General features: G+C 45.8%; 3 protein-coding genes across 12 annotated transcripts; 1 reads left to right on the top strand and 2 right to left on the bottom strand.

Moving 5' to 3' along the window:
• The first annotated feature begins 1224 nt into the window (after nt 1-1224).
• P2RX4 (purinergic receptor P2X 4) lies at nt 1225-16706 on the top strand. 2 transcript variants are annotated; one of them, XM_075996535.1, is made up of 12 exons: nt 1225-1424; nt 5434-5581; nt 8265-8336; nt 8438-8510; nt 8963-9059; nt 11087-11167; nt 11270-11411; nt 11507-11643; nt 14950-15043; nt 15153-15218; nt 15526-15621; nt 16131-16706. In XM_075996535.1, the coding sequence occupies exons 1-12, from the start codon at nt 1291-1293 to the stop codon at nt 16146-16148; spliced, it is 1158 nt and encodes a 385-aa protein (XP_075852650.1). In that variant the 5' UTR covers nt 1225-1290; the 3' UTR covers nt 16149-16706. The 2 variants fall into 2 exon arrangements, with proteins under 2 accessions (XP_075852650.1, XP_075852651.1); XM_075996536.1 differs by lacking the exon at nt 1225-1424 and adding an exon at nt 1427-1507.
• A 2317-nt stretch (nt 16707-19023) lies between these two features.
• Nucleotides 19024-69244, bottom strand: CAMKK2 (calcium/calmodulin dependent protein kinase kinase 2). Of its 7 annotated transcripts, none has more exons than XM_012782306.3 (17): nt 69094-69244; nt 54127-54653; nt 49842-49889; nt 49067-49120; nt 48276-48327; nt 45623-45756; nt 42471-42507; nt 37651-37672; nt 37411-37499; nt 36108-36307; nt 35496-35549; nt 32461-32534; nt 32277-32364; nt 31044-31172; nt 26041-26141; nt 25465-25507; nt 19024-22221 (listed from the first exon to the last, which is right to left on the bottom strand). In XM_012782306.3, exons 2-17 carry the CDS (start codon nt 54592-54594, stop codon nt 22045-22047), a joined length of 1770 nt encoding a protein of 589 aa, XP_012637760.1. In that variant the 5' UTR covers nt 54595-54653; nt 69094-69244; the 3' UTR covers nt 19024-22044. The 7 variants fall into 7 exon arrangements, with proteins under 7 accessions (XP_012637760.1, XP_012637755.2, XP_012637756.1 ...); XM_012782301.3 differs by lacking the exon at nt 69094-69244 and adding an exon at nt 68699-68899; XM_012782302.3 differs by lacking the exon at nt 69094-69244 and adding an exon at nt 68723-68899.
• Nucleotides 69245-77209: 7965 nt separating this feature from the next.
• Nucleotides 77210-109762, bottom strand: ANAPC5 (anaphase promoting complex subunit 5). Of its 3 annotated transcripts, none has more exons than XM_012782300.3 (17): nt 109415-109762; nt 105959-106038; nt 104998-105107; nt 103943-104135; nt 96521-96587; nt 95971-96072; nt 94793-94983; nt 92163-92244; nt 90950-91039; nt 89257-89438; nt 87987-88122; nt 85356-85430; nt 84340-84461; nt 83449-83556; nt 83225-83372; nt 77938-78100; nt 77210-77543 (listed from the first exon to the last, which is right to left on the bottom strand). In XM_012782300.3, exons 1-17 carry the CDS (start codon nt 109619-109621, stop codon nt 77332-77334), a joined length of 2268 nt encoding a protein of 755 aa, XP_012637754.3. In that variant the 5' UTR covers nt 109622-109762; the 3' UTR covers nt 77210-77331. The 3 variants fall into 3 exon arrangements, with proteins under 3 accessions (XP_012637754.3, XP_020138628.2, XP_075852649.1); XM_020283039.2 differs by having other exon boundaries at nt 89257-89399; XM_075996534.1 differs by lacking the exons at nt 104998-105107; nt 109415-109762.
• Between the last annotated feature and the right edge of the window lie 12134 nt (nt 109763-121896).

Raw genomic sequence — 121896 nt, 5'->3', positions numbered from 1 at the left:
CAGAATGGCTGTGTGAGACTGATGCATTTTTTTCTTCGCAGATGAAAAGATGGCTGTTAGAGATCTTGTTTGCAACCTTGCCCTCAAGATATGATTTTGGGCTGGGTTTGATGTCTTGACTTTGTCCCCCTTGCTGTCATCCAGGAGCTTCTCAGGAACTACTCCAGGCTACAGAAACAGATGCTAAAAAGCAGTTTTAGTCAATAGGTCTAGCAACTGTAAAAAAAAACTGACATTTCCTTTTATCTGCTGGGTTTGAGATGTTGTGAAAAACAGAGCTCAGCAGGGTACCTGTTAGCTAGGTGAAGAGTGAGGGAGAGAGCTGATTTATTTCGCTCACAAGACCCACCATACTGTAATCCTAGCATTCTGGGAGGCCGAGGTGGGCAGATTTCTCGAGGTCAGGAGTTCGAGACCAGCCTGAACAAAAGAGAGACCCATCTCTACTATAAATAGAAAGAAATTAATTGGCCAACTAATATATATAGAAAAAATCAGCCGGGCATGGTGGCGCATGCCTGTAGTCCCAGCTATTCGGGAGGCTGAGGCAGTAGGATCGCTTGAGCCCAGGAGTTTGAGGTTGCTGTGAGCTAGGCTGACGCCACGGCACTCACTCTAGCCTGGGCAACAAAGCGAGACTCTGTCTCAAAAAAAAAAAAAAAAAATCTGAAGGGAATGAACAAATATACATGTAGAAGAAAATTGTGTTCCAAGAGGTGGAACTGTGGGTGTTCCTTTCCTGGGCTGCAACTAAGGAAGCATTTGAATTAGAGTAGGAATGTGGCCAGGCTTCAATTCCAGGAGGTACATTTTACAGGGTGTGCGGCTATAGCCCAGGTGTTCCTAGGACACCTGATATATGAGGCTTTTCACCCGAAATTGAGAAAGCAGCGCCGCCCCAGCTCCCTCCATTAGAGCCTGCACTCCTGAGGGGTGGCTGTACTCCACAGCCCAAGTCCTCTGAGGAGGTCCCTTGTCCTCTTAGGTCCCCTAAGGGGGGGGTCACTCGTTACCCCCAACCTGAACTCAGCCCCCTCTCGAGGAGGTCACCTCTCCTCGCCGGCCCCATCTTCCTCAGAAGGCCTCTTGTTCGTCCCGGCCCTCCTGAAGGGATCATTGAGAGGATCATTCATTCTCATGGAGGAGGTCACTCCTCCCCCGCGTTCCAGGGAGCGTGCCGCCCCCTTCCGGGCCCTCCCCTGCGCCGACCGGCCGCCTGGGCGGGGCTCCGCGCTGGGACTAGGCGGCGGCTGGGGCAGCGGGACCCACAGCGCAGAGGCCGGCGGCGCCATGGCGGGCTGCTGCGAGGTGCTGCGGCCCTTCCTGTTCGAGTACGACACGCCGCGCATCGTGCTCATCCGCAGCCGTAAAGTGGGGCTCATGAACCGCGCGGTGCAGCTGCTCATCCTGGCCTACGTCATCGGGTGAGCGCGGCCGGCGCCGGGGGCCCTCAGAGGGGCAGCGGTGCGGGCGCGGCCGGTGGCCCAGGCAGCCCTCGGGTCCCGCGGTGCGTGTACCTGCTCGTCCTGGCTTGGTCACTGGGTGAGCCCCGCAGGCGCCCAGGTGGAGGGCGCCCGCCTGGTGGCGACCCGAGGCCGGAGCCACATCCTCCCCAGGCTCCCACCGCTGGTGGACCCGCTTCTGCGTGCGGGGCCCTGTGCGCAGGGGGCTGCTTCGATGCTGTTTTAAAGGCAAAGCTTGGCTGGACCTTTAGCCCTGCTTTTCCTGTGTAACCTCGGGAGTTGCTCCGTGACGGCCCTTGGCTGAGGGGGCTTTTCCCTGAATGTCTCAATCTTCGCCCCTCACTTCGCATTTTGTTGATCTGCTGACAAAACCAAAGGCTTGGGATTTGCACTTGGTTCCTTCTGGGTCTGTGGCTTCTGGTCCTTTTCTTTGAGCATTATGTGGTAACCCGAGATAGTAGAGAGGTCACTCTTCCAAAAGTATTTAAAGCTCACTTCCTTTGTTTTGTGGGATTGTTGGACGTTTTTATGGTGCCTGTCTTAGTCGAGGTATTACCCATGCTGCGGCCGTATGCTGTACATGCCCTGCCACCCTCGGGCCTCACTAAGTGCATCATTGTACTGGAAAGCACCAGTTACATTTGAGTACAAGCTGAGAGAGGAGGTGGGAATTACCTTGCCAACTGGAACCACTTTAAACACCACCTGGGGTGTTATGGTGTCTACAGTTGTTGAGCAGACAGATGTTTCGGAGACTTGTTTCCTTTTCCTAAAAGGCCCAGTGGTCCAGAAACTGCACATTGGAACCATTTGGGAATCTTTAAAAACTTCTGATTGCTGGTTCCCATCTCCAGACCTTCTGATTCAATTGCTGTTGAGTGTAACCAACTCTACAAAAGATTCTGATGTTAAGCAAGGTTTGGGAACCAGTGACCTAGTATCCTAAACTTACAGGATCATGGAAGACTCATCTGAAGAAATGTTTAAAAGTAACAGGCCCCCCCCCCGCAGGGTTTGGAATTTGTTAACACTGCCCAGGGGAATTCACATGATGGGACAGGTTTGGTTTACAACATTTATCAGCATCAGCAGTAGGTACTGATAGTATTCAAGAAGATGGCTTTCCAGGTGTGGACTCAACATCAGAACCACCTGGCCCACACCCAGATTTGGAGTCATTAAGTCTCAGGGTTGACATGGTACTAATCCTACCAACTCTGTTGCTCTACAGTGACTGTGATACACTCTTTAAATTTTGAGTCCTGCTCCTAGTTGGTTCATACCCCTGATTAGACGTGAAGCATTTAGGGTCTAGAGCTCTCATGCAGCTTTTTGCTCGTGGCTTTTGCTTCAGTTCATATTTACCTTAGGGTACCTGTAAAATTCTGGGCTGCAGAAAGTATATAACTAGGTGTACCATATGGCAGCCACTGGTCACATGTGGCTATTGAATACTTTAACTGTTCCTACTCCAAATTGAGGTGTGCTTTAACTGTAAAATACACACCGGATTCAGACAGTACAAAACGAGCAAACTATGACATTAGTACACTTTTCATTGATGTTAAAATATTTTGGATATATTGGGTTACATGGAATATATAATTAAAATTAAGTTTTCCTATTTCTTTTTAACATGGCTACTAAAATTTTTAAATTACACATGTGGCTTGCAGCATGTTTCTGTTGGGCGGCACAGCTCTGTAGGGCTCCTTATGGAGGATTCTTTACCTCAATCATGAGATCTTTAAAGCAGTAGATGCTTTTGCTTTTATTTGTCTTGCTATAATCAAAACTGACCAAAGGCTTTAAAATTAAAAAAAGCCTCATGTCTTAATCCTGATTAATTTCATCTTGGTGAAATTGTGGTCTCTTCTTCCTTAGTGATTTATATAGCAACCCGTCCTCAAAAAGAGACTGAACATGCAATTCCCAGTTATCTAATTCTATTATCAGTCACGTGCTGAGAAAGTAGTTAATCACGTGATAATGATTGTCATGAAATAATATATCTCTAAATTAAGCAACTCACTGTACTTGGGGAGAACATGGGCCTTCCTGCCCTAAGCTTCTATGTGTCAGAGTAACAGTAGTGTCAGAAAAATAATAGTGTCCTTCCTGCCTTAAGCTTCTGTGTGTCACACTGGAATTAAATGGAAGATTATACTGCAGCTGAATTCCTAGAAGCCCAGAAGAAGAGGACTTTCAGGAGCAAAGTCCATCTCTAAGATGGGCAATGAATTTGGGGACCGCTCAGGTCAAACAAACCCATAAATGTAATCAAAACCAGTGAATTTCTGAAGTCTTAACATCTAGGACTTATAAGAAGAAATGGGCTGGTCCAAAGGTAGTGAGTTATTTCACTTGATTGTTCACAGTCAGTTACAGATTGAATTCCTTGTTCTACTACTTTCTCCCCTCCTCACTATTGCACTTGACTAGTCTTAAAAAAAAAAAAAAAAAAAGGAGGAAGAAGAAATGGATCCTAGCATTTTTTGATTCTAGAAATACTGTCTAGACTATTATTCTAGAAATAATAGTCTCTGGTAGATTTTTAACAACAGCTTGAGGTGAAGGAGTTCTGATTTGTAGTCCTGGCCAATTTCCAAGGTGTAAATACTCTCTCCTGGGCCGGGCTCAGTGGCTCACACTTGTAACCCTAGCACTCTGGGAGGCCGAGGCGGGCATATTGCTCGAGTCAGGAGTTCGAAACCAGCCTGAGCAAGAGCGAGACCCCCCCCCCGCCCCCGTCTCTACTATAAATAGAAAGAAATTAATTGGCCACCTAAGATATATATAGAAAAAATTAGCTGGGCATGGTGGCGCATGCCTGTATTCTCAGCTACTCGGGAGGCTGAGGCAAGGACGATTGCTTGAGCCCAGGAGTTTGAGGTTGCTGTGAGCTAGGCTGACGCCATGGCACTCACTCTAGCCTGGGCAACAAAGTGAGACTCTGTCTCAAAAAAAAAAAAAAAAAACTCACTCCTGGCCAATTTCAGCCTACCAGTGATGACTCACAGAGTCTAAGCTTTTGATATACATTAACTCATTTAACCTTAAAGAATCCTGTGAATTTCTATTATTCCCATCTTATAGATGGGAACAACTGAGGCACAGAGAAGTTAAGCAATTTGGCCAGAGTTATGTCTAGTGAGGGGTGGAGCTGAGCCTGCTGGCTACAGTTTGGGTTTTGGTATCCTTACTACAATGTGCTAAGGCCTTTAGATTTTTAATTATTCCAACTGGTAGCAATATCCTCACTTCAGAGGAAAAAAGCAGACATGTGACCTAAATTCTTGGGGGAAAAGTAAAAAATTACTATAAAAAGTTCCTTAAAAGGTAGGATTCTTTTTTCTAGACAGAGCATAGTGGGTAGGAGAAGAGGCTTCAGAGGCTTCTGGCTTGAGTTCAGATCCTGACCATGCCATTCACTAGCTGTGTGTCCTTGGGCAAGTCACTTACCCTCTCTGTCTTTGTTTCCTCCTCTGTAAAATAGAGATCATAGCAATGATACCTGCCTTGTAAAGTGGTCAGAATTAAATTGTTTATACATATAAAAAGCTTAGATCAGCTTTTTATATGATCAGCCTGGCACCTAAAAACACTCAAATGATAACTATTATTATCATAACTTTTATTATCTCTTCATGATTCCCACCAGTCACAGGGGACTGAAAGTGCTCAAGTATCTAATAATAAAGACAGCATTCACCGAGTATTTTCTTTGTGCCAGTCACTGTACTAAGTACTTCACTTACATCATCTGTTTCCCACAAACCATCCTGTGGTTTAGGTGCTACTATCCCCATTTTGCAGAAGTGGAAATAGAGCCCTAGAAGTTAAGTAGCTTTTGCAGTCAGCTAATTAGTAAACATTGTATTTTCAGCCTCTGGCTACCAGAGGCTCCCTGGCATCAATTCAAATTCACTGAATCCTAATGGCCATTTAAGAGGCCTGTTTTATTTTACAGGTGGGTGTTTGTGTGGGAAAAGGGCTACCAGGAAATGGACTCTGTGGTCAGCTCAGTTACTACCAAGGTCAAGGGTGTGGCCATGACCAACACTTCTAAACTTGGATTCCGGATCTGGGATGTGGCTGATTACGTGATACCACCTCAGGTATGTCTCCAACTATGACTTCTGTCTAATGCTCACACCTCTAATTTTGCACCTTTCCCATTGCTGACTTTGCATAGTTGATTAATGATTGGCATGGCCAGAGTTCGGACATCGCCGATTCCCAGAAAACAATGCAGCCAGATCTCTTTGTGGCTTAACAACTAACAGATCATATTCAGTCATCTATGGTTCCTTTCAGCCCTAAAAGTGGCTAGCTAAAATACAGGAAGCTTTCCAGATGGACATTTCAGTGTGTCTCAAGCCCTGAAAGGTGAGAAAGCAAATTTCTTATAGCCTGGGAAAAATTCAGGTAGAGATATCACCTTTCCGCTTTGGGTTTGCTTTATTGTCTTAAACCCCATAAGGTAAATCTTTTTAGATAGTGTAAAAACTTTAACTGCAATTAGAGACCCAAACTCAAACAAGAAGGAAACAGACATACCAGCCTAGGATCCCATGAGGAACAAAGGGAAGGGAAGAAATTGCTTGACACAGGCAGCATCCTAGTCTCCAGGCTGTTGATCTGCAAAGCTCCAAGTTAAACATTGACTCTTTAGCCCTGGTAACAGCTACATGGCACACGGCCAAACCCTGACGTACCTCTCCAGATGGCTTATGTGCTGGGGGCCTGGGGTTACCAAACACAGATAAGCTGCCAGCTCCTGATTTAGCGCTCTTGTCAAGGAAAGCAGGGACTTCAGAAACTCTTTCTTCAAGTGTGTCCATTTTCCCCCTGCCTTCTCCAGAGAAGGGGCTTTGGGGTGTCCAGAGAGGAGACAGAGCTAATGAGCCACCAGAGTCAGCTGGAACAGGGCATTCGTAGCTGGCTGGAGGTGGGCAGTGCTGTGGGAACGCACCCGTCTCAGCACAGAGACCGTGGCTCCCTCTGAGACCTCAACCTCGGCCCGTGCACTCTGGGAATGTGAGGTTCCATAGGTTCACTGGACGTGCAATGGGTACAGCGCCTGTTTTTATCCCCCGTTGGAAAGGAACACACAGCACCTCCACCTTCCGTGGCGGATCCAGGCTGGGGCTTTGTTCAGGAGCTCTCACGACATCTTTGTGTTTCTCTGTAGATGGAACACAGTCACCTGTGTGCATCTGCTTGGCTCATCTCCAGACTGAAGTTCCCCTATATTTGAAGTAGATAAGAGATAGGAAACAAAAAGTAGACCGAACGTACTGAAACTGTTCAAGTTTCGGGAGACTCTTGGGAGCAGCCTTCTATAAACCCCAAACAAGCAGTGTGTGTCTATGTTGAACACCTGGCAACGTGACAGGTGGCAGCAGAGACTCTGGCCTCATTCACAGCCTCATGCTTCGTCTTGTGGCCATTTCCTTGTCTCCTAACATGGTTTGTTCTAGGTCTTTTTTTGGAAGATGCCAGCTATTCTAGAGTTTCCACCACCTTGTCTGGCCCAGGGCTCCCATCGCTGACTCTTTTCTTCCCAGGAGTATGAAGTGCTGAAAGCTTCAGGTGTTTCCTTTCAAAATACCAGCACCCAGCCAGGCTCTGCGGTGCACACCTGTAGTCCCAGCTACTCAAGAGGCTGAGGCAGGAGGATTGCTTGAGCCCAGGAGTTCAAGACCAGCCTGAGCCACATAGCAAGATCCTTGTCTCCAAAAAGTAAATTAATAAATAAATAAAATGCCAGTGCCCCGTAGAGGGAGGCAGGGGTCTCACTAGAATCTTTAAAGGTCTTTTTCTTTTATTCCTTGTATTAGGGGGTCATTATTAACAGTTCTTCAGTGTCATCCTAGCAAATTGTTTTCCACAAACTCTAAATCAATGATTCAGCACCTTCTTACCTATGAGGAGAAAACAGAACCTTTTCAGAGAGAGAAGTGTCACCTGCTGACCCCAAGCGAGTCTTCTCTAGAATGTTTTATTTATTTTTAATTCCAGTTAGGGAAGAAAAGCAGCCAGATTTGCAACCTTTGAGGCCTTGTTGTTTTTATACCTCGGAGGTAATCCAGTTGGCAGAGAATGTTTGAGCAATTGTTGGCTATTTTCCCTCAATAAGTCAAGATTTATTAAGGAACCACTTCAGGTTGTAGCCTTCTTTTTTATTAAATTGAGGTAAAATTCACTTAACAGAAATTAACCACTTTAAAATGAAAAACTCAGCAGTATTTAGTGCAGTCACGATGTTTTGCAACCACCACCTCTATCTAGTCAAAAAACATTTTTCTGACCCCAAAAGGAGACCCCGTACGCATTAAGCAATCACTCCCCATTTCCCCTCCTCAGGGTCCCTGGCAACCATTTAGTCTACCGTCACTATGGATTTGCCTGTTCTGGAAATTTCATGTGAATGGAATCATACAGTATGCGGTCTTGGTATCTGGCTTCTTTCATTTAGCACCATGTTTTTGAGACTCATCCATCTTGTGGCACATGTCTGGGCTTCATTCCTTTTTGTGGCTGAGTAATATTCCACTGTATGGATAGACCAAGACAGACTTTTGGGTTGTTTCCACTTTCTGGCTATTGTGTAAATTGATGCTATGAGCATTCGTGTACAAGTATTAATATATATTTGAGTCCCTGTTGTCAGGTTGTTAAACTCTCACCGGGGAGAATGGTTTTTTTTTTTTTTAATTATCCTATTAAACGAACATCTGACTTTAGGGCTCTGCTTGACTCCAAGGGTGATACGACAGTGCTCTCTCCACTCTGCAGGAGGAAAACTCCCTCTTCATTATGACCAACATGATCCTTACCATGAACCAGACCCAGGGTACCTGCCCCGAGGTAGGTGGCTCCCCACGCCTTACCCGCTCTCTCTGTGCCTGTCCGGCTGTGTGAGGGGCCAGCCACGTGGAGCTTGTTTTCACTTGTTCTTCTTTTTCCAGATTCCAGATAAGACCACTGTTTGTACATCAGATGCCAACTGCACTGCTGGCTCCGCAGGCACCCATAGCAACGGTATGAGCTTACAGCCACCAGGGGAGGGCGGCCCCCAACAAGATCACCTCCCCTGTGGAGCGTCTCTAATAGAGAAATCTTCAGGGATAAATAAAAATCCCCAATCCCTTCACATGCCCCTGGGTCAGCCTGGTCTCGGCGATACTGGGGCCCTGGGACCCTCTCTATATTCAACTCTGTTGTGTGAGCCCCCAAAACCATCCCAGAGCTTGCCTGGTTCTGTGGCTTGACATCACCCTCTCCCCACTCATCATCGCTGAGTCGGCAGCAATGTGGCTGGCACTCAGGTGACTGTCTTCCCCCATTCCAATTCTTGGACGCTGCCTAAATCTCAGAATCGGACTAGTTTAAGATTGGCTGCATAGGATGCTATGGTGGGGCTCTCCTTCTACCCCACCAAGGCAGAAAGTAGGAGACCCCCCCCCGGACCTGGGTCCCCCTTGCCCCCGTAGGAGTCTCTACTGGCAGATGTGTGCCTTTTGACGGGTCTGTGAAGACATGTGAGGTGGCAGCCTGGTGCCCGGTGGAGGACGACACCCACGTGCCAAAGTGAGTCCTGTCCCTGGAAGGAAATACCCAGTCTTGGCCTTGAGCGGAGGAGACAGAAGAGTTAAGCCTGCGTGTTGTGGCTTTTCCTGTGCTCTTGGTGTCTGTGCAGTCAAGCTGCCCTAGCACAGCAATTCTCAACCACAAAGCAGTCACCATCAGTGGCGCAGTGGACCACAAGTGCTTGTCACTCACGATATGGGTGCAGATGACTACTTGTAAGGACTTTGTCAGTTGCAAATAACTGACAGGAAACATGTCTCAGTGCCTTAAAGCACATTTGCACAAATACACCTAACACACACACACACACACGTGCGGCAGGGGGAGGTTTACTCAGTTAAACCAAAAAGATCCAGCATGGCCAGAACCGGGGCTCAAGGGACAACACCACCATCTCTGCTCCAGGCTGCCTCTGGTCAGCTCCATTTATTTGCAGGATGCAAAATTCCAAAATAAAAAAAAATCCAAAATCCAAAACACTTCTGGCATTAAGGATAAGGAATACTCAACCTGTATATGATTCCATTCATATGCAATGTCCAGAACAGGCAAATACATAGAGACAGAAAGTGGGTTAGTGGGTGCCAGGGGCTGGGGGGAGGGAGGAACGGTAAGTGCCCAGTGGGTATGCAGTTTCCTTTAGGGTGATGAAAATGTTTTGAAATTAGAGGAGATGGTTGTACAACATTGTGAATGTACTAAATGCCACTGGATTGTTCACTTTGAACTGGTTAATTTTATGTTACATGAATTTCATCTCAATATTTTTTTAAAGATGAGTTGATCTTGAAGTATTGCATGAGGTACACAGATGTTGGGGTACAGGGGGGCAATTATGGTACAGGAAATGACAAAATGGTAACAGTTTGAAAAACCCTGTTATAATCTCTCTCTCTTGAAGGAATAGGGACTTTAAAGCCCTGAGAGAAGTGCCTTGATCCCCTAGGCCTTTACTTGGCAGCAGTAGGGACAGGCTCAGCTGTCCTCACTGTGTGATCCGGTCATCGGCCTTGCTCCTGTCTCAGGGCTGGGAAGGCAACTGAGGCTGTTTATGACTTCAAAGATCCCACCTGGATCAGGGGAGGGCTCTCCTGCAGAAGGGTCAGCCCTACAGCACTGCATTCACCTGTAGAAATCCACCGAAGAAATGAAGCCCCTGAGGGAGAGATTCAGCTTCTGTCATCAGCCAGGAGCTGGTGTGGCACTTCTGAGAAAAGGCGGGTGCGCCAGTAGGTGGGCGCTTTTTGTGTGCTTTTCAGACGAGGTCAGGATGCAGCCTGTAGGTGAAATTTAATTTTGCACTGACTTGTAAAACTAGATCTGTTGAACATTCATTGCCTCGAGAACACCAGAGCAAGGCAAGCCCAAAACCCAGCAGCTGCCACTGAATCATTTCCAATGAGGTCTCCAGACTGGAGCCTCCCAGCACCCCTCATGTTCTTCTGTTCCCGCTGCCTAGGGACAAAGGCCCTGCCCTTCCAGAAAGGAAGAACCTGGAAGGCTTGGCTTAATCTCTTCTCTTGATCTAGTGTTTACACAGAAAAGTGTAGTAAATGCTAGAGATGCTTCATCTTCTTCTCGACTACATACTATACATATGTATAAGTTTTTAAAAATGCTACATCTGGTGGCTCACGCCTATAATCCTAGCACTCTGGGAGGCCCCGGCGGGCGGATTGCTTGAGGTCAGGAGTTCGAAACCAGCCTGAGCAAGAGCGAGACCCCGTCTCTACTATAAAGAGAAAGAAATTAATTGGCCAACTAATATATATAGAAAAAATTAGCCGGGCATGGTGGCGCATGCCTGTAGTCCCAGGTTACTCAGGAGGCTGAGGCAGCAGGATCGCTTGAGCCCAAGAGTTTGAGGTTGCTGTGAACTAGGATGACGCCACAGCACTCACTCTAGCCTGGGCAACAAAGCGAGACTCTGTCTCAAAAAAAAAAAAAAAAAAAAATGCTACATCGGTATGTGACTATATAAATAGATATTTGTACTTTTATTAACAATATGTTATAATTTTTTTCAGACCTGCTTTTTTAAGGGCTGCAGAAAACTTCACTCTTTTGGTTAAGAACAACATCTGGTATCCCAAATTTAATTTCAGCAAGTAAGTGGCAGCCAGGTGTGTGAATTCACCCATGTCTTAGAGAAACTTCTGGCTCTTCTGAGGTTTTCCTTGCTCTGATTTTCTGCTTGCTCCCGACTTTAGGAGGAATATCCTTCCCAACATCACCACTACCTACCTCAAGTCATGCATTTATGATGCTAGAACAGATCCCTTCTGCCCCATATTCCGTCTCGGTGACATAGTGGAGAATGCAGGACACAGCTTCCAGGACATGGCTGTCGAGGTAGGTACAGGCCCCGGCTTTCCCAGCATGACTGGATGAGTCTCTCGCCAGAGCCAGTGCTGATGAGACTTTTGCTGTCCCTGCCTCACTCCCAGGGGGGCATCATGGGCATCCAAGTCAACTGGGACTGCAACCTGGACAGAGCCGCTGCCCTTTGCCTGCCCAAGTACTCCTTCCGCCGCCTCGACACCCGGGACGTGGACCACAACGTGTCTCCTGGCTACAATTTTAGGTGGGCACGACCTTGGGCCCCATCACTTGTGTGTAGTGGGGGGGGTGCTGGCAGCTGGTCACTCCAGTGGGGGCATCCAGCACTTAGGCAGCACCACGATGACAGGCTGCCCATCCCCCATCCAAGGCAGGAAGGCCATGGCCAGGGAAATTGCTCTAGGCAGCATCTTGCCCCAGAGGCATCCCAGCCCAAGAGACTTCCTTGCCCTTCCCTGTCGCAAGAATCATGTTGAGATCATTTGTAGAGCAGCCAGGAGAGGCTGGTGGCCTGAGCTGTCCAGGGCCAGCCTCCGCCATGACCTCCACTCACTGTTCCAAGGAGCAGATGATCCTGTGACCTCTGGTCTAAAGGCCTCTGGGACCTGGCCCAGGAATTGGCTTCTCAAAGGCTGAGCCTGCCCCAGAATCTCCATAGGGCAGGGGATACAGGTTTTTAGGCCCAAGAAAGGCCTTCACTGGTGTTCCTGCTGAAAATGCTGGTGTACCAGTTCCTGGGGCTGCTGTACTGGCACCACAAACTGGGTGGCTGCAAGCAGTAGGATTTTATTTTCTCACCTTTCTCGAGGCCAGAAATCTAAAATACAGGTGTCAGCAGAGCCACGCTCACCCTGCAGGGTCAAAGGTAGAATCTTCCGGGTGTCTTCCAGTTTGTAATGGCCCGAGGCGTCCCTTGGCTTGTAGATTCGTCACTCCAGCCTCTTCCTCTGTTACATGAAACCTCTTCCCTCTGTGCATGTCTGTCTCCTCTTCCTATAAGGATGTCAGTCACTGGATTTAGGGCCCACCCTACTCCAGTATGACCTCATCTTAATGAATTACATCTGCAAAGACACTATTTCCAAATAAGGTCACATTCACAGGTTCTGGGGAGATGTGAATCTGGGCAGACACTGTTCAACCCAGTGCAGCTGGTCATCTGAGGCGAGGGCTGGGGCCGGGGTCACGTTTGTCATTTCCTTGAGGCAGCAAAATCTGCAGCCACATCCATTTCCATGTGCCCTTTGCTGCATTTCTCACACACATGGCCACTCTGAAAAATAGGACCTACAAGGCCAGCTGAGTCAGTCGGCAGCTCTTTTGTGTTGCACTTGTCTCCCCCTAGCGGTTATGCATGGCATCAGATACACACGGGAGAGCAAGAAATCTCCGAAACTGCAGGATCTGCTGTCCTTTTGAACCGTGTGGCTCACTGAGAGTAGGGCAGACACTGACATTTTTCCCTAGCAGTTAGGTCTGTGTTGCTGCATCTCCACTGTCACGCAGTTCTGATAGAAACCATTGTGGAAACCTCAAGCTTGGGTCAGGATCTTGGAACAGAGAGAAGCTGATGGAGCCCTCAGAACACCCATCCTCCTGACCTTGGCTAGCATCAGGCCCCGCCTGAGTCTCCCAGACCTGGGTGGTGATGTGGAAGTCATGGCCTAGGGTGTAGGTGCAAGCTCCTGCTAGATCCCCATAGAACATGGCCAGCAAATGGTACCATGTCTCAGTGATTGTCCCCTCACCATCTGCTGCTACATAAATTTTTTCTTTTCCATTTTTGAGATAGGGTCTCACTCTGTTGGCTGGTCTAGAGTGCACCATCTGCCACTGTATTTTTTCTTTTCTATTTTTGAGACAGGGTCTTACTCTGTTGGCCGGGCTAGAGTTCAGTGGCATCATCATAGCTCACAGCAACCTCAAACTCCTGGCCTCAGGTGATCCTCCTACCTCAGCTTTCTGTGTAGCTGAGACTATAAGCACAGGCCACCTCACCCAGCTAATTTTTCTTTTTTCTTTTTTTTTTTTTTTTTTTGAGACAGTCTCGTTTTGTTGCCCAAGCTAGAGTGAGTGCCGTGGCGTCAGCCTAGCTCACAGCAACCTCAAACTACTGGGCTCAAGCAATCCTGCTGCCTCAGCCTCCCAAGTAGCTGGGACTACAGACATGCTCCACCACACCCGGCTAATTTTTTCCATATATATTAGTTGGCCAATTAATTTCTTTCTATTTATAGTAGAAACGGGTCTCACTCTTGCTCAGGCTGGTTTCGAACTCCTGACCTCGAGCAATCCGCCCACCTCGGCCTCCCAGAGTGCTAGGATTATAGGCATGAGCCACCGTGCCCGGCCTAATTTTTCTCTTTTTTGTAGGGACAGAGTCTTGCCCTTGACTGGTCTCGAACTCCTACCTCAAGTGATCCTCCCGCCTCAGCCTCCCAAATTTGCTATATCTGTTTTTAAATAGCTTTATCAATATAATTAATACACCATATAATATACCCATTTCAAGTGCAGATTTCAGTAGTTTCCAGTATATTCACATATAAGTACAACTTTCATCACAGTTGATTTCAGAACATTTTTATTACCTCAAAAAGAAACATTGTACCCTTTGGCTATCACCCTCTATTGTCCCCAGCCACTAACAACCACCTGTGTACTTTCTGTCTCTATGGATTTGCTATTCCTGGGTATTTCATATAAAGGGAATCACACACTATGTGGCCTTTTTTACTCAGCATCATGTTTTCAAGGTTCATCCATGTTGTAGCATTTATCAGTACTTCATCTCTTTTTATGGCCAAATAATATTCCATTGTACAGAGAGACCACATTTTGTTTATCCATTCATTCATTGATGGTTTAAAAAAAAAAAAAAACCACAGGCCAGGCGAGGTGGCTCATACCTGTAATCCCAGTGCTTTGGGAGGCCAAGGTAGGAGGATCACCTGAGGCCAGGAGTTCAAGACCAGCCTGGGCAATATAGCAAGACCCTGTCTCTACTTTTTAAAAAATTAGCCAGGTGTGGTGGTGTGCACCTGTGGTCCTAACTATGGCTGAGGCAGGAGGATTACCAGAGCCCAGGAGTTTGAGGTTACGGTGAGCTATGATTGCACCACTGTACTCCAGCCTGGGTGACAGGGCAAAACCCTGTCTCTTAAAAAAAGAAAAGCTCAGGGCTGGTGCTCTGAGTCTCTCAGTTGGCTTAGTCCCCCACCTGCAGTGCTGGCTGGCCACATGCTCACTGTTAGGGACCAGGGTCCCCTTGAGGGAGGCAGGTGGCTCAGCCATATCAGGAAGGATATACAGAGCAATAGGGTAGGGCTTCAGCTGTCTTGTGGGAGTGGACAGTGATGCTGGAGGGGTTGGTTTCACTGTGTCCCTCAACCCCGTGGGCTCACACCAGCCAGCAGAGGCCCTGAGGTGCTCTGGTGTCTGCTCAGCAGGTAGAACAGACTGTAAGCCAGGGCCAGCTCTGCAAGGGACATCCTCTCCCAGGACCCAGGATCCTGTGCCGTTTCCCTCTAACCTGCCCTGTTCCCCCCAGGTTTGCCAAGTACTACAATGACTTTGCTGGCAACGAGCAGCGCACGCTCATCAAGGCATATGGCATCCGCTTCGACATCATCGTGTTCGGAAAGGTAACTTGCTGCTGGCTCCCACTGCCAGCCCTTGTTCACACCCCGCAGGGACAAGGGGCCTCTCCCTACCCCTGTAGAAATTTTCTTTCTTTTTCTCCTGTCTTCACAGGCTGGGAAATTTGACATCATCCCTACCATGATCAACATTGGCTCTGGCCTGGCGCTGCTGGGGGTGGTGAGTAGTGCAGGCCCTTCCCTTCACCCTGCTGGGCCGGGGCGTCCTCAGCAGCAGTCAGCACAGTGAGGGGGGCGCCTCGTTGGCGTCCTGGACCCTGGACCTGTGTCTAGACTTGACCCTGTAGGCTGCTTTCTCTCAACCCCACCCCTCCTCCACCTTCCCTTCCCAAGAGCAGGCCCCTTGGGAGATGGCAGAGCCTTTCCTTTCCAGTGGAAGATTCCAGGCTGTGTGAGAAGGGGCACACACAGAGTAACAGAGCTAAAAGCATCCCAGCTCATTCTTTCTCGCTCTGTGCTAAATTCAGGCGACAGTGCTATGTGATGTCATAGTCCTCTACTGCATGAAGAAAAGATACTACTATCGGGAGAAGAAATACAAATACGTGGAAGATTACGAGCAGGTAGGCCCCTCCTGTTCTCCTGGCAGGCAGGACACCCGAGCACCTTACCTGTCTCTTGTCCCATTGGTGAAGGAACCCTGGGCACTGGGCACTGGGCCTGTCTGGGGAGACAGGCCTGGTACAGAGGCTGGTGCTATTCTGGCATGTCATCCCTGTGGCAGCCACGCCACTCTCAGCATCCGCTCTGCCTCTAGACCACGTACTAGCGCTTACTTCGCACTTGTCTTCAGACAGACTCACTCTTTTAAAACCTAGCCTTGTTTCAGTCAATGACATCTCAAGTTAGTTATGGTAATGGACATTATGACAAAATTTATGTCCACACACTACTTAAACTGACCTTGCGTGACAGGAAGGGTTGGGTCCCATGCCTAGGACCCACTTGCGTGCCCCCCGGCTGAGGAGGACTGTCCAGAAGCCCACGGGGACGACACCTCACTACAGACTCGGGGTTTGCCTGGGGGCAGTGCATGCTGGGTGTGCACTTACCTGCTCACCGTTCTTTGCAGGGTCTTGCTAGTGAGTGACGGACCAGTGATGCCTACCCCACACCTGGCTCCCCATGGCCCCATCAAAGCACAGTGAGGAGGAGGGAGAACCAGCTGCCACATCACCCCAGAGAAGGTTCCAGACTCTGATTCATTCTCTACAAGTACTCAGGGTTGCTCAGCAGCCCCTGGGTTTCATGTTTGGGTTTGTTTGTCCACTCGGTGCAGCAGATTACCAGTCTGTTCTTGGCTGGGTCAACTCTGTTGTCCCTGCAGCCTGGGGTCACCGAGGTGAGTGATGGCCCGGTGGCAGTGACACTGCTGTAGCTTCCAGGGCTGGGGCCTGCTCCAGGGCCTCGGGGGCTGGCCGTCCTCAGAAGCTCCTGTCTGCAGCTCCCTGTGGGACAGGCCCAGCCCTCCCAGCCAGGGCAACTCTGCTCAAGCACTTTATGAGGAAGGGAAGGCCACCTGGTGTGGTCACGAGACTTTTAGCACACCTGGGCGGCCATCCCTGTCCTCACAACCAGGGACCCTGTCCTTGAGGTCATGAGGTAGTTAGGCGACTGAGGACCAAACATTAAAACATGATTTTCTTAATCCTTGCCTGTGTTGTCTCACAGCGTGTGCTAGAACTTTCCTGCCTACTCTTTCACTACAACCAATAAATCTGATTATTGTCCGGCTCACTGTGCTTAGAAAAGGTCCCTGAAACAATCTGTTTCTGGCGTTTACTCATTATTCCCCCCACTTATTTTAAAAGCCTAAGAATTTTAATCTTCATTGTGTCATGTTCCTATAGAGTTTACATGATTTTTTTTCCTAGCGACATCTTACCTGTGCTTACATTTTCACATAAAATGACAGCACTACACTATAGGCCACACAGTTTTAGATAACATGCCAGTGGCTTGTCCTTTCTCCCCATTTGCTTCCTAAAAGTCTCAAACCAGAAGCAGCGCAGCCTATACCTAGCGCACCACAGGTGTGAAGTGTTCTGGAAGCTATTTCCAGCGGCGGCTTCACACTCACTTAATTCTGCACCAGGTGTTCAGAATCCCCCTAAAGGAAGCAGTTTGTCCCCCGCCCCCCACAACTTTGCCATAAATTTCCTTCCAAGTGCTGAGGAGAATGATTATTTTAGAAGTGCTCTGCAGCTGCTGGATAAACGACCAAACTGGGCTTTTCTTGCTTTTGTAAAAAAGTTTACTAAATCCCTAAGATGAAGCTTTGGTTCATGCTGCCTTTTAAAAATGTGCTTGTGGTCAGGTACAGTGGCTCACATCTGTAATCCCAGCACTGTGGGAGCCCGAGGCAGGAGGATCCCTTGAGCCCAGGAGTTTGAGGTTGCAGGGAGCTATGATGATAACCACTGCACTCTAGCCTGGTGACAGAGCCAGACTCTATCTCAAAAATAAAATAAAAACATGCTCACTTGAGCACATGGACCAAATGGAGCTAGAATTTTTAGGCGTGATATGGTCTGAATGTGTCCCCCAAAAGTCATGTATTGGAAACTTAATCCTCAGTGCAGCTGTATTGGAAGGTGATTAGTCCTGAGGGCTCTGCCCTCCCGGTGGGACCCGTGTCCTTAAGGGCCTGGCAGAGGGAGTTCAGCCCCATTTTGCCCTTTCTCTCTCCACCATGTGAGGACACAGCGTTCCTCCCCTCCAGAGGATGCAGCACCAGGGTGTCCTCTTGCAAGCAGAGGACAGCCCTCACCAGACACCCAACCTGCTGGCACCTTGATCTTGAACTCCCAGAACTGTGAGAAATAAATTTGTTCTTTATAAATTACCCAGTCTCAGGTATTCTGTTACAGCAGAATGGACAAAATGGACTAAGGCAAATGGTTTGTTTATTATTAATATCCTGCAGGTTAAGGAGTGAGAGTTATTGGCTGTCTTCTGGAGTGGGGGACATTTTGGCCTCCTCTTTTCTAAAATGGAATGCAAAGGCCAGCTGGGGTGAGGGGACACTACTTATTTTACTCACCAGAGTCATCCTGCATTGGCTGCTCCCTAGCTCCCTAGCTCTGGTGCTGTCTAAATAGGAATCCTTCAACCTCACATCCACAGATGGGCTTCCAAGAGTCTCGGGGACCCCCGCAGCTCTGCAAAATCATACATCTGCATGCACTTCTTTCCACTTTCATCAGAGTCTCTGTGGGATCTTCAAACAGGAACCTCTTGCTCTTGACTCTTCAAGGCCAGGATTTTAATGCTGTATTTCTGCACCAATGGACCAGGAATCTTTCAGACTTCATCTTCTGCCCCTTGATAACAGAAAAATGAGGTTCAAAGCCAGAAAAGCAATGCCCTGGGCTAGATGCACATGTGCAATGCAGGGGGCCCTCAGCCTCTGGTTCGGAGGAACATTGGTTCTAAAAGTCTCCAGATGCCATGAAAACCAGCAACCATGAGACTGAAGTTTGGGGGCTTTGCTGACAAGTTGAAGCTCTTGGACAATTGTCTTAACTTTTCTGAGCCTCAGCGGACAGGAGATGAACCATAAAAGGGGTCTAACATTTCATGGGGCAAAGTGTCACCTAGCATGCCTGGTCCACAGGTGTGTTCAGTGTGACTGGAACTGCTCTGGTACTGCTCACCTGTCTGGCCTCCACCAGAATCTTGGAATCACCTGCTTGCCAGACCAGACTTCAACACGCAGACATGTCACCTAGGGAACAGGTTTGAACCAGGCCTGGGCATCTGCATTTCTAACCTACTCCCAGGTGACACACTGCTAGTCTAGGAACCACACTGAGCATCAAGGTACTAGACTACAAATTAGGGCTTTGCTGAATACGTTACCCTTGACTTGGGCATCTGACCTTGCTGTCAGCCTGAGGAAAGAATACAGACATAAGGACAGGCGGCCTAAATAAACACCACAAACAAAATCCCCGAGGCCCAGGTTTTGCACCATTTTGCTGTTCATTTATTTCAAGTTTACAGAGAAGCTTAAACATCTGAAAAAACACCAAAGGCTTATTTTTCTCTTAAGTTTCATGTACTTTTTAGTGATAAATACACAGTATTTAACTTTGTACACCTGATAAAAGGAAAATGCATAGTAGAAAGGATCAGGAATAAAACAGAAGCGTTGGGCATGAAATAAATCACAGAATAGAAAAGTCAGCAGTCCCACGAAACTCAGCCCGTGCAGCTGGAGAGAAGATGGGAACCCACGACCTTGAAACCTTCCCTAGCACCTTGGAAGCCAGTGGAAGTCACAGTTCTTCCACTCGGCAGCGTGAAGCTCCCCTCGGGAAGATGAGTGAGTGACAGGCCACGCCTGCATCTACCTGCTCAGGCATTCCCCTCCGTGTCCCAGGAGGGCTCTGAGGATGGGAGCCCTGCCTCATGGGAAAGGCGAGACCAGTGGGGAGAGGCCTCTGGAGCCCCAAGTCCCAACAAGAGGCTGGATAAGGCTTTCTGGGGCCACTGGCAACCCGTGGGATGGACAGGGAGGTGGGAGAGGGCAGAGGAAACGGAAGGTGGATGGAGGATTTGTGCTTCCTTCAAGGCCACAGGTGCAGGCCGCAGGTCGCTTACACCAAATTGGTCCCACAAGTGAGGCAGCAGTGGAAGAAACTGTGGGCATCCTTTCAGCCCACCTGGAAGAGCTGCCCACAACAGCTTCCCCCCTTTCCTGACAGAGCTGGCTTTTGAAAAATCAATGTTTGTGCTCCAAGAGAATGGTAGCTCTAATGCTTTGTGTATACAGCCTTTCTGCTTATCCTTTCCATGCGGGGTGGGTCCTTTCCATGTTCTCTTTGGTGTTTGTTTTAAAAAAAAAAAGTTATCAATATGGGCCCCCCTCGACCCACCCGCCCCCCCCCAAACAGCTGGGTGCTGCCTGATCGCTGGCAGGATCCATGTGAGAAATCTGACGTGGCAAGTTCCATGGTGGGGAGAGATGGCATTGCCCGGTGCGGCTGTGTAAACAAGAGTCGTTCTGCAGAAGCTTCTACATGCTGCCACCCTCCTCTGGCGAGCCACTGGGCCAGGCCCAGTGGGCTAGGCCTAAGACTAGAGACCCGCTGGCTTTAACCACTGCAAGGTGCTTACTGCAAACTAATCAAACCCCCTCTGCTACCAGAAGGGGTAGAGCTATGGAGTCACTGCCCCGTACATTTAAAGGAAGTGGGCAAAAGGAAGTACTAGGTTACAAAGAGAAAGCAAGCAGGCAAGACAACCCTGCAAAGGACCCTCCCTAGGCCGGGTGTCCTTTGCTCCTCAAAACCAGCATTCCCTAATTCTGAACTGCTTATACGACTGTAGGAAAAGTCTGGCTAAACTACAATCAAGAGCTTAAGAAAAAACTATGGAAGCCAAGAATACCCAGGACTCTGTGAATGGGCTGGGCAGGGAGCCCAAGGCCTCGCTCCTGTCTCTGTGAGGAGACCCCACACCAGGGCTGATCCGATGGGAACTACAGGAAAGCAGTGCTCTGAGCCCAGTTACTGATACTGCATTTCACCCAAACCACATCCCAGAGCACCGGAAAGCAGAGCTTGGAATCTCCCAGGCAAAGTCCTTCCAGTTGTCCTCCCCCTTGAACCTCACGCTCACCCACACGTGACTCTGGAAGGAGTCCCATTTGATCTTCAACCAAACTTCAAACATTAGTTGCAAGTCAAAAAGATAAACCCTTTCTTCCTGGACTTCTGGCTACAAAGCAGAACTTCCTGTGCCAAGCGCTGGTTTCCCTGTACCCTGAGTGCTCTGGGTTTCAACAGTCTTCTCTAAAAGGGCACCCCAGTGTTAGTGTGGATCCTACATTAGCTTTGACAGTAAGGATGACTATTGCATCTCAGTCGAATGAAAGTATTTCCCAAACGGCCCTCCAGAAACTGGGTAAGTATTTCACTGACTACGAAAATCAGTATTTAAAATGAAAACAAAACCTTAGCAAGTCTCTAGAATACACAGGTTATAAACAAGCTAAGCTGCTAATATATACAGGCATAGGTTTCATCAGCTCTACCTCTGATCACATGCCTGAAGCCATGAAGTATATCCTGGAAGCTCTAAATAAGTCTGAACTACTCTAGAGTTCAGTCTAGTTAGAGAACTGAAAATATTTTTTCTTTAATCTTAAGCCATGTAATGTACATGGAAGTGTAGGATTTCACCCTGAAGATTTTGTAATTTAACAGAGAGATTTACTAGAGCTCAGTCGGCTAGCTCAGAAACCCGCTTTGAGTGGCTGTCATAAAGAAATGTGTTCAGTCTTTCAGGAGAAACTTTTCCCACCACAGCTACTGAATGCCCTTCTGGGGTTGGAAAATCTCCTTCCAGAAGTACTTAAACTTCAAGCCCTTTCTATTTTCCTGACTACAATTCCACCCATAAAAAATTAAAAAGTCCTTCTTACAAATAAGTTGCACTGAAGCTCCCTGCAGCTACTGAGGGCTAGCCCTACTCTGGTTCCTTGAGTCCAAGGTTCTGGAAGGTGCCATGGTTTGGGGTTTGCATGAGGGGTCATACCTACCCTTCCACTCCTCAAATGCAGCAATAACTCCCTGGCCTCGGGCCCCAGAGTTTTCTGCTCATTATTCCACGATTTTCAAACCCCCTGCACGCTCACTTGGTATATCTGACATGGTTCTGAAATCACAATGAAGGATTTTTGGCATAAAAATGTTTTAAAAAGCAATTGTCCCAAAATGCACGTGGGTTTGGGTCTGCAACTCCTCACACCCGCCTGTTCAGCCAGCCAGCGGCCAAGGTCGAAGTCAGGGAGTCAAGTTCTTTTTTTTTTTTTGTCCCCTTTAAAACAACAAAGGAAAAAACAAATAACCAGAGATGACGATCAAGGCTCTACACACGTGCTCGGTTTCCGTAGGACATGCTGCTATGGAAACGCGGGGTGCAGCAGCCCCGCAGAGGCGACTTGGCGGCGTGCATGCGAGGTCGAGCAATCCAGGCAGCTACTCGGGCTCCATCGCCTCCTCCTTGGGCCGCAGAGGATGCATGCATGTAGAGGAGCTGGGGGCTGGGGCCCCCCAACTCTCCATGCGGGCACTGCCTTTCATGAGAGCACTTCCTCCTCCCCCACGGGGGGCGGGTCGGTGCCCCGACGAAGGCTGTCTTCGCTGCCTTGCTTCCTGCTTGACAGAAAACAATGTTAAGACTTAGAGAAGCGCTGGCAGGGCCCTGAGTCAGCTTTTCCCACACCTGGGCCCCTCTGCCCAGTGAGCTGTCTCGCGCCACCTGGAGTGTGACCTACTTAACCTGGTCTCTGAGATCCTCTCCCCATTTTTCTTGCTCACAGAACTTTTTCAGAGGAGACTTTGCATCCACCCCCTTTGCATGGAAGACCAGCATCATTTGGCAAACATAGCAAGGAGCTATAAAATAGATGCAAAATTCCCCCATCGAACACCTAAATCACTACCCAAATCGCAAGGACTATGCAGGTAGCTATCTCAACCACCCCACCTTTTAGGCTGTAAGCTCTTGCAAGGGAGAGACTGTGACACTCATGAGCTCCTGGGAGCAGTGGGCAGGGCCTCCCAACCTGGCCTGGCACACAGCTGGCCCTCAGGAAAGGGCTGTGGACCACTGCCTCAGGCCCCACACCCAGGCCCAAGGAGGGACCCTCAGAGGGAAGAGAGAGGAAGAGTCCTTGAGTCCCTGAAGGGCCCCAGCTGGAGCTGCTGCTGTGACAGCATGAATGGTGTGACAGGAGGTGTGATGGGGATCCCCTAAGGAGGGGTCCATCCCCTGGCCACAATCACGCAGATGTCCCCTTCTAAGGGCATGCCACTGTCTGTCATTCCCCAACAACGACCTGATCTGTGTCCCCTGCAGGGGACTATCCCTACACAAGGACAGAGAAAGTGTGCCGTTCTGTAGTTCCTAGGAAGAAACCCCTTTGTTTGAGATGCCTTTTTATGTTTCTGACAAAGAACTGGCAGGTAAAGGCCCCTGGGGAGGAGGGGGCTGTAACTACATGCCAAGGCAGGTCCTCAACCTCTGCTCTCACGGCTTTGCATTGGTAAGGTACGGGTCTCACTGCAGACAGCGGGTGGGCCTCTGGTCCAATACCCCGGATGTCTGAATCAGCTTCCACAAGGAAAGCATCCCACCCACTCCTCAGTGCTGAGGGGCAGGGATCCCCAGGTGTTGCTGGGACTACAGGTGAGAGAGTAAAGGGGCAGGAAAGCCCTTTGAGCCAATCTCTTTTCTGTTGGTGACGTGCAATTCTGATCTCATTGAAACTTTAAAAAGAAAACAAACAGCAGACTTGCTTAGAGACAGGAGGCAGCTCCAGGCTGGCAGACTCTAACACGGAGGCTAAGGAAGAGAAAGGCCAAGCAGGGCCACCATGCCACTGGGCTCCCACTCCCCATTACCCTATAAGGCTCACACCCGGGGTGGGGCCACAGGCCACCTGGCCGCATAGACGTCTGGGAACCAGGCAGGGACCACGGCAGCCTACTGAGGCTGCTGAAGGCTCTGATTGCTAACTGCCATTTTCCCCACTGTACTCTGGACGGCAAGGTTCCTCTGAAAAGTATGAATAATTTCCAAACAAGCGTCCCTCCTAGATTACCATATAAGCCCCTGACTCCTATGGTAGAGCTGGCCAACAAATCTCATCTCATAAGCCAGCTCCTAACACTTGTACACAAACGTTCACAGCAGCAGTATTCATTCATGACAGCCAAAAAGTGGAAACAATATCCATCAACGGATGAATGGATAAACAAAGTGTGGTCTATCCATGTGACAATGTTATTCGGCCAGAAGAAGGAATGAAGCGCAGATACATGCTACAGCGTAGATGAGCCTCGAAAACACGATGCTGAGTGAAAGAAGCCAGTCACAAAAGGCCACATATTATATGATTCCATTTATATGAAATGTCCAGAAATAGGCAGATCCATAGAAAACTCAAAGTAGATTAGTGGGTGCTGGGGCTGGGAGGGTTGGGCAGACACAGCTAAGGGGTGCAGGGTTTCCTCTTGGGCAGATTAAATGTTTTAAAGTTGATGGAGGTGATGGCTGCGCAACTGTGAATATGCTAAAAACCACTGCATTATATACTTTAAATGTGTGAATTGTGTGGTAAGTGAATTAGACCTCCATAAAGCTATTTTTAAGAAACAGAAGCCTGGGTGTGGTGGCTCATGCCTGTAATCCCAGCACTTTGTTCTTACTGTTTGTTTTTTTGAGACAGAGTCTTGCTTTGTTGCCCAGGCTAGAGTGAGTGCCATGGCGTCAGCCTCGCTCACAGCAACCTCAAACTCCTGGGCTCAAGCAATGGACTACAGGCATGTACCACCATGCCCAGCTAATTTTTTCTATACATATTAGTTGGCCAATTAATTTCTTTCTATTTATAGTAGAGACGGGGTCTCACTCTTGCTCAGGTCTCACTCTTGCTCAGGCTGGTTTCGAACTCCTGACCTCGAGCAATCCGCCTGCCTCGGCCTCCCAGAGTGCCAGGATTACAGGTGTGAGCCACCCCGCCCAGCCCAATCCCAGCACTTTGGGAGGCTGAGGCAGGAGGATCACCTGAGCCCAGGAGTTGGAAGATGTAGGTAGCTATGACGACACCACGCACTCTAAGAGCCCAGGTGAAGAGTGGAAACCCTGTTGCAAAAAATAATTAAAAAATTAAATAAAAAAAGAAATAGAATGGCTGCCTGGAGCTTCCAGCTGAGAGTCAGGCGGCCACATCAGGCTTAGTTGGAAGGCCACTGGGGTCACCACCCGCCATGTGCATTATAACAGGAGGGGCATCGAGGTGCCAAGCAGGACCTCCCAGTCTTGTGGGGACAAAAGTCCTCATCTGTCCTGGGAGACTCTGGCCTTCATGTGTTTGGAAGCAGGGAAGCCAACCTGGGGGAAGGAGGTCTGGCTCCTACACGGGTCAGAGGACTCGCATCCCCTCACAACAGGCTGGAAAGGGGCTTATTTTCTAGGTCTTAACACACCAGAAAAGGAAGGGTAGAGGCTGGAGAGCCCCTCATGAAGAGCCACAGTGCAGCATGCCCGATCTACGCTCTGACCACGCAGACTCGGGGTGGGGCAGCCATGGGCCTGTGACGTGCACTGAGTCTGCACAGGTGCCACGCTGGGCCCTCAAACCTGGTGACTCCACAGGCATTGCAGGTGGAGCGCCATGCACCTGCAGCCCCAGCCCACATGCATGACCCACCACTGGGTCCAAGCCTCTCAATGCCCCTCGTTCTACCCTGGGTCTGGAGGTAGGTGGGGAGCCTGGGCACAGCAGCCCAGGCTGGGAGGGACATTGCCTGGGTGGAAATGCCCCCGTGCTCCGCAGCTGCCCCCGCCCCCAGGCCCCGGCAGAGACTATGGCACAGGCAGGCAGGCGTTACCTTGGGCTCAGACAGGGGCTCACACTCCCTGGTTGGTTTTTTGCTGGAATCGCCAGAAGGAGGGGGAAAGGGAAGTGAGAAGGGACACTTGGGATCCAGGAGATGCCCGTCCCCACCCCAGAAACACCGATCCCAAACACCAGCCTCACAGAGCTGGCCCAGGGTGGTCGTGACAAGCAAGTGCGTGGACACTTCTCTGCACAGACATGCAGGGTCTGAGCAGGACCACACTGCTTACCCCTCACAGGGCCTCCCATCCCACCATTGGGCACTCACACTTCTGGGCCACAAAAGTGCTTTCTTTCTGCCAAGAGCCCCCAGCTAAAGTGCAATACCCCCCACCCCCCAAGAAAGGCAAAACTTCAGTGTGGATTAGCTGTCAGCAAAAAGAGGTAGACTGAGCCCAGGACAGGGTGAAACCACAGCCCGCGGCTGCTCACTTCCCTCGTGGGTCTCAGCTGAGCCTTTCCAGGTGGTACCACTTAAGGAGGAGGCCACACAGAATGGTCTGGGCAGGGCTGCCCCAAGCTCAGCCTCCAGCCCCCCACCCCAGGAGGAAGGCAGGTGGGCACTCACGTGAGCAGGTTTCCAGGCGCTGACAGTGAGCGCTCATCCCGCCGGCTGCCTTCGAATGGGTTCCCAAAGGAGCGCTTGCGTATCATGGTCTTCACCAGGATCTGACGAGGGAGAGAAGAGGTGGCAGGTGACTGGCCACGTGGGGGAGATTCCAGGCAACATCCTCCTTCTTCCTTCTCCCCAGCCCCTGCCAGCTCCCATGGCTGACAGTGGACCTCTGAGGGAGGCTGTTTGGGGCGCGTCTCTCCTACCCAGCACACACCTGCCAGAGCCATCCCCAAGCCCGACTTGCTCTAAAACCTCCCCAGGATCCCTGGCTGCCAGCAAGACAAGGTCTGCACTCCCAGGTCTGATGTTCAAGGCCTGACATAATCTAGTCCCAGCCTAGCCGACCCCCATGGGGCCCTGCGCTCCAGGAGAGCGGTTCTGCACCAGCCCTGGGGCATACCTGGTACCCTGCCTCACCCCAGCCATGGCTAGATGTGCCCTCCTGGCCCATCAACCCGTCTTGTCTTCAAGGCCAGGCCTTTATTTTCAGTAAAAAAATGAGAAACAAACTCTTCCTTCCCAGGTATAATTCTGGGGTTGGGGGCTACCTTTTATTTTTAAAGATATAATTCACATACCATAAATTCACCATTTAAAAGTATACGAGTCAATGGTTTTTAGTCTATTCACATCACCACTATCTGATTTCAGAACATTCGCATTACCCCAAAAAGAAACCTCATACCTGTTGGCAGTCACTCCTCGTTTCCCCTGTCCCCAGCCCCACTTATCTCTGTCTGCATAGATTTGCCTATTCTGGACATTCCTATAAATGGAATCACACAAATGTGGCCTTTTGTGACTGGCTCCTTTCACTAAGCACCACGTTTTCGATGTTCGCCCACACTGTCGCAGGAATCAGTGCTTCGTTCCTTTTCGTGGCCCAGTAGTAATCCTTTGTGTGGACAGACCACGTTTCCTTCTCTATTCCTCTGCTGACCGACACTTGGACTGTTTCCAGTTTTTGGCTACTGCGAATAGTGCTGTGAACATGTGTGTACTAATGTTTGCGTGAGCATGTATTCCACACAAAATGTTTTCATTTCTCCTGGGCACAGACTAGGAATGGAATTTCTGGATCATGTGGTTAATTCTATTTTCTACAGTGGCCGCACCATTTTACATTCCCACCAGCAACATACGAGGGTACCAGTTTCTCAGGGGGACAGCACTTTAGTGGGGGAGGGGAAACACCCCAGGACAATGAGGACGGCCAGTTCCCAGGCTGGCGTGGTGTGAGGAAGAGGAGCTCAGAGAGTCCAGAGGGCCTTCTAAGCCCAAGAGACGCTGGCGGCTGGCCTCGTCCACAGCCAGGAGTAGGAACTCGCTGGTGCCTCTGCCTTGACTACTCTGACACAGGCCAGGTGCACAGCATGGCTGGGAGACACCCCTGCCAGGGGAGGAGAGGGTCCTTTGAACAAAGGAGCCATCCCTGCACCACCGCCCTCGGCCACTGCTCAGCTTTTCGTATTTTTCCCTACTCCCTCCCATCCCTTCTGAAACCTAGATCTGATTCCCTCACTCCAACTCAGAATCCCTCACCCAAAGGAGTCAGGAACCTAGCCTGCTGCTGGCCCTGGAAAATTCTGGAGCAAGGGAGTGAACCAGTCACCCTTGGTGATGATTTTGGCTGCTGTGTTGCATGAAGGGAATGGCCTCAGACCCACAGGGGTCCCTAAGGAGCCAGCTCTGGGACTCAGCCGACCTTCTGCCAAAGCATGGTACTCCTTTCAAGCTGTTTCAGGTATGGAATGAGCTGATTTTCTTTTAGGGTTTGTTGCTAACAAGAAAAATAACTGTTTAAAAAACACTAATTTACCAAAAGGTAAAAACACCCAAATGTCCATGAACTGAAGAAATGAACAAAATGTTGTATCTTCATACTGTGCAGTTAGTCATAAAAAGGAATGAAGCATCGGCATGTCACAACTTGGATGAATCTTGAAAACATGAACCTTGAAACCTTGTAAGAGAAGCCAGAATAAAAGGCCACATAGTGCATGATTTCCAATTCATCAAAATAAATAAATCCATAGGGACGAAAAGCAGATTACGAGTTGCCACTAATGAACAGGGGGGTTTCTAATGAGGTGATGATAATGTTTCAGAACTTTTTCAAGAGACAGGGTCTCACTCTGTCACCCCTGCTGGAGTGCAGTGGCATGATCATAGCTCACTGCAACCTCAAATTCCCGGGGTTAAGCAATCCTCCTGCCTTAGCCTCCCAAGTAGCTGGGACTACAGGTGCACAGCACTACACCCAGCTTTTTTTTTTTTTTTTTTTTGAGACAGAGTCTCACTTTGTTGCCCAGGCTAGGGTGAGTGCCATGCTGTCAGCCTAGCTCACAGCAACCTCAATCTCCTAGGCTCAAGCGATCCTCCTGCCTCAGCCTCCCGAGTAGCTGGGACTACAGGCACGCACCACCATGCCCAGCTAATTTTTTGTATATATATTTTTAGTTGGTCAATTAGTTTCTTTCACTTTTTTTAGTAGAGACGGGGTCTCGCTCAAGCTGGTTTTGAACTCCGAACCTCGAGTGATCCACCCGCCTCAGCCTCCCAGAGTGCTAGGATTACAGGCGTGAGCCACCACACCCAGCCCCCAGCTTTTTTTAATTTTTATTTTTTAGAGGTTAAGTCTCACTATGTTGCCCAGGCTGGTCTTGAACTCCTGGCCTCAAGCAATCCTCCCACCTTGGCCTTCCAAAATGCTGGGATTCCAGGTGTAAAAATGTTACAGAACTACTGAAGTGATAATTGCACAATATTGTGAATGTCTTACATGCCACTGAATTCTTTGCTTTAAAGTGGTTGATTTTATGCTACATGAATTCTACCTCATCAAAAAAAAAAAAAAAAGAAAAGAAAACCGCAGACTTGGAGAATGAAGCCCATGCCCCCAGGCGAGGCTCTCTCAGTCCCTGGGACACGACAGCCCCTCTCTTCCTCTCTTCCTCTCTTCCTGTGGGCTGGTATCCTCCTCCTGGGGAGCCCTCTCTGCGCCTCCCCGTGGCCTTCTCAGGCCAGCAGGAGCTCCTCCTCAGCAGAGCCCTTATTCCCCTCTGTGCTAACCTCTGACTACACAGGGGAGTGATTCTTTTTGGATCATCTTCCTTATGCAGTTGGGAACCCCCTGAGAGCTGGCACTGGACCTCACTCATCTTTGTGCCCTGTCCTAGCACACGCTGGGCGCTCAGTGAGTGCTTGCTGAATGGTGAACACATGGAAGGGGCCTGAACCTCACAATCCAGTTCCGAGTTGCACAGCTTCTTAGAGCCTGTCTGCCCCTCCCTGATTTAAACCCTGCAGGAACTTCCCTCAGCTCTTGGAGTCAAGATTTAAATATTTACTGCACCCTCCCCCCACCTTCCTTGCTGTGCTATCTGGAAGCTTCTTTTGGGCCCAGTTTCCTCCTGCCCAGCACGTGTTCGTCCCTCTACCCTCTCTCAGCCAGGCCGACACCTGCCATCCTCTCAGTGTGTAGCTACATCTTCCAGGAAGCCTTTCCCGACCCACTGCCTGGGCCAAGTGTCCCTCTGTTAGGGGCGTGCCTCGCAGCCCCTCTGTTGCACTGAATACATTCATGTATCGTTGGTGTTTTGACCAGCATCTGCCTCTCAAGGATGATGGAGGCCGTGAGGCTTTTGTTCATTGCTGCACTCCCACCCTCTGCTCCGAGCACAGGCCTGAGAAACCACTGTGTTCAAGAAGTGTTTCTGGAATAATGAATGCCTACTCCAGACCTCCAGGGTCACTTTCTTCCAAGAACCTGCAGCTGAGACCTGGGGAGCAAAGGGAGGGGGACTGATTCGGGCCTAGAACATTCCAATATTGTAAATGTCTTAAATGCCACTGGAACAGAATAACCCATGGTGGGCATAAGAGTTTGATACCAGCTGCCTCCCCTTCTATGGGTGCAGGACATGGGTGCAGCAGGTAGGAGGAGGATGAGGAAGGTGATTGGGTTTGAGTGAGTCTACCAGTGAAGGTCGTGCACAGGCCCCAGGTGGGGGAGGGAGGGAGGAGGATGTAGATAAACAATAAAGGCCTGGCCTTGGGGAGTAGGGTTTGCAAGGAGAGAGGAAGTGTAGGGAGGCAGAAGGGAGAGGTGCAAAGCTGGAAGAGAAGGAGCCAGCAGCAAGGCTCCTAAAGGGGCTGTCCCTAAAGGCTGGACAGTGTGTCGTTGCAGACAGTCTCACATGTCCATCCCAGAGCCTGATGCCTGCCTGCTGGGGCTGGTACTGGCCACATGGAAACAGGGCTGTCAAGGTGGCCATAGTGTGACAGCCAGCTGGTGTCTGTCCCAGGGCTGCTGCTGAACCCCAGGGCTTCTGCTTTCCCTCTGGAGCCAGAGGCCCTCCTGGATGGGGTCTCGGCGACTGGGTGATTCCTAGAGTCTCCATGGGTAGGCCTGAGGACTCTACATGCTGGCTCCTTCTTCCTGAGTCAGGACCCAAATTCAAGGCCATAAAAGGAGGCCCAGTGGCTCCTAAGCAAAATGACACTATCTGGAGTCAGGCAGAACTTTCTGAGGCATGTGAGTGGGAGCCTCTGCCCCAGCCCTGGAGCCGCCCACATGGCAAATGTGAAACACGCTGAGCCTTCTGCCCTGGAAATTGCAGGTCGGCCAGGTGGGAACCCCATCTTAGGGACCTCGGCTCCATGTCCCACCACTGGCTCCTGCCTGGTCCTTCCCCGGGTTCCTCTTCCCTGACATTCTCTTAAAGCAGGGTTCAAGAGGGGGCATGCTCCTCGGAGAGGGACACTCCCAACCAATGGTAACATAGGACCTGGCTTGGATTATGCAGGGTCACCCAGCCTGGTGTGTGACCAAGGCCCAGAGGCCAGCGGCTATGGGTTACGGGTGGCCCCTGCCTGTGGCCAGCTCTGTCCCGCCGGGCCCTGCCTCAGGCTCTCTGGGTCCCTGCTTTCGGTCAGCGGTCTGTCCGCCTTACCACGGTCGCCAGGCTGGGAATGTGTTTGACTGAGTTCTCGACCTCCTCTTCGGTCACCTCGACCAGGGTGCAGTTCTCGTCCTCCGATGGCAACGGCTCCGCCCCGTGCCTCGTGACCCAGGGGTGCAGCTTCAACGAATGACAGGAGGGGTGAGGGGCAGGTGCGGAGGCCCCCGGAAGGCCCTGCCAGCGAGCGGAGCCAGGAGGGCATGCGGGCGGCAGAGGCTGTGCTCAGGCATGCAAGAGGGCTGCGAGCCAGGCAGAGGGCAGGGGTGGGCGAAACGGGAGGAATCGTGGAGCAGACGGAGAGACAGAGAATGGGAGGGGCTATGAGGCTGAGATGTATCCAAGACCAATTCTCCATCTGGCCCCAGGTCTTGGCAGAAGTGACTGGAATTTGGCATCTGCCTGCCTGGCTATCTGAGGAGCACCCATCACTCCTCAGAAGCTCCCCCGGATGCCTGAAGGCTCAGCTCAGAGCAGGCGGCTGTCTCCCCATTTCACAGAAGGGGAAACAGAGGCCTGGGGAGGAACAGTGAGACCAGCTGGAAGGATACAATCGAGAGGACCCAGACAGGGGTCTGCCCCCAATCCCTACCCCTGGGGTCCAAGCCCTAATCTGTGATTTTTCAAGCAGCCCCCTCTTAAGACACCTTCAAATACCAGTTAGCTAGGTGCTCAATCAAGAGGCCCCAGGGAAAATGTCTGGTTTTGTAAAAGGGCCAGATGCGTGCATGTGGCATTAGTGGGTGTATGGGAGTGTCCAGGGGTCTCCTCATAGTGCTTTCTGCAGCAGGGCAGCTAGCTTGGGAGGTCAAATTGCTCACTAATTTCCTCCTGCCCTCACTGCACTTTCTCAAAGGGACTGGCCCTTTGGAAAGGACCTGAGGTCTGGCAGCAGAGCATGGAGCGCACAGGGGCCCCAGTTCAGCCCACAGGGGTGGACACATCGGCCCACGCCAATCGGAGCAAGCGCAGGCTGTCTGTCTGGCTGGTCACAGATCCCATTGTCACAATCACAATGACCATGATGCACAAATCCTCCTCCCCATCCCTTGCCAGCCCCCAGCAGCCCAGAGGCCCCAGGTCACGGGAGAGCAGCAGTGCCGAGGACAGTGTGGAGCTGTGGACATGGGAGTGGTGCCTGGCTGAGGCAACGTGGAGCAAAATACTTCCCAGCACGGGACGCAGGCCGAGCTGAGGGGCCAGCCCAGTAGAGCCAGCAGCAAGTACCTTGATTTCTGGCACCAAGATCCTTGACTCGGGGTTCTTGTCCAACATACGGGTGATCAGGTCCTTTAAGTCCTCAGCTACGTCGGGCCTGGAGGAGAGAGACACGTCAGGGGTGGAGACAGATGCGCAGCACTGCCGAGAACTTGGAGTGGGAAGGGAGGCAGAACAGAAGGACGATACTCACTGGTCTGGAAATTCCAGCGCCTGACTCTTGATCTTACTGTGCAAACACATGATGCGCTCATCCATGAACGGGCACTGCAGGGAGACAGGCCGGGGACAGGTGGTGGTCAATGGCTATGGCACCTGCCCTTCCAGGGCCACCTGTGCTGTGCCGCTCCACACCAGCTATAGCAGAGATCAACAGCTGCGGCCCATTCCAGGGAAGGAGCAGTCCCCCACCTCAAATTCTAGAAGAACCAGGAATGTCCTGCTAGAAGGCTAGAGCTCTTCCATACTACACAGCTCCCCTCTGGAGCTGTGCATCAGTTTACCTGCACACACCTGCCAGGTGAACAATACCACCAACCATGAACTATGCAGGGCCAGGCGCAGTGGCTCATGCCTGTAATCCTAGCACTCTGGGAGGCCGAGGCGGGTGGATTGTTCGAGGTCAGGAGTTCAAAACCAGCCTGAGCAAGAGCGAGACCCCGTCTCTACTATAAATAGAGAGAAATTAATTGGCCAACTAATATATATAGAAAAAATTAGCCAGGCATGGTGGTGCATGCCTGTAGTCCTAGCTACTCGGGAGGTTGAGGCAGAAGGATTGCTTGAGCCCAGGAGTTTGAGGTTGCCGTGAGCCAGGCTGATGCCACGGCACTCACTCTAGCCTGGGCAACAAAGCGAGACTCTGTCTCAAAAAAAAAAAAAAAAAAAAGAACTATGCAAAAGATGCTGTAGCAGCAGCAGTGATTTGCCAGCCCGGACCATGCCCTGTACTGAGGTTTTTTGTGACCGCTTCATTCACTGTTCCCTCTGCTAGGAATGTTCTTCCTGTGAATCTCTGCATGACTTGCTCTCTCCCATCACTCAGGTGTCTGACCACAGCTCATCTTCTTAGGGAGGGCCTCCCCTGACCCCCTAAACAGGGCCCATAAAACAGGGCCTCCCTTGCCCCACCACTGCCATGTTATTTCCCGTATAGCACATGTCCCAGACACCACAGTATGTATGTGCTTGTTTATTTTTAACTCCTCCACTGGCACCTCAGCTCCAACAAGGCAGGAGTTTTTGTCTGTCTTGCTCACTGTGGACTCCCCAGTGTCTAGGAACATCCCTGGCACAAAGTCTGGGATCAGTAAATATCTGCTGAATTAATGAATAATTGAATTATTTCTGTCAATCCTCTCAGAAGCCACGAAAAATAATGAGGATTATTGACATTTTACATAAGAGAAAAACAGAAGTTTAAAGAAGTGACATGAGGCCGGGCGCTGTGGCTCACGCCTGTAATCCTAGCTCTTGGGAGGCCGAGGCGGGCGGATTGCTCAAGGTCAGGAGTTCAAAACCAGCCTGAGCAAGAGCGAGACCCCGTCTCTACTATAAATAGAAAGAAATTAATTGGCCAACTGATATATATATAAAAAATTAGCCGGGCATGGTGGCACATGCCTGTAGTCCCAGCTACTCGGGAGGCTGAGGCAGGAGGATCGCTTGAGCCCAGGAGTTTGAGGTTGCTGTGAGCTAGGCTGACGCCACGGCACTCACTCTAGCCTGGACAACAAAGTGAGACTCTGTCTCAAAAAAAAAAAATAAAATAAAATAAAATAAATAAATAAATAAATAAAATAAAATAAAATATTTAAAAAAAAAAAAAAAAAAGAAGTGACATGTCCCAGGAAGTGCAAAGTGGGACTTAAGTCCAGACTGGGATGATTCCAAAGCCCATTCTTTGCACAACCTCCCAAGTGACCAACAATGTTCTCACCCAGCAGAGGGCCTGACCCAAGAGGAGTTCGGTTATGTGTGCTAGAAAAAACAATCTTTATGTGGGGTGCTGAAAATGTTGGAAAAGATGGCAGAAAGTTCCCTGGTCCACTCCTGTCCAAAGAAAATTATTTCATTAAGTACAGTGACTTGAGACAGAAGATTGGCTTGCACAGGTGTATCCATTTGATAGAACTCATTAGGAATAAAACACTTACATTGCGTTATATGTAAATTTCCCCCAAGGAAAAAAAAAGGACCAGAAACAAATACTGATCTCTAGCTAATGACTGAATTCTAAAGCATTTGGAAGGAAGAGTAGAGATGCTGGCAACTTACTGTGAAATGCACTAAAAAAATCAGTGGATTGAGGGATGTATAGACGTGTGATAAAGTAAGTACAGGAAAATGTTAATGGCAGAATCCAGGTGGTGGGTATGTAGGTGTTTACTGTACAATTCTTTCAACTGTGCTGCATGATTGAAAAATTTTCCAATCAAATGTTGAGGCCCAGGCCTGGTGGCTCATGCCTGTAATCCCAGCACTCTGGGAAGTTGAGGCAGGACGATCACTTGAGCTCAGGAGTTCAAGACAAGCCTGAGCAAGAGTGAGACCCCTGTCACTACTGAAATAGAAAAACTACCCAGGCATCATAGCATATGCCAGTAGTCCCAGCTCCTCTGTCTTCAGACCAGTTTCTGAAACTTTCCTCAACAATAGCATAAACTCAGGAAAGGGAAAAATCCATGCTTTTATTGCTCATATTAATCAAACTGAACTTCAGAGTGAAAAAGAGAAGCCTCTATCAATAATATCAAAACAATAACAAAAAAGATAAAACAGCTCTCCCTCAATCAATAATACCAAATAGATTTTAATTTCCATTCCAGTTGTATCCCTCTGACAATAGCTTCTAGAACACTGGTGAAATGAACATCAAAGTGGTGTCAGGCTCAAGAGGAAAGAGTGCAGCTATTGATTAGTGACGTCTGTCTGGGGCCCAGGAGTGGGAGGGATGGCACACGTGCTGCCTTTGCCCTACATTCATCCACTATTGACAAATTCTAGAACCTCTGCCAATCCCTCTGTTTGAACAGATCATTTTTTCATAGATGCGATTCTCAGATACCGATATGTACCTTTAGGAAGCCATCCTTTTTCACATTCTCATCTAGCTGTGGAAATAAAATTAACTTTTGAATGAATAAGGACTGTCTCCCTGCAACGGTGACAATTAAACCAGGGGGCCACCCAGCAGCACCCAGGAAACAGAACACCCCACCCCGTTACCTGGCCAAAGACAAAGCAGTACAGCGTCACACCCATGGCCCAAACATCCAAGGCCTGCAAGGGAAAGAGAGCTTAGTGTGAGGGAACAAAGAGCAGTGACCAGTGCTGCCACTGCTTCTGCCTGTCCAACCCTCCAGCATTCCTTGGGGGAATGACCCCTCCTCGACTTTCAGTCCAAGGCGGTTCGGGGTACAGCAGCTCCAGCACTTCCGGGATGGGCATGTGACCCAGGCTTGGCTAATGAGAGCGCCACTTGCCCCAGCCATAGTGATTGGTTCAAGGATGGGCACATGACCCCCACTGGGCCAATTAGAGCCAACGTAGGCTTTTGCCGGGAGCTGTGCAGGAGGAGGACTGGGGTTGGCAAATGGCGGCAAGTAGCCTGGAGCTGTTGGTGCCTGACCCACCAGTGGAGGAAACCGATTCAGGGAAATAGAACTGAAAGATGGAAAGAGATGGCTTCTATCTGAGTCCCTGGATCTAGCCATGCCTGAAGCCAAACACAGCCCACTCCTCAGCTCTTTCCCAGCGGACTCACTATTTTAAGCCCATTTCGACCCTAAGGACCTTAATACAGGCAGAAGCCAGCGGCTCAGGCAGGCCCAAACCTACCTTCCCAGAGAAGATCTTGCGGGTCTCTGAGAGCGACTCGGGTGCCATGAAGGCAGGCGTGCCCACGGTGTTAGAGAGGAGGGCGTCGCTGCCCTTGAACTCGTTGCTCACACCGAAGTCCGCGATCTTGATGTGCCCATCCTCTCCGACCAGGAGGTTGGAAGGTTTGATGTCCCGGTGGATGATCTTCTGGTAGTGTACTGGGGGAGAGCAGGGACGAAAACCCTATGAGGATCTCCACGTGGCCACATGGCCTGGAGACACAGGCATGGCACCTTCCTGTGCCTCATCTCCCATGGCCCCAGGCCTTGCCTAACCTTCCCCTCCCCAAACCTGCTGGGCACCCACGCACATGCTCTGAAAGTAAGAGGAAAAGAGTGTCTTCACAAAAGAACTCCCTAACCCTGTTCTCAAAAATGAAGCGTGAGACACTGACTGCCAAAAGCAATTCACAATCTCCTGTTATTTATTAAGGCACAGGTGACAGTGCATGGAAAGTTTTTGTTGAGCCTGGCTCCCAGCTAGAAGCCTTGAGATTGGTGACAGGCAAACAGAGTTACATTTACCAACAGCCAATGCTCAAGGTGTTTACCAAACCAACAATGACCAGAGTGGGTTGATTTGAAGTGTGACCCACAAAGCAGAATTAGGGACTTTGCTAACTGTCCCCACCTGAATGTCAGCAGGACATGGCAGAGGACACTCCTGCAGTGATGATAATAATATCACTTTCTAGGGTGATGATATAATATCAATAAAAGCACCAGCAGCTCCCTCTGTTGAGCACCCAGTCAGGGGCCTAGCCCTGGGTAAGAGTTTACCTTTATCCCAGTGAAGCTTCATAACAAGCCTATGTGACAGGCAAGCCAAAATGTTTAATAACCAGAGGCAGAAAGGACACCTGCTAATCAGAACCACTGATGTGTACTGGCTGATCTCAGCCCTGGTGAGAGAGACTTTATCCCCATTTTACAGATGAGGAAACTAAGGCTTCAGGAGGTTAACTGGACCCTGATCTCAGAGTTGCTGAGAGGAAAAAGAGACGAGGCAAGTAGACCCTCTAACGGCTCGGTGGATAAACAGTCACTATTGCCACTGCTCTTCATTTGTCTGAGGGTAGGAAGAAGGGTTTCTGTTCACCAGGATAGCTCTCTGCAACTGTACCCACTCTGCATTTCACACAATTCTGTTTCCCACCCACCTCCTCGTGCTCCGGGAAGGAAATAAGACGCTTTCCATTTCCCACCCACCAGTTCGGAATGCTAAGGCCCGCTGGGGCAGTCTTCCCGCAGGCCCCGCTTACAGTACTCGATGCCTTTGATCAGATCCTGGAAGTAGAAACGGGCCTGGTCTTCGGAGAGCGGTTTGAGCGTGGGCACTTCCATCACAGGCCTGAAAGGTCGACACACATGTGAAAACACAAACCAGACCCACCCGGCCCTTGCCCTCTCTCACGAGCGGAGTCCGGCCCGGCGCCACCTCATGCAGCTATGCAGCTCAAGAATCTTCTGGTATCACACTGGCTGGGAGGTGGGACACTCACCCTTGGTTGACCAGTTCAAACACTGCAGGGAAGAGAAGGGTAAATCGTTACAGTGGTGAACAGGGAATCCTGCCCCCTCACAGTCCTCCTACCCCCCAACCACATCCAGAAGCACCAAGAAGCACAGCAATTAACATCGGGCTGGGGAGAGGAACAGTCCACTGAACAAAAACTGACCAAGGTCTTGCTTTGCTAAGTTCTCATCAGGAGGCAAAGAAGCGGAGACCCCAGCCTGGCTTTACTTCTTGTGCTCAAAATGGCCAAGGATCCACTGGCCAAAGAAAACAAGGCAGGGGAAGAAGGAGGCAGCAGGTGGAATGGCCGGCTCGTGGGCCCCTACTCATTCCCTACTGGTACCGGGAAACTCTAGGGATATACCTAACGCTAAACTGCGTGCTCTCGTCACACCTAGGTCCTCAGGCACCTTATGCCAGAGAATGGGTTTGAGGGGACACAATTTTCTGAGGGGGCAATTTTCTGAGGCCCAAAGAAGTAGCCATATTAATGGGGCAAAATTATAGTTAGATAATTAGGTAGAATAAACAATATTTGGAAGGCAGCTATGCTTCACCACTATACCACCAACGTGAATAAACAATATTTGAAAGCACAACAAAATGACTATAATCAACAATAAGTTAGGGTATACTTTAAAATAACTAAAAAAGTAGAATTGGAATGTTCTTAACACAAAGAAATGATAAATGCCTGAAGTGATGGACACCCCAATTACCCTGATTTGATTAATTCACATTGTGTACCTGTATCAAAACATCACATGTACCCTATAAAGATATATTATGTGCCCATAATTAAATTAAGCAAATTAAAAAACACAAAAAAGTGTGTATAGTTGGTTTCCTATGCTGAGTATACTTTAAAAAAAAAGTGAAAGATGGCCGGGCGCTGTGGCTCACGCCTGTAATCCTAGCTCTTGGGAGGCCGAGGCGGGTGGATTGCTCAAGGTCAGGAGTTCAAAACCAGCCTGAGCAAGAGCGAGACCCCGTCTCTACTATAAATATAAAGAAATTAATTGGCCAACTGATATATATATAAAAAAAAAAAAAAATTAGCCGGGCATGGTGGCGCATGCCTGTAGTCCCAGCTACTCGGGAGGCTGAAGCAGAAGGATCACTCAAGCCCAGGAGATTGAGGTTGCTGTGAGCTAGGCTGACGCCACGGCACTCACTCTAGCCTGGACAACAAAGCGAGACTCTGTCTCAAAAAAAAAAAAAATATAAAAAAAAAAAAAAAAAGTGAAAGAAGCCCAAAAATTAAAATAAAAAAAAAATTCAAAGAAGCAGCCATAGGGATCTTCAAAACACTAGGAAAGTTTCAATCCAAGAAACCACAAGAACAGGTTTCAACAACCCTTTGTGCATTCTCCAAGCTGTAAGGCTGTGCCAGGCTACACACCAAGTGTTGTTGGATAACATGGTTCCAATTATTCAACCCTTTTGACCAGCGGGGCCTCTGACACTTTCCCATAACTCTCCATCTAAACCAAGACTCAAGGAGGGGTGGGAATCTCCTCAAAGGTCACCTTATCCTGTCCCCAAACCTTTGTGATCCACATTCACACACAAATGTTGTACACCACACCAGTTTCTTCCCAGTCCTGTGTTTATGGGAAACTACCCATCCAACCACCAAGTATTACATAAACTGTGTTCAGGCAATGCACAGGGTTTTTTTGGTTGGGGTTTATTCTTTTTCATTTGTATAAATCAAGGTGAAATTTACATAACATAAAATTAACCATTTTCAATTGTATAATTCAGTAGCACTTAGCAAACTCTTGCAACCACCACCACTACGTAGTTTTAGAACATTCTCATTGCCCCAAAGGAAACCCTGTACCCATTAGCAGTCACTTCCCATTCTTCCCTCCTTCAGCCCTGGGACACCACCAATCTGCTTTCTGTCTCTATAGATTTGCCTATTCTGGACATTTCATATAAATAGAATTGTACAATATTCAGCCTTTTGTGTCTTGCTTCTCTGACTTAACATAATGTTTTCGTGGTTCATTGTATTATAGCATGGATCAGTGCTTCATTCTTTTTAATGGCTTAATTCCATTGTATGGACAGACCACATTTTGTTTATCCATTCATCTGTTAATGGGCATTTGGCCTGTTTCTACTTTTTGGCTGTTGTGAATAGTGCTGTGGTGAACATTCATGTTAGAAGAATTCACGTATTAATACAAGTATTTGTGTGAATATCTGTTTTCAATTCTTTGGGGTACACAAATACCAAGGAGTGAAAATGTGGGGTCATGGAGTATACCTATTTAATTTTGTTCTACTGGGACAATCACAACTAGGGAATGTGAAGCTGTACTTTAGGAAGTGAAAAACTGACACAGTGGATTTCAAAATCCAGTGGAGAATGACTTTGGAGTTGTTTGTTATTCTGGAATCATCTACCCACAATGGGGTGAGCATGTGATAGAAACCAAAGGGTTGTTTCAAGCTCTCCCAGGGCTGGAGTGGCCAAGGGGAGAAGGGAAGCTCCTCAGATATAAACAAGGCTTAAAGGTTCTGATAAGAACAAGAACTTAACTCCCCCAGACCTTTCACTGTCTTCGGGGTCATCAACCAGCCCTGGGCAAACCCAAGTTAGGGCAGATTTGCCCTTGCTTCAGGCTGTGGTTGGAAACAAATGCCAAGCCGAAGGTACCACTTCCACTGACACCAGAACACCAGCCCCCTCAGCTACGGCCTTCCTGCCTTGGTTATTTAAGTCTTAACTTGCAAACTTCGGGAATTTCTGCACCTTCCTCCCACCCATGCAAGCGGCATGCATCAGTCAGCATGAGAGAAGCTGGCCTGCTGAAACAGGGCTATTCTCAGTCACCAACGGTTCTGTTGGGGCTGAGCAGTGGGTGGAAATTTTTTAACCTCTAGGAAGACAGATGGAGTTTTCTACCCTTGGACAGTCAGGCCTATGGTTGCAAGACCCTTCCTGATACCAAATGCGCTACCCTGTCTGTCTTGGGCTCACACAGCGATGGCTGGAAAGTAAAAGATGGCCATGTCAGGATTTTCAAAACCACATACCCAACATCAGCACCACTCCTGCCTGCAACTGCCACCTCAAGTAGTGAAAATCTGTCCAGGAAGCTGCCTGGCGCAAGCAGATTAGGAAACTCCTCCATGAAGCGTGGGCCATGTTCTCTTTATGCTCATTCGACTCCTCAGGCAAAACCCTCCAATGGCTTCCACCTCCCTCAGAGTCAAAGGCAAACTCTTACAAAGGTATAAAAAGCCTTCTGGCACCTGGTTCCCACTGTCCTGCCCAGACATCCCCTCAGGGAGACATTCTCTGAGGAGCCACTCTATTTCCCAATTCCCCACTCCAAAACACCAGTCCTGGTTCCTCTTACCCTGCTCAGGTTGTTTCATTTATTTTTTTTTTTTGAGACAGAGTCTCACTTTGTTGCCCAGGCTAGAGTGAGTGCCATGGCGTCAGCCTAGCTCACAGCAACCTCAAACTCCTGGGCTCAAGCAATCCTTCTGCCTCAGCCTCCCACATAGCTGGGACTACAGGCATGTGCCACCGTGCCCAGCTAATTTTTTCTATATATATTAGTTGGCCAATTAATTTCTTTGTATTTATAGGAGAGACAGGGTCTCGCTCTTGCTCAGGCTGGTTTTGAACTCCTGACCTCAAGCAATCTGCCCACCTTGGCCTCCCAGAGTGCTAGGATTACAGGCATGAGCCACTGGTCTCAGGTTGTTTTTGTCTTTTTAGAGTATTGTCACTTTCAAAACCTACGCATAGTACTTACAGGAGTGCCCTGAGGGCAGGGAGTTTTGAATTTTGATCTTGGATGTACCTAGAGCTGGGTCTGACAAATTGTCCTATTTGATGAATGAACAAAGAACCTCCTCAGAAACAGCCTAGAGACATTTGGAGTTGGATCTGAGCCCCTGAGTGAGAGAATTATACTAAGGATGCCATTCTGGGCCAAAACAACTTTTTACATTTTGTGATTTCTGCTGTATTTCCCCAAACTTCACTCATTTGCCTACCACCTTTATAGTTTGGCTATATCTATATACCACAGAAAACATTTATTTATTTAATGTTTTTCTTGAAATTGACTATATTTTAATTTTTTTTTTTTTTTTTTTAAGACACAGTCTCACTCTGTTGCCGGCTAGAGTGCAGTGGCATCAAAATAGCTCACTGCAATCTCAAACTCCTGGGCTCAAGCGATTCTCCTGCCTCAGCCTCCCAAGTAGCTGGAACTACAGGCAGGCACCATGACACCTGGTTAACTTTTTCTATTTTTAGTAGAGACGGGGTCTCACTCTGGCTCAGGCTGGTCTTAAACTCCTAAGCTCAATCGATCCTCTGCCTCAGCCTCCCAGAGTGCCAGGATTACAGTCATGAGCCACTGAGCCCAGCCTCAATTTTTCATTTTTTAGCCTTGTCCAAGGTGATAAATATCCATGAGATCATGAGTGTAAGGTGCTGGTTACAGTTTTTCCTATAAAATGTTAAACTAAATCTAAAAGATTTTGTTAATGTTTTCTATGTACTACCTAGAATGGTACCCAGCATACAGTATGTGGTCAACAAATATTTGCAAATGAATGAATATGCGATCCAGATAAAGAAAGTTCTAGCAAGAACTCTTTCACCTCCTGCTTCCAACCAGGGCTGCAGCCTTCTGTGGAGTCCAGCTGGACCCAGAAAGCGGGAGCTGTCTTTGGTGGGAGGTGCCAAGGGAAAGGGCTGCCTCTCTCCTGGGCATTGGCAGGCACTGCAGCCTGAGCAAGGGTGGCAGAAGGAAAGGGCTCTCTTACCCATGTACAGATGGTCCTCATTGGGGTCGTCCAGCACCTATGGGCACAGCACACGGACAGGCCAGCCAGGGCGTGGGGGGAGAGGAAAAGAGACAGAACAGATATGAGCACGAAGCAGCATCCACACAACTGTTTGCCAACAGAAGGGCTGCACTTTGCACTGCTTTTCCTAGCTGAGATGGAGGACACAGGGGGAAAAAATCTCCGTTTGGAAAATAAGGACCTCCTGGCACAATCCTCAAGGGTCGGACACACACCCAAAAGGAGGATACAAATGGGAGGGGGCAAAATCCTCCCTCAGAAATGCTTCACGCTTGAATAAGAATCCAGCCCATTTCCTAGGAGACAACAGACTGGTCTTCAGGAGGGAAAATTCACATCCTCTTTGGGCTCAAGTGACTCCACCATGAAGCATCCCCACTGTCCCCTGCCCCAGCAGGGAATGATGTCTCCCTGCCTGAAACTGCCACAGCACTGTCTCTTTCTCTCCAAAGGACAGGTGCCAGGCTATATCCACTTTGGTTGCCTTGGTAATATCCCGTACAGGGCTAGGCACATACTAGGTGCTCAGAAAACACCTGATGAATGAATAAATGATGTGTTGGCAAAGAGTCTTATTGAGTGAACAGCCCAGATACCATAGGGCAGTGGGGAGAAGAGAGATCCCACCAGGACCCAGGGCCACTCGCTAACCAAACACCCTTGGGCTTCCTCTAAGATAGCCAACTCTATACATCCTAACTTGCTAGGAAAAAAAAAAAGATAACAAAATAAAAAAAATAATAAAAAATAAATAAAATTTAAAAAGATATAGAGCCAAAAAAAAAAACAACAACAAAAAATAAGATGGCTAACTCCAGCATCAGTGAGTCAAAAAACATGCTATCGTGAAACATAGCATGACAGATGAACTGCAGCTGCCATCTCTCTTCTTTGGGAAGAAACAGAAGCAGGATCCTTGGCTAGATTGGTCCTCCCACCTTTTCCCACATCAAATCACCTTTCCCAGCCACCCAAGATCAACAAAACAACAGGCCCTGAGAAAGGAATGCACTCTAGGCAGAGTCGGGACAAACAGCCCAAAGCCCTGAGCTGTACCCTGCAGGGAAGTCAGACCCAGCACCTTGCCCACCTGATGGGCCCCAGGCAAGGTGGCAGCAAACCCTCCCATCTACCAAAGACAGGGATGTACTCCTCCAAATAAAGGCCTCCAGCCCTCTGCACATGCTCTTCCTCCCCCTGCAGTGCCCTTCCCTGTCTTACCCATCCAGGGAACAACCAGGGCCCTCTCAAACGTCACCTCCCCTGAGAAGCCTCCCCTAGCCCTTCAGGCTGAGCTGGCTGCTCCCACTCCATGCCCCCATGACACTCTGAATGTCCAACACAGGACTTTATCACATGCTATTTTTACCAGTCCTTGTCATCTAGACCTGAGGTGCTCTAAACATGACCTGGGGATTTCTGGGGATCCCCAAGATGCTTTTCGCGAGTTTACATGGTTAAAACTATTTTCACTTTAAAATCAAGACAATATTTGTCCTTTTCACTCACATTTTCTACTAGTATACAGGGGTTTTCCAGAAACCACAACGCTTGTGATATCATAACAGGTTGAATCCAGAAGCAGATATGAGAATCCAGATGTCTCCTACTAAGCCAAACATTAACCAAAAAATATACACAAGAATGGAAAACCATGCCACTCTTCTATGTTCAGAAAAAGTTATTCATCATAAAAATAGTTCTTATGTTAACATGTAATAACCCTTTTGTTGTTTTAAAATGAAATAATAGTTTTAAAAGTTCTTAGTTTTCAATTCCAATGTTGTAAACATTAATAAACATAACTCATATAACCAAAAGTGCTTTGATGTCTTCAAATAATTTTAGGAGAATAAAGGGGTCCAGAGACTGAAAAGTATGAGAACTGCTGATCTTTTTTTTTTGGCAGAGTCTCGCTTTGTTGCCCAGGCTAGAGTGAGTGCCATGGCGTCAGCCTAGCTCACAGCAACCTCAAACTCCTGGGCTCAAGCAATCCTACTGCTTCAGCCTCCCAAGTAGCTGGGACTACAGGCATGCACCACCATGCCCGGCTAATTTTTTCTATATATATATATATTAGTTGGCCAATTAATTTCTTTCTATTTATAGTAGAGACGGGGTCTCACTCTTGCTCAGGCTGTTTTCGAACTCCTGACCTCAAGCAATCTGCCCGCCTCGGCCTCCCAGAGTGCTAGGATTACAGGTATGAGCCACCACGCCCAGCCTAATTTTTTCTATATATATTAGTTGGCCAATTAATTTCTTTCTATTTATAGTAGAGACAGGGTCTTACTCTTGTTCAGGCTGGTTTCGAACTCCTGACCTCGACCAATCCACCCGCCTCCTCGGCCTCCCAGAATGGTAGGATTACAGGCATGAGCCACCTCGCCTGGCCGAGAACTGCTAATCTAGAGTAGGTATTGGCAAACTATAGCCTGTGAGCCAAACCCAGTCCTATGCTTGTTTTTATAAATAAAGTTTTATTGGAACATGACCACGCCCATTTGTTTACATAATGTGTATGGTTGCTATTACACTACAACTACCTGTAGGTGTGGTATAATAGAAAGAGAACCAGCTTCAAAGAGATAGAAATGGGCCAAGCACAGAGGTTCATGCCTGTAGTCCTAGCACTTTGGGAGGCCAAGGCAGGAGGATCACTTCAGGCCAGGAGTTCAAGACCAGCCTGGGCAACATACTAAGATGCTATCTCTACAAAAAAATATTTTAAAAAATTAGCCAGCAGGGTGGCATGTGCCTATAGTCCCAGCTACTGGGGAGATTGAGGCAGGATTCCTTGAGCCCAGGAGTTTGAGGTTGCAATGAGCTATGATGATACCACTGCACTCTAGCCTGGATGACAGAGCGAGAACCTATCTCAAAAAAAAAAAAAAAGAGACCAAAATGGGATAAAGACTCACTATCCCTTTAAGCCTCAATTTGTCTGTAAAATAGAAATACTACTCAGCCTTGCAGTGACCTGTCTAGTGCGACCTGGCTCTCCCTGGAAGCCAGCAGTGCGGTGTTTGGGAATTAACAAAGCTGGGGCTGGATTGAGCATACCTCCCTCCCTCCCCCATGTCCTCCCACCCTCATCCTCCCACCCTCACCTCTACCAGCTTCACCACGTTGGGGTGGTCCAGCTTCTTAAGGATGGCGATTTCCTGGTACACCTGCTCAATGGGGCCCCTGGGCTGGATGCAGCCCCCAGGGGCTGGCCGGGTGCCTCGGGGCGGGGGGCGACCTGGAGGAGACACAGATGGATCCACGGTCAGGGCAAAGAGACACTCCTCTGCAGAGGACAGCTGTAGGTGGGATAACCAAAGGGGGAGGGTCTCAGCAGAACTAGAGTGGCTGATGCCACCAGGGGCTATAACCACCTTCTCTTCCTCTGTCTCCTCTGCTGCTAGAAATCAGCGAGGTCAGAGCTCTGACCCCCTTTGCAGCATTTCTGTTAATCGCCTCCATCCTGCCACGTGCCCCAGTCTGCGGCGAGAGGCAGGAGTAGCTGAGGTAACTGGGGTCTAGCTCAGCAATCTCAACATCCCAGGGCTAGTCACTTCCCCTCTCTAGGGTTCAGTTTGTCTACTCCATTAAATGGCCATAAACATTATCCCTCATCTCCTTAACTCATGGAAACAGCACAGATGTAAAATGAAGCCAGGGAAAGGAAAAGAAGCAAGTGTCAGTGAGAGAAAAACAAAAGACTATGCTAGAAAGGAGAGGAACTCAGGTCACTGCTTGGCCCGGCAGTGAATGACAGCGAAAAAGTCACAAGGTTGGAGAGGATGACAGTCAAAACACGTATGATGTCACATATTCTATGTAAGGGCTCTAAGTGTGATTAACAGAATGGAATGTAGATGTGATCAGCTTTGGAAAAGGAAAGGTGACAGTGCAGGTGTCAGAAGTGGGATGTTCAAAGGAGAGGGGAGGGTGCTCACAGACACATGTAACAAAGTGAGGAGGTGGGAGACACTCGCTACACCAGCCAGAACAAGGAGGGAGTCACAGATGTGTAATGACAGAGGAGCTAAAAACATCATGGTATCATTTTATTGCCTGGTTAGGGAAAGGAAGGTGCTAGGGTCAGAATATTTGCACCCCCTCACGGTGGATGTTGTGAGGGGCTATGACCCAGCCTCCAGAACTGTGACAAATGAAGCCGCCTCGTCTGTGGTTGTTTCCTTAAAGCACACCACTTGTTATTTTGTTAAGATAGGAAGTAAGGAGTAGTTTAAGCAAGCGAAATTCTCAACTGTCACTGGAGCCAGTCAGAAGCAGATGTCAAAATTGATAAATTAGGCTGGGCATGGTGGTTCACGCCTATAATCCCAGCACTTTTGGAGGCCAAGGCAGGAGCATAGTTTGAGGCAAAGAGTTCAAGACTAGCCTGAGCAACATAGGGAGACCTTATCCCTACAAAAAAATAGAAAAACCAGCCAGGTGTGATGCCTCGTGCCTGTAGTCCCAGCTACTCGGGAGGCTGAGGCAGGAAGATTGCTTGAGCCCAGGAGTTTGAGGTTGCAGTGAGCTATGATCAGGTCATTGCACTCCAGGCTGGAAGACAGAGTAAGACCCAGTCTCAAAAAAAAAAAAATTATGGTAAATCAATAAACAGCAACACAAGATGTAAGGACATTATCTAGCTCAGAGTCACATAGGCAGGATAAACCAGGGTCCTAGTGTTAGGAGGGGGGTTGTTTTTTCTCATCTAATTCCTCTTTTTGGCCCAAGCTGATGCTATGCCCAGCACTGCTGGCAAGGAGCTTATGTTGGAGCAGCCTCTGATATGCTCACCTGCAGGTCTGTCATCTGACCACACACAGTAATTACCAGCAACTAAAAGAGCCGAAAATGAGGGCTGCCTGTAGGGAAAAGGGAAGACTAGAACAGAAGCTGCCGTTCTCCATCACATGCCCTCCTGTTCTTTGGCTTTTTTTTTTTTTGGTAGATATAATTCAAATACCTTATGGTATTTAAATTTTTTTAATTCACCATTTTAAAATGTATATTTCAGTGTTCTCGGTGGTATGTATCAAGGTTGTGCAACACCACCAGTACCTAATTCCAGAATATTTTATTGACCCTTCCTCCCCAAAGCCCCATACCTGACAGCAGTCACCACTCATTTCCCCTCCCCCAGCCCCTGGCAACCACTGATCTACTTTCCATCTCTATGGATTGGTGGCCTATTCTGGGTATTTCCTATAAATGGAATCACATAATATGTGATGTTCTCTGTCTGACTTCTTTCACTTAGCACAATATTTTCAAGATTCATCTATGTTGGAGCATGAATCAGTATTTCATTCCTTTTTATGGCTCAATAGTATTCCATTAGATGCACATGCATTTTGTTTATTCATTCATCTGATAATGGACATTTAGGTTGTTTCCACTTTTGTGGTTATCGTGAATAGTGTTGCTATGAACTTTCATGTACAAGCTTTTGTGTGAACGTGTGCTTTCAGTTCTCTTGGGTATATACCTAGAAGTGAAATTGCTAAGTCATGTGGAAACCCCATGTTTAACTTTTTCAGTAACTGCCAGACTGTTTTCTTCTGTTCGATTTTTTGACTTGATACCTATATTACTTTAATAATATTTTTAAATGAAAATGAATAAATAACTTTAGCAGGAGGCTCAGTGCTATCTTCGGGGGTAAGCCCTAAGTGTGATGGGGTGCCCATCCAGGGTGCTCTACAGGGGAGACTGCTGGGTGGGCCCCTGCACCTAAGAACAAAAGCCCAAAAAACTCACGTGGAAAGCCAGCCTGTCGGATCAGCTTCTTTTTGGACAGTACCTTCATCGCCTGCAAGAGAAAAGATCCCATGTCCTGGTTAAAGCAGGGAGAAGGAAGAAGGAAAGATGGCAAAGGGTAGGTTCCCTCCACTCCAAGGCCTGCCCAAGCTCCTGGGCCTTGGGGCAATGTAGTGACCCCAGCAAGCACTGCAGGCAGCTACTGCATTGTGTGCAAGCCGGACTCCCAGAGTCCCCCCAGCCTGAGGGTGCTTCTCAGCTTCTCGGTCAACTCTACCCAGCTGGGAAGCCACAAGCCTTGAGACTCACTGTCACCAAGTCAAAACACAAGTTAACTAGAGTGATGGGTGAAGGAGGGGTATGACTGGCTATTTTACACATGGGGAAACTGAGGCTTGGCTGTCTTACTCATGGGGAAATGTCACTTGTCACAGTCACATAGTTGGCACATGGTAGAGCCAGGATTTGAACCCACACTGGACTGATTCCAAAGCCTCAGCTACAATCTGTCTAGCTGCTGCCTTGTTCTCAGTACTACGGAGAATGCAGAAATGGCGGCTCAGAGGAAGGGAGTAAGAGACATTTGCTGAATGAATAACTCTCCCTGGGCCAATCACTTCACCTCCCCACCTGAAAATGGGTACACCACATCCTACCTAATACACAAAATGAACACAACCTAAGAATAAAACGAGAAAACAGCTATGAAAACCTTCTAGAAAGCTGAGTGCTGGAAAGGAGGCTTTTCTTTAGATAATGACAAGGGCGGGGAGGAGAATGTGGATACTCACATAGTAGGTGTTGTCATTTTCATTGTAGGCCAACTTGACCACGCCATAAGAGCCCTGGATAAAGGGAGATGCCCATGAAATACTATCCACAAATTATCTACAAAGTGATCTACAAAATCAGGACCCTAATACAGAGGTTGTGAACTGGAAGCCCATTGTTCAAATCTGCCCTGTGACTGTATTTTATTGGACCTGCAGTTTTTCCAAAGTTTGGATTAGTTGCCAACATTTAAAAATACAAAGATCTGATATAAAAATCCAGATTCCCTGTTTCTTTTGAAACAATTTGATGATCTAGCCATATGTAACATTCATTTCCACATGTGAACAGTTTGCCACAATCCTCACCATTCCCTACTACTTTACACCTAGCACGCCTCACTCATTTATATCACTCCATTGTTTTCTATTGGCATATGAGGTTTTGACCATTGTAATGATATCGCCCATTGGCTATAACAAAAGCAAAAAGTGATGTGAGAGTACATCTTTGGGGAAAAACTCCACTAATGTGATGGGGATGTAACTGTCACCATGGTGATATGGGATTTCTCTAGAAGCTCTCTGAGCTTTTGCAGAAATACATTTAATTTTTAGATACAAAAAAAAGAAACAAAAAAATTAAAAAAACCCAGATCATTAATGACAAAACCCTCCCCACCAATATCACCTCCCAAGACTCCTCTCTCCTACTCGCAGCAATGCCAGGTTCCCTCCATAGTATCTGAAACATCCCTGGTGAATGTGGCACCAGCCTGGCTCCCAGGATATTTACCTTTCCAATTTCATCCTTCAGCGTATACTGATTCAGCTGCACACAGTCCTAGAAATAAGTAGAGACACATGGAAAACGATGATAAATTTCTCACAAACTACACACAAACACACACGTAACCAGGACCCAAATGAAGAAAGAGAACACCCCCAGCTCCCCAGAAACACCTCCCAGCCACCGCCTCCTTCCCAGGATGACCTCTATCCTGGCTTTTTTTTTTTTCCAAGAGATAGGGTCTTACTACGTTGCCCAAGCTTGTCTTGAACTCCTGGCCTCAAGAGATCCTCCTGCCTCAGCCTCCAGAGCAGCTGGGACCACAGGTGTGCACCAACAAGCCCAGCTCTAGACTGACTTCTGGGAGCATAGACTTTGCTTGTTCATATACTTTGTCAAAATGTACTCACTCAATATATACTCTTATAAGACCCATCTTAAAAGGTTGTTTCCCCTTAAAAAAATTAATAAATTTTAAATCAAACAAGTAGTCCATGACTACACTGTCCTGAAAAAACAAAGTAATACAAGAGGAGAAAATCTGTGCAACTTTGGGGTAGGTTTCTTAGATAATACACAAAAAGCACAAACACAAAGGGGAACAAATGATAAAATGGACTTCAGCAAAATTAAAACTTTTGCTCTTCAACAAAAAAAATTTTTTGCTCTTCAAGACACTATGAAGAAAATGAAAAAGCAAGCCCCAGACTGCAGATTCACCACACATCTAATGGACAAAGGACTGGTATCCAGAATACATAAAGAACTCTCATGACTAAGTAGTAAGGAGACCAGCAACCCAATTAGAAACTGGACTAAAGATCTGAACAGAAATTTTTCCAAAGAAGATATACAAGTGGACAATGAACACAAGAAAAGATGCTCAACAACACTGGTCAACAGGAAAACATGAACTAAAACCACACCTGCTAGGTTGACTAAATCAGGATGACTGACTAGACCAAGCACTTGCAAAAATATAGAGCAAATGAAACTTTTAAACACTGCTGGTGGGAATATAAAATGGAAAATGATGCAACATCATTGGAAAACAATTCAGCAGTTTCTTAACAGACACCTACTGTACCCAGCCATTCTACTCCAAGGTGTTTATCCATGAGAAATGAAAATGTGTTTACGAAGACTTGTATACAAATTTCATGACAGCTTTATTTGTAAAAGTCAAAAACTGGAAACAACCCAAATGTCTACCAACAGGGGAATGGAATACTATTTAGCATATTTACATACAATGGAATACTATTTAGCAGTAAAAGGAACAAACTACTGAAATATGCAATAACATGGATAAATCTCAAAATCATTAGGCTGTGAAAGAAGCTACGTTTAAAAAGAGTGCATACTAAATGATCCCATTTATATAAAATTCTAGAGCTTGCAAACTAATCTATAATAGTTTTTAAAAAGCAGGTCAGTGGTTACCTAGGAAAGGGGCAGGAGGGGAGAAGGGATTGCCGGGTGTGTTGGAAATGTCTGTTGTCTTGGTTGTGGTGATGATTTTGCGGGTGGAGACATATATCAAAGCTACTCATATTGTACACTTGAAATATGTGCAGCTGTTTCTCTTTTTAACTTCAGTTGCACCTCCACATAGGTAGGGGGAAAATGTTAAGTGATATGAGAAGTAAAATTGGGAAAAGAAACATGATAAGAAAGAAAACTTCAAGTGTTAACAGATAAACTGTATGTTTCCCCTGACTCTCCACTCCTCAATTCTAACTGTCTCCCAGAACCTTAACTTCCAGGCCTTTTTTTTTGGTAATATATGCCTGCAGAAAATAGAGTATTGCTCGGGGAGGCATAAATAGTGTCACACTAAACCATCTCTCAACTTCCTTTTCTCACTCAACAACGTCCCTGGAGGTGGCTCCATGTCACAACGCTTGCATAGACCTGCATCTTCTGACCTGCCACAAAGCCCTCCAAAGCTCGTGGAGCCCTCCCCGCACCAGTGGACACTTAGGTTGTTTCCAGTTCTCTCCTGTGATGCTTCATCCCCTGGAGTCCTAGAAGGATGTGACAGGCAGAGGGGATCCCTGGGGAGCTACACTCAGGGGTCTCACTGCCTCCTAGTCCAACCTCCACACACTGCTAAATCCATCTTTCAAGAGTCTGCTCTGGCCACGTCAGCCCAGCTCCCTGCTGCTCCCAGGCTCGAGTCCTGACCCCACAACCTGGCCTTCAAGGCCCTCCAAAGCTCTGATCTTGGCAGAGTTGCCTACCAAATCCCAGTCTCCCCTTTCTACCTGATAAATGGAACTTTGAGTGCCAACTAGGCAACTCTCTTGCAGCTAGGGGTGGCCATGTGGTTGTGTTCTGGCCATGGAAGGCAGGCAGACATTGCTAAGTAGAGCTTCCAGGAAAGAGGACTGCCTTAGGAGGCAGACGATTTTTGCCCTTCTCCTCTGCTCCTCCTGCCTGCCTGGAATGGAGCTGTGAAGGCTCAAGACTCAGCAGCCATACTGAGACTACAGAACCACCACTCCAGTCCTGGAACATCTAGATCCAGATTTATTTTGCAAGATAAATAAGCCCTATTGTGTTAAAGCCAGTGTTGGGGGCGGGGCGGGGGATTTGTTTCTCTAAGCTGAGCTCAATTCTAACTGACATAAACCAGATTATCCCTCCAGCCCTTTCACCACAGTGCCCTCCTTATGGGCCCCCACACTCCAGCTAAGTGAACCCCTGGCCATCATGCCCCTCACCCCATGGCTTCTACCTCTGGGCCTCTGCTCATGCTGTGCACCCTCCTTGCACTGAACTCTCTGTGTGCTATCTCCTAGCCTTCAAAACGTAGCCCCTATAGGTATACAGCTGCCTTCAAAATCAGCCACTTTAGAAAGCCATTCTGATTTCATTCAATTCATTGAAATGAATTTCAATTACATTCATTCATTCCTTTAACAAATATTTTCATGTTCCTACTATGAGCCAGGCACAGGGCTCGGTGCTGGGGACGCAGTGGTGGATGAGACTGTTCCCATGGAGCTTACGTTCCAGCTGGGGGGAGACAGGCAACAAACAACTGAACAAACACCCAAGATGATCAGATGCCGACGAGTATTACGAAGGACCATAAAGAGGGCCACTAGGTAGAGAGAGGCTGGCAGCTGCTCTAGGGAGGGTGGTCCAGGAGGCCTATTGGAGGAGGTGATATTTGAGTTGAGAATCGGTCATCAGATAGAGACGGTCATGTGAAGTTGGCAGGGGAAAGGGTGGTTCCAACTAGAAGGAAGAGCCAAGAACTGGAGGTGGGAAAGGGCCTGGGTATCTGAGGGACATGTGGCAGTAACAGGTGGAGTCCTGTGCACCAGTAGCAGAATGGCAGGGAATGGCCTCATGAACCCTGCTGGGGATGTGAGTTCTAATCACCTCCCAGAGTTTATAGTGAGGATCACAAAGTACTTGAACCCAGGGCCTGACGTGGACAAACACCCAGCAGCAGGGACCACGGCTGTCAGGCCATGCGGGCTCTCAGTGAGCCACCGTGTGCCAGCACACCTGCCAACCGTCAGCTCCTAAATCTCTTTGCAGGAGGCTCTCTGGCCCTGGAGTTGCTCTGTCCACGCTCATGGCAGGTCACCTCACCAATGGGTGACAGAAGCACAGGCACCCAACTTCCGCCCCCCTGGTGGAGGACACTCTGAGGCTGGTGCTGTACGCTGCCCCCAGGACCCCAGAAGGACGGAACCCCCAGTGTCCATACTGTAACTAACTCCACCACCCACCCTGCGCTGACCCCCTTCCCCTCCCTGTGCTGACTCACTTCCCACAATCCTCCCCCCAGCCAGAGCTTCCTGGGGTCACCTCCCAGGTCAACTCAAATCCTCCTGGGAGGCCGGGCGCTGTGGCTCACACCTGTAATCCTAGCTCTTGGGAGGCCGAGGCGGGCGGATTGCTCAAGGTCAGGAGTTCAAAACCAGCCTGAGCAAGAGCGAGACCCCGTCTCTACTATAAATAGAAAGAAATTAATTGGCCAACTGATATATATATAAAAAATTAGCCGGGCATGGTGGCACATGCCTGTAGTCCCAGCTACTCGGGAGGCTGAGGCAGAAGGATCACTCAAGCCCAGGAGTTTGAGGTTGCTGTGAGCTAGGCTGACGCCACGGCACTCACTCTAGCCTGGACAACAAAGCGAGACTCTGTCTCAAAAAAAAAAAAAAAAAAAAATCCTCCTGGGGGAGCCCAGCCTACCACAGAGACCCTCCTGGGGGCAGGGAAGGGCACCAGAGACCCCTGGGACCCAGCTCACCGCCAGTTCACGCACCTGCATACCCGTGATGGACACGTGGTGAGACTCCACCGTGGGCCGCCGGGGCAGCCGCGGCGAGGACTGCGGGGAGCCCACGGGCGAGTGAGGCAGGGATGGGTGGATGCAGCGTCCATTCATGTCCACGCTGCCGCCGGCCACCAGCCCGCTCTGGGACCGCTCCTGCAGGGAGAGCTTGCGACCGCAGAGGTGGGGCCGGGCCTGGGACCTGGAGGCATCGAGGGAGACCTGTGGGCCATCAGCGTCCAGGGGCCGGTCCCGGGCCAGGCCGAGGTCCACAGCACAGCCCGGCTCACACTCAGTGACCACGATGAAGGACTCCATGCCCAAGCGGATGCTCAGGGACGAGAGGCCCTGCAGGGCCTCACAGGGCTTCTGGCCTTCGCTGCTGCTGCCCCTGCCCCCCAGCTCATCCTGGGGGGTGGCCCGGTCGCTGCTGGGCTGGCTAGAGACACATGATGACATGGTGCATGCGCCGGCTTCATCCAACACACCCGGGCGCTCCCATCTGGCAGCGGAGCCACCTGCAGAGAGAGGAAGGGTCAGCCGGCCCCAACCCTGTGGGCAAGGACAGGGACAGAGCCTCTCTCCTCCCAGTCCAGGCTGGCGTCTACTCCCTGCCTTAGGTTGACATCCCAAAAAAATATTGCAAAACATGATGTGACCCTGATCTCTGAGTCTACATAGAAAAGCACAGTCTGCTGTGCAGCCTGGTTCCTAACAGGCCTGGGGGCTGGGGATCACGGCCCTAATGCAGCTTTACAGTCTGGTCTCTGGGCCTGGGCTCCAGCCAATCGTTCTCAAGTGAGGAGTAGGGCTGAGGTCTCATCAGAGCTTCCTTCAACAGCCACTGAGAGCGTGTGAGCCAGGGGGAGCCGGTGCTGTCCGAAGAGCCAGGCGCCACAGAGCTACAGGAAGTGCAGCCCCTAGCTGCGTCTCCCCGGCTGGTACGGTGCCTGCCAGACAGCAGGTAAAACATGCATTTTAAAAGGTCAACATCAAATAGCTTGGTGGTTCCTCAGAAAGTTATAGAATGACCATATGACCAGGAATTCCATCTCATGGTATGTACCCAGACAGCACTATACATGACAGCTACAAGGAAGAAACAACGTATGTGTCCACCAACAGATGAAGGCATCAACAAAACGTGGTCTATCCACACAATGGAAAATTATTCAGCCATAAAAAGGAATGAAGGACTGACACATTCTACAATGTGGATGAACCTTGACAATATTACGCTAAGTAAAAGCAGTCAGTCACAAGAGGTCACAGATGTATGATTTGATTTACATGAAATTTCTAGAATAGGCAAATCCATAGAGACAGAAAGTAGATTAGTGGTTGTCCGGGACCAGGAGGTATGGTGAAGGGGATGAGGAGTGACTGCTCAATGGGTATGGGGTACCCTTTTGGGGTGATGAAAATGTTTTAAGGTGATGGTTGCACATTATACTGGTTGCACATTATAATACACTATATATACACATTATAATACACTGATGGTTGCACATCATAATACACTAAATGCCAGTGAACTATGGTCAAATTTATGTTACGTGAACTTTTATCTCAATTTAAAAAATTTTTTTTTATTTGCAGAGATGGAATCTTGCCATGTTGTCCAGGCTGGCCTTGAACTCCTGGCTACAAGTGATCCTCCTGCCTCAGCCTCCAGCTTGGATGACAGCTGTGAGCCACCACACCCAGCCTTTATCTCAATTAAAAAAAAAAAAAGATTGACACATTCCTTTAGGCTGTCAATTCTCTCCGTCTCTGGCACAGAATATTAACCTTTGGTTCACATGTTTGACAAATTCCACTGGACAAATGTCACAGGTGCTGCTGGAATTCACTGAGTACATCCACAGATGTCCATCTGTGGATAGTGGCCACTTGTGTCAATCACCCACAACACAAAAGGCCTCTCTGGATCCAGAAAAACAGCAGGTGCTCAGCAGGGATTTTATGAATGAATAAAATGGCATCTCCTGATGGCACTGGGTGGTACGGGGAGATAGAGAGGAAGGTGCAGACAGCAGCGGAGAGGCAGAGCTCCCTGAGGACCCAGCTGAGAGGCAGAGAAAGCCACTCAGCCTTCCTGGAACAGTCCTTCCAGAAGTACCGACAGAACATCTACTACACTGGGCAACGTGGCAGAGAAAGTCCAATGGGAAAGGCACTACGGAAGCAACCATGACATCTCAGCCCTGACACAGCCCTCATTTAGGGACACAGAGTTTATGGTTAAAAGAACAACAAAGAATCCATTCGTGTGACAAGATGCACAGCATCACTTATGGGAAGAGAAGTGCAAATCCAAACTACAATGAAACAGGATGGTGATTACTCAAAAAGTTAAACATTGAATTGCCAAGTAACTAGCAATTCCTCTCCTAGGTATGCCCAGAAGAATGGAAAGCAAGGATTCCAACAGATACTTGTACACCATGTTCAAAGCAATATTATTTGCAATAGCCAAAAGGTAGAAACAACCCAAGTGTCCATCAACAGGTGAACAGATAAGCGAAATGTTGTATAGCCATAGAAAGGAAGGAAATTCCGACTCATGCTACGACATGAACGCATCTTGAAGACATTATGCTAAGTGAGACAAGTCAGATACTAAAATATAAATATTGTATGATTCCACTTATATGAGGTACCTACAGTAGTCAAATTCAGAGAGTGATAAAACATAGAATAGGGGTTACCAGGTGCAGAAGGGGAAGGAAATGGGGAGTTTATTGTTTAAGGGGTATGGAGTTTCCCTTTGGGATAATGAAAATGTTTTGGAACTAGGCAGAGGTGGTTGCACGACATTGTGAATGTACTTAATGCCACTGAACTGGGCACCTAAAAATGGTTGAAATGGCAAATTTCATATATATTTTACCAAAATTAAGAAAATATTAATAAAACTATAATGAAATACCATTTTTTTCATCTGTCAGATTAGCAAACACAAAATTTAATAATAGCATATTTTGTCGAGGCTCTGGGAAAGTGGGAATTATGAAATGGCACCATCCTCATGGAGGGAAATGCAGCACTGTCTGACAAAATCCTAAATGCACGTACCTTTGACTTAGCAATCCCACACCTGAGTATTTACCCTCTGGACAACCTCACACATGTAGAAAACAATGTATGTACAAGATTATTTTGGCAGTATGGTTTGAAATGACCTTCCACCAGGGAAATGAATAAATAAAATAAGGTACAGCTATCCCAGAAGAAGACCACGTGTTTAGTTTAAAAGCGGTGGCTCTATACCTCCTAATATGAACTAGCTCGAAGGCACACTGTTACATGGAAAAAAACAACGCACTGGCATGCTGCTGCTGGCTTAGGGTCAAAGGCCATACGTGCATAGGTGACTGCACGTGCATTGCATATTTCTGAGAAGACACACAAGAAAATGGTAGCAGTGGTATCATGGGAAGATAACTGGTTTGCAAATGTGGGGGCCAAGCTGGAAGAGACTTTTCATTATATTCACTTTTATTTCTGCCCCATGTGCATACAATAACTCTTCAAAAATGAATTTTTAAAGGAAAAGAATTAACTATAACCATGATTAGGGTTAGGATGATAAGGCTGTATGATACTGTGGGATCACATGGGGCAAGAGGCCAGAGGAGAGAACAATTGGGTTGGTTTGTCTCCTATTCCTCTATCCTGCTCCTTACTATATCTGGAAAAGAAATCATTTGTGTCCCTGTCTTGGCTTCCCTATCAATAAAAGAATACAACCCAAGTTCAACATTCTCCGTGGCCTGAGCCGCTACTGCTTTACATGTCCTTTTTATGATCCTTATCTCCCGGAAGAGAAAAAACAGCACCTCTGAAGTTAGATAGCTTGGGCTCATCTTATCCCTGCCTACCATGGATGAGTGCCTAAGCCTCAGTTTTCTCACCTATAAAATGGGTGCCCACCCAACAGTCACAAGGATTACATGAGCCAAGCACTCAGAATCATGTCTGGCACACACAGTTAAATGCTCAAACAATATTATTTCAACAAAACCTGTGGAATGCCTACTACCTGCTGTGGTAGGTAGCCTGTGTTCCAGAATGGTCCTACAGGAACTGATGGCCAAGCCAGCCAGCCTGCTCTTGTGTGTGGTCCATAGCCAGGGCTGTGAGGCCTGCCTCCCTCCCAGACCCACCTCGTTCAGGGCTACGAGGGTTCCTGAAAAGAAACTGAGGCCTGGTGGTACCTGGGAAAGTCAGTGAAGAATTTTTTTCTTGCCAACAATAAAACAATTGCTTAGCGATCGCTCCTCCTGGCCAAGGACACCAAGCCATCCAGCCTCAGCAAGGCCGCTTTTAATCAGTCTCCTTGGCAGGCTGGCGTCTGGCCCGGGCCTCCCACTCAGCCTTTGAGGTCTGGAGGAGGCAGGAGAGGAGATAGGCCTGGGCTGGTGGGGCTGGCAGGGCTGGCAGGGCTGGCTGCCCAGGGCCCAGGAGTGAGAGGTCCCTGGGACACAGACCTCAGTGCCTCAGGCGCTGGCAGATGGGTCCAGACGAGACGCCTTCTTCCCTTGCTGACCACTACAGAGTCTAGGCCAGTGCTCTGAATGGTTTTGGGGTCACAGACCCTATAAGAATATGATGAAAGCTACCAACACTCTCCCCAGGAGAATAAAATCATACAAAAAGATGATAGCTTAGCATAAAAACAGCGACAGCTAACATCCAACTGAGCACTCGTCAGGCAATAAGCAAAGAGCTAACTGCTCTGCCCGATCATTTAATCCACAGGACAGGCCCTCTGTGAGGGAAGGACAGAGAAGCATCTGATTCCAGGGGGCCCAGAGTCAGAGGACCTTCTGCAAAGCTGCTTGTGTCTGACAGATGCCAAGAGTCCTCACCCCTGTGCCTCCTCCCCGGGCCCTGGGTCCTTCCCCATGAAATCCAAGCGGAGGCCAGCCCCTGAGCCCTCCCCGCCCCATCATCCCCTCACAGGGCAGCTCTGCGTGAGCCACAAGCCCTTCCCGGAGCAGATGGACCGGAGCCTGGGCCAGGATGAGGGAAATGCTCCTTCCTCCGCCAGGAAGCCAAGTGGCACAGGCCTCCAGGAAACACTTTCTCATTTCCCGGGGGCCGTTTCCAACCTGCTCCTGCTGCCACCTGCTAGTTCTGGCTCAGCAAGAAGCCAGCAGGTGCGCCAAGGAGGTGCTCCCAACCCCGAGACACACCCTGCGCAGGTTCCCCTGAGGGCGCCTCGCCTGGGCACCACGAGACAGAAAAGCGGCCCAGAGCAGCTCCAAGCACCCTGCCAAGGCCAGGGACAATGTCCTCCCTGGAACACTGATGGCTTCCCTGGGATAAAGGGCTCAGCTGGCCACACCCTCTCATATGGGGAAACTGAGGCCCACGCCAGTCCTATAGGAAATTCATTCATTCATGTGCTCAACAAGTAATTATGGAGGACCTACCATGGGCCGGATAAATAAGACAGACATGGTTTTGGCCCTGGAGAGACCGACAGTCTAGTGAGGGAGACAAACATTTAAAAGTAGGTCCACATGTGAATCTGGGAGCATGGATGGGGAGAAAACCAGGCTGTTGAGAAAAGGGAATACAGGGCCGGCCTCGGACACAAAAGGGAGGAGGTGGGGCGAGGAAGGCCTCTCCTGAGGAAATCACACTCAGGGCAAACAGGCGCTGAGGGAGCAGGAACTTGATCCTGGCAGAGGAAGGAGGAAGGAGGTGGGAGAGCGGAGGGAACGGAAAGAAGGTCCCGGGACTGGAGCCTGCGAGCCGGAGACATGGGGGACTCTGGAGGGGTCAGAGCTTTATGGGAGGCCAATGAGGAGAGCAGAGGGGTGGCCCAAGGCTACAGGGACCTCACTTAGACCCTGTTGTGGGTTGAACTGTGTCCCCCAAAAAAGTTAAGTGGGAATCCCAACCCTCAGTACCCCAGAATGCGGCCCTATTTAGAGGCAGGTCTTTACAGAGGTGAATAAGTTGAAACGAGGTCATTAGGGTGAGTTGTAATCTAACAGAACTGGTGTCCCTCTATAAAGGGGAAATTCGGACACAGAGACGGACAGTAGACAGGCGGAAGGCCAGGTAAAGACGGGAGCAGAGACAGGTGACACTTCTACAAGCCGAGGAGCACCACAGACTGCCCGCACGCCACCGGAGGCCGCAAGTGAGGCCTGGAGCAGATGCTCCCTCAGGGCCCTCAGAGGAACCAACCCTGCCGACACCTTGACTGCAGACCTCTGGCCTCTGGAGCTGTGAGACCATACATTTCTGCTGTTGAAGCCACCCAGTTTGTGGTGCTTTGTCACAGCAGCCCTAGGAAACCAACACAGCATCTCACCCAGCCAGGGAGAGGGAGATCCAGAGGAGCCGGCTGCCGCAGAGGCCACAGCCTCAGAGTGTTTCCCAAAGTCGGAGGGGTGGGGAGGCCTGAGAGGTGCAGCTGCAACAGCTGAGGCAGTGCTGGAATATTCCAGATTCGGGACCTTGGCCCAGCTAAGTAGTGTGACCAGATCCAGTGACATCAACCCTTATAACTGTCTCCCCTTAAACACCCTTTAGTGGGGGAGCACTAAAACTATCGGGTCCCCAGATACTAAGGCCCCCCCTCATCCGGCAGCAGTAGAGCTCTCTCAGGATTCAGAGGCCACAGACCCCGTCCCCATCACAGTCTTCAGGACAAAAAGGTTGCAAATGGTGACTCGCAGGTGACATCTGGCAACTGACTTGTCTTGCTTGGCCTGCACCATGTTTAAAACTATTTGAATTAGATGCCAATATTTCAGAGCCAGGAGATTTCAGATAAAAATCACAATTTCCAGATTCTCTTGAAAAACTGGACACTCTGAGAGCACTGGTCCTGAGCTGTATCCTGGTACCAACTCGCTGATGCTCTGGGCAGGGGAGATACTCGCCGGCACACCCCCGTCCTCACCACTCACTCCCCATTGCCCCCCACAGAGCTGAGGACAGGCTGCCTGCCTATGACATGCCCCACCTCTTCCCACATCCCGTGCCCTACCTCCCTACTACGGCTATCTGAGTCACTGGGTGTTAGTGCTAAAAGGGGCACACGTTAGTGGTCACCTGCTCCGACCATTTCATTTTACCAGTGAGAAAAATGAAGGCTCAGAAAGATTTACGGATTTCCCCAAAGTCACGCGGCGATTCCAGGCAGAGCTACAACTGCTCTGAGATTCTCAGGAAGGGGCCAAACATTACAGGCTCAGCCTTGCAACGTCCACAGATGGCATCCTGAATAAAGTCCACGCTGGGCCCAAATCTCTCACAAAGGGCATCGCCTCTCCCTTCCCAGGGCCTCAGCCTGTGAGGGGGAGAGTGCGAAGGCACAGCATCCCTAAGTGCTCAGGAAAGAAATGCACAGGATTTGGGCAGAAACAATAATCTGACTAATTCATGAGAGCTATGGTTTTGCCTATCTTGTTTATTGCTGAACTCCAGGATCTAGAACTTTCTAGAACACTCTTGGTATTCAGTAAATACTGGCTGGAAGTCATTGTTTATTTCACTCATCCCAAAGCTGTTCAGGAGGTCAGCCTTCTTTAGCTGGCTGGAATCTACATTCCTTTAGTCTAATAACAGCAGCCTGATGCCCGGGAAGCCATCCCTCCATGTGAGAGGTAGCCCCATGGAGCTGACCCCACCATCAGCTTCAGAGATTTGCTCATAACTCAAGCCTGGCCAGCTGGGCAACAGTTGCTCTGGTCAGTGATTTTTTTTTTTTTTTTTGAGACAGAGTCTCACTTTGTTGCCCAGGCTAGAGTGAGTGCTATGGCATCAGCCTAGCTCACAGCAACCTCAAACTCCTGGGCTCAAGTGATCCCTCCTGCCTCAGCCTCCCAAGTAGCTGGGACTACAGGCATGTGCCACATGCCCGGCTAATTTTTTTGTATATATATATTTTAGTTGGTCAATTAATTTCTTTCTATTTTTAGCAGAGACAGGGTCTCGCTCAGGCTGGTTTCGAACTTCTGACCTTGAGCAATCTGCCCGCCTCAGCCTCCCAGAGTGCTAGGATTTAGGCAGGAGCCACCATGCCCGGCCTGGTCAAGTGATTAATTCAAGAGTAGATGTGTGGCCCCAGTCAGTCTACTGGGGCTTAATTCTGGGATTATGTGGAAGTATTAAAAAGAAAGAATATCTTTCTTTTTCAGTTAAACTTAGCTCTGAGGATACCTCCTGGAATTTTCAGGGAGAACCCTGACTCAGAATGAAGTCTACTGAGAGAGGAGAGGCAACAGATGGGGAAGAACTGAGGTTGGAGATACTGTTTGGACACCTGGATCCAACCATGCCTGAAGCTCATGTACCTCAGGAGTTTTTAACTAAATGAGCCAATACATTTCCATGTGATTGTTATTTTCTGTCACTTACAATCAAAGGTCCTGACTTTTGAATGACAGAGCTAACCGATAGAAAAGCTTCTTCACTAAGCACCCTACAGATGTTCAGTTCTTTGCATCCTTAGGCTTTCATCCGGGCCAAAGTACCAGGCAGTTGCAAGGCTCCTGGCAACCCGGACTGCCTTCACCTTGACAGTCAGGCAGAAACTAGCACTTCCAATGCTTTTTTTTTTATATCTTAAAGAAAAAAAGTCAAGGACAGGAAAGGAAAAGGCTGATGAACAGGGAAAGGAGAAGAAACTGACCGGCACTTTCAACACAAGAATCGCCTCGTAGATGCAGTCCTACTGATGGCTAGCTTTCTTTAGTGCCAGGCACAAGTCTAAGCCTGTATCATCTTATTTCATTGTCCCAACAACCTTATGAGTTATAAGTACTGCTATTATCCCTGTTTCACCAGCGAGGAAACTGAGGCCCAGAGAGTCCAAGTAACCTGCCCAGGACCGTCCAACTAACGAGTGCTCTGGGAGGGCAGAGGTGCGGATCCTCACTAAATGGAAGCTATTGCAAGAGAGCTACCCAGTTCAGCAGCTACCCAGTTCAAGCCCCTCAAGTGGCTTTAGCTTATATCAAAACAAAAATTTTCAAACCTCTAATCCCACCATGCTAACTTAACTCTTTTCCTCTTTTCCCCCCAGCCCTTTTCCATATGCATCATTTTTTACAAAATTAAAAACAGGGTTTGCATACAATTTCCCGGCCTTGCTTACGTCTGTCCTCAGAGTTTGCGCACAGTCTCCCACGGCTCCTGCAATCAGCGCAACAGGGGCTGCAGATGGAGTCACTGAGACCCAGGGAAATGAGATGACCTCACCAAGGCAGCCCAGCAGGTTCCCGGCCAGACCAGGAAGTGATCCAGGTGTCCTGCAGCCCAACGTCCCTTGCAGCCCTGGACGCTCACAGAGCAAGCAGCTCCCTTGTCTCGCTGCCCTCCAGCATCAACTGTCTTAAGATTCTGAGGCAGCTACTGTTTGGTCGGTAGTGACACATCCCTGAAAGAAGCCCCATTCACGCGGGCAGCCATCTAAAGCCAGGTGTGCACGGTGGCCCCAGCCTCGAAGAGCAAGGAAGTATGGATGTGTGTGTGAGTACGTGTGTGTGTTTCAGGGAGGGAGGTGTTTGGAAATGGGAGGTGGAAACAGTCTTCCTCTTCCCCCACTGAAGCCCTCCCAATCTTTGACAGAACTGAAGGAAGAGGCTGGAAAGAAACTAGAATTTAAGTTTATAATGAAAAGAAAAAGACTTCTACCCCAACATCCTGCCGCTGGGCAAATCAGAGCTACAGAGGGCCAGTTCGGAACCCACAGGCATCCGTGCCTTGCCCACCCATGCCCCCTTCCCTCCCTCTCCCCTGCCTTTTGGAGGTAATGCTAAATCTAGTTCCTTCCCTCACCAACCTCCAACAAGAAGGACACTGAGAGCCAGCTCTTCAGGCCCACCCTGGCCCAACAGCTGGACCCAGAGGGCAAGAGAATTTTCTTGGAAGAACCTAAATAAAGTCTTCCTCTGCCAGAGGCCTTGAAGGCAGTATCCCAATGCACCTTTAAAGAACAAAAAAAGGAATGTGGCCTCCTTCTTGCACCCTGGCCCCCACAAACCACTGGTTCCCCATTTAAACTTCTCTAACAGAAGCTTATCTCAGGCACCACTCAAATGTCCCTTCCCCACCCACTGGGTTCCTACCTTATGCCCAAGACCTCAGCCTCCCCCACGACTCCCACCACCATTTCCTCAGGGGACCATCCATCTCTCCTTTCCAGGGTGGAATTAGCATTTTTATCTCTGCAACTGCCATCTCTCAACTATTTACAGAAGCCACCAGGATAAAAAGAGGCAACATAAAAATAGTTGCGCAGCAGCTTTCAGGATAGGGTGGGGGTAGGGGCACAACAGAATCTTCTAATTTTCTTTCTCTCCTTTGCAAAAGGGAGATGATGCTGGAATTGTGCATCTTTTCCAGAGGGCTACCCAACAGTGCACAGACACCTGGAAGCCCTTTGGAAACAGGGACCAAGTCCCAGTGTTCCTCAGTTCCCCAGGGCAGGGCTTGTCACCAGCCACCGTCCCCCCATAAAAAAGAGTGGGTTGAGTGAATGACGGAGGTTCCAGAGACAGAGCGCCCCACTCTGCCGTGTTTCCGTCACCTCCTGGGCTCCCTTCCAGCTTTCCAAAAAACAAGCCAGTCCAAAAAACAAAGCAAAACAAAACTTTGGCTTTTCTCTATGTTTAAAATGTTTCATAACTGAAAAAAAAAAAAATTCAGCAGCAATACTACAAACACGACCGAATCTGGAAAAACTGGCAGCTAAAATAATCCCTTTCCCACTTGGATCACTAACATCCCTGGAGGGCCATGCAGGAGCCAGAGGTCTTCCCTATGAAACCTAATAGCACTTAACTCATTTTAAAGATGTCTTTTCTGAAATATTGGTCTTATTGAGGAAAAGTGTCCAATCAGGGAAGAAAGAAAAGAGTAATAACTCAAATCTTACTTTTCAGAGAGCAACACCAATTGAACATTATTTTCAAACCATAACCTCCTAGGGAAGTTGGACTCCATGCCTCAAGAAAATGGACATCATTTGCCAGAAGACGGCCAAGGGAGGAATGAGAGCTCAGGATTAGAAGGTACATGAGGAGGATATACAGACCCCAGGGGACCTTGGGCCTTCATTTTCTCGTCTGTAAAATGGAGCCACCCGGACCTACGTAGAGGGTGGCTACAGAGTCAATCTTCTATATGAAAGTAAGTACCCAGCACACAGCTCGGCACACAGTGAATGTTGCAAAAAGACCATGTCCTCCCTCCTGTTCTGCACTCCACTTCCCCCATCTGTAAAACGGGAGGGGGCGAGGAGCTGATCTCTGCTAGGCTTCCTCCTAGCTCAGCTTCCGATTTCTGCTCCCGTGGTAGGCATTCCTGGCGAAGCTGTCAGGAGAGACTGGGCTGACTCCACTCGTGGCCACAGGGTCATGGTACCGTCTGTCTGGTGAGGTTTTTCTCTACTTTGTGGGTTTACTTACCTGGAAAAAGGCTCACAAAACATATGCCAATATAAAATCACAAGAGGATCTACATTTAACAAATCATAGTGACTGAAATGAATGGGATCGAATAAAATCTAGACTGTCCCTGAAAAATCACAAATGTAAGAACCACGAGTGGAGCTGCGAGGCAGCGGGCTTGAAAGGGGAGCTATGACTCTTGTGCAGGGGCAGGTGAGGGTACAATGAAGGGAGTCCCAAAAACCTCGTTCCAGGAAGCTGGTCCCCAGGTGATTTCATGAAACCTGTCTCCTGTCACCCTCTCCCTGCAAATGGAGTGACAAAACAATGTCTTACAACCAGAAGTTTACTAAGACACAGAACTGGACAAAGTAACCGTAAGACACCTTACGGTGGGAACAACCCAAATGTCCATCAGTGGATGAATGGATAACAAAATGTGGTCCATCCAAACAATGGAATGATATTAACATTGGCCACAGAAAGGAATGAAGCACTGACACATGCCACAACATTTTATCACTCCTTCTGGAGTGATAAATGTCCTGGAACTAGACCGAGGTAATAGTGGCCCCACACTGTGAATGTACTAAATGTTACAGAAGTGTAACGATTAAGTTTATATTCTGTGAATTTCACCTCAATCAAGAAAAGCAAAGCAAAGCAAAGCAAAGCAAAGCCAACCTTATGAATCTCTACCAACAGGTCAGTAAAGTAACTAGCACAGCCTGAAAGGTCAATTTCCAAGGGGAAAATGCAATTTTCTCAACTTCCAGGAAAGAGGCACAGATGCGAGGGTGAGGCCACTGCAGTACCATGGAGCCGGCCGGCCAGAACCCCACATCCAGGTTCTCTAACCCCAAACGAAGGGGAGGAGCTGGTGGGAAAGCAAAATATCTGAGAAAAATAGCAATACCAGGCCCTCTGACTCAAAGGAAAATCTGAAATAGCATTTGCCCCAAATCCTCAGGATCAGGGCAGGAAATGGGAACCATATGCTTCCCCCAGCCACCAGAAGGTGTGCCAGGCAGGGAAGAGGGTCGCAGGTGACCCTGATCAAGTTACTCAGCCTATCTGAGCCCTTCCATAAAATGAGTTCACGGTAGGGTAAGGCTGACTCTGTGGTCCATGTTAAAGCTGGAGCCAGAATGCCTTGAAAACAGGCTTAGCCTGCCCCACCCAGCCCAGCCCTTCCCCAAGAGAGAGCAGGCTAGCCACTCCATCTTCCACCAAGGCTAAGGTTCACAAGGAGCAAACCCGGTAACCGTACAAAGCTCCCTCAGCTAGGTCATCTCATCCCACCCCCTTCCCCTCCCACTCCCATCCAATGTCCAATCTCTGTCCCATGTTCAGGACTCAGCACCAACGACTCCTCCTTCAGGAAGCCTCTCAGCTGCACACCAGTCAAAAGAGATTTCTCCAAATCCTCATTGCCCTCTGCTCCCTCCATTTCCACAGCACTTATTCTTTGTGGTGTTTCTCAACAGGGGCACTACTGGCATCCAGGGCAGGGGCATTCTTCATGTGGTGGCACTGGCCCGCTTACAGGACATTTGGCTCTCCCGGCTCCTGCCCACTAAAAGCCAGGAGTGCTTAGCATCACTTGATAACCAAAAGTCGCCCCCATACTTTTCCAAACGCTTGCCAGGAGGGAGGGACCACCCTGAATGGGAACTAATGCATAGTTATTAATGAATATATTTGGCTACCATCCCACTAACAACCTGGAGCAAAGACAAGCCTAAGCATTGGCATTACTATAGAGCCTGCTTAATCTGCGTCTTCATATGTTGACTTAGTAAAAAATCTGGGCTCTTCGAGAAGCTGAAGGTGGCCTTGCAAGGGCTCCTGCTCTAGAGCAGGTGGTAAAGCACAAAGGCTCTTAGGCGTGATATGCCTGAACTGGCTGTGTGACCCTGGGCAAGTTACTTAACTTTTCTGAGCCCTTCTATAAAATGGGACTAAATCCTGGCAACACTGTAGTATTGCTGTAAACCTCGATCTCCTAATTTCTACAATGGGGATAAAAATCCCTGCCTTGTAGGATTCTGGTAAGCATGAAATGATATAATACATGCAACACATAGCGCAGGATTTGGCACATAGCAAGAACTCAAGAGATGTTAGTTGTTAACATTATTATTATCCAAGGTAGGGGCTCATCAAACAATGGCTATTATTCCTTGCTACAAAAATACGCTGTGGGGCCTCATCGCAAATGCCTGCTTTCTCTATATAGCAAGGGTTTATGAGCTGCAAATCTGGAAGGGGGGGTCTGGGGCTCACCCTAAAGCTGTACTTCCACAGCATGCACACTGTTTATTCTGAAATTGCATGTTTCTGTGGGGTGGTTTGGGAAGAGGCAGGCTAACTCCTTCAAAGCCCTACCCTTGTTGCAGCCCCTGCCTCCTCCAAGGAACAAAGGCGCTTAAGGGAACAGAAAGCTCCTCTCTCTCCTCTGGGGGCAGAGCCAGGGGAGGGGCAGTGGTAAATGACAGCACAGCTCTGGGGCACGTGAAGTTTCTATCTCTAGGACTGTGGGGACTCCAAACACCAGGCCGAGGAAGGCAAAAGTTGCCTCTAGGGAGATGGATGCTGCATGTCTCACCCCCAACCAGGGTGCCCCTCCCTTGGTGAGGGCACTGAGATGCACTCCCTCCCCAAGCTACATCCCTACACCTCAACCTTCTGAGGAGATCAGAGGGGCTGAGGTGCGAGCTCTTCAGCACCAGGTGAGAGCAGCCCAGGCGGCAACTGGCAGAGCTGTGAAAACACCCGCTTCCCAAACCGGGCAGTGCAAGGGCTGGGGGGAGCCAGGAAAAGCTCGAGGCTGGATCTGGGGGCACCCCAGACACCAAGACCCAGCGTTAAGAGAGGCTGGGCCCAGCACCCAGAGAGTCAGGCGGACACCTCTCTGCATTCAAGCATGCTGAAGCCTGAGGTAAATTTAGGTCAGAAGAACCAAGCCTGAGAGGAGCGGCGGGGGTGGTCAAAGGGCAGGCTGAGGAAAGGCAGAGGTCCCCCAGGTCCCCACAACTGCTGGTCTAGGGTCCTGCCACCTGGTGTCCAAGGCCTGGATGTACCCTAAAACAAGCAGGCTGCGGGGTGGCGGTGCTCAAAGTCCGCTGGCCCTGTCTTACCCTGAGCGCTCCAGGTTTCCCCACCTGCCAAACGCGAGGGTGTGGGCCTTAGGCCGCCTCCACGATCCTGGGCGGCCCCAGACCCCGGTGACATCGGTTCCAAACTCCACGACTGTCCCAGCCGCCAGGACAGGGCGCGGCCCAGCCTAGGAGGCCACCCCGCGGCCCTGGGCGCCCGCGGACACTGGGGAAAGGATGCCGGGGACCGCGTCATCCACGTGGCGGGGCGTGGGGCGGTGCACGTGGGGTCCCTCGGAGGAGGGAACCCCAGGCCAGCCTCTGGGCTTTGTATGCGGTCCCAGCGGTAGTCCCCCGCCCCGAGAGGGAGAGGGTGAGGGCGCCCCGGGCAGCGGCAGCTGCGTCCCCCGCCCCTGGCCCGGCTAACGCCAGCTCACCTGGGCTCCGCGCCGCCGCCTCCCGCGCTCTGCGCCCCCAGCTCGGCTCGGCTCGGCTCGCTCCGCCCGGCCGCGCGCTCCTCTCCGCGGCCCGGGCGGGCGCGCGGGGGGCGGAGGCGGGAGGAGCAGCCCGGCCCGGGTTCGGGCGCGACGCCGCCTCGGGCTGCGCGGGGATTGGCCGCGGCCGCTGGAAACCCGGGCGCGGAGCTGCGCGCCCCCGCCGCGCGCCCCCGCCGGCTCGGCCCCGCGCCCGGGAGCGGAGGAGAGGGGCGGGCGCCTGCGGAGACGAAAGTAGCGGCGGAGCGAAAGGAGAAGCCAGGGCAGGAGGCGCGGAGGCGGGGAAGGAGGCCCGGCCGGCGGGGGTCGGAGTCCGCGGGCGGCGCGGACGGCGGGGCGGGAACTTTGCCCGGCGCGCACCTGCCCGGGTTCTCCCGGCGGCGGCCGCGGCACCCTCGCGCGGGCGGGCCGCGCGGGCAGCGCTCGCTTTGTTTAGCTAAATGTGGGGACTGCAGGGCGGCGGCTCAGTCTCGGAAAGTTCCCCATACCGGCGGGAGACCCGGGGTCCCGCCTCGCATCCCGGCTGCTGCCCCAGCACTAGGCGCCTGGCGGTGGATGCGGCCTGGATTTCGGGTGACCACCCCTTCGGAGGAACCCCCTTCCGCAGCCGCCCTCCCCCCCATGGGCCACTAGCGGGAAGCAGGTCCTCTCCCATCCCCAGTCAACCTGGATGCACCAAACTGCACGAAACCCATTGAAGTTCTGGCTCTTCCAGACGGGTACTCAGATGCTTTTTGTGAAATACATCACATTCTCCCCCCTCTTGGCACCCTACTGTGTTGGAGCCTTAAAAGTGTTGTGTGTTAGGTTTCCCAATGGGTAACAGCACTGGGGAAAAGGGAAAAGGAGAAGACCTCAAGGGCTCCCTGAACCGTCCTGGGGGTCGGACAACCCAGAACTGGACTGAAAGTGGCCCAGGGGATGTCCCACTGACCCTGACAAGCAGCCAAAAGGGAAGAGTTGAGAGTCAAGCACCAAGTCAATTAAAGGTTCAAAGCCCTTTTGTCAATTGGGTGGATTTCCAGGCCCTTCCGAAGTGCACCTCTGGTATTCCCAGCCTGCAGGGGGCATTCCCAAACAAGTGGGAGGGATCCAACGAAATGACCACCCCTTCTGATGTTACTCAACGTGCATGCATATGTTGGTAATAGCAAAACCTGAGAGCCTCCTAAATGTCCAGCAGAGGACAGATAATTAAAACTCAGTCATTTGACGGAAATACCATCCAATAGTTAAAAGGACTTTATTAGATCTACTGGATTGACATGAGGAAATCCCAAAAACATACTGTTGACTCAAAGAGCAAGTTGCATGATACGTTATGATGCACAATTTGTGTGCATTTTTAAATCCCACACAGTATAAACTGTTCATGGACACGGGGAAGGATACACATTCAATTCATGACAGTCTGTCAGAAAGAAGGAAGTATCGATGGAGAACAGGACAGAGAGCATGAGGAACGTTGTAATGTTTTATTCTTCTAGTACTTAGAAATGTATATGAGGCAAATGGTAAAATGTTAACAACTGTCAATTCTCAATGGTGGATGCATAGTTCTGTATTTTTCTATATTTTTACATTTTCTCCCTCCAAAATATGTATTAGGGCAGGGGGGAACATTTGGGGCATTTATAACTGTAAGGCAGAGGTCAGCAAACTTTTTCTGTAAAGGGCCACATAGTAACTATTTTAGGCTTTGCTGGCCATACACTCTCTGTTGTGACTACTTAGCTCTACCACAGACAACAGTAAATGAATGCACGTGGTAATGTTCCAATAAAACTTTATTTACAGACACTGAATGTTGAATTTCCTATAATTTTCATATGTCACAAAATATTACTATTTTGGTTTTTCTTCAACCATATAAAAATGTAAAAACCATTCTTAGTAGGCTCTGAAAGATTTGGCCCATGGGCAATAAACAGTTTGGCAACTCTGCTTTACTAAGGTAACCAAAATAGGTATTGGTGTCTTTTCCTGTTACTTGTTAAAATACACAATTCTGTGTATTTACATCATGTTACTAAATTGCCTATGTTTGATTAGGACACTGCAGCTAAACTTAGATATACATACAGCTGTGTATGCTTAAAAGCCAATTAAATAAGATGGGTTAGGAAATGCCAATACAAATGTAAACCCTAGCCCAAGAGTCACTTCTTCCTGGAAGTTTCCTAAAATGATGTAACCTAGGCCCTCCAACCTCTCCTCTCTCTGATCTAAAGCAAGCACAGTACCATGTATTAATGCTCAACCACTGTATCTTCTTTATTCTTTCCTTTTTCTTTTTTTTTTTTGAGACAGAGTCTCGCTTTGTTGCCCAGGCTAGAGTGAGTGCTGTGGCATCAGCCTAGCTCACAGCAACCTCAAACTCCTGGGCTCAAGCGATCCTTCTGCCTTAGCCTCCTGATGTAGCTGGGACTACAGGCATGTGCCACCATGCCCGGCTAATTATAAATATATATATACACACACACACACATATATATATATGTTAGTTGGCCAATTAATTTCTTTCTCTTTATAGTAGAGATGGGGTCTCGCTCTTACTCAGAGCTGGTTTCGAACTCCTGACCTCAAGCAATCCTCCCGCCTCGGCCTCCCAGAGTGCTAGGATTACAGGCGAGAGCCACTACACCCGGCCATTCTTTCCTTTTTCACACGTGCATTATATTTGCCAGTAGAGCTATAAATTTCTGGGGTCAAGGTAGGTACCCCATCAGAAACATTTGCATACTTTCCAGATAGTGGTTGAAATCAGTGACTCTGGAGTCAAACAGACTTAGTTCAAATCCTAGTTTTCCTAGTTACCAGCTCTGTGGTCTTGGGCAAGTGCCTTGATCTCTTCCAGTTGGGTTTCATCAGCTGTCAACTGGGGATAATAATAGTACCTTGCTCACAGGTTTGGCATGAGGTTTAAATTCAATAATGTGTGTAAAGATCTTAGCTCAGTGCCTGGCATGTAAGTGCTCAATAATGCTAACTATTAAAATACTTAGCACAGAGCTTAAAGCCCCATCAATTTATGTGCCTTTCCTATTAAAGTGAATTAGAACAAAGCAGAAACATCAAATTGCCTGTCATTATAATTCTTAGGATAAGAACCATCCCACTCAAGGAAACCATTTTCTTCTTAGGAAAATAAAAGAATTAGCTTTGCTTTTGGGTTTTTTCTTCCAAGAATACCAGAAAACCCTATTCTAGGCAAACAGATCTTGTTGTCCTGACAACAGATTGCCAGTGAAATAAGTAAACAAAGCATCTGAATCTTATTTTTAAAGAAAACTTGAACAGTACCAGGGAGGGAACTGAAAAGTAACACTTTAAAATTATCTCACCCACTAGGACGGCTTCCTAATCTCTTGCCGAGGTTTTCTTTTTCCTTTCTGAACTGTGTTCTACTCATGTTGCTCACTGGAATGTTCCATCTCCCAAACCTTGAACATCTAGACACAAACAGCAGGATTAATCACACTGATGTACGTTATCCATTGAATTCTTTCCCATTCAACAGGACAGTAGAAAAATGCTGTCAGGCCAGGCATGGTGGCGCATGCCTGTAGTCCCAACTACTGGGGAGCCTGAGGAGGCCTGGGCAATATAGTGAGACCCCATTTCTAAAAAATAAACAGAGAAAGAAAGAAAAGAAAATGCTGTCAAAAAAAAAAAAAAAGGAAAGAAAGAAAGAAAAAGACCTTGGGAAACTTCCTTTCAACAGGCAGCGAGATTAATAGGTTTCTTATTCCCAAATGTAAACATCATCATAAAAGATATTGTCAGGGGTCACAGATGAGGAAACTGTTTATCTGTCTCAGTACACATCTTCCAGAAAGGGAAACAGGACAGCATAACTACCCAAAACTGTCAGAACAAAATTCAAAACACTCTGACCAAGTAGAAATACTCAGGGTACAGAGGTGACTACAAAGGCAACATGGGGATGAGACAAAGAACGTGGGTGGTGGAACCCTCACACCTGGGGCTGAATCCTGGTTCCGGTACTTGCCGGCATGGGGGCTGGGTCAGGCCCAACCTCTAGGGCCTGGTTTCCTCACCTGTGAAATAGGGCTGTTTAGCTCACAAGCATGAGATGGCATGTGTGCAAGCACTTAGCAGTGTCTGGCCCATATTGGACACCAGATAAATGACAACTGATATGATCAAATGTGTTCAAGAAACTGAAAAAGAATGTTCATAGGCCGGGCGTGGTGGCTCATGCCTATAATCCTAGCATTCTGGGAAGCCGAGGCGGTGGATTGCTCAGGGTCAGGAGTTCGAAACCAGCCTGAGCAACAGCGAGACCCCCATCTCTACTATAAATAGAAAGAAATTAATTGGCCGACTAAAAATATATAGAAAAAATTAGCCGGGCATGGTGGCGCATGCATGTAGTCCCAGCTACTGGGGAGGCTGAGGCAGAAGGATTGCTTCAGTCCAGGAGTTTGAGGTTGCTGTGAGCTAGGCTGACGTCACATAACTCTAGCCTGGGCAACAGAGTGAGACTCTGTCTCAAAAAAAAAAAAAAAAAAAAGAATGTTCATAAAAACAGGACAGTACTTTCCAAAACTCTGGGCACAGACTCAGCTCCACAACCTACTAGCTGTGACCTCGGACAAGTGACTTGATATCCTTATGCCTCAGTGTCTTCATCTGTTCCATGGAATTAACACTATTGCCTACCTCTTAGGATTGTCGTGAAGATTCCCATCCACTCCAGGGCTCTGAATACTGAACACCAAAATTGCTGAGAAGAGATCCCACCATGCTGCTTGGGTCAGAGCACCGTTCTTTTCTCCTCCTTTGAGGATATATCCTGAAGGTCTCTGGTGTAGACCCGAATGCCCACTGACTAATAAGCTTCAACTCCCTGTTTATCTAACCCCTTTCCCATTTCCCAGACAGTCAATCCATACACCCTTATATTAAGCCACCCATAAATGCACCATTATATAATTACTGACTCTTCCCTCACCAAATGCTTCACCAGGAAAAAAGCCAGTTGTCACCCAGTTAGTTCTGAGTTTTGGGGTCACTCTGATGTCTTCACTTTCCATTCAACTCCAGTTGAACCCCAACTTCCTTCCCGGAGGAGACAGGTCCCAGCCAACAAATCTAAGTCACAGATGGCAGGGGACCCTGACCCCTTCTATTAGGTTTAGATTCTGGCCCTTCCTCCCTGCTCATGTGGGTGTGCAGCCAGCTGAGCAGGGTCAGGCAGGCTGGTTTCTTGGGTGTGCAAACTGTGCAGGCCTCTGGGCTCAGAAGGGCCTTGTACTTGGTTTAAGGCTCTGCTGTTGCCCTTTGGACATTCTTTATTATTTCTTAGTAGAGGCCACACATTTTTACTTTTCTCTGGGCCCCACAATCTCCATAGTTGGTCCTGGTCAGGCTTAATGATTTCTGGCTTTTATGTTGATACCTGTAGGGTCAGCTGAACAACCTGGCCCCATCTCTGGGATCTTCTGCTGAGGCACAGTGGTTAAGGCCACTTATGAGATTGGAAGGATTTTACTTTAAATATGTTGGCCAAGGCCGGGCGCAGTGGCTCACGCCTATAATCCTAACACTCTGGGAGGCCAAGGCAGGCAGATTGCTCGAGCTCAGGAGTTCGAAACCAGCCTGAGCAAGACCCTGTCTCTACCAAAAATAGAAAGAAATTGACCAACTAAAAATATATATATACAAAAAATTAGCCGGGCATGGTGGTGCGTGCCTGTAGTCCCAGCTCTTGGAAGGCTGAGGCAGGAGGATCACTGAGCTCAGGAGATTGAGGTTGCTGTGAGCCAGGCTGATGCCACGGCACTCACTCTAGCCTGGGTAAAAAAGTGAGACTCTGTCTCAAAAACAAAATATGTTGGTCAAAAGTGACATCAGGCCGGGCGCGGTGGCTCACGCCTGTAATCCTAGCTCTCTGGGAGGCCGAGGCGGGCGGATTGCTCGAGGTCGGGAGTTCAAAACCAGCCTGAGCAAGAGCGAGACCCCGTCTCTACTATAAATAGAAAGAAACTAATTGGCCAACTAATATATATAGAAAAAATTAGCCGGGCATGGTGGCGCATGCCTGTCGTCCCAGCTACTTGGGAGGCTGAGACAGAAGGATCGCTTGAGCCCAGGAGTCTGAGGTTGCTGTGAGCTAGGCTGACGCCACGGCACTCACTCTAGCCTAGGCAACAAAGTGAGACTCTGTCTCAAAAAAAAAAAAAAAAAAAGTGACATCAGATGAGAAAACATATTTGAAAGAATAAAAAGATAATAGTAGTTACTTCCTAGAAGGAAGAATTACTTTTTACTTCATAGCCTTTAATGTTATTTAATTTTCACCATCTACATATATAACCCTTCAATAAATTTAAGGAAATACTTTTAAACACCAACATACCAATCAGTGTCTCTATCTCTACAGAGTCTGTTGTTTCCAGAGCAGCTGTCTTTGACCAGCAAACATTCCGCAATGGATAGAAGTTGTTTTACACTGCTTCAAAGAGCTCTGGAGAGAAATTATTTCCATTAGAAAGTTTAAATTTAACAGAGAAAGAGCCAATGACAGAAGCTGCAAAATTTGTTTGGCTCCTTGTCGCTTTATAAAGGGTTGTTTGGGTACAGCTGCTGCTTTGGACTTGAAACAGGCATCTTTCTGTGAACACTAAAGGACAAAAAATTCATGAACAAAGAAATAACTGGTTTCTGCTTAATCGTAGAGTTGGGAAACGTAAATATACATATTGTATATTTGGTGATAGCATCCATACACCTCTGAGCTTTAGACTCTTTCTGAATTTATAATCACCTTATTGGCCGGGCATGGTGGCTCACGCCTGTAATCCTAGAACTCTGGGAGGCTGAAACAGGCAGATTGCTCAAGGTCAGGAGTTTGAAACCAGCCCAGGCGACACCTCGTCTCCACTAAAAATAGAAAGAAATTAATTGACCAACTAAAAATATATATACAAAAAATTAGCCGGGCATGGTGGTGCATGCCTATAGTCCCAGCTACTGGGGAGGCTGAGGCAGTTAAGATTGCTTGAGCCCAGGAGATTGAGGTTGCTGTGAGATAGGCTGACACCACAGCACTCACTCTAGCCTGGGCAACAAAGTGAGACTCCGTCTCAAAAATAAAAATAGGCCGGGCGCAGTGGCTCAAGCCTGTAATCCTAGCTTTCTGGGAGGCCGAGGTGGGCGGATTGCTCAAGTTCAGGAGTTCGAAACCAGCCTGAGCAAGAGCGAGACCCCGTCTCTACTATAAATGGAAAGAAATTAATTGGCCAACTAAAAATATATACAAAAAATTAGCCGGGCATGGTGGCGCATGCCTGTAGTCCCAGCTACTCGGGAGCCTGAGGCAGGAGGATCACTTGAGCCCAGGAGTTTGAGGTTGCTGTGAGCTAGGCTGACGCCATGGCACTCACTCTAGCCTGGACAACAAAGCAAGACTCTGTCTCAAAAAAAAAAATAAATAAATAAAAATAAAAATAAAAATAAAGTTACCAAAAAAAAAAACATAATCGATTTATTGATGGTGAATTCCTTAATAGACTTAATTTGTATGCTTAAATATAGAAAAAAAATCCCCATGCAGAAGGCATTAAAAAAAATCCAACACCTAAAAAGGGAATGAAATATGCTTCTTGTCATCAGTCCAAAAAACCACAAAAAAAATATTTTTAATCTCCAGTCAGGGACCACCATGTATTTGTGAGCACCTCCAGGCACCACAAGCACTGGTTCAGCCCAACAAACAGGGAAGCTTCAAAAGGAAAATTGAAGCCTCATTAAAAACCTGCACTGACCTGCTCAGAGAGATCTACCAATTCCCAAAAGAGTTCTTTTGTCTGAGCACATAAGCTAAACAAATTTACATAATGATGGAGTATGCATGATTTCTAATAAAATTTCTAATAAAGATACTGGCCATTCTGCCCAGAGAAAACATAATCTCAGGCACTTGTTAGCAAAACAACCATTTATCAACAAAAAGGTGAGGTCCTCACTACCAAAAGGAAAGAAAAGGGGGATAAAACAATGATGTACTTACTAGCAACAAAATAAGACAAACTAATCACAATGAAGTTTATTGACAAGACAGGGTCTTACAAATATATCATATACATCGAGGAAGGGGCATGAACAAGTCCAAAATTTTATACTCCATACAGTGACCCAGCAGGGATGTCCTTTTTAGAGATGGTTTATCAAGGGCACCCCATGAGAGGGCAGCTCCTGATGCAGCTGCCGGAAGAGCATTGCACACCGGTTCCTCTCCTGAGTCTTCCCCAGGGCGTGGTAGAGTCTGGCCTGGAAGTAAACAACATCCCTGATCCGCTCTCTGCAGTCAACCTTTGCAAAATAGTTCTTTGCTTCATTGAGGTTCTCAATGGCAGCCTCCAGAGCTTATGGAAAATGAAGAAAACACCCCATACATTAATTCAACACTTCCTGTATAGTTTTCAAAACATGGTATCTAATTTCATTTGTTTAATATATACCAAATGCTTTTACATTCTCCATTTTTTGAGGGGAAACAAACATTAGGGTGAAGTTTTAAAAAAGGTCTTTAGTCCCAACTTCTAGCCTGGCACCTGGCTTTCTGGGGTTAAAATAACTATTCATCTTCAACCCTCCTGCCAAGCATGCATGCGGAAGTGCTACATGAAATTTTGACATGTTTGTGAATACTCAGAAGGTAAATAATGTCCCAAATTTAATGTCTTTTTTTCTTCTGGGTCCTAACCTTCAGCATATTTAGGAATAGTATCACCTTACAATCTTTGTATAGCTTCCTACCTTCTGCTTTCTTTGGTGGATCATAGGAAGCTGCCGAAGCCACCTGGCACTTGGCCACTAGGAACATGGCGCGGCCTTTGTCCAGGATAGCCCCATCAGCCAAGATGGGCTCAATGGCCATGTGGAGAAAACTTAAGGCCTGTTCTGGGATTCCGAGAATGAGCTGAAAAAGAAACATCATGGCACTGAACACACCTGAACCCACTGCCCACAACCAGGAAGGGCTTCATTTCTGGCAGGTCTCTCCTGAATAGCTATCTCGGGCTTATCCCTGACATGTTCTACATTAAAACAGGCATCAGACTCATAGAAAATACAATATGTAACAGTATGATTTCCCACTATGACAGACAAAGTAGGGAAAGGTTATTCACTATGGAAAATTTTTTGTTTTTAGAAAAAAATTCACATTAATATCCTTTAGACTAGTGATTCTGAGGGGCTGAACTAGATAGGTAAGAAATCACTTGGGGACAGGCGTGGTGGTGCACACGTGCAGTCCCAGCTACTCAGGAGGCTGAAGTGGGAGGATCGCTTGAGCCCAGGAGTTTGAGACCAGCCTGAGCAACGTAGCAAGACTCTATCTCTACAAAAAAGAATAGAAAAATTAGCTAGGTGTGGTGGCAAAATCTATAGTCCCAGCTACTCAGAAGGAGGAGGCTGAGGCAGGAGGATCACTTAGGTCCAGCAGTTTAAAGCTACAGTGAGCTATGATGAGGCCACCGAACTCTAGTCCCGGCAACAAAGCAAGACCCCATCTCAAAAAAAAAAAAAAAAAAAAACAATCAAATCAGTAACCAAAAAAACTCCCAACAAAGAAAAGCCCAGGACCAGACTGCTTCACTGGTGAATTCAACCAAATTTATAAAGAATTAACACATCCTTCTCAAACTCTTCCAAAAAAACAGAGGAGGGGGGAACACTTTCTAACTCATTTTGTGAGACCATTACCACACATTAGGTAACTAAAGCCAAATGAAGCCATTTAGTTACCCATTAGGAAAACTGAAGCCACTGCCACACATTTGGCTTTAGGTAACTAAAGCCAAATAAAAATAACACAAGAAAACTATAGATCCATATCTTTTATGAAGATAGACACAGGCCGGGCGCGGTGGCTCACGCCTGTAATCCTAGCTCTCTGGGAGGCCGAGGCGGGTGGATTGCTCGAAGTCAGGAGTTCGAAACCAGCCTGAGCAAGAGCGAGACCCCGTCTCTACTATAAATAGAAAGAAACTAATTGGCCAACTAATATATATAGAAAAAATTAGCCGGGCATGGTGGCACATGCCTGTAGTCCCAGCTACTTGGGAGGCTGAGGCAGCAGGATTGCTTGAGCCTAGGAGTTTGAGGTTGCTGTGAGCTAGGTTGACGCCACGGCACTCACTCTAGCCTAGGCAACAAAGGGAGACTCTGTCTCAAAAAAAAAAAAAAAAAAAGACACAAAAATCCTCAACAAAATACTAGCAAACCAAATCCAGCAATATATTAAAAGGAGCATACACCTGACTACATGGGATTTATTGCAGGAAAGCAAAGTAGCTCAATATAGGAATATGGTATATGTAATATACCATATGAATAAAAGGGGCCGGGTGTGGTGGCTCACACCTGTAATCCTAGCTCACTGGGAGGCCGAGGCAGGTGGATCACTCAAAGTGAGGAGTTCAAAACCAGCCTGAGCAAGAACAAGACCCTGTCTCTACTAAAAAATAGAAAGAAATTAACTGGCCAACTAAAAATATATAGAAAAAATTAGCCGGGCATGGTGGCACGTCCCTGTAGAGCCAGCTACTCGGGAGTCTGAGGCAGAAGGATTGCTTGAGCCCAGGAGCCTGAGGTTGCTGTGAGCTAGGCTGATACCACAGCACTCTAGCCCGGGCAACAGAGCAAGACTCTGTCTCAAAATAGTAATAATAATATTAATAAACCATGAATAAAAAGAAGGAAAAAAACTCGTGTGATCATCGCAATTGATAGAGAAAAACATTTTATAAATCCAATATTCTTTCATGATTGAAAACACTCAATGAACTAGGAATAGAAAAAACTTCTTCAACATAATAAAGGACATATATGAAAAACCCACAGCTAGCCTAACACTGAAAGCTTTCCCCCTAAGATCAGGAACAAGACAAGATGTACACTCTTAGGGTGGGTGAGGTGGCTCATGCCTGTAATCCTAACACTCTGGGAGGCCGGGACGGGCAGATTGCTCGAGGTCAGGAGTTCGAAACCAGCCTGAGCAAGACCTCGTCTCTACTATAAATAGAAAGAAATTAACTGACCAACTAAAAATATATAGAGAAAAAATTAGCCGGGCATGGTGGCACATGCCTGTAGTCCCAGCTACTTGGGAGGCTGAGGCAGAGGTATTGCTTGAGCCCAGGAGTTTGAGGTTGCTGTGGGCTAGGCTGACGCCATGGCACTCACTCTAGCCTGGGCAAGAAAGTGAGACAGAGTCTCAGCAATGAACAATCTAAAAATGAAATTTTTAAAAATTTGATTTATAATAGCATCAAAAAGAATAAAATACATAGGAATAAATTTAACCAAGGAGGTGAAAGACCTGTACATGGAAAACTACAAAACACTGTTGAAAGAAATTAAAGACCTAAAACACTACAAAGATGTCCTGTGTTCATGGATTGGAAGACTTAATATCACATCTGGGCCTGGCCCGGTGGCTCACGCCTGTAATCCTAGCACTCTGGGAGGCCGAGGTGGGAGGATCGCTCAAGGTCAGGAGTTCAAAACCAGCCTGAGCCAGAGTGAGACCCTGTCTCTACTATAAATAGAAAGAAATTAATTGGCCAACTAATATATATAGAAAAAATTAGCCAGGCATGGTGGCACATGCCCATAGTCTCAGCTACTCGGGAGGCTGAGGCGGCAGGATTGCTTAAGCCCAGGAGTTTGAGGTTGCTGTGAGCTAGGCTGACGCCAGGGCACTCACTCTAGCCTGGGCAACAAACCGAGACTCTATCTCAAAAAAAAAAAAAAAAATCACATCTGGCAATACTCTGTAAATTCACCTACAGATTCAAATGTTACTCCTATCAAAGTTCCAACTCCCTTTCTTGTAGAAGTGAACGAGCTGATTCTAAAATTAATATGGAATTGCAAAGGACCCAAAATAGCCAAAACATCTTGAACAAAGTTAGAAGACTCTCTCACTTCTGATTTCAAAACTTACTACAAAGCTACAGTAATCAAAACAATATGATACTGGCATAAAGATAAATAGTACAGAAAGGATAAATGTGTACAGAAATGTTAAGAGCAGCTATTCATAATAACCAAAAAGTGGAAACAACCCAAACATCCATCATCTGTTGGATAAACAAAATGTGGTATATCTATAACACTGCAATATTATTCAGCCATCAAAAGGAGTGAAGCAGATACATGCTACCATGTAAAAACTTTATGCCAAGTGAAAGAAACTAGTCAAAAAAGGCCACATACTGCATGATTCCATTTAGATGATATGTCCAGAATAGGCAAACTCAGAAACAGAAAGCATTAGAGGCCAGGTGTGGTGGCTCACGCCTGTAATCCTAGCACTCTCGGAGGCCGAGGCAGGCAGATCGCTCAAGGTCAGGAGTTCAAAACCAGCCTGAGCAAGAGCGAGATCACTGTCTCTACTAAAAATAGAAAGAAATTAATAGGCCAACTAACAATATATAGAATAAATTAGCCAGGCATGGTGGCGCATGCCTGTAGTCCCAGCTACTTGGGAGGCTGAGGCAGGATTGCTTGAGCCCAGCAGTTTGAGGTTGCTGTGAGCTACGCTTATGCCACGGCACTCTAGCCCGGGCAACAGAGTGAGACTCTGTCTCAAAAAAAAAAAGAAAAGAAAAGAAAAGAAAAAAAAGGAAAAAAAAAAGAAAGCATTAGAGGTTGCCAAGGGGTAGGAAGAGGGAGGACTAGCGAGTGACAGCTTCATGGGTACAGAGTTTCATTTTTTAGGTAATGAAAATACTTCTGCAATTAGATAGTAATAATGATTGCACAACATTGTCCATATTCTTAAAACTGTTCAATTGTACACTTTAAAATGGTAAATCTGGTTATATAAATTTTCTCAAGAAAAAAAAGAATCACTGAGTAAGTTGGTAAGGAACAGATTTCTGGGCTCCACCCCTAGAGATTCTGACTTGTGGGTCAGAAGCAAGGCCAGGTATGAAGATATTTTTTAAATCTCCCAAATAATTCTAATGTACAGTTTGGAAAACTTCTGCTTGAGTTAATGTATTTCTTCAGCGGGTTCAAAATTCAAAGTCTACTATGTGTAGGTCCTACGAGGTACCACGGATTACAGTTAGAAATAAATAGAGTCCCTTTGTGGCCTTTACTAGAGGAAAAAGAAAACAAACATAAAACACAATTTGATTTCCAAAAACTTCCAATAGGCCGGGCGCGGTGGCTCACGCCTGTAATCCTAGCACTCTGGGAGGCCAAGGCGGGCAGACTGCTCGAGGTCAGGGGTTTGAAACCAGCCTGAGCAAGAGCGAGACCCCGTCTCTACTATGAATAGAAAGAAATTAATTGGCCAAATAATATATATACAAAAAATTAGCCGGGCATGGTGGCGCATGCCTGTAGTCCCAGCTACTCGGGAGGCTGAGGCAGCAGGATTGCTTGAGCCCAGGAGTTTGAGGTTGCTGTGAGCTAGGCTGACTCCACGGCACTCACTCTAACCTGGGCAACAAAGCGAGACTCTGTCTCAAAAAAAAAAAAAAAAAAAAAAACTTCCAATAAACATCTCATTTCTTTTTTTTTCTTTTTTCTTTTTTTAAAGAGACTGGGTCTTACTGTGTTACCCAAGGTGGAGTGCAATGGCATGACCATAGCTCCCTGCAACTTTGGACTCCTGGCCTCAAGTGATCGTCCCACCCTGGCTTCCCAAAGTGCTGGGAGTATAGACATGAGCCACCACACCTGGCCCCAATTTCTTTATTCATGCCCTCTTGTTGCTAAATCAAGCATCAATCGCTCTATGCTAGCTAATCATTAATATGATGCAAGTGTCCTCACTGAAGAGACAAGTCCCCTTACTAAACACACAGCTCAGAAAGCCAGTGTCACTGGGACGTGTCAGCTTGTCACTAGGTTCACAACTCCACAGGCTTCCTTAGAGGGCTTGCACAAGGAAACTGCCTTTCCAGATTTCAATATTAACAAGTGAAAGTTCATTATTATCCTTTTCAATACCAAAAAAGTGGTAATAGACTCACCAGTTCTTCAGCACAAATATGTGCTATAAAAACAGAGATCAGCTTACCTGGGCAAAAGCCAAGTTCAGCACTGTTTCAGAGGCCAAGTACTGCAAACGGTACTCCTTGGAGAGGGCCAGAGCATGTAGGAGCACAGGCATCGCGATGGTAGGGGAGGAAGATCGCCAGTATAGCTCTGCCACTGACAGCAGGACACTGACAACACAAAGGAAAAGATGTGATGAGAATACCCACCACCACATCTCCAGGAGGTACAAGAGAGACCCCTTACCTAATCACCATTTCTGTATTCTTCAATTTCTGACAATAAGTCAACAATTTTTGTAAAAGCTTATGTGCCTCTGACATTTGGTTCTGAGCTTGTAGTACAACTGCTTTTCTGAAATAGAATCAAGATAAGGACAAATGGTTATGGTGATGTTTTCCAACTATTTTAACTATAGTCACTTTTGGGATAAGAATTTCTATTTTCTCAATTAGACCATAAACCTCCCAAGGGGAAAAATTGTGCCTGATTTAATTTTTGTTATAGAAAAAAAAGTGTATATCGGCCGGACGCGGTGGCTCACACCTGTAATCCTAGCACTCTGGGAGGCCGAGGCCGACAGATTGCTCGAGGTCAGGAGTTCAAAAGCAGCCTGAGCAAGAGCAAGACCCGTTTCTACTATAAATAGAAAGAAGTGAATTGGCCAACTAATATATATAGAAAAAATTAGCTGGGCATAATGGCACATGCCTGTAGTCCCAGCTACTCGGGAGGCTGAGGCAGGAGGATCTCTTGAGCCCAGGAGTTTGAGGTTGCTGTGAGCTAGGCTGACACCATGGCACTCTAGACTGGGCAACAAAGCGAGACTCTATCTCCAAAAAAAAAAAAAAAAGAAAAGTGTATATGAATGTGTATATGTAAGCATGTATATGTATATGCACATATGCATATAAGAAAAACATCTGGAATTATATATGTTTTAATGAATAGCATGTTAGTGATTATCTCTGGGTGATACTTATTTTATTCATTTTGTTTATCTGTATTTTATTTCCTATAATAGAAAAAGGTTTCTCTAAGCTAAAGTAAATAAATTAATGCACACACAAAACTAATGAAAACAAAGCCATTTAAAAATCATTTTATTCTGGGGTTGAAGTTTCCAAAGTTTCTTACCTATATACACCCTCTATGCCATTAAGAGCTGTGATTCCTGTAACCAGTGAATCAGCCAAATGATATTTGCCATCATTCATTGCTCTGTCAAATTGTATTTTTTGATCACACAGCATCCATAACTATTATAATAAGAAAAAAACCAATTAAGTACAAAATGGCAAATGTTCACCTTGTTATTGAATAGGATTGTAAAAGTATTTTGGCTTGTTTAGCAAATATCTGTACAACAATTCACATTCTTTTTTTTGAGATTAAATAAATTTTTAAATATTTCAAGTATGTGGAGAAGAGAATAAAAGAGAATAAAAGACAGATGTGTACCAACAACCAACTTGCATTTTGCTTTATTTGCTTAAGATACTATTAGATAACACTGAAGTCTTTTGCAAATTCTATTCTCTTTTTCCAAAGTAGGCACTCAATTTGGTATTTATCATTCCCATTCACGTTTTCAATACTTTTACAACATATATATTTGCCCATAAACAATGTGTAGTATGAGCTTGTATGTTTTTTTTTTTTTTGAGACAGAGTCTCGCTTTGTTGCCCAGGCTAGAGTGAGTGCCGTGGCGTCAGCCTGGCTCACAGCAACCTCAAACTCCTGGGCTCAAGCGATCCTTCTGTCTCAGCCTCCCAAGTAGCTGGGACTACAGGCATGAGCCACCATGCCCGGCTAATTTTTTCTATATATATTAGTTGGCCAATTAGTTTCTTTCTATTTGTAGAGACGGGGTCTCGCTCTTGCTCAGGCTGGTTTCGAACTCCCGACCTCGAGCAATCCGCCCGCCTCGGCCTCCCAGAGAGCTAGGATTACAGGCATGAGCCACCGCGCCCGGCCGAGCTTGTATGTTTTTAAACTATGTATAAACAAGTAATATCATATATGCAATCTCTGACAAGTTCCCTTTTAGCTCAATACAATTTTTCTGAGACTCTAAAATATCCCACTTTACATTATAATAAAAAACATTCTTATCAGAAATAAATCCAATGCCACACAAAAGGCAGGTTACCTGGGCATGCTGAGTATTAGGGGGAAATCGTTCCTTCAAGTGCTTTAACACCTCAGAAGCTGCAGCGAAACAGCCCTTTAAATAGACACAATTTGATTAGTACAACCTGTGTTGAAACCACACCTGCTGCACCATACACGGGATGTTAATGGGATTGGGATTCAGCTGTTCTTTTTTTTTTTTTTTTTTTGAGACAGAGTCTCACTTTGTTGTCCAGGCTAGAGTGAGTGCCGTGGCGTCAGCCTAGCTCACAGCAACCTCAAACTCCTGGGCTCAAGCGATCCTACTGCCTCAGCCTCCCGAGTAGCTGGGACTACAGGCATGCGCCACCATGGCCGGCTAATTTTTTATATATATATATATCAGTTGGTCAATTAATTTCTTTATAGTAGAGACGGGGTCTCGCTCTTGCTCAGGCTGGTTTTGAACTCCTGACCCCGAGCAATACGCCTGCCTCGGCCTCCCAGAGAGCTAGAATTACAGGCGTGAGCCACCGCGCCCAGCCAGATTCATCTGTTCTTAATGCAGCAACCTGAAAGACACTAGGCAGCATCTGCCAAATTTCAAAGGGCTTTTTAAAGGTTCTAATAAGTTTTTGGTTTTTTTTTTGAGACAGAGTCTCACTTTGTTGCCCAGGCTACAGTGAGTGCCATGGCATCAGCCTAGCTCACAGCAACCTCAAACTCCTGGGCTCAAGCAATCCTCCTGCCTCAGCCTCCCAAGTAGCTGGGACTACAGGCATGCGCCACCATGCCAGGCTAATTTTTTCTATATATATTAGTTGGCCAATTAATTTCTTTCTATTTATAGTAAAGATGGGGTCTTGCTCTTGCTCAGGCTGGTTTCGAACTCCTGACCTGGAGCTATCCACCTGCCTCGGCCTCCCAGAGTGCTAGGATTACAGGCGTGAGCCACCGCGCCTGGCCTATTTTTTTTAAGTTTTGAAAATTACACAAGACACACTCATTCTAGAAAAAAACTTACAAAATACACGTAAACAATAAGAAAAGACAAATTACTTTTAATCCCACCAAAGGTAATCTCAGTTAATGTTTTGGCATATCTCTTTCTAGGATTCTTTTATGGACATAAATATAAAATATACAAATATTCCAAAACAGGTATATATACTGTTTTTATAAATGTCTTACAGCACTAAAAATGAGCACTCAATAAATAGCTTTTAAATGAATCAATCTTTCCAATGCCAATAAATAGAAATCTATATAGTCATTTGATTAGGTAAATAAATTATGGTACATCAAAACAGTCTGCTAGTTTTGGATATTTTGGTTGTTTCTAATTTTTTCCATTAAAAAATGATACAGTGATTACCTTGGTGCATATAGCTTCGCATACCTGTCCAGTTATTTTCTTGAGATAAAATCTTAGAAGTACTAATAGAAATGGTGGGCACTTTTAAGCTCTTTGAGATATATTGCTAAATTACCCTCTAGAAATGTATCAAGTACTTTTATATCAGCATTCTTTGCTCCTCTCCTCCCCTAGTACATCTTTGCCTATTTGATTGGTAAAACTAGTATTTTAACTGCTTTACATTTAATTTTAATGACTAGACTAAAATTTTTCATGTTTTGGGGTAATTTCTGCTTTTTCTGTGAATACATTCATGTCTTTTTTACACTCTTATATTGTTGGGATGTTTATCTTTATCTTACTGACCCCAAAAGCTTTTCAATTTGTTTCAATCCTTCATAAGGTAATGTACTTTTTGTTTTTATAGAAGTTCAGTTAGACTGCAAATGAACGTTTGAAGTAAATGGAAATTACATTGAATTACAATAAAAGATCATTTATCTTCTTTTTTTTTTGAACAGAGTCTCACTCTCTTGCCTGGGCTAGAGTGCCACGGCATCTGCCTAGCTCACAGCAACCTCAAACTTCTGGGCTCAAGCGATCCTCCTACCTCAGCCTCCAAGGTAGCTGGGACTACAGACACACACCACCATGCCCAGCTAATTTTTTCTATTTTTAATTGTTTTGGCTAATTTCTTTCTATTTATAGTAGAGACGGGGTCTTGCTCTTGCTCAGGCTGGTCTCAAACTCGTGAGCTCAAGCAATTCTCCTGCCTTGGCCTCCCACAGTGCTAGGATTACAGGCGTGAGCCACCACACCTCACCCATTTATCTTCTTATTCCTGTGATCTTAACTGGCTAGTCTTGCCAATTAGTTTCACGACTGCCATAGGGGTTTGGGCATATGGATCTAGGTGGGTTGTCAAACCTTCAGACCAAGTAGAAAGAACAGTGCACACACTGCAGTATCCTCCAAAAACATTCCCATTGTGACCTGCCATTCCTGAGGCTGTAAGAGGAATGATACAAGATGAAGCAGAGTCATGCAGAGAGAGCAAAGGGACTAGCAATCTTAGGATAAAAGGCTCACTCCACTTCCTCTGACTTGCAGAAAGGAGATCAGAAAGCTGTTCAGAGCTCCATGACTTCTTATAGGCTTACCCAAGACCCAACCAGAGCCATACCACAAAGCAAAGGACAGCACCCAGTTCATATGGAGGACAGTTGGAAAAACAGACACAAAGGAAATTAGAGTAATTGGAGACTCATGATAAGGCTGCCTTATCATGTGTTAAGGCCCGTCCACCTGCCTACCTGCTCCGCGTGTAGCTCTGCAAGGTGGCAGAGTGCGACGGCAAATGACTCGGTGTTGTTCTGCTGCACGCCTGCGTTCACCGAGTCCAGGCTGTTCATGCTCAGCAGCATCTGGGCTTGCTGCAGTGCCATGGTGCTGGGTGAGGAGAGGGGACAGGATTTTCCTTCAGTCAGTAGACCCAGGCTGCCCCTTAGCCACACCCATCAGTTATCTTGAGTGGAAACGCAAGGAAGCTAAACCCCTCTGCAGGCCCTGGCTTTGTGAGAGCAGCTGCCTACCAATGCCAGCGATGCTGCCCTCAGGACCAGGAGAGTGAAAAAGCATCCTGACGTGCAGCCCCAAAGGAGACATACGTTGGTTACAGCACAACTGGAAGCTCTAAGCTCTCAAATCCCCCACCCCATCCCCAGCCCACCCCAATTTTCCCTGTGGTCACAGTATGTTAATTAGTTTTCACGGGTAAATTCAGACCCGATGCCATCCTGGCACCGGCTGCTCTGGCAATGTAAGCAGTGGCCAGTGTCTGCAGCTGTCTCAGAGCACACCGTGCCAAAAAATTATCTGAAATACAAAAACAAGACTGGTAAAATAGTCACTTCCTTTCCTTACTGAATTCCTAGAAAGAGTAGCTTGTCTAGATGAGGGGTGAGGTAGCAACAGGGCTCCAGGATTAAAATCTGCTTCACAAGTTTACTCCCAAGCTAAAGTTAGCTAAATGGAAAAGTAAACATGAAGCTGGCAATAATCCAGAAAAAACACCTTAGTTAACACAAAAGCAACTTTCTTCACAGAACAGCTCTGGGGTTCAGGGGATGCTTTACTAAAGCGACCATGGACCACACCTCCTGCGAACAGGAAGAGATGTTCCTGTCTCAGAGCAGAGGAGCACCGTGCTGGGAGTCAGATGACCTGGTGTTTGAGTACTGGCTCTGGCACTTGTTAACTACATTTGTGGTCTTGGGTAGATTAAGATCAAGTGAACCTTGGTTTACTCATCGGATAATGGAGATCACCCATCAGTTACCTCACAGAGGAGCTGAGAGGGGTAAGTAAGAACATGCATGGGGAAAAATTTTGCAAAGTCACTGCAAAACACAAAAATGTTTTTACACTATAAAACATTCTGTCTAACCCCCTGCATGAACAATTTCTACCAAAGTTGAGGGGAAACCTCGTCTGTGTGGCCTTTCACAGAAGCAGTTTGCTAGTTCCTGCTTATCTCTGAAGGATGCACCCCTCACGGCCTTGGCAATCTGCTTGAAGACCTACCTGCGGCCGTACAGCCTCCAGATGGCCGTTTTCTGTGCAATGCTGATATCAATGAGCTCCGACAGGCTGTGTTTCCAGTGTAGGAGGTCAGAGTCCTTTAGGGCATCCATCAGCTTGTTTGCCGTCTTCCCAGCAAAAGCTCTCTGTTGAACAAGGGACTGTATTCCCAGGGAGGCGAGGTACTAAGGGGACAGATATACCCACGACCCAAGATAGAGATTACATGACAGAATTTGTTTGCTCTTCAGAAATGTGGTGGATTTCACATTTCAGCACATGCACAGTGACAGCACTATTTAAAAGGAAAGTACCTACAACCTGACCTTAACCCTGATCCATGTGAGATGTGTTCCTGAATAACTGGGGCTGGAAGAGAGGCAGAGGGGACATGGAAAACAGCCAGCAGGGCTTTGGCATTAGATGGACCTGGACTTAAACACTGCCTCTGCTACTTACTGTGTGACTTAGGGCCAGTCACTTAGCTTCTTAGCTATGCCTCAGCTTCCTCATCTGTAAAATGGGCATCAAACCTATCATAAAGAATTGTTGAAAGGATTACAATGAAATAATATATGTCAAACAGTGCTGGGCACATTATGTAATAGGAGATCAAAAAAGGATGCTTATCATGAGCAACAAAGTTATCTTTTCATTAACTCCTGGTATAATCTTCAAGGATGAAAGCTCAACTAAAGAGAGTCAGCTTGAGTCCATAGCAAAAAGTGTACTTAAGAAGTCTGTCATTTCATTTCAGGGAGCCATTTTTGTCATAACCATCAATTCTGAACATTTAAGTGTCCTTTCCCAGAAGTGAATCACATGGACAATTTATAGATTTTAAAAACACGGATGTTAAATTACTACACATAATTACTTTCAATTTTACTGAAGTTTGCCTCAAACTTTGAGACAGGATGCTTATAGCTGTCACACTGCTTATACTCCAGTTTTCAGTAGATGTTTTTGAGAGAATAAGGTTATTAAAGCAACAGGAATCTAGATTCTAACCATCATCACTGCTTCGTGTGTGTAGATATGACCTTTCAAGGCTCCTCACTATATGTCATTGACGACTATAATTCAGGTCCTGCCCAGTCACTCAAAATTAGAAAGGACAAATCTGCCTGTCAGGTTTACCGGTTCCTGGCTTTGTTTATTGTTTAAAACAAATCAGCAAACTTGTTCTATATGGGATCAGAGAGTAAAATAATTTAGATTCTGCAGGCCACATTTGGTTTCTGTTGCATATTCTTTTTGATTTTTTCCCCCAATCATTTAAAAATCTAAAACCCATTCTTAACTTGAAGACCATAAGCAGACAGAGAGCTGGATTTGGCCCAAAGGCCATAAAGTCTGCCAATCTGTGGCTTAAAAACAAGCCTTTCCTAAAATTTGCGTAAGAGAATATGTGCTAAATTAATGTTGCTTAATAAACTAAGCAAAGATCTCTTATCAAGTTGATCAATGGAACTTCCACAGATGTTATTAGGATAAAGGGAACAGAGAGAAAACTACCAAATAGAATTTAGTGGTTTGATTAATAATTAATGTCATATGAAACTACTGAGAATAAAACCACACATTGAAGTACCCATTCTAAATCTATCATTGGTTCATGATAGAGGTGGGTGGAAAAAAAGATAAAGGCTCAATACCATTTATGGAAACAATCTCACAGAAAGATGAGCCTTACCGGTAACCCAAAATGTACTGCTTTCTTCACAGAATGCTCCAGCAGAATATAGCTATCGGCTCTCTTCTGCCCCAGTACATAAAGCCAGCTCTGGCAAAAGAAATCATCGAAACACATCATAATGATCGTAATGGCTAATGTTCTAGGGAAATATCAGTGTGGTTATAAGAAAGAATTAAAAGGGGGACAAAATAAATCCTCCAAAATACTCTTATGAATTATGAACCTAAATGAAACCTATCAGACATATTAAAACCATACTGAAATAAATAAGCCACTGATCTGCTTCACCTCTGACAGCTGTGAGTGGCAGGTATTTCAGAAAAAAAGCATAAAACCCCCATATGGCCTATCATGGAGAAAGAGATTCTCAGGTGATTGTCAAGTGGCTTCAGTGTTCTCTTTGCTCTTGATTCTACTCCTGCTTTTACAAGACACCATCTCACCCAGTTACTAAGTATAGCATACATCTTTTTGTTAATGCCAATGTTAAATGCAATCATTAAAGGTTTACTCTTTTTTCACGGCAAGCTATATTAAACTTTGTAGATAAGAAATGTCCCACCTTAAAATCTGTACCCCCATAATATGCCAAAATAAAAAAAAATTAAAAAAAAAAAGAAATGTCCCAGAAGCAGAACAGATGTCATGAATTAAGAAAGATAAATAGGCCGGGCGCGGTGGCTCACATGGGCCTGTAATCCTAGCTCTCTGGGAGGCCGAGGCGGGAGGATCACTCAAGATCAGGAGTTCAAAACCAGCTTGAGCAAGAGCGAGACCCCCACCAGCGTCTCTACTAAAAATGTAAGGAAATTAATTGGCCAACTAAAATATATAGAAAAAATTAGCTGGGCATGGTGGCACATGCCTGTAATCCCAACTACTCGGGAGGCTGAAGCAGAAGGATCACTTGAGCCTAGGAGTGTGAGGTTGCTGTGAGCTAGGCTGACGCCACGGCACTCTAGCAGGGGCAACAGAGTGAGACTCTGTCTCAAAAAAACCAAAAAAAATTATAAAAAAAAAAAAAAGAAAGATAAATAAATAAATATTGGTTGCCTTTTCTGAATTCCCATGACCACCTAACTAGTTTCCCTCTGCCACCAAAGACATTTGCTCCAATTGCAAACAACCCAATTCAAATGGGACCCTTCCGAAGGGCTTCCTTCCAACTGAACCCATGGGCAAAACTCCCAAGACCAGAGGATGGCCTCACCAAACAATGCTGGAGACACACGTGATCATTGGACTCCTGGGCAATCCTAATTGCCTCCTGCAGGGCGAGCTCTGCCTGTTGACTAATGACAGACTGAACATTAATATCTCATTAACAATCACAAACATGCACAAGTAACAGCAGCAGGAAGTCATCTGTACACAATTATTCTGAGGGCAGGTCTCTGGGTTGGAAGTTGTGACTATTTATGGGCTTGTTCTCTCACAGGCACACCCCAACCCCAGCAGCAAGAAACATTAACAGTGGAGATATAGGATGTGTCTCTTCTTCTAAGGTGAATTTCTACTAAAAGGCACAAAAAGGCTTTATCTCTGCTCCTAAGATGTTTATCTTAGTTGTCCATTGCTGAGGGGAGGGGCAAAGAGAGAATATAATATTTTACTTTTCATTACATTCCCTTCTGCATTATTTGAATTTTTTTTTACTATGTACAACTGTGACTTCCATTATCTTTTCAAAACTAGTTTTAAAACATTTTGAGGTTCCCACTTCTGAGATTTTCTTTCCTTTAAATCTCTGTTCAAATATTAAGTTGGCAGAGATTAAGGAAGGTTGACCTGCTACCTTAATATTTAAATAGATTTACAAATCGAGGGAGTGAGTGATCTGTGCACACTGCTGAAGTGTTCCCTATGAAAACAATGGCACTCCCCGTCACCACTCTCAAATCCCTTACACCGGTCTATCACTACATGACATATAACAATTACCTTCAGCATTTTCTATGGTCTTTCTCCCCACTAGAAGCTCCATAACAGGAGTTTTTTCTCTTTTTTTCACCGCTGTAACCCCAGTACCTAAAATAGTGCCCAGTACGCAGCAGATGTTCAACAAATAGCTACAAATATTTTTAAGAAATCTTGCCTAGGCACAGTAGCTCATGCCTGTAATCCTAGCACTTTGGGAGGCTGAGGTGGGAAGACTGCTTGAAGCCAGGAGTTCGAGACCAGTCTGAGCAAAAGAGACACACTGTCTCTACAAAAAATAGAAAAATTAACCGGGCATGGTGACACACACTTGCAGTCCCAGCTACTCGGGAGGCTGACGCATGAGGATTGCTTGAGCCCAGGAGTTTGAGGTTGCAGTGAACTATGATGATGCCACTGGGCAATAGAGCAAAAGTCTTGTCTCCAAAAAAATAAATAAATATTATTTGTATCTAGAAGGCTGTATATAAATTTGTAAATCCTGGGGGACATTTTTTAAATTGTTTAAACAGCTCATTGGAAAATATTACAAATGGTGTTGCTATTATTTATGAGTAGATAAGAAATGAAAGGCCCTGATCAAGGAAGGGGTTATTAAAGCTGGGCAGACAAAAAGAACTTAGTTATTACAAGATATTGTAGAATCTCACAAAATCATGGACTTTGGAGAAGCCTGAAACATTTTGGGGGCACAACTATCAATCTGATGCTTGAATGCCCTTAATGACATCCCTGGTCTAGGCTCAAGCACTCCACTGACCCCTTGCTCAGAATCCTATAAGGGGAAATGTCTTCCTTATAATGAACAAAAATATTTTGCCCTTTAACTTATACTTACCAGGTCTCAATCTTCTCTAGTAGCCACAGCTTCGACCAATCTAAGCCCTTATCTCATGACCTTTTACTACATGAAGATGTCAAACACATGCTTGGCTGCATTATTTTTTCTCCAGACCAAACATTCTCACATCCTTCCCACATTATTTATATGGCATGGCTTTGAATGTCTCAACGCCCTGAGACTGTCCCTGACACAAACTCCAGCTTATCTATGTCCTTTTTAAACCCTGACAACCAGAAATTAATAGAATTCCCTAGCTATTACCTGGCCCACAGAGAAAGGGATAGAAGTCTCAGTTCTTGAATTTTGGACATTACACTCCCATTAATATACCCTAGAGCCTCTATTCACAGATGCCTGTAGCAGAGACATTTCTCTCAACCCATAAAAAGCCCAGGGGAGGGGGCCTCTTTCAATTAGTAATTTCTTACCTTCACCATTATTCACATTTCATTGTTTCCAAGATAACTTCCATGTTTTGAAAGACTTTTTTATATACTTAACTCGATTTACTAAATAATTAATTGGTTTTCCTATTTCTATCCACTAAAAACACTGATGTATCTAGGCAACAGAATAAACCAGTACCACTTCACTGAGCTGCCTGAATTCTATCCAAAAGCGAGCATGTGACTTTCAGTAAGCCTGTGTAGACTTTCATCCAGTAAAGGCACAAATGTCTTTTGAAATACAGAAAATAGCTTTTGCATCCTCATTATTACCTCTGAAAAATCCTTTAGGGACTATCTGGCCTAATGACCTAATTTCCTTTTCACTGAATGGCTTTGTTCTTAGAAGGAATGAAAGAGGGCGGGCACTAAGACAGCAATGCTAAATAGTGACACCAGGGGGCAGACTATTTAGGTAGCCGGTTTTCATTAACTTTCGTTCCAGGGCAAAAAGGTTGCCTCTTTGGAAGTTATTGACCAGTCCAGGTTGAAGAGTCTCTTCTTTTTCTTCTTCCTTTTTTAAAAATATATTATTTTTTAAATGCATCTCACTTAACTTCTGAGAGTTAGTTTCTTGAATTTCTGCACAGACAAAAGTGTCTATAAACTTACTAGTGCCCGAAGCGGCAGTGCAGGGCCGCCAAGTTCAGAGCAGCATATCTCAAGCTCCGGCCATAACCCTCTTCCCCGTTACTTTTGCTTTCGGCTCCAGTAAGAATCAGGCGATCAAAATAATGAAGGAGACTGTGTGTTGAACTGAAAACATCTTGGACGCGGAGGTTGTTTAAGTAGCTGAGATAATGCTAAAATAAGAAATAATCAACATATTTTAAATGTTCTCTACCTCTTGTGCAAGACTACTGCAGAGTTCCACTGGCTGCAAGCACCCTGTGTCCTCTACCCTTCCAACAAGAGGATCATAGTTTTAGCTTAACCTTTTCCCTACAGGCAAATTAAGGCAGGTTCAAGACACATTGGTTTGGCACAGTCCTCCTCCCGACTACCCGGAGGGAGTCCGCAAGAAAACCAGGAGTTTCATTCATATTTGTGTCAGTTTTATCCTAAACCTACATCCACTATGACACCAGTTACATTAGGACCTGTGGGTGACAGATGAGGACAGCAGGCCTCACCTAGTTCAGATATTATTAAGAAACACCGAGAGTTCAAAATTAAAGATCTTAAAACCTGGATTCAGATATGTTATAAAATTATTTTTTCTAAATGTCCAAGTTAAAACACAGTGAGACGTTTACTAAGGTAATTCTTTTCTTTTCTTTTTTGAAATCACTGAATTAAACTTTCCTCCTAATGTTCAAATACCAGTTACTGAGAAGCAAAATAGATATATGTCTACACATGGATAAAATCAGATGTCAAATCCAAAAATAATCCTATGAAGAAAGTTTTCAGAGTAAGAAAAGCCAATAAAGAATGGAATTATTAGAACTTTAAAAACAAATAAACATTCACAAAAAAGGAGAAAGGAAAATATTTTTTCAGCCCCCAAACTTTTTTTTTTGGTAAGTCTACTCTATCATCTCCAGTTAGTAATTTACAATATCAGAAAGATGATGAATGGAAGAGAACATTAACAGATTGAAGAAATCCTCTATGGCCAGGGAGAGTGGGGAGAGCTTTGCAACCTACACTTAGTTGTTTGCTTGCCAACAACATGATTTCTTTTAAGAACCTGGGCCAATGGACCAATCTTCATTTGCATGGCTATTTGATATAAAGAGTGGCCTTATCACTCCTTTCCAACTCAGCAAATTCAAGGAAAGACTCACCGCTTCAGCAAAATCAGGATTAAATTTCAACAAGTTGTTTAATTCTTTCTGCAAGGCAGCTGGAGTGAGGGCTTTAGTCTCATCATTCTTTAACAAAGCAGCCTGAAATTTAAAAATGACAACTCAGTAGAAAGAAATGATCAATAAACAGATGGAAATATGTACTAACTAGCATCACCTGATTACTTTTCTTTTCCTTTTTTTTTTTTCCTGAGACAGAGTCTCACTCTGTTGCCTAGTCTAGAGTGTCGTGGTGTCAGCCTAGCTCACAGCAACCTCAAACTCCTAGGATCAAGTGATCCTTCTCCCTCAGCCTTCTGAGCAGCTGGAACTACAAGCATGCACACCCCCATGCCTGGCTAATTTTTTTTCTATATATTTTTTAGTTGTCAGCTAATTTATTTCTATTTTTAGTAGAGATGGGGTCTCGCTCTTGCCCAGGCTGGTCTCAAACTGCTGAGCTCAAATGATCTTCCCGCCTTGGCCTCCAAGAGTGCTAGGATTACAGGCGTGAGCCACCACGCCCGGCCTAAATACAGAATTAACGTACCTGCTGAGAAAGAAAAAATTCTGCTTGTTTCTGGGACAGAGGCCCACTGCAAGATACTTCCTCTTCTCTGGAAAAAAAAAAAAAATAGTAAAGAATTATGTAAGAGTGAAAATAATATTTAAAAAATCAAATCCACTCTTATATCAGAAAAGTTCAAAAACTTTAAGTTAACTCTCTCAGAAATATTAATAAAAAGGACTACTAAAAAGTGATGTTGAGACCAATGCAGAGAGCCCAGAAATAAACCCTTCTATATATGTGATCAAATGATTTTTCACAACGCTGTTAACACTATTCAATAGGGAAAAGACAGTATTTTAAATATACAGTGCTGGGAGAACTAGAAATCCACAAGCAAAAGAATGAAACTGGATCCTTATCTAATATGATGTACAAAAACTAACTCAAAAGAGATAAAAGACCTAAATGTAAGACCTGAAACTATAAAACTCTTAGAAGAAAACATAGGGTAAAAGCTTCGCAACATTGGATTTGGCGTGACAAGGCACAGGCAACAACAACAAAATATACACAAATTGGACTTCATGAAAATTGTAAGTTTTATACATCAAAAGACAATCTGGGCCAGGTGAGGTGGCTCACACTTGTAATCACAGCACTTTGGGAAACCAACGGAGAGGTAAGATCGCATGAGCCCAAGAGTCTGAGACCAGCCTTGGCAATACAGCAAGACCCTGGTTCTACAAAAAAAAAAAAAAAATTTTTTTTTTGAGACCACTTTTGTATTTCCTTCCAGATGTGCCAGCTTCATGGGCATGGGAACTATATGGTCATATAGGGGCCCACACTTAGAAGACCCGCAAATTAGGTTAATACTTTGCTATTACCACCTTGAAATTCTATTTTTTTTGAGACAGAGTCTCACTTTGTCGCCCAGGCTAGAGTGAATGCCGTGGCATCAGCCTAGCTCACAGCAACCTCAAACTCCTGGGCTCTAGCAATCCTTCTGCCTCAGCCTCCCAAGTAACTGGGACTACAGGCATGCGCCACCATGCCCGGCTAATTTTTTTCTATATATATTAGTTGGCCAATTAATTTCTTTCTATTTTTTTTTTTTTTTTTTTTGAGACAGAGTCTCACTTTGTTGTCCAGGCTAGAGTGAGTGCCGTGGCATCAGCCTAGCTCACAGCAACCTCAAACTCCTGGGCTCAAGTAATCCTTCTGCCTCAGCCTCCCAAGTAGCTGGGACTACAGGCATGTGCCACTATGCCCGGCTAATTTTTTATATATATATATATCAGTTGGCCAATTAATTTCTTTCTGTTTATAGTAGAGACGGGGTCTCGCTCTTGCTCAGGTTGGTTTCGAACTCTTGAGCTCAAACGATCCACCCACTTTGGCCTCCCAGAGTGCTAGGATTACAGGCGTGAGCCACCGTGCCTAGCATCTACAAAAAATTTTTTAAAAATTAGCAAGGCATGGTGGCACATGTCTGCAGTCCCAGCTACTTGGGAGACAAAGGCAGGAGGACAGCTTGAACCCAGGAGTTCAAGGTTGCAGTGAGTTATGATCACACCACTGTACTTCAGCCTAGATGACAAAGCAAGACCCTGTCTCTTAAAAAACAAAAAAAAAGATAATATAAACAGAGTAAAAAAGCAACTCATGGAATGGGGGAAAATATATTTGCAAATCATGTATCTAATAAGGTATTCATATCCAGAATATTGTAGAGAACTCCTAAAACTCAACAACAAAGAGACAACGACTCAATTTACAAATGGGCAAAAGACTTGAACAGATAGTTCTCCAAAGATGATATACTAAGGGCTACTGTGCACATGAAAAGATGCTCAACATCACTAATCCGTAGAGAAAGGCAAATCAAAACTACAATGAGATACCATCTCACACTCCTTAGGATGGCTACTACCAAAACAACAGAAAATAATGTGTTGGCGAGGGTATGGAGAAATTGGAACCCTTGTGTATGTTGGTGGGCATGTAAGATAATAGAGTCATTGTGGAAAACAGTATGGTGATACCGCAAAAAATTAAAAATAGAATCACTATATGATCCAACAATTCTACTTCTGGATATATAAACAAAAAAACTGAAAGCAGGGTCTTAAAGAGATATGTGTATGCCCATATTCACAGCAGCATTATTCACAATAGCTAAAATATAAAAGCAATCCAAGTGTCCACTGATGGATAAGAAAATGTGATATATAAGTACAACAGAATAATATTCAACCTTAGAAAGGAAGGAAACTCTGACATATACTACAACATGATGGATCTTGAGGACCTTATGCTAAGTGAAATAAGCTAATCACAAAAAGACAAATATTGTTATGATTCCACACATATGAGGTACTTAAAAGAGTCAAAATCATAGATACAGAAAGTAGAATGGTGGTTTCCAGGAGCTGGGGGGAAGGAGGAATAGGGAGTTATTGTTTAATGGCGTAGGTTTTATGAGATGAAGAGTTATGGAGCTAGATGGTGGTGATAGTTGTATAACTATGTGAAGGTACTTACTGCCATTGCATTGTACACTTACAATGGTTAAGATGGTAAGTTTTATGTTATGTATATTTTACCACAATAAAATATTCCGCAAAAAAAAAATGTTGAAGGACCTAAGTTCACATGATATAATTATATACAGATATAGACCTAAATTTTACACAACTCCCAAAGTGACCTTTCTAAAATACCAATCTATCTTGCCTCCCCTGATGTAAACCCCTTCAGGGGTACCCCTCACCTAGCAGAATGAAGCTTAGCAGGGCAGGCGCAGAGCATCAGGAGTGGTCCTACCTCTCTGCCTTCTCTTCCTCACCTACAATCCAACCCTGATGAATTCTATACATGCCAAGATGCTTCTGCTGCTTCCTCAGCCTGCAGTGCCCATTTTCCCACCCTCTGTTGGACTGCTGTACACCACCCAAAATTCAAGACTAACTCTGGTGTCACATGCTACAGGAATTTTTCCAACAGCTCTCATTTGAGCTCCACAGTTTCTGAGATGTGCTTATCATAGCACACTTGGTTGTTCTTACTTGCATTTCTATGCAAGTACCCAGTACCACCTGCATTGTATGCTAATGCTCAGTACCTGCCCTGGCACACATCTGGCACAAGAATTTGAGAAATGAATGAATGAATGAATGACAAGTTTCTAACTCTTTGCTACAGTTACAAGATGGTATGTATTAGAGAGCAGGAAAAAAAGGCTCCCATAAGAACCATTTGCCTAAAGTTTAGATTGCACAGAACCAATACACAAGAAACGCACTGACATAAATCTAGACTTGAAAAATCAACATTTGCACAAATATAGTTTCATATTGACAGCAAAATATGAATAATAAATACTTTTTTGTCACATGACTCTGAAGAAATGGCTTCTCTAAGCTGGGCATGGTGGCTCACACCTGTAATCCTAGCACTCTGGGAGGCTAAGGCGGGCAGATTGCTCGAGGTCAGGAGTTCAAAACCAGCCTGAGCGAGACCCTGTCTCAACCAAAAATAGAAAGAAATTAATCGACCAACTAAAAATATATATACAAAAAATTAGCCGGGCATGGTGACACATGCCTATAGTCCCAGCTACTTGGGAGGCTGAGGCAGTAGGATCGCTTGAGCCCAGGAGATTGAGGTTGCCATGAGCTAGGCTGATGCCATAGCACTCACTCTAGCCTGGGCAACAAAGTGAGACTCTGTCTCAAAAAAAAAAAAAAAAAAAAAAGAAAAGAAATGGCTTCTCTACATAGGTTAAATACATATAAAAAAATCAGTATTTTCAGGATCATGCCCATAGTTAACAAAAAAGAAAAAAATTTTTTAAAAAATCAATATTTACTCAGAAATAATATTTTTTTAAGCACTCTGTGCCTAATACAGCAGTTCCCAAACTGTTTCACATGAATAAGTGAACAGGTATTCTAAAGGGAAAAAAAGCTTCTGAAGTTAAATAATTTGGGAAAAGTTGTATTCTCCATCTTGTTTGGTGATTCATGATATACATTAGAGAAATCTAATAGAAAAAAAACTTTTACTTTTTTTTTTCTTTTTCTTTTTGAGACAGAGTCTCACTCTGTTGCCCAGGCTAGAGTGCCGTGGCATCAGCCTAGCTCACAACAACCTCAAACTCCTGGGCTCAAGCAATCCTCCTGCCTCAGCCTCCCAAGTAGCTAGGACTATAGGCATGTGCCACCATGCCTGGCTAATTTTATATATATATATATTTTTTAGTTGGCCAATTAATTTCTTTCTATTTATAGTAGAGATGGAGTCTCACTCTTGCTCAGGCTGGTTTCGAACTCCTGACCTTGAGCGATCCATCTGCCTTGGCCTCCCAGAGTGCTAGGATTACAGGCGTGAGCCACCATGCCCAGCCTACTTTTGTTTGATGTACCATTTACCAAACTCATTTTGACCAAAGAATCTTTTCTTTACATCTCTTAAGAAGTAACAGTGTTCACATAAAGCACTTCGGTTTCCTTTCTGGTAAATGTTACCTAATAATCCCCAAGGCAGCGGGTCAGACTCTGCAACTAAAAGAGCACAGGCAAGAACCAGCCCACCCCAGACCCAGCAAAGATCAGTGATGCAGTGAGGACCTAGAGGGAAATGGAAAATAAATTCACAGGCCAAGTGGACAAATGGAAAAGAGTTAAGTGCCTAGGGCAATAAACTTTTTTCTTACAATGTCCCTTCAACAAAGGCAGTCCAAGGTTTGAAATAAATATGGCTGTTAAAGAAAAAGACTAGGGACAGATGAGAATTTGAATGAAACTGGAAACACTACTACTGGCCCTATCCTCTTCTTAAAGCCCATCATGATACTGTTTTTAAATGTTTTATTTACTGAAACCACTTCTAAAAAAGGACTGCAGATAGCTTATAATAAAGGACATAGAAGCAATAATGTTCATAAAATGGAAAGAAAAAATTAGAATCACACAAAATAAAATTGCTACCAACAAAGGGAAATATAGTTACTATCAATGAAGACTGAATCTGGTTCTGGCTTCCATGATGGCAACCGTGGAATAATAATAGCTAACATTTATTGAACATTTACTACATACTAGGCAGAGTTCTGAATACCTTACAAGAATTTATCATTTAATTCTCACAACAAGCCTCTTAGGCTTTTTGCAACTGAGGAACTAGAAACACAGAATGGTGAGGAACTCACCCAAGAACTCATAGGCAGAGGAGCAGATATTCAAACCCAGAGCCAGACTCTTAACCCTACACTGAACTGCCTTTCCACTAGATAAGAAGTATTTGTAAGTAACTATAAGGAAATGAGTTTTTGGAAGCACTTAATGGTACTATTATCTTCTTGCTCCCAGCATGTACAGAACAAATCACGTGACAGTACAAAGGCCACTCATAGGAAATGTGAGAAAAGTTCCCATCTACACACAATGTCTCTCCCCACCACTCTCCACACACTGCTGTTAAGGGTTTACAGCAGCCTAATAATCCTCAATGCAATAAAATGATAAGATGCCCTAACACCTACTTAGGACAGCTGGGCTTTCTGTTGTTGTTGTTATTTTGTTGTTGTTGTTTTTTTAAGAGACAGGGTCTTGCTCTCTTGCCCGGGCTGGAGTACAATGGCACAATCATAGATCACTGCAGCCTTGAACTCCCAAGCTCAAGTTATCCTCCTGCCTCTATCTCCCAAGTAGCTGGGAGTAGAGGCGTGTGCCACCACATCTGGCTAATTTGTTATTTTTTATAGAAATGGGGTCTTGTACTATTGCCCAGACTGGTCTCAAACTCCTGGCCTCAACTGATCCACCCACCTCAGCCTCTCGAGTAGCTGGGATTTTAGGCATGAACCACTGTGCCCAATGGGGCTTACTTCTCTCAGAGCTCTGAACACACTGTATCTGTTTGTCAGTCTTCCTCACCAGACTGCAGGCTCCTTGAGAGCAGGGAATAATATGAAATATATATATCTTTTCCCCTGTAAGTACCAGTTGTTTACTTGGGAAATGATCCCTAGGTAACAGTGGTTGGGAAGTGGGGAAGTGAGACAACAAAAGGAAGATCAGTCAATAAAAAGTGTTATTGGGCCAGTTCCCACACTGGGTGACGGACTTTATATTCTGATTTTCTGCATGCATCCATCCAACATACATTCACAGAACACATACCATGAGTTCTGACTGTACTAAACATTGGGGAAATGTGGTGAAACAAGACAGAGAAGGGTCTTAGCTCTCAAAGGGTGAAAAGGAGAAACAGATAAACAAGTAAATTAAAAAGGTTACTTAGTGATGAGAGGTATGGAGGAAACAGAATGAAGGTATTTGGGATGGGGGCCACCTTATAGTCAGACGGCTACCTCGTGGGTTGATGTCATCAGATATCTGAGCTGAGATCTGAATGGTGAAAGGGAATAGATGAGGTGAAAAGCCAGAAAAGAACATTCCAGTCATCCAGTCACTGAAAGAAAGCCAGAGCAGTTAGACTGCTGAGAGTGAAGGGGAGAGAGCTTGGGAAGATGATGGTGCCAGGTCATGCAGGCACTGAGTAAGCTCAGATTTCTCTCTAAATTCTAAGGATAGTTTGGGGCAGAAGAGTGCTGTGATCTGTTTATATTCTTAAAGGTTCCCCTGAATGCTGCCTAACAACCAGATCATAAGGAGACAAGAGTGGAGGCAAAGAGACCAGGTAGGCTAGTAAAGTTATCCGATAGAGATTTGGTGCTTCAGCTATGGAGGTAGCGGTAGTGATGAGAGAAGTGAACAAGTTCCAAACATATTGGGGAGGAAGGACTGACTGGATCTGCTGAGGGACTAGGGTGAAGGACAGCAAGGAACCAAGGACAGTCCTGGGTTTCAAGCTTGAATAACTAGGTGAACAATGGCACCACCTTCCCAGAGCCTTAGGAGGTATTCAATAAAATTTCACTGAATTAATCAATTGTTGATTCACTATAATGTAATGAATACTACTGGTCAGGGTCTCAGCACAAAACAAATGGCACATTCAAATTGAGGAGTTTGAGAAGATCACTTACAAAAGTAGGAGCAGGGGCTAGAGAAGCCATAATGGACAATACAGTGCCCAGGGCTGGTAACCTTTACAGCTCAGGCCTGGAAGACTTGCTCTGAGTTACCAAATCCCCAGAGGAGTGTGGAAGGGTTCACTTGACAGAAGCTATGATCCAACAGGCAGCTCCCTGTGGCCCTGAAGGAAGGGAGCCAGTGAATCCACACCCTCACCTCACTCTCCTTGGCCCTCTCAGTTTCCCACCAATGCCTCCCACTGGCCAATCACAAGGGAGAGGACAAGGAGTCAACTTCCTGGATCCAGAGGGGGAAAATGGCAAAGCCAGCCAACAAACGCTGAATAAATGAGGATTTACCACACGTAGAATTATACTGTTTCACAGGAGAAGGATCCCTGCCAGAAAAACCAAGTTACCTTACAGATACATCAAGTTCTTCTTTTTCCATTTTTCTTTCGCCCTCCTCTCTACTGGTCAGTTCCATATCATCATCTTCTACTGTCTTTTTCTCACCATTTTGGAAGTACCGTTGAAGGGCAGTGTACAGTTTAAACACTTGGCTGAAAGAAAGCTTACTGTAGGCCAAGATCATGTGACGCAGAAATAAACCTACAAAATAAGACCATACACAAGGTGAAAGCATTAATGGAAATCCAGGCTACACCGTGGTGATGACTAATTTGTCACAATTCTTCCTTCAAAAGAATCAAAAAGAGGCACTTGAAGTTGCCACTCCCTCCTCCTGGAATGTTCTTCCTCTGTCCTTTACAAAGCTGCTTTCTTCTCTTATTCAAGGCTTAGCCCTCCCACCCTGCCATCATCTCCATCCCTAAATCCTCCATTTTACTTTCTTCTTAGCTGTTTTAACTATCTGAAATTATCTTACTTGTTGGTTTACTTTTACAGTCTGACTCCCCCCACCAGAAGGTAATCTCCAAAAGAGGAAATTCCATGTCTATCCTGTATAGTCGAGAGCCTGGCACATAGGAGGAGACTGAGAAATAACCGATGTTGAATAATGTAAAAACTACCATGCAAAAAAGCCAGATGGATGGAACGCAGATACAAAGCTAACAGAAAAGCATCAAAGAAATAATACATATGCCCTCACCTTGTATACCATATCAATAATATATTTTTACTTACCTCTCTTCATAAGTCTGGTTGGTGACCCTCACTTACAGTTGTACCATGCAGACAAGTGATCCAGAGGACTGTGAGAAAGAGCTGGGAAACCCTAAAAACCCCAGGACCAGCCTTGGTCTCTAACTATTGTAGACAAAAGAGAAGGTGCTTTTCCACAAATATGTAAATATAGATCAAAACGTCAAGGCAATAAACACAAACTACAACATGTCCAACATCCCCACTATGTTTGTTCACAGATATAGCAAAGTAATGATAGATATGACTTAGAAAGCTCCTCCCTTCAATGAAAATACTCTCTGCTCTTCTTAGAAGAGTTTCATACCTACTACACTTGTTTTGTGAACCTCTGGTTCAGTTCCAGAAAAAGAATCTGAAAGGTCATCAAAAAATTGTTCCATATCCTTCAACTCGCCTTCAGCCATCAGTTTGATTCTGAATGAGAAAATTTGAGGTGTATATTTTAGGAAGGCCCTGAGAACATCTCCCCTCATTTCATATTCCTCAATTATATAAAATAAATATATTAATATTTTAAAAGCAATTCACGGACATGTATAAAATGGTGGCTCATAAAACAAACTTCATAATCCAAAATGTTACTCCCATATTTCTGAAAATTATCAATGCTGCTTTCTTTTTTTTTTTTGAGACAGAGTCTCACTTTGTTGCCCAGGCTACAATGAGTGCCGTGGCATCAGCCTAGCTCACAGCAACCTCAAACTCCTGGGCTCAAGCAATCCTCCTGCCTCAGCCTCCCAAGCAGCTGGGACTACAGGCATGCACCACCATGCCTAGCTAATTTTTTCTATATATATTAGTTGGCCAATTAATTTCTTTCTACTTATAGTAAAGACGGGGTATCACTCTTGCTCAGGCTGGTTCCGAACTCCTGACCTTGAGCAATCTGCCCGCCTCAGCCTCCCAGAGTGCTAGGATTACAGGCGTGAGCCACCACACCCGGCAATGCTGTTTTCTTGATCATAAAATTTGCCAAAGTATCACATCAGCCAGTAAAAATGGAATACTCTGCAACAACTAAAAAGAATGACATACTCTGCAACAACTAAAAAGAATGACATACATCAAGTAGAATAACAAATTTTGTGGAAAAAAACCTAAAAAACAGTATGTTTAGTGTTATCCATTTTTTTTAAAAAGTAAGGTACTTAGGAGACAACTTAGAATAATAAAGATAGCTTTTATTAAAGAATTAGCACATATCCTTTTTAAATTTTCATCTACCTTGAAACCTTTTCATATATACAGAAGAAAATGAAGTTTACCTGATCTGTACTGAATTTGCCAGCTGTGGACAAGAGTCTTCAATTAACTTGTATAGTTTTGACAGTGTAATATCTGGGCCCTGAGTAAAGAAGAGATAGGGAGGTTATGGATAAATTTTAAAGAGCTGGAGATTGATAAGGAACTGCAAACATAAATTTACTTATCAACCCAATGCTGTAACAATCATTCCAAACATGAAATCTCAAATCAGGGTTTTTCTGCTTACCCAAAACACTAAAGTAATACCTAACATTTGCATACTATTTTTATTGTTGTTGTTTTTTTGTTTTTCTGAGACAGAGTCTTGCTTTGTTGCCCAGGTTAGAGTGAGTGCCGTGGCATCAGCCTAGCTCACAGCAACCTCAAACTCCTGGGCTCAAGCAATCCTCCTGCCTCAGCCTCCCGAGTAGCTGGGACTACAGGCATGTGCCACCATGCCCAGCTAATTTTTTTCTATATATATTAGTTGGCCAATTAATTTATTTCTATTTATAGTAGAGATGGGGTCTCGCTCTTCCTCAGGTTGGCTTCGAACTCCTGACCTCGAGCAATCCGCCTGCCTTGGCCTCCCAGAGTGCTAGGATTACAGGCGTGAGTCACTGTGTCCGGCCTGCATACTGTTTTTGTTTAGTCAGTGGTGTAAAACAGAAAAAAAATTAGGATTTATAGTCTGAGGAACCACTGTTGCTTCCTTGTTAGCCTTGTAATCACAGCAAAATTGTGACCTCTCGAGTCCTAGTCTCCTTCATCTATAAAATGGAGATGATAATAATAAACATCTCCCTTGTTTTGGGTAAAGATTAGGTAAGATAATACAACTTGCTTTGTAAACTGAAAAACACTATATAAATGTAGGTGTTCTGTTTTTCACAAACATAATCTCCTTTGATCCTTGGCCAAACCTTGTAAGGTAGGCAGACATACTATGTGCTAAAGTCCATAAAAAGTACTATGAGGCACAAAGAGCATGGAACCTCAGTTATCAAGAAGATTACAATCTACCTGAGGTTTCAAACTAAACAATGAATCTTTTGGGGGGAGGAAATTGACAGGACATATGCCAACTTTAGATGTAGATAACCCAGCAATTCCACTTCTAGGGAAGATATGTTTGGCATACATTTTTTGCAATGAAGAAAAACTGAAAAGAACCTGAAAGTCAATAAAGATTCAATTTATAACTTATAATAAATAGCTAAATTATGCTGCTTTTCTTACTGTGAAATATAATGCAGCCATTAAAAAGACTATTCAAATGTACTGACATGGAAAGATCTCTAAGACTTGTGAAGTAAAAGGAGCAAGCTGTAGAAGCAGCATTTATGTAAAGAAAATGAAATAAAATTAAAAGTATATTCATATACATACACCTATAATCATACGCATCTAGAAAGATCCATTACAAACTGGTACTCAATAAATAATTGAATGAATTAATATTAATGACAATCTCTGAGAGAGAACAGGATTGGACAGCATGCAGAACTATAACCTTTCACTCCATCAATTTTTGTATTACTGTATTTGAAGCTCTTACAATGGAACTTTGTGTATTAGATAAGTAGTTAAAAATTAACAACTAATTTAAAAAGTCAAACAGTTGGTAAATGAGTTGAAGTCTGGTTGGAATGTTACTAAATTAACTGTATGTACACATTCTTTATACCAAATTTTACCTTTAAATTATCAAATGCTAAAGCTAATTTTTTTTTTTTTTGAGACAGGTTCTCCCTCTGTTGCCTGGTCTAGAGTGCAATGGCATCATAAGAGCTCACTGCAACCTCTGCAACCTCAAATTCCTGGGCTCAAGCAATCCTCCTGCCTGAGCCTCCCAAATAGCTGGGACTATAGGTGATCACCGTCACACACAGCTAATTCTTCTATTTTTTTGTAGAGACAAAGTCTCTCTCAGGCTGGTATCAACTCCTGACCTCAAGCGATCCTCTCCCCTCAATCTCCCAAAGCGTGCTATGATTACATGTGTGAGCCACCACACCTGGCCTCTATGCACACTTTGATTAAAACTATACAGTAATCAGCCAGAGAAAAAACACAGAGGAGAATCCCAGATAGCAAAAAATAGCATGAGCAAGGCAGGAAGGTGAGAGTTAAGACACTAGCATTACTGTTTCTTTTCCCTATTTACCAAAATATTAGTATTATGACGTTTTTTTAATAATGAGGGAAATGCACTTATAATAATAGTAATGTGGCTAGGACGGAGAGCTACAAGTTAAAGACAGTGCCCCTTTTATTTAACAGGGCAAGCCTCTTAACCACAGTGTCCTCCATTCCCTCTTCCTCCCATTCCCCTCTCCCACAAACACAAGTAATGAATTTTACAATTTTTTTTTCTTTTTATCTAGTTTTTTCTTTACTATACTTCCCGTTTGGATCTGGAGACTCTTAACAAGAGAAGATTTTTTTAAAATCCTTTATAAACTATATTGAAGGGCAGAAATGCAACTCTGAATACTAATTGTGTTAGATTTACCTCTTAAGATTATATAATTTGGGGGCCCAGGACCCCAGAGCTCTGTTTCTGCCACCAGTTCCTCAACAGACAACTGCTCAACCTCCAAGGCCCAGCTTAACACCTCCCTTTCTCTAAGAAGTCCTCTCCATTCACATGAGTACACTCATCCACTCTGAGGAAGGCATATCACATTTCATTCATTTCACAAATAACTACTGAGGCACTGTACTAGGTTTTGGGAGTATAAGGGCAAACAAAAATGGGAGGTTACAGTCCAGTGGGGGAGAGAGACATCAATCACATAATCGCACAAATAAAGGGAAAAACCATGATTGATAGGGGAAGGTATATGCCCTCTAGGAACACATTCAAATGAAAATATTATTACAACTAACATTGATTGAGCATTTACTATGTGCTAATAACATAGTTTCTATTATTGTTCCCATTATACATAGAGAAAGCTGAGACCCAAATAGATTAAGGAACTTGCCTGAGTGGCAGTGGTGCTACCACCTGAGTCTGAAAATGAAACAACACACCAAGTGCTTAGCTCACATTAAGTATTCAATCAATGCTCCTTGTTAGTTTTATGTCATTTTTACTATTTATTGCGATCCACTAGGGTAGGGAACCTGTATGATTCAACTATGAGTATCCAACGCTCAAGACTATGTGTAGCCCCTTTTACGGAAGACGGAGGATCTAAGAATATAACTGTCTCCCTGCCACTCAGCTAATAAATACTGGCGCCAGACGTGAACCTGCTAAGAAACATGCATGTAAAGCGCCTGGTCTACCATAAATGCTTAATAAGTGTTAGCTGGCGGTATTAGTTATCTTTATTTCTTCACGTTCCTCCAGGGCAGGGATAGTATCTGATGACCCTCATTCCTCCAGGCCCTGAGCAGTGTCCAGCACAGAACAGGTGCTCAGTAAAAGTTTGCTGAATGAGAGGGAGTCAACTGGCGCCTCTCACCTGCAGCAGCGGCAGGAGCAGCAGGTTGAGCCTCCGCCGCTCCATGAGGCTGATGGCGCCCTCGCCCGTGCGGCCCATTTCGTTCAGCAGCACCAGCACCGCGATCTTATACGGCGTCACCCAATCCTTGATGCCGAACACGTTGGCGTGCACCACCCCGTTGGTCATCATTGGATTGAAGTAGAGGCTCTCGTGGACGCTGGCCATAACGTCCCGAGACTAAGTCCCGGGACACCGCCGCACGCCGCGCCCCACTTTCACCTCAGGGTACCACACAACCGCATTGAAGTCTCCGCCCGCCACGGCCATATCTCAGGAAACGGGCATCCTCGAGCTCGCTGCACGCCATCGGCCAATCAGAGTAGCCCGTCAGAGCACATGAGAGCGCTACAGCCAATCAGAATGTTCAAGAGTGCGGTGCGCGGTGGGGCAAAGGCGGTGCAACAAAAAACATTCCCTACGGAAACTCTTGCGAAGGAGAGCAGGTTCCCAGAGGACCTGGAGGATGAAAGGGAGAGTGGATGATGCTTGGGGTCTGCGGTTGAAGAGACTGAGGGGCTGCCCATTTGTTCAGTTAAAATTTTTTTTTTTTTTTATAGACGAGGTCTTGTAATGTTGCCCAGGCTGGAGTGCAATGGCTGTTCACAGGCGTGAGGGTGGAGAACTCCTGTGCTCAGGCAATTCCCCTCCCTTAGCCGTCCAGTAGCTGGGACTACAGGCCCAGGCCACCGTATCTGGTTTGTTCATTTAATTTAAAAACAATTCAAATATGCCCAGGCGTGGTGGCTCACGCCTATAATCATAACACTCTGGGAGGCTGAGGTGAGAGGATCGTTCGAGCTCAGGAGTTCGAGACCAGCCTGAACAAGAGCGAGACCCCGTCTCTACTAAAAAAAGTAGAAAGAAATTAGCTGGACAACTAAAAAAAATATATATACATACATATATGTATGTATGTATATATATATCTTGATCTTGCCTGGGCTAGAGTGCCCTGGGGTCAGCCTAGCTCACAGCAACCTCAAACTCCTGGGCTCAAGCGATCCTCCTGTCTCAGCCTCCCAAGCAGCTGGGACTACAGGCATGCCGGCATATATATATATATATATATTGAGACCCTGTCTCTACTAAAAATAGAAAAATTAGCCCAGCATGGTGGCATGTGCCTGCAGTCCCAGCTACTCAGGAGTTGTATTCAAGCCAACTTCTGTATCTTCAGAATTCTGTACATTTTTGTTAGCATACACAATAATTATGCAACTGTCCTTTATTTATAAAAGGAAAGGCTGGCTTTTTGCAGGTAATTTAATACTCACTTAAACGACCTCTTTCTTTGCCTCAGTTTATTTTTATACCACCCCTCTGTTTTTATGAAAAAGCATACTTACAATCTCAAAGCTCTCTCAGGGTCTTCTTTTTTGGGTGGGTCAGAGGTGACGGAGTCTTGCTATGTTGCCCAGGTTGGTCTGAAATTCCTTGCCTCAAGCAATCCTCCCACTTGAGCCTCCCAAGTAGCTGGGATCACAGGCATGAGCCACCACACCCACCTTCTTTTTGTATATTGGGTATATTACAATATAGAATAAAAGTTGACAAAGGGTCTTTTTGAAATAAACTTCTATTCAACTTTAAAATCCTGAATAGGAACACTTACTGAATGTAAGGAGGAAAAGTAATTTCATAAAATCCTAAATAACGCTTTTACTCTAACTTGGTAAGTCTTTCAAGTCATTCATTCATCCTTTTATTCAATAAATATATGCTAAGCTCCTACTATCTTCAAGGCTCTGCTCTAGGTGCTGGGGATCAAAAGGGGCAAACACCTGGCCCAGAAGTTGCAAGCTAGCGACCTCTAAACCACACAGATCCATGAGCTACGTTTCATTTGCCGTGCATAGTGTTTGCCAACACTTAAAATTTAGGATATTTCAGCCAGCAAAAATCTACATTTCCCGCTTAACTTGAAAAATTAGAAAATTCAGCAGTGCAGTTTATTTCTATATAATAACAATTGACTAGATATGAACAGCAAGAGCCACCTTTATTCAGGGCATCCCCAACTCACTACAAAGCTCATCATTCATTATTGTTTCTTAAGAGGCAGCTCACTTCACCCACTCACCCTGCCTTACCCACTGAGCCAGCTTCACCCATCCATATTTGAGTTGGTAACTCCTGCTTTAAACTTTTCTGTTTGTACATATCTGATTTTAAATATTGGATAGATATTATCAAAACCCCCAAAACATTTTAACTCTTCAGAATGTATTCCATCTTCTTAGAGATCATGTGGCCATTTTTATAACACTTTATTTATTACATGTGTGATTGAATACCATTGACTTGCACAAGTAATTACCTCATCTGATGAACTGTGAGTGCCTCAAGGGTGGGAAGCAGATTTTGTTTTTGCTTTTTCAATCTTTGCATCCTCTGTTTCCATTTAACACAAGAGTACCTGGCATTTAGTATGTCCTCAATTATTGCCAAGATTCCTTTGAGTCAGCTGTGTGGCAAATCCTTAACTTTCACTCAACAAATATTTTTGAGTACCTACTATGTGCTAGACATTGTGCTAAGTCCTAGGGAAACAGCAGTGAATATACGTATAAACCAGGTACTTGACCTCATAGTGGAAAAATATTGTCACAGAGAACTATTCAAAAGTTCCCCTGATAAACTGTCTCTGTCTCCAGGAGACTAGTAAGGACTTGCTGTTACAGATGGGTGACTGGCCTTTCTTACACCAACATTTCAAAGCAGCCCTCCAAGGTGGTAAAGGAAGCAGCGCTTTATAACTTACAGCGGACTTTGGTTTATTTATTTTGTCTGCACAGCATGCTCTATTGTCCTCCCCACAGATGTGTTGTCTTTAATTTGCACAAAATTTCAGGACATGCCCCTCCAGATATAGGGAGGGGCGTGTGGCCCTAGCAGAAGCAGTCAGATCATTCTCTGGAATTGTTATGTGGACTCTGGAGAATGAAGAGCTCTCTTTCTCCTGAGATTGCTAAGCAAGGCTATAGATACCATATTCCTTGCTGCCTGAAAAATGTCAATCTGTAGGAAGAGAGAATAAGGCCAATCTGCAAACAGCAACAGAATCAAGCATAATCAGACAAAACAGGACACAAATATATACACGGCATGACTGGTGAGACAAGAGGAGAGCTGGCCTGGGTCAGAATCCCCTGGTTCTGAATCTAAGGAGGTGGCCCCCTGGTTCTGACCCAGAAGCTGGCCAGTGAGCTTTCCCAGGCAAACCCTCTCCTGGCCCCTTTCCAAGTGGGCTACCCCCATTCTCCTTGCCTCCTTCCCCACCCAATGCCATACAGCCCCTGAGTTCTGGATGTATGGTTGGACAGGTGGCAGCAGGCGCATGGTCAGAGACCATCAGCCAAGACTGGTCAAAGCCAATCAAAGTCAGCCACAGCCAGTTAAGACTGGTCACAGCTGGTCACAATCAATCAAGACCAGTCAAAGCCAGTCTCCACTGGTCAACACTGGTCACAGCTGAGCAAAGGCAGTCAAGGCTGGTCAAAGCCAGTCACAGCCAATCACAACCAGCCAAGGCCCATCACAGCCAGTTAAAGCCTGTCACAGCTGGTTAAAGCCAATCATAGCTTTGACTGGCTAGTCAAAGCCAGTCTTGGCTTGTCAAGACCAGTCAAAGCCAGTGCTCATAGTGCTAATGATGTGCAACCTTCACTACTATCTAGTACCAGAACTTTTTCATCACCCCAAAAAGAAAACCCATACACATTATCAATAATTCCCCATTCTCCCCTCTCCCTAGCCCCTGTAAGCTGGAGTTCTAGCTGGTCATCACCTTCTTTCTTTTTTTCTTTTTTATTTTTTCCTTTTGAGACAGAGTCTTGCTTTGTTGCCCAGGCTAGAGTGAGTGCCATGGTGTCAGCCTAGCTCACAGCAACCTCAAACTCCTGGGCTCAAGCAATCCTGCTGCCTCAGCCTCCCGAGTAGCTGGGACTACAGGCATGCGCCACCACGCCTGGCTAAGTTTGTCTATATTAGTTGGCCAATTAATTTCTTTCTATTTATAGTAGAGACGGGATCTCGCTCTTGCTCAGGCTGTTTTCAAACTCCTGACCTCAAATAATCTGCCCGCCTCGGCCTCCCAAAGTGCTAGGATTACAGGCATGAGCCACTGCGCCCGGCCATCACCTCCATTCTTTGTCCATTCCCTCCTGGGAGTAGCAGCATCTTGTTATTGCTAATCTCTATCCCCTGTTTGGTTTCTTAGATCTTCCATTACCTGTGGAATCAATTCTCTGTATTAATTTGGAAACTGCCAGTTTCCTCCAAATCTTACTGCATAGTATCCTTATTATGGGAATTGTATCCCATAGTATGTGTTGCCTGAGGCAGAGAAAGAGATCAAGAAATTCTCAAACCTTTCTCCCACCATCCAGTCTCCCTCCAGAGTGTCCTATCAGTGCAACCCAGCCAGCTGACTCAGGAGCCAGGGAGAAGAAGCCTGCAACTATCACCACCATCTAATTCCAAAACTTTCATCACCCCCAAATAAACCCGGAACCCATTAGCCATCACTCCCCATTCCTCCTCTCCCAACTCCCAGCAACTATAATCTACTTTCTGTCTCTATAGATTTGCCTATCCTGGACATTATATTTAGATGGATTTGTACAACTTGTGGGCTTTTGTGTCTGGTTTCTTTCATTTGGCATAAAGTTTCTAAAGTTTGTCCATTTTGTAGCATGTATCATTCCATTTCATGCCTGAGTAATATTCCATTTATGGATAGACCACATTTTGTTTATCCATTCATCTATCGGTGGACACTTGGGCTGTTTCAACCTTTTGCTATTGTAAATAGTGCTACTATAAACATTTATGTACACATTTTTTTTGCATAAACATATGTTTTCAATTCTTTTGGTTATATATGTAGGACTGGATTTTCTGGGTTGTATGGTAATGTTCAACTTTTTGAAGATCTGCCAGACTGTTTTCCAAATCAGTTGTACCATTCCACATTCCCATCAGCAATGACTCTACATTTTCATGAGGATCCGAAACCCAGCTTGCTACTTAATCATAAATCATGTTTAGCGATGTCATGATTGTGAAAGAACTGAATCATTAGCAAAGATTTTAAAGTTATTCTGAGCAAAGGATGATTACATTCATAATTTTATGTATCTCAACACCATACATCCCAAGTAGAATTTTGTCAAGTAGAGCCAATTTTCCCCATTGCTCATTAGACAGTAGGTCACAGGCCGCTAAGTGCTGACACATCATCTGCAGCTCCCACTACAGATGGGAAAGCCAGCAGTGTCACAGAACTCATGCTTTACCTGCTGCTGCTAAGATCTAAAACTGCTGAAAATGACAAACCTGAACCGCAGTTGTTATACAATTCTAAGACATCATGTTAGACGCAATAGAAAACTGCTTTGATTCCTCTGAACAAGAGAAATGTAATGTGTGAACCAGTTCTCCTGTGTGTATGCATAAATACTCTCTTTCGATAATCCAAGAAAATCCAGGTGAGAGGGAAAAAAAATATCTCCCGATAAATTAAATCAGCCCTGACTTTGAAAGAGTCATGCAGAGTCTCAGGGCTCAATCAATACAGAAAGTTCTGGGTAATTAACAGAGCTGCTGGGGAAACTTGATCACCGGCCTGATGAGCAACACTAAGTATTTCCAGACCCAAGGTAACATTTCAGCTTCTCCAAGCTCACGAACTAAATTGGCCCCACTCCCTGGGGAAAAGAACTCTCACTGTTGTCTCTCAACCTCCTATTTGATCCAAAGTATACATCACCATCTGCAGCTGAAAGGATCAATGGACAAGTTAATTGATTGGAGTTGAGTTTACATTTCTATTGTCAAGTCTCATCATGTGCCTGGTTAAACTCTCTTCCCATATCTCTTAGTGCTAATCAGAAAAAGATACATTACCTAATTCTCACAAATATATGAGTTCATTTTACACTCACCTTTTTTATTTCCTTGCAGACACCCTGACTTACTCTCAATATTTAACTTACTGGCAGTTTACCGTAGAAGTGGCTACTTTCAGTAATAGAAGTAGAAACTACATTTGCTCAGTGCTTTTCCTTCTTTGTAGGATGTTAATTCCTTGGCTTTTAAAAACTATGTACATTGGCTGGTCCGATGGTAATGGGTTATCAGAACTTATTAACATTAGTGTCACTAACATTGGTATTCAACCCCCCACTGCTAAATTTTACTGGCTTTAAAAAAGAAAACTACATACATTTCAGTGTGAAAGAGTTCCTGTTCTACAGCCATAGCACTCTGAATGCACCCAATCTCATCTGAACTTGAAAGAGTTTCTAGACTTGTAATGTTTGATGAATACTTAGTGCCTAATAGTGGCAATATATAAGTTCTCTGCTGCCACAATAACGCTGTGTAACAACCACAAAACCTCAGTGGTATAACAATAAGCATAATTGTTCACATTTCAGTGGTTGGCTGTGAAGTCCTGCTGATCTTGTAGAGGGCTGGGTCACAGATCTGAGGGTTAGGCAACTGGCTGATCTAGAATGGATGCGACCAGGGTGGCTGTCTCTGTGTCTCTTCTCTAGCAGGCTACCCTAGAGAATGTTCTCATGCAGAACAGGTGGAGGTGCAAGAGAGCAAGAGGAAACACCTAGGTCTTTTGAGTTCTGAGCTCAGTGGTGGCACATATCAATATTTCTGCCACATTATATTAGCTAAAACATAAATCCAGCCCAGATTCAGGGGTCAGGAAATATACTCTACCTCTTTAGCTAAAAGAACTGCAGAGTCACATGGCAAAAGCCCTGGATGCAGGGAGAGGCAAAGAATTGCTGAAAGTGCAACCTATGCTACGCAGTCACTTCTTTTTTTTTTTTTTTTTTTTTTTTTGAGACAGTGTCTCACTTTGCCCAGGCTAGAATGAGTGCCATGGCATCAGCCTAGCTCACAGCAACCTCAAACTCCTGGGTTCAAGTGATCCTACTGCCTCAGCCTCCCGAGTAGCTGGGACTACAGGCATGCGCCACCATGCCTGGCTAGTTTTTTCTATATATATATTAGTTGGCCAATTAATTTCTTTCTATTTATAGTAGAGATGGGGTCTCGCTCTTGCTCAGGCTGGTTTCAAACTCCTGACCTTGAGCAATCCGCCCGCCTTGGCCTCCCAGAGTGCTAGGATTACAGGCGTGAGCCACCGCACCTGGCCCGCAGTCCGCAGTCACTTCTAATCCCCTTTGCAGCCCATTTTTTTTTTTTTTTTTTTTTTGAGACAGAGTCTCACTTTGTTGCCTGGCTAGTTTTTTCTATATATATATTAGTTGGCCAATTAATTTCTTTCTATTTATAGTAGAGACGGGGTCTCGCTCTTGCTCAGGCTGGTTTTGAACTCCCGACCTCGAGCAATCCGCCCGCCTCGGCCTCCCAGAGAGCTAGGATTACAGGCGTGAGCCACCGCGCCCGGCCTGCAGCCCATTCTTAAACCTCAGGTTATTTAGGCAAAGCAAAGATTTGGGTCCAACAGAAATATATATGACTGAGTTTTGTGATTTTAATCTCACATTTACATAAATGAATTTATGGGCTAAATATTATCTTTTTTTTTTTTTTTGAGAGAGTCTCACTTTGTTGCCCAGGCTAGAGTGAGTGCCGTGGCATCAGCCTAGCTCACAGCAACCTCAAACTCCTGGCTCAGGCAATCCTCCTGCCTCAGCCTCCCAAGTAGCTGGGACTACAGGCATTCGCCACCATGCCCGGCTAATTTTTTGTATATATTAGTTGGCCAATTAATTTCTTTCTATTTATAGTAGAGACGGGGTCTCCCTCTTGCTCAGGCTGGTTTCGAACTCCTGACCTTGAGCAATCCGCCCGCCTCGGCCTCCCAGAGAGCTAGGATTACAGGCGTGAGCCACCGCGCCCGGCCAATATTATCATTTTTGATTTTGTATCCTTATTCCTTTTTAATTTTCCCCCAGATATAGCTCTCATATCTTATTGGGACCAGCTGTGAATATAACTTTGAAATGAGGGGGAGTAATGCAGAGAAGTTGGTTAATGAGTACAAACATAGATAGAAACAATAAGTTCTAATATTTGATAGCAAAGTAGGGTCACCACAGTTAAAAATAATATATTGTCGTTTCAAAATAACTAGAAGATAGAACTTGAAATATTCCCAACACATAGAAATGATAAATACTCTAGGTGATGGATACCTTAAATACCCTGACTTAATACACATTGTATGTATGTAACAAAATATCACATATACCCCATAAATATGTACAAATATTATGTATTAGTAAACAAAAAACCCTTTGTAATATTAGAAATCAAAGTCAGAACTTAACTTTTCAAAGTCTCAGAGGTTGATCAGAACAAATTGGGAACATATTGATAGCATTTTTTTTTTTGAGATAGTCTATATATTTTTAGTTGGCCAATTAATTTCTTCCTATTTATAGTAGAGATGGGGTCTCACTCTTGCTCAGGCTGGTTTCGAACTCCTGACCTTGAGCAGTCTTCCTGCCTCGGCCTCCCAGAGTGATAGAATTATACGCATGAGCCGCCGCGCCCGGCTGCATTTGTTATTTAGTCTTTAAAAACATCCCTATTTCTACTAGCACTCAAGAATATAATATAGCCAGGCATGGTGGTACATGCCTGTAGTCCCAGCTACTTGGGAGGCTGAGGCAGGAGAATGACTTGAGCTCAGGGGTTTGAGGTTACAGTGAGCTATATGATGATGCCACTGCACTCTGGCCAGGGCAATGGAGCAAGACCTGTCTCAAAAAAAAAAAAAAAAAAGGGAGAGAGAGAGAGAGAGAGAATATGATATATGTTTGATCTTTAAGCCTAAGTCGATTTTAAGAGAATAATTAACCAGTCATTGTCAAGCCAGATTTATTGGAAAATTCAAAGTGGTTTCATGTTTCCCAGCCAACGCATGGGAGCTCATGTTTCCCATAAAGTTCTGGAACTTCTGAGCATTATTCATTCAATCTTAAAAATTGGATGATTCTTTCACTCTTTGTTTTCAGGCTCTTAATGGCTTTGAACCACAAAAGCAATTAAGTTGCCAGAGAAGTTCTTTAATATTATTCTGCTTATTTTAGGTTATTTGAATGAATATTTTATTCATTATGTGTGTGTGTAGGAGAGAAAGGAAGGAAATACTTCTTCAGGGTCTTAATTTGTGTCAATTAATGAATGAAAAGATTAATTTTTTTTTAGATGGGAGATCCCAGAACTTTAGGAGGCTGAGGTGGGAGGATCACTTGAGGCCAGAAGTTCAAGACCAGCCTGGGCAACATAGCAAGACCTCATCTCTACAAACAATTTTAAAAAATCAGCCAGGCATGGCAGTGTGCACCTGTAAGCCCATTTACTCAGAAGACTGAGGTGGGAGGATCCCTTGAGCCCAGGAGTTCCAGGGTTACAGTAGCTATGATAGCACCACTGCACTTCAGCCTAGGCAACAGAGTGGGACCCTGTCTCAAAAAAAAAAAAAGATGTTATCTTTTAGTTTCTATAGGGAACTAAAACACCTCATGACTATGGCTTACTTGAAAGACCATTGCTTTAAGTTATTACTATAATATCTTCTTGCTTCTCAGGTTTCTCATTTACTTCTCAAGATTAGCCACATGCCTGGAACTTCCCTTGAAGGGACTCAAGATTTTTGCTTTATTTCCATGCTTTGGGGTTGGGGTGCTGGCAGGCTCCAAAGAGGGGGTCCCTGCTCTGTCTCAAGCCTTTGGAGGGAGCACAGCTACTAACACTTTGATTTCAGCGTTCTGGCCTTCAAAGCTGTGGAGAATAAATTTCTGTTATTTCAAGCCACCATGTTTGTAATATTACCACTAAGTTTGATTTGTAATAACTTGATACAACAGCCTTAGGAAACCAATAAACCACTTCTGACATTTTTCTTTTTTTTTTTTTTTTTTTTTTGGAGACAGAGTCTCACTCTGTTGCCCTGGCTAGAGTACCATGGCGTCAGCGTAGCTCACAGCAACCTCAAACTCCTGGGCTCAAGCGATCCTACTGCCTCAGCCTCCTGAGTAGCTGGGACTACAGGCACATGCCACCAAGGTCGGTTAATTTTTTCTATATATTTTCAGTTGGCCAATTAATTTCTTTCTATTTTTAGTAGAGACGGGGTCGCTCTTGTTCAGGCTGGTCTCGAACTCCTGAGCTCAAATGATCCACCGGCCTTGGCCTCCCAAAGTGCTAGGATTACAGGCGTGAGCCACCTCACCCGGCCAACATTTTTCTTTTATCAGAGTAGTTTAAGCTCCGTGAAGACAGTGGCTGTGTCCCCTTTTCCAGTGCTTGGCACAGGAAGTGCTCATTATGTATCGAATGACATGTGAATTCCAGGGGGAAATTGTATTGACGCCATATTTCAGTGGTAGGTGAACTGTTTCCCAATACTGTATAATGTTTACAATATCCAGAAAGAGGTTATATGTGAATGCAGATTTACTGTACAAGAATGAACCTGTTTGGCAAGGTCTGTCTCTTTATTAGAAGAACAATAATACTTGTGAGTTTAATACTGAACTGGGGACAGGGGAGTTGGCAGCTCTTCTACCTTTCATCACTGCCTCACTAAGCCTCAGGCAAGAGAGCTCACTTCTGTGGCTCAGTTTCCCAAGCCATGAAAAGAAGAAAGCACTGTCCCCTTTTGTCTACTAAGGAGGATCTTCAGGGGAGAAAAAAATCTATGAAGTGCTCCAATTCAGAGAAATATCATTGGCCATGTATTATTTGTCTTCCTCTCTGGAAACCACCTTAAAGTTCTGTTTCTGTTTCACTTTCAGGAGTCTTCAACCATTCAGCAAAGGCTAACACATAAGCTGCCAGTTAATAATTATGATCTCCAATTTACAGATGGAGAAACTTAAGGCAGAAGAGGATTACATGTTCAAGTCGCTAAAGCAATTCACTGGCTGAATTCCAAAAAGATTCTGAGTCCAAACCATAATGATTCTGTGGAGCCATCTGTTCTTCAGCTGCAGAGATGGTTCTCTGAAGTGCAGTAAGCATTGTTGAAACCATTTTTACTGTAGCGGAAGTCAATCAGGCAGTCGGGATGCAGATAGGAGCTGGTTTAAGCATTCAAACCAAGAGATACTTTCTCATTTCTACCAGTGGGCAGGTTTTATGACTTATCTATAACTTTGGCATTTGTAAATGCCAAAGGTTCAGCAGGGATGATTAGAGTCCTTTTGGTCTTTTAAATCATAAAATTTATGCTACAGAGAAAATGGATTACCTTGACTAGGTAAAATAGTTATATTTGTTAAAGTGATCAAGGATAAACAAAACATAGCAGACCAGATCTGATTCACAGATACTTTAATGTGGCTCATATTTAGGCAACCAGAGTTTTGCATTAATCTAATGATGCAATTTAATTCAGGTTGGGGGGGGTGGGGAGTGGGTAGAGAGCTTCAAGTGCTGGAGGTGAGACAAGAATGGCGGAATGTAGACAATTATTAAAACTGGGTGATGGGGGTTCATTATACTATTCTATTTACTTCATATGTGGTTGAAATTTTCCTAAATAAGAAATGGGTTAAACGTTTGTACCCCTCATAATATTCTGAAATAAAGAAAAAAGAAATACTTTAGTATGTCAAGTTGCTAACCAACTTTGCAAAAGGCTTATCATATTGTCTTCCTTCCATGAATGATCTTTGAGAGATTCTGCTGCTAGAATAACTAGCCTTCTACTCTATTGTCTTCTGAATACACATGATGTTGAAATAGACTATTTAGTAACTTATAAAAATTTAGAAAATGAAACTATTTTTTCTTCTTGAAGTTGAGAAATGTTTTGGAATTATTTACTTTCAGCACATTGTGAATTCAGTAAAATAATTTTTTGATGGATTAAAAAAAAAAAACTCAAGAGAATGGCTCCACTACATCCTAAGCAAGTAATTGTGCTGCAATTAATTATCCCATGTGTTTTTGCAATCTTACTTTTTGTCTTTGAAATACAAAGTATTAGTTTGTTATGATTATAAGTAAACAGACCAAATTTTCCTGAACCACAATTGGTATAATTAGTACACAAGTGCAAGAAGGGTGTCATTATACAAAGCTTGAAACAAAGAAAAAGTTTTGATCACATAATGCATCTCTTTTATTGAGAAAGTATAATGTTTAAGCACAAATGTCTCTCAAGCTTCAGGAAATCCTAACTTCAAATAGTTGGGAATTCTGAACTCATATGTCCTCTATTTACTCCCTTATGATTTTTTAAAAAATCATTTTCCTTCTCAATCGTCCAGAAAAAAGATTTCACTCCACTCAAATATATATTGGGAGCTTGCTTTATGCTAGGCACAGATCTGTGCTCTGGCAAAAATGTCTTCCCAAGTATGGCACTGTTTAAAAATGTTCCCCAATACTTAAATCTCTCCCTACTCTTAATTGTTTTAATTGTCCTTCTGTGG

The sequence above is a fragment of the Microcebus murinus genome, chromosome 22 (assembly GCF_040939455.1).
Source record: "Microcebus murinus isolate Inina chromosome 22, M.murinus_Inina_mat1.0, whole genome shotgun sequence".
NCBI classification, from domain to species: Eukaryota; Metazoa; Chordata; class Mammalia; order Primates; family Cheirogaleidae; genus Microcebus; species Microcebus murinus.
Note: the sequence above shows the minus strand (reverse complement) of the source record. Positions and strands in the feature narration are given on the sequence as shown.

Excerpts from the sequence above, each read along its gene's own strand:
- P2RX4 (XM_075996535.1), top strand. The coding sequence starts at position 1,291 with ATGGCGGGCTGCTGCGAGGTGCTGCGGCCCTTCCTGTTCGAGTACGAC. Across the intron at positions 1,425-5,433 it reads ATCCTGGCCTACGTCATCGG|GTGGGTGTTTGTGTGGGAAA; the intron begins GTGAGCGCGGCC and ends TTTATTTTACAG. Across the intron at positions 8,511-8,962 it reads CGCAGGCACCCATAGCAACG|GAGTCTCTACTGGCAGATGT; the intron begins GTATGAGCTTAC and ends TTGCCCCCGTAG.
- CAMKK2 (XM_012782301.3), bottom strand. The coding sequence starts at position 68,792 with ATGTCACCGGGGTCTGGGGCCGCCCAGGATCGTGGAGGCGGCCTAAGG. Across the intron at positions 49,890-54,126 it reads TGTCCATCACGGGTATGCAG|GACTGTGTGCAGCTGAATCA; the intron begins GTGCGTGAACTG and ends ACTTATTTCTAG. Across the intron at positions 48,328-49,066 it reads AAAATGACAACACCTACTAT|GCGATGAAGGTACTGTCCAA; the intron begins GTGAGTATCCAC and ends TTTCTCTTGCAG.
- ANAPC5 (XM_012782300.3), bottom strand. The coding sequence starts at position 109,621 with ATGGCCAGCGTCCACGAGAGCCTCTACTTCAATCCAATGATGACCAAC. Across the intron at positions 96,588-103,942 it reads GAACTTGATGTATCTGTAAG|AGAAGAGGAAGTATCTTGCA; the intron begins GTAACTTGGTTT and ends TTTTTTTTCCAG. Across the intron at positions 84,462-85,355 it reads CTAATACTCAGCATGCCCAG|TTATGGATGCTGTGTGATCA; the intron begins GTAACCTGCCTT and ends TTATTATAATAG.